We start from the raw sequence: 144,179 nt of genomic DNA, 5'->3' as shown, positions 1-144,179 counted from the left end.
ACATCAATGTGCCTCCTGTAGGTAGGGCACCGAGAAAATAAATCCTGGTCTCCCGTTGCTTTGCTGGACAACAAAGCACGGGTTCTCTCTCAGGTAACCAGCGTTGATGTCCTGCAAAGAAATGGGACGCATGCGAAAGCCACACCCAACGAGAAGATGGAATGATGAAATCGGTTCGTGTACAGGTGCTAGGTGGATTGTTACATCGTGGGATAGGGCGATGTAGCAAAGACACGTGGAGGCCTTCATCCAGCAGTAGATTGACCATGGCTGATGGTGATGTCCCACAACATGCAGGCCTGTGGAGTCTCGAGCACTGTGACATGTACGTACGTTGAACTTCTTTCGCACCGTACGTAAGCAACCATACTAATCGTAGGTGCGGGGGAAAGACAACAAACTGAACACAAAAAATGCAGTTTTAAAGAAATAGGTTTTCAATCTAGATTTAAAAGTGCATAGCTCCAGTGGCATCCTAACATCTGAAGGAAGAGAGTTCTAGACAGCCGCAGAAGCTTATCTGAAAGCGTGCGATGACCGTTTATGTTCGATGGCTCGAGCCAAAAACCGATGCAGCTGCGAAGATGACTGGAGTTCGTGTGATGATGGTTTAGACATGTGCAATCCGACACATTTACATGCTCCCATGCCAATGGACGGGCATATTACACATTTTGGTACCTACCTATTCGAGGCCAGATACCCTAAATTTTGCAATGTTAATGCATAAACTAAACACACACACACGACCCGATGTAAACAAACTCAAATCACAAGTATTCGTATGAAAGAAATGGGCCCAATTTCTCAAAATTGACAGCTCTGGAAATGGCAGTCGTGTTATGGGCTAAGGGAAATAATGCATGTATTTAATTTTATATAGTGTGATGCGCAAATTAGACGCAGACTTGTACTTGGAGGCAACACTTTTATTTAACACAACGGGTAACTCTAACAGGATAATAACATATGGTGGTGACCACCACGGCTAACTACACTAATACTCGCGGACTATTCTATAACCAGACCCAGAGAGCCAACGGGCTGCCTGGTCCACACGTGGAGACCAAGGACTTAGGATCGAAGATCGAGGACGGCGACTTAATTCCCAGGGCTGAACCCCAGTCTCTCTTTTGACCCCGCTTATATCGCCCTTGGCCTGGCTGGCTCCTCCCCTGACCACACCTCCCTTCCAAAACTCTCGTTGGGACTCTGGATCCCCATCACGTGACCCTCTCACTCCCGACTGGGGCCCCCCTGCCCCCTCTCGTCCGGTCATGTGTCCCCCCGGGTTCACCTCGCGGTCACGTCCTAGTGCGACGCCCTTCACATCGACACCCGTGCTCCGCTACAGTACCACCCCAAATACGGCACTGTATACATAACATAATATAACATCATATGTGGTGCCCCCCTTGAAGCCACCACATATGCATTGCATAAATATGCCACCACATATGCATTGCATAAATATGTACTTAACCAAATCACACTGTGTCTGCAAGACGATAGTGTGCTTTTTTCAGGAGAGCCCTATCCAGGAGGTTGGGCATATTTTTCTTTCAAGTTATATTTTTTTTCAATATGATTAGAAACTATTGTGCTTAGAGAACAGCCACACAACGGAGGAGAAATCGACAGCAAAGCAGATCAGAAACCTATAAGGTGTACTTCTGCCGCAGAAACCACCACGGCACCCAGAAAGTGTCTGCTTCACACGTGAGATAGCTTCACTTGTGACCTCCAAATCCTTCCTCTAAGTGACTGAATCTTTGGTATAATTGTCACTTTATCCACGGGCGAATGTGTTGCTTGCCTCCTCTTATCCATGACATTTTGTGGATAAGAGGAAGAGCATTTCGTTTTCGACTGAAACGGTCCATTTTCTTTAAGCACAGCCGGTGTGCACGCATGGGGGCGTGTGCCTGTGCGATGCACACGTCCGGGAATTATTTAGTTTGTACTCATAATGCCAAAAAAATATCGTCTCCATTTGGTCTTATAGATCAATCGTTCTTATGGAGCTCCTATTAGGGCCAGAACAGCACGTTAGAGAGGTGATTTAGCCAGCACAAATGTCTGAATGCATTTATCTCCTCGGTGCTGATGTCTACACACAGCGCCAGATACTCATGGAAGGCTGAGTCAACCTAAGAACAGGTTCAGATACCATCTGTTGGTGATTTTATCTATGGCCAATAATTAAATATCAGTTACCAGGATTACAATTGCCAGTGTGAAGCCACCATAACACCCCAGGCCACCACATACGCATAATTATAAAAAAAACCAGCAGCAGCAGCTGCCATATACCATTAAGTGGGGATGATACGACTGCAGCACGTGTGCCATGCTTGGCGTACTTTGAAACCACATAAAGGGGTGAGAGTGCATTGGCAGGTCATGGGATATACCCGGGTGATGAGGGTTAATGGAGCAGATGCACCACCTGCTCTTTTCACTGCACCCACAATGTTTTATTTTCCCAGTCCTCTGGTAATTGTTGTGAGGATCTCCAATTTTGCTTCACCTTATCGCTGGAGGGCGGCTGCTGCCAGCCTCCCAGAAGCATGACTTGCAAGCCTTCTCCACATAGACTTGTCTGGACTCCGCTGGTACCAGTCATTGGCAAGACTGCTCGTGTACTACATCAGTCAACCTCTTCTCTATTTCATGCCTCACATATTCAGCACCAACCATTGCATACAAAGACAAACACAGATAAAGATCCCCCATATAGCCTTAACAGACTGTTGGGGCAAGTGATGTTAGCGAGCACCTATGTATGCATGCACACAAGCATACATTAGTTTCACATTTGAAAAATTAGTTCCGATAATTCTCTTTGCAACCATTATTACTGTTCTAAGCTAAAAAAATTGTCCTAGATTTCATGAAGATGTGTGATATTTTAGTGTCAGTTGCTAAGTGAGCTTCTTGTCTGGATGGCACTTGTGCACTACTCAAGACTGCCATTATGCATTCAGCACTGCTTTGTATTTATTTAATGCTTATTTATTTTTTAACTGTTTTCCAATCCGTGCTATTGGTGTCATGTCATATGACACAGTGTCCATTCAGATCTCACGCAGGACACTTCAACCCTTCACTTCACAGGATGATTAGGGAAAGTGGGTATCACAGAGATACCTCGGATCTCCTTTAAAGTGACCTCTGATCCACACAGCAGAGGACAGCATTTTCCCACCCACTCTGTGTGAGAGTAATGTTTGTCACGTCACAATGAAACAAATATGAGCATTATCAGAGATACAAATTACATAAATTGAGTGCATAAATATATTTAATGCGATTATATTTTGTGCAGCCATTGGTGACCAGGCTGAGACCATAAACACAATACACTTGAGAGCCTGGTTTAATCACAGGTGGCTTAGTTTCCAACCTAATATCTCGTCAGTGCCACCCCAGTGCCCTTACCTTTGAGATGCTAATTCACCTTTTTTTAAATATTCCAAATGGCTACTGATAGGTGTACTATATTGGCGTCATAATGCACTGGGTTACCACAGAAGGACGTATCAAGGATGACACATCCCACCTGAATGTTCAAGTGGAAAGCTCTCATGGTGGTTTTGAAAGGTTTGGTCGGAGTTTCCAGTGACATAAATATGCCTCCAATAAAGTTAGATCAGCTGTTTGAGTATTGACAATGTTCTCGTGATTTGTACCCTGTATACAAGAGCTTGCAAGATGATGTACATAAGTACATGGCACCACTTATATGTATGTTAAATAGTGATAGTGCTTGTATCGAGCCTTGAGAGAGGCCAGTGTTGATCATTCTCTTGTGGCTACTCTGAAAGTATGCTTGATGAGCATCGCCTCTATGAGGTGTACAGAAGAATGGCAGCCGATGATTTTGGCCAACTTCAGTGCATATCCAGTCATTTTGTGACTTGAGAAAGATATACAGACACATACAGATGACCTTATTATTTTGTCAGGGAATCTGTTTCTACATTTTTTCTCCACATAAAGCATTGCATATGTTGGTTTACATTATTTCATAGTCAGAAGCAGTCAGATATGCCATTCTGTTATGAGCCCCAAACAATACCACGACTAAAGATACTTATTTTAACATTGTTGCATCGCAACATTTCCAAGTTTCACTGAATTGGTATTGATAATGCCAACGATTATTTTTTAAATGCCATATTTCTGAAAATAACAAGCCAGCCAAGTGGCCTTTATTAGCGGGGGCTAAGTTTTTTTGTGAAATTAATCAATGAAGTGATTTATATTATACGACGTACTGTGCCCTAAAATATATTTTAATAATGAAGTGTATGTGTGGCGTATGTATTTACACTCATAGTGTGTAGGAAGTGAAATTTATAAGCAATTTTAGATTTAAAACTAGGTAAATGTATGTTACCTTAAGAACTGCTGCCATAGCACTAAGCCAGAAAATCTGAGATCCTGGGTTCAAATATGAGCAGCCACTTGGAACATGAATCCGGTTCTCTCCTGTGCTCAACCGTCTTTGCCTGGTCACTAATGAAACACCAAATTACATTTAGCTTGCCACTTCATTTTTAATATTTTAACTGTTACAATTAAGCATGATCTTTTGTTGCTCACACTACTATTTGGCAAACACTATTTGCAGGTGTTATATAAAAGGAAAGGCAATTCACGTTAAATACTCAGCCTGTTGGAGGATTTTGGAATGCTTTAGTAATCTTTCAGGGGCTATACGCATTACAGAATACAAGCATATGCATTATACTTCTTCCTCGCTTACTATTAGTTTTTGACTTTCTAGAGCCTGCAAAAGCCACAGTTGACTCAAAGAATTGCGTGAAATGAGGTGTGACGCACGCATATGATCCAGTGCTGAGGTGGCAAGGGTTGTTGGATCGCATGGAGAGCTGGGTTGTGATGCGGCCAGGGGTTGTGACCCCTCTGTATGGCCTGAACAGTGTTGTCCCCTCAGATGTCGTTTTCTTCAGGTATTTTCCGTTTTTTCCCCTCATGCAAAACTTTTCATTGAATATAATTGGACAAAAATCCCAAGGAAAGACTGACCATCCTGAAAAATGGTACTGATATTCAGTGAGACTTCCCTGCATACATATTATGGGGGCACAGTTTAGGTATTTCAATCTGTACACGTCGATCGAATTGCATTTAAATAAAAAATTAACCCGTAAAAACAAAGTTTTTCACTATAAATCCTTTATATGCGTGGCGGCTAGAGTCCTCTCGTCCTCTGGCTTGAGATGGCTGCCACCTATGGGTCAGATGATTGTCTGCCAGCATTAAGCAATTGGTAATTAAATATTTAATTTGTTTTCCCTAAACAGTGTAAAATTTTGGGAAAAAATTTTTCACGAAAATTCATTGTCACGCACAACGAGTCTGTGTGGAAAATGTCAGCTCGATTGGATCACGGGAAGTGGGTTAAAAAACGACCGAAAGATTTGCACGGTCGTAAGCAAGCAAGCACGCAAGCAAGCGAACTTAATATAAAGGATTTAATGATTCCGAGCTGATCCAACCCAATCTGTGATTCTATTAATCCGATTTGGTTTCTTTCGTTTTTTTTATCTGATCCAGAGAGAACGGGATCGCATCTTTAATCATTGCCTAATAACGTATCGCGCTGCGTCACATCATCGTCGTCAACACGCCGTTAAAATGTTGAGGCACAAAAAAGCGTACACAGGTGGATTTAATTAAACGGACGGCACCGCTCGCCGCACAATTTTGTGTCTCTCGCAACAGTTATTTAACCTGCGGCCATGACACGGTGATGGTCTCTGACCCCCCCCTTCCCTCCTCCCCCGCATCGCGGATAAATCAAGCACGCCGCTCGATACGTCAGTTGTGATAGGACTTGGGCGAGAGCAGGAGGCACTTTTCCCCTGACAGCCACGGGGGGTGGGGGGGAGTTTAGGCGACCACGTGCCATGGGGGTCTCTGCAAATCCGCTGTCAGTCCCAGGAGTCCAGCCGTGAAGATGTTATTCCCATATGAAACACTCAACACGCTCGTCAATAGGATTGTGGCTTAAAAAAAAAACGTTTCTGACTATTGCCCTTCCAACACGGGACATACATTAAGAAGGGCCATTTCCCAAAATGTAGCCTATTACATATTAACCTAAAAACTGCAAAGCTATTTGTTATTGTATCAAGTAAGGCCCATTGAGCTATATAGGTCTTTTTCTATACGTACATCAGGATTATCGACATGTGCGTTTATCGTCCCACGCTGCAAGTAAAGGTTTTCTGATGGCATAGTCGTTTTAACAAGCAATGAAAATGAACTAACTGCAGGGAGTGATTGAAAAACTGAATAAAGGAGGCCGTAAAGTGAGATTGAAGGTAAATATGAGTAACACAAAAGTTGCTTACAACGAGTTTGGTGAACAAAACTAGAAAATTGTTGGAGGCACAAAACTGAATAACAGCAGAATATGTATACATAGGGTTAAAAAGAATAAGAATAGGTTTTACCATATCTGGCAATAAAACAGGTGTTAAAATTTGCAAACACCAAAAAGATACCTATTGCAAGGCATTAAGTCTGCATTAACCACCCATACTTGTGGCAAAAGGCGTTCTATGTTTCTAGATTTGAAGTTTTCGTGACTGCAAGGATCCATACTCTTTGGTTTTTACGGTAAAGTCACGTAGGTACAAAAGAAAACAAAGAAATAAAATCACGACGTTTCGGGCGCCACACAAGCATCCTTCTTCAGGTGTGTTGCGCCCGAAATGCTTGTGTTGCATCCGAAACGCTTAAGTGTGTGTCTGAACACACACTTAAGCGTGTGTTCAGACACACACTAAAGCGTTTGTGCTTTCGCTACGTTGTCCCCACCTGAAGAAGGACGCTTGTGTTGCGCCCGAAACGTAGTGATTTAATTTATTTGTTTTCTTTTTTACCTACGTGACTTTACAGACAAAACCAAAGAGTATAGGCGTTCTATGGTCTATCAGTGGTGAGACAAGGCCATAGATGGCTGTCTCTGGTGTAGGCTAATCAGTTTCAAAGACAATGCATATATTATAATCGGGACATATTTGTTTGCATGCTTTGCCACAAGTATGTGTGGTTAATGCATACTTGATGCCTGGCAATTGGTATTTGGTTTTTGAACATCTTGACACCTCTTTCATTTCCAGAAATGGTCAAACCTAATTTTTTTTTTCATACATTTTATACTGGCAAAAAGGTCCCATCGATATACATGCGGTCTTTATTGATGGCAAACTGGAACAAACATGGTGAAATAATGAGGAAGCGAGAACAGGTTGGAGTGCTTTTTGTAAATTACATTTGATAAATGAAAAGTGACGTAACAATGTGCCTAACGAAAAAGGTTTTAAATCCGTGCATATTCCCTGCCGTAATATATGGATCGCAAACAAAAAAACAATGTATTATCAATGTAAAAATCCACATCAACCACCATTATTTTTTTACTTTTTTTACGAACAAGAAACCTCTAATAATAGAAAACATTATCTGCAAGTACATAATGAATACAAACATATTGACCTGCTGATTGACTTCAAATTGTGATGTTCGCTTGGGGGAACGAGATTTTGTAGTTATTGAAATGTACTTTCCATGACACCATACAAATATTGTATTTCTCAAAAGTGTAATTTCAATCACAATTAAATTATTGCTTAACCATTCTGCTTTTGAGACTACAATTGTAGTATCATCTTCCATTCACGTACAGTATTTTAACCTCCCGGCCAGGTGGCACACCATGGTAGACTGAGCGGCCCTCAATCGGAAGGTTGCAAGTTCAAATCCTCATTGGGGGTTAATTCAGTTCATTATCATCATGGGTCGATAAGATAGGTACCATTTTGTGGGGAAGTCAACAGTAGTTGTCCACAGGATAAGACTAACCCCTGATATTAGAAGAAGGAATTTACACCACTGGCCCAGGGATTGTAGGCCAAAGCGCATCTGCGCGAGATATCACCTCGACTATACATAATAAAGATATCTTAATAAAAAAAAAGTCTGGTTTCCCGAAATTAGGTTTTGGCAATTGAATTAGATAGTCTGTGATGCTATTTGTAAGTTTTTTTATTCTTCTTTTTATAATGCAGAATATTAAATTAATTCATTGTCCTTTAACCACATAAGAGCCCATTGGAATTCATTACCTATATTACAAGACTTAAAAATAATGTAAGGACAGCAATTTAGCTGCAAATGGTGGCTTTGAGCTATAACACTGAGACACAATGTCCTGCTCTTGTGAATGATCTCGCGGTCTTTTTACGATCCCTTTTGCTTCAAACGTTGCAATTTGGTAATTTCCAATTTTGTGCAGTTGTAATTGGGTGACTGCATAAATCTCACCGCCGACTCCATGCAAATTGACTCAATGATGAGTATGCTAAACATTAGGCATTGTGCCATTTTTCTATACGTACATCAGGATTATCGACATGTGCGTTTATCGTCCCACGCTGCAAGTAAAGGTTGCTTTCTTTAAAAAAACAACTGTTATGAGTTAAAAGTACACAATGGGAAATTTCTACAGAAGCAGTATAAACATTCTTATACATCTCCTTGTTCATAAGAGAGTCTTTGTAGATTTATACCATATATATATACATAAACAAATGTGCATGAACAAAACATGCTGAGATTGAGTCAGTATAAATACCATTCATTATTTATTTCAAACCCACTATTATTTCCCGCTCATCGATGAGGTGAAAGGTGCAACCATTTTCCTTTTACAAAGTTCAATAGCTCAGCTCAGACCCCTTGCGATTGGATGACCTCTCAGTGCTTGATCAATGCAACTTCACGCTGACTTCCTCTGCGCTCGTTGGGGCTAGTTACCAATTCCTGCCCCTTTGTCCGTTCACTTCTCAAAGCTACATAATTCCCAGCACATCTATAGAGCCAGATCCACGGGGCAAGGATGGTCCCAAGACAACCAGCATCAGCTACCATCAAATCACACCCATTCATTTGCTGTCACTGCCCACTGCGAAATATGAACCACAGCTGTGTCCAAACCTGATCGATCAGTTGTGCAACTGGATCGCTCTCGAAATCGTGCAACTTAATCACCGCCTGCAACGGCTTTCTCCACATCTGAGTGAGTAGTTGCACAAACAAGGATATTAAACAGCGTATTAAAAATCCCGCAACTGGTTGCAGGGAGGAGTGATGTAATTGAGTTATTTGCGTGCAGACAGACTGCACACGTGGTTTATCAGGCGTGGACCCGGATTAATGCAGAAAGGGTGCTCTTTTGCTGGACAGGAAACGCGGTGAGATTGGGCAGTGGTGACTACTAGATTATTTGGCTGCTATAAATCTCCACGTGATAAGCCACTTCGTTTGTGGCCAAGTCGTGTCTGAAAATAACTAATAGCTCAGTGGGCTTTACCTGGTAAAATAGTGGGCTTTACCTGGTAAAATAAAAATTATAATAAAAGTGTATTTTTTTTACTGATTTACTTACCTTTCCTGTACATTGCACTTCCGTCTTGTTTTTGTATTGTTTGCTGTTGTAACTTTCTGAGCCATCCCACTCGACATCTCTTCTGAGCTCATCAGATTTCTTCAGGATACATTTTTTTAAATTCTGATTCTGTATGGGGCATTGGAGTGACACCTCACATGAAAATCAGAAAATTGAGAAAGTATTTAAAAGTGGCAGTTTGAGGGTACAACATGAGCCAGCAGTAGAGCATGTGACTCGAATTCTGAAGGTTGCGAGTCCAGATCCTGGATGGAGGTTGACTAAGCTCATCATGCCTCATTGACAGACAAAACATTTACTAATTTGTGGGAAAGTCAACAGTGGTTATTCTACAAACTATCCCTAATCCTAACTCCCACCATACAAATGTGGAATGTCTCCACCACTGGCTCAAGGCTGTGAAAAGGAAATTAGTGCTGCCTCAATGCTCATTTGAGCAGGAACTTACCCTGGACTATTTTTGAATGTAAATTAAATATGTATTATCAATGAATCCATATCATGTGATAGCTTTGCAATGCAATTGCCATCGTTATCCACGAGCTACTAACAATGATGATTGTCGCACAGTGCTTGTTAGACCAGGGAGACATTTTGGTGTAACTTATATATATTCTTATATTATAAGATGACTAAAATATTATGAAACATAATATTGCCTGTGAAAACCTATCCGTAACAAAAAAAACGATGCGCTTTGCACATCCAAATACGTAATCTACAAAATTCTGATTTGTAAAGCAAGTTATTACATTTGTTGAGTACGCTTTTATTGAAAGCGTGAAAGGAACATTTGAATTTAAGTAAAATGTTTTTTTGTTGTTGCTTTTTTTTCCTAAGCACTATAGTTTTAATAAACACCAGGGAGTCTGTGATTCGAGCACTTTTTTTTCCTTTTTTAGATGGAGTCAGCAGGATACATTATGATTCTTAATCCCTTTAACTACTTGAACCATCTGGGATAATTTGGAGTGCAGCATTGAAGACTTCATCGAAAAATATTGCATCCTTTTTGCACAGATTTATCAAGCAGTTTTCCTTTCATATTAAACAAGCAATTTTAACCCTCTGCTGCCTCATTTTTCAATATGGCAGACATTTTTGTTAAATGTGGCATCCAACTTAACGTTTGTGTGTTTTGTCAGAAGGAATCTCTACATTGCCATGGGTTAATTTGTTTCTTAGACGCAGAAGAAAATGTTATGTATTAAAACTGGCTTACACTGAATGGTATTGGAATTAGCAAGTGCATTATGGAGCAGAAAACTTACATGGAAAATTGATGCCCTATGCTCTTGGGGTTAATGCGAATAATCACACCAACAGTTCATTGGTAAATCGTATTATCATTGGATCCAATGGAGTTTGCATGGGGCCAGAAACAGCTTAGATGCATCAGCAAATGAAAATGGCATAGTTCTTCATTATATACTTTAAACGATACTTATAATGAAGCTTTATCCATTCACTCGTGTATATATTAGATCAAGCTACTTGATGTTCTCACTTATCTGTGGCTTAAATAAGATATCATATATAAAGCAATGATTTACACTCGTTTTTTAATCCACTGCTGAATGAAGAACTTTCCATGCTGTATCATTCATGAGGGGTTATTTGAGTATACTTCACCATGCTGATCAGTATGGGTTGGTGAAAGGGAAACCAGAACCAGTTTAGATGTCACTCACTCACATGAGTGCTGCTTTGTGAGGACATCAACATTGGTTGTGCTATGGAAATCCATACTCTGGCCTTGGGAATATGGAATTTCACCACTAGCTTGGGTCTGTAAACAGAACATCAATGTGCTACCCATGATCACTTCAGCAGGAAACCACTTTAAATTGTATATCTTGCCCAACTTTTATATGATACGTGAAGTCAGCGATGATGTTCATGATTCAGTTCAGTTTCATAAAAAACATAACAACTTGCTCTTGTCTGTCTGTTTATTTCATGTTGATTCTGGTCAGCCTTCAAAGCTGGCCTAGGTATGTATACACACGTGTACGTATGTGTTTTCCAGTGGTGCCCCTCAAACCGATTGTTGAGTGAACTTACTTCGTGTTATTTTTGTATCGCTCAAATGCATTTTGAGCCCAACATTTGGGTCTTTTTTTTTACTAAGGTGTAGCGTGTTATTTCAGAGACGCGCACACACTATTGTTTGAGGCAACGCGTTTAATAAACAACCTCACTAATCACTGAGTTCTACAGTCAAGTGTGGCGATACTGTTCCTAGACTATTCGCTATGTGTGTATGAGTTAGCTGAACGAACGGGCCAGCCAGCACATACGCTACCTGACCCACAATCCCCAGCTAAGACTCTATGGCGAACGAGGAGCGAAGAGCGACGACCCCTTGAGTTGATCCACACGAACGAGCCCCGAATCCCCGAATGCGCTCCCCTTTATCCCTTGGCCCAGGCCCCGCCCCTTGCCGAATCAAGACCGGCGCCCCCGCTTCCGGCCAAGTGTCTTTAACTCCTCCAATCGAGACACCGCTTCAGATCACGTGCCATTAGCTCGTCCAATCGGGGCACCTGGTGCTCCTCCAGCACTGTGGCTGGCGCGACCCACAGAGACATGTGTACTCTTTGTTTTTTTCGGTAAAGTCACGTAGGTAAAACAATCAATAAAATAAAATAGATGAAAACAACTAAATTAAATCACGACGTTTCGGAGGCAACACAAGCTTCCTTCATCAGGTGTAAAAAAGGCACAGCAAAATAACTAGCGAGAGTTATTTGTGATGAGACATTGTTATACAGGGTACTAGCGGTAAGTACCCGGCGTTGCTTGGGCGAAAAAGGCAGTAGACATCGACCGACACACATAGAAACACACATATGGTTAAACCCAGGATAGATCGTTAGCAGGCCAGCCTAAATGTTTGTAATCGGTGAAGATGTTCTATTAGGGGGGTGCATGCTTCGCAAGCGTAGAGAAGGGAGGAAATTACCGTGGCCGAGAAGACCTGGAGCTTCATGCGCAGCAAGAGACCAGTTAGCTTCCACACAGCGTAACGCAGCCGATGAAAAGAGAATAGCGCTCGACTGATTTGGAGTGAGACCTCTGCTGTTAAACCGGAGCCGGTCATGAGCACACTGGCCAGGTATGGGAATCTCTCCGATCTCTTCACAACTGCCTCATCACCAATTGTGAGTTGTGGGGGTGGATTGTCCGATGGTACAAAATACCCAGGCAGGTGCTTAGTTTTGGTGGGGCTGAAGGTTAAGGCCTCACCTCTTAGTGGCAAGCTGCAGGTTCAGCAGCAGTGAGCAGCAATCACCAGAGCATGGGCATACATAACATGGTTGAGCAATAGGGAGGCATCCCTTGACCGCACACGGGCATCGATCAGCCGCCCATTGTATCTGTACCTTATGGTAATTCCTGGGGTACAGCTATTGAAGGCTTCACGAACTACGTGGTCAAAATAGATGTTAAATAATGTGTAGCCAGAGGACATCCCTGTTGCACCCCAAGGTATACAGGGAATGGCTCTGACTCACGGCCACGTAGTTTGGCGCGGGGCCGCTCACCATCATGAAGGTCATTAAGGATGGTGAGCAGTGGGTGAGGGACTCGGAAAGCATGAAGAACAACCCAGAGGCCAGGCCTATTGATGGTATCATAGGCCTTGAGCAGGTCAATAAAGCACACGCATGGACTAAGACGCACACATGGGCCTACAGACACGCAAAGAAATGGACTTAGACTGACTAACATGGAGGCATGCACACACAGCAACTAACACACACGCACATGGACTCAGACACACACACACATATGGACTGACACACATAGACATCCACTTGAGATACACACACATGGAGTTACACACACATATCGACGTACACATACAGCGACTCATACACATACATACATACATAGAGTGACACACACATTGGCGTACACACACATACAGACTGTCACACATAGACATCCACTTGAGATATACACACATGGAGTTACACACACATATATAGACGTACACACATACAGCGACTCACACACAGACATACGTGGACTCACACACACATTGACGTAAACACACATATGTATTCATATTGTTAGGTTTTTCGGTAAAGTCACGTAGGTAAAACATTAAAATTAATCAAAGTAAAATAAAATAAAAATCACGACGTTTCGGAGGCAACACAAGCTTCCGTCTTCAGGTGGAACCGTCACAGCCACGACAGCTGTATCAAGTAAATGAGAGATTGCAGGAGCTACCATTCCGTTTATATAATGGTACACTTTTTATTCATATGGTAAGGTGAGGCTTAAGAGGGTGAGCCTTTGTTATGGAGAGGTACGGTTTGTGACTCAACCTGGCCTACCTAACAATAGTGTGAAAAGGAGAAACAACTAAACATGGTAAACCTGTGATAGTTGTCTCTCAAATAAGATTGGCCAAATAAGTGTAGTTAAATCTTTTTTGCATGGTTAATCACATCTTTCCAATGATTACTCAGTTTGTAACCATCATCACGGTTGAAATTATGTCTGTGTTTGTATATTTGTATGGCTTCGTGTACAAACCTTTGATGGTAGCCAGGAGGTTTGCAGAGAACCTTGGTCTCGGAAAAGACAATTTCATGAGAGACCACCGAGTTGTAGCAATGATCGGCAACGGCCGAAGAATCAGTTCTGCCGTGTTTTGAGATCTGACTTATGCTCGCGGATACGATCAGAAACATGACGTTTCGTTTCTCCAATGTAGCAATCACCACAAATGCAACTCAATTTGTAGACTCCAGGATACTGTAAGTCAGGAACGACATCCTTCACAGATGGAATCAGATCACGGATTGTATGCACTGTACTGAATCGGACTTGGATCTTATGTTTGTTTAGAATTTTGGAGATCTTTTTGGTCACGCCTGCTATGTATGGTAACGTGATAGTTTTGGTCGGAGTTTCATGTGGCTGTTTCTGTGTGGTGGGAGAAACAGCTTGGTGGATAGTGCGGTCAGAGTATCCGTTCATCCTGAGGGTCCGATGTACATGTCTTAATTCACCGGCCAGGTGGTGTTGGTCAGAAATGCCATGGGCTCTGTGGTATAGCGTTTTGATGAGATAATTCTTTTGAGATGGGTGGTGGTGGGAATCCGGTTTCAAGTAGGAATCTGTGTGGGTGGCTTTCCTGTAGACAGAATGTCCCAAGGATCCGTCAGGCCTCCTCTCAAACAGAATATCCAAGAATGGTAGTTTACCGTCTTTCTCCACTTCCATGGTGAATCTGATGGATGGGTGTCTAGAATTGATGTGGTCCAAGAAGTGGTTCAATGCTGGGAGGCCATGTGGCCAGATGACGAAAGTGTCATCCACATACCTCTTCCACAGGGAAGGACGCAGGGTGGATGTCTGGATGGCGTCTGATTCAAACTTTTCCATGAACATGTTGGCTATAACTGGTGTACTTACACACATATGGACTAAGACACACACATGGACTTAGACACACATAGATAGACTGACACACACACAGCCCTACACACATACACATGTGACACACAGACATCTACTTGAGATACACAGACATAGATGAACACACACATATGGACTCACACACAAACGCATTGGCTTACACACACACATCGAGTGACACACACATGTATAGACTTAAATACACATGTGGACTAACACACACATGTGGACTAACACACACATATGGACTGATACACACATGTGGACTAACACACACACATGTGGACTAACACACACATATGGACTGACACAACACATACACATGGACGTACATGGCCACATGACAGACTGGCAGACCGTCGCAGCGTCATAAAAGCGCAGCAAAAAAAGGGAAAATTTAGCAACCTAAAAATAAAGTTTTGTGCACACAAACATTATTATTGTAATGTTTGTCAACTAATGTGTTTAATAATAGAAAACATTGGACTTGGTTTGTTAGTGTAAGAAGCTTGGAAATTTGTACTTACCATAGGCGTGTTGAGGCCTTGTGCCATGCGTAGCCCCCCTCCTGGCCTACATTGGCGAGGCGGCGGAGTTGGCACATTGCCAGGCTAGGGGCTGGGCCGCTACCCCCTCCCCCAGCATCCCCCGCCCGTGCAAAAATAATGGTATGTAAGCAGTAAAATATTATTATCTAGGGAGTCTGTAGTATAAACTGGACACATCGTGTTGGGGGCGAAGAGGACATTAGACTGTGAAGAAATATCCGCAGCGTGATGTGTGTATGTATTGGCTGTTAAACGCGTAATAGGAAATGTCCCCCTTGGCAGGGTCCGCCCCCCCCCCCCCCAAGCAATTGGCGTCAGTTGGTACGGTCGATGTCGTGCAATAAGTAAATAAATAATAGAAACGGCACAAATGTATTAATTAAACTATTTTAAAGTTTAGGGATGGGAAAATGAAATAGCCTATTCCCACCGCGGGGCTTAGGGCGTGACGCCCGGCAAAAATGTTTCTACGTGAAAGCCACCGTCCGAGAGCCACATCCCCTCCTTCCTCCCTAAACTGGTACTTAAGAGCTTACATCTTGAATCCCTCCCTCACTTGATGCAGCAAATCTGGCTGTGACGGTCCCACCTGATGACGGAGACTTGTGTTGCCTCCGAAACGTCGTGATTTTTATTGTTTTATTAATTTTAATTTCATGTTTTACCTACGTGACTTTACCGAAAGAACTAAGAGTATGAATCCTTGCAGTCACGAAAGCTTCAAATCTTTGGTGGTATCCAGACGGCTTGCAAAGTACCTTGGCATTGGAGAAAACAATATCATGATCACCTACAGCGTTGTAACAATGATCAGCAACGGCCGAATGATTCGTTCTGCTGTGTTTCAAATCTGATTTGTGCTCGCGAATTCGGTCCGAAATGTGTCGTTACTTCTCCCCGATATAGCAGTCACCGCAGGTACAACTAAATTTGTAAACACTGGGATACTGTAAGTCCGGAATGACATCCTTTATGGATGGGATCAGATCACGGATTTTGTGTACTGTATTGAACCGGACCTGGATCTTGTGTTTGTTTAGAATTTGAAAATATTTTTGGTAACGCCTGCTATGTATGGCAGCGTGATGATTTTGATCGAAGTTTCAGGTGGTTGTTTCTGCATGGTGGGAGAAATAGCTTGGCGGATAGTAAGGTCTAAGTATCCGTTCATCTTGAGGTCCAGATGTACATGTTTTAATTCACTGGTCAGGTGGTGTTGGTCAGAGATGCAATGAGCCCTATGGTATAGAGTTTTGATGAGGGAATTCTTTTGAGCTGGGTGATGGTGGGAATCAGGCTTCAAGTAGGAATCTGTGTGGGTGACCTTCCTGTAAACAATGTCCCAAAGAACCATCATGCCTCCTATCAAACAGAACATCCAAGAATGGCAGCTTGCCATATTTCTCCACTTCCATGGTGAATTTAATGGATGGGTGTCTAGAATTGATGTGATTCTACTAACAGCCTAATGACAAAAACCAACAAGATCATGACTAGTTCGACTTCCCTAATCGAACCAACCAAACGTCCCTCCCTAAAACCCTTGGCTGCAAGACCTCCCAGATTCTATGGTCTTCCCAAGATCCATAAAGAAGGTACCCCACTATGGCCTATTGTGTCCACGATCAACTCCCCTACCTACAAGCTAGCCCGTTTTTTTTGGATACTCTGCTTCCCTTCACTGGCAAGACCACCTCAGCAGTACTTAGCCAATGTTTTCATGGAGAAGTTTGAATCAGACGCCATCCAGACATCCACCCTGTGTCCTTCCCTGTGGAAGAGATATGTGGATGATACTTTCGTCATTTGGCCACATGGCCTCCCAGCATTGAACCATTTCCTAGACCACATCAATTCTAGACACCCATCCATTAAATTCACCGTGGAAGTGGAGAAAGATGGCAAGCCGACATTCTTGGATGTTCTGTTTGAGAGGAGGCCTGATGGTTCTTTGTGGGGAATCATAGCCATTTTCTATACTTTTTAGACATAAGCAATTACGAAATAACACTTACTACCCAGGAACAAAAATTGTGTTACATAGTGATATAAAATACCTATTATTCTTAGACTTAGTAGACTGAAACAACCAATTACTCAATGAAAATGTACGCTACCATCTGTTCATAAATATATAATAAAGTAAAAAAAAATAATAGAACAACTATAATTACATGAAGTAACAATATACATATTTGAAAATGAAAATCACTACAATATTATTGTACTGTTGTTTGCATCTCACTCTGCTCTCACTGTGCACTCTCACTCGCTCTTGCTGTCTCTATCATGTGTTCTATTCTCTGCTATGTTTTTCTCTCGTAATAACCTATCTCTGCCACACTCCCGTAGCGAATTGCACATCACTCTTTAAACCAGAACGCACACCTGAATCACCCAGCATGGCTGGCGTAAAAACAGGAAGTGAATTCGGCATAGCAAGGAACACTACTACCCTTACCTTTCACCTCAATAAATGTTTATCTTTCATTTGCTGGCAAATACATCCAATATATGAATAGGTCTCACATTTTCCTGGCAGACATAAGCTTAATTCAGGTCATTACGCATCAGTTTGCATGAGCACGATGGCTCAAGCCTCTTCCATCCCATCTGACCCCAACTCACAGTCTCCATCTCACAATACCACACACCTTACAAGGATTATTAAGACTACAAAGTGACTACGGACTTCGCTCGTTTTCCTCAGCAAGAGTGTTTTTTACGTTGCAGTTTACCTTCATTCCCAAAATGGAAATCCACCTATCCAGGATGTAAATTCACGAGCATGTATTCATGAGCACAGTGCCATACTAAATTTTCAGTGGCCACGACTGGCCACAAAATTAACATGGTACTGACCTACCACAAATGATTTGAAAATGGGTCAGACGTGTATTATCTCCAACCGCAATAAAAAAAAATTGCGATGTTTAGATAAGCGTGGTACTAGAGCTTTTGGCTCAACTATACACAGGGAATTAAAACAATGGTCTTGTATATGTGTGCCCAGCATTATTTCAACCAAACAATCACAGGTACATAGTTTATTTGCATGCCATCGAAATACATTGCCACCAAAATCCGGCGAGGGGAGAGAGGGGATGGGGTGGCAACGGTGGGCTAACGTACAATACTCAGTTGCATTGTATAACGATTACATACGGTGTCTCTGTTAAGTGACTTTCATTTGGCCTTCATAGAGAACGCCCTATTTATAGTGCTGGTCTCCACGACAGATAGCGGCTGGGCATCAAGGCTGCTTCTCAGAGACACTTTTGAGTGGCAGACTCAATACGGGCGACTTCCGACAGCTGGCAGGCACGAAGAGGTGGGGGGCTTCACTCTGCTGTCTGATGGGCTGCCTGGCAGAAAACGAAGGCAGAGAAAATTGAACCTATTTGTCAACACGCCACCGCCCTGAGCAGCTAAGTAACCGTGATGATGCGTGATGTATGTGGGAGGACTCGTGCGGTGATTTTGCGCCAAAGGAAAATGGCAGGTCTTGACGAATGACGTCCTTTACTTTCAGGATGGCACGGAACCGACCGCATGCGGCAATGTTGAGTTAACACTGGAAGAACATTCACAAACACGTTTTCTTCATTATAAGTTGAACTGACTTTGAAAGTTGTGTAATTGTGTATTTGGTATCACCCCTTTAGTCGCCTTATTTTATATCATTTTAACCACTTAGTTGGAAGACTGATAGTTTTCCTGTTGAGAGACTGAATCACCAAAGTTATATGGATTTTACACAATTAAATTTCCAGTACCGATCTAAGGTATTGCTTAATTGAAAATACGTTTTGATTGACATCTTAACTTTGTTCAATAGGTTATTATTAGATCTCTACTGAGAGCGACAGCAGAATCATTATTACCAAACATTTTACACAAAGTCTTATTCCTCTCCCCCCCCCTTTGAATATAGAAAGATTGTTTAATTTTCACCAAGTAAAAATGTATGCAGCCCACACCTCTGTACTCAAAGCTGTCCACTCTCACCCCAATTGCATAATAGTAATAGTTTGGAATCTTAAATAGCAATTATGTTGATAGGATTCACATCATAGCTAATAGAGGTCTGCTGCACTCAACTCATGTTGACCTTGTTATGTATGTATGTTAAATTTCGTTCGCACCGTACGTAGCCAACCATGCTAATTTAGAGGTGCGGGAAAGACATCAAACACAAAAAGCAGTTTTGAATAAATTAGTTTCCAATCTAGTATTTAAAAGTGCCAAACTCCAGTGGATTCCTAATGTGGGAAAAAAGAACATTCCAGATGGCCTTAGAAGCGCTTTTTAAAGCACGTAATTCAGTGACCATCTTTGTTAGATGGTTATCCAAAAGCTTCTACGAGGATGATCGGAGTTTGTGTGATGGTTTATACTCTTTGACGAGATCAACAAGGTATTGTGAAACGCAAGATTCATAGCTATTCCTGTAGGTGAGTGAGAGGCTCCGGGTATAATTCTGCACATGCAGCAGAACACTAAGTCATCAATGCCGACATGGTAAGTTGAAATCCTGGGCTTCCACCCAAGTTTTAATCAGCCTTGTCATGTGTAATGAGATTGATGGTTCTCAACCTTGTCACCAAAGTCTTTACAGGGAAAAACATGTGTAAACAATGTGGTTGTACCTTTAATTTGCTTCAGTCCAGCAAACAAGGGCTTAGGTACAACGGGAACAGCAGGCCTGTTTGGACCACTAAAGAAAGCTCAGTTGTGTGCAAAATTCTGTGTCGTTCTACTGATATCAGATATTGAATAAAGTAGTTAAATTGGTCTTGAATTCAACGCTGGAACTCGTGAGAACTATGGCCGAGGTTAAGGCCTGGTGCTAGAGGGTGGGAGCCAATGGCTAAGTCAAATGTATAATTTATGGATTTTAAATGCTTGCATATGTTACGTTGCATGGCGCCTTTGTATTCGTCAATTGTTTCATCTCTAAGGATTATCCGATTAGATATTTTAACTAAATAGAGTTTCAAAGCCAGCCATGGCATGTGATGTGGAATATCATCGGGAGTGGAGTGAACGTATGGCGTGTGACGTCATCGGCTTGGTCTGCAATGCTGATCGCTTAAGCACCGTTTTAAATCGCCAAGTTTTGGGAAGTCCTTGGATACATTTGCCTGGTTTTATCAAAGACAACGTTTGTGTATATCGGAGCATCTATGTGAGAGTCAACAGAACCCACCAATGTGGACAGGTGGAAACAGACAAACAGACAGAGCTAATTCATAATACAACAAATGTTTGATTACATCATAATCACGATCTAACCCAAAAAACCTCTTATGAATAATATTGGTCGCGAAAGCCTACGTGTTAAACAGACAGGGGATAATGTATTCACGCTTTCAACTGTATTAATACACGACCAGTTATAAACACCCAAGTCCTCAAAATCCTCAACCCGAGGACACTTAAGGCCAGATCCCTGACGCCAAAGTCAAAGATGAGGCCAGGGTCAAAGGTGAGACCTTAAAAAAATGCCGTCGAGGTTATCTTCAGGCCAAGGATTGGTCCCAAGGACCCACTACTGATTGAAGAATGCTCTGCTTTCTGCCCACACGTGATTACAATATACCCAACAGTGTGACTTCTGAATAAAATACACTGGACATCAATTTTAGTGGAGAAGAAACAAACAATGTTTTATCTCAAGTTTTAGGTTTTATTAATATGGTTTAGATGACATGCCCAAGATCTATTTCCCCAAATATATGCCTTTATGTGCAGGCATTTACTATCTAAAATGTATACATTATAACACAACGGTGTGCTATTGATTATTTCTAATTGCTTATACACGATGTAACTATGAGTTAAAGGTATTGGATTATGGTTAGCTTAGTTACATAGTCGATAAACATTTCAAATTGACAAATCGATAAGCAAATGTTATATAGAATGTGGAAGCAATGTAAGCTACTCATTTCGGTAGATTTACATGGGATTTGTTTCCCTAATACAAGGAACCCGTGCTGCTGCATGTGGCTCATGCATAACAATGGCGTGTTGTTTCAGGACAGCAGGATAAAATGTGTTCCCTCCACCTGTATAAATTGGGAGTCTTTACTATAAACAACTTGGACGTATCCCTTTGGAGCGGTCTAAGGTTGTGAAACCAGTAACTCATTTCCATTTGCTGTAAGGTTTTCAAGCCCTGTTGTGCAGCATCACAAATGCACACATACACTATAGCCAGATGATTCATTCAGGAATTGCAATTAAATTCCTTCGGTTCTACCGTGAACAAATCCTGCAGGGATCACGATTTTTCAATGAGAGAATTCGCTCGTTAACATTTTCATACATATCTACATACATGAATGAGCATCCATGTATATACATTCGTTACATACATGAGTCAGCGAGTGAGCAGCCAATTATTCGGTGGTCTGGTAGTCCTAGTAATATTAGTGGGCACAGTGATAGTTTTGGCAGTGTGAGTGGTAGTCCCATTGGTACGTGTTACAGTCCCAATAGTCGACCAAAATAAAAGACGACCGACATTGGCCAGAATCGCCATTGAAATGTATTACACTAACATCGGCCGTACGTTTAAATAGTGATATCACTAGGCCAGCCAGCCAGCCCCCACGGGTCGTACCTTTTTGCCGGAATGCTAAGCTGGAAGTATAACCCGTAAAAACAAAGTTTTTCACCATAAATCCTTTATATGCGTGGCGGCTAGAGTCCTCTCGTCCTCTGGCTTGAGATGACTGCCACCTATGGGTCAGATGATTGCATGGCAGCATTAAGCAATTGGTAATTAAATATAATATTTTTGTCCTAAAAAGTGTAGAATTTTGGAAAAAAAAATTCACGAACATTAATTGTCACGCACAACGAGTCTGTGTGGAAAATGTCAGCTCGATTGGATCACGGGAAGTGGGTTAAAAAACGACGAAAGATTTGCACGGTCCTAAGTAAGCAAGCAAGTGAACTTAATATAAAGGATTTAAAAATATATTCGCCTGTGGAGGACGCGGGGATCGATCCCGCGACTTTTGGCATAGGGAAGCGAGGGCGCTACCAACTGCGCTACTCCGCCAGGGCCTGTGGAGGTGTCACGCTCTGGGCTCCTACACTGTGACGTTCAGCCAAAGCCATGAATGAGTTCTATTTGAATAAATGTAAAATAAATTTTTTTTGACTAAAAAGTGTAAAATTTTGGAAAACATTTTTCACGAACATTAATTGTCACGCACAACGAGTCTGTGTGGAAAATGTCAGCACGATTGGATCACGGGAAGTGGGTTAAAAAACGACCGCAAGATTTACACGGTCGTAAGCAAGCAAGCGAACTTAATATAAAGGATTTAAAAAGGGGTGAATTCGGGTCAATTCTTCTACACAAGTGGTGCTCAACACCTGCGACCGTAGAGTGGAACAAACATTTGAGCACGTGGTCATCTGCTGACTGCCCATCAGGGCCAGTGAATAGCAGCATCAAAGCAATCCATTCACTCACAACCAGCGCCGTTGAATGGCTAAAGATCATAAATGTCAATTGGTAATTTTTGTTTCTATTCACAAAAATTGTTGTTCTCCGCAATAATCCATGCAAAAGGAAATGGCCCATTCTGTACACTATGCACCAACAATAAGTTTCAATGGAGATTGTGCCATTGTGTTCTGGTCAAAATGGTCCATATTTTCCAAATTTGACAAATTACATGCAAACTGCTGACTTGAGATTGCAAATAAAACAATGCTACCCACTGTGAAATTAATGCAGCATGTGTCTGTGAAACATAGCACCTTCTTGCTGTAAAAATGGGAATATACCAAATATATACTAAATTATTATAATTATTATACATCGTAGGCGGTGACTGTTAAGGCTTAGTTGAAATCAAACTCAGAAACAGCGGAAAACAATCCAGATTAAGGGAATATTCTATTCCCTGTTTGAATGTTATCATGCCACTGGGGAATACACATAACTCCAGCTGTGTATAGTACATACAATACATATATTTACATGTATGAATAGATGTATTTTTTCCATTGCACTAAATTTTAACCATTAACGTTTAAAAGGGAGGTCTGGACCGCCCTACTCAAAATTCTGCCGCCACGACCCTCACCAGGACAGGCCAACTGAGAAAACGAACGTTTAATATTTTCAAACATTAATTTTAAATGTCTAAAATGCATATTTTTTTAAAGGTAGTTTTGAAAAAAGTTCCTATTGATGGTGTTTTAATGTGCAAGTTTTGTTTTTGCAATATACAATACACCGTGAAAACTGCTGTGTGAAGCTGTGGTGCAGTAATCGGCACACAATGAACCCGGCGACTTGAGTTTGATTTCTGGCCACGGCTATCATCAGTGGCGAGTGATGTCAGAACTATTACTGGGCCCCCCCATTTTACCATCATGGTTGAAGTATGGTCAAGCAAGCCCCATGATCAAAAGATAGGGGGTGTCCTTCATCCAGCAGTTGATTGACAAAGGGTTGTACAGTTTTATTATGATGTAAACTGATGTTCGTGTCATATAAATTATGAATAGAGGTGCACGGTTCGGCAGTACATAAGTCTCTCATTTGCAAAGTGGATGAACACTTGGTGTATGAATACCTGGATAAATAAATGGCAAATTGCGCAAAAAACAGAGACGGATTGATTTAACCATTGTCTCATAGAGTTGCGTGGCGAATCCCACCTGATATCAAACCAGTTCAACACCCACTACTTACTGTCAAATGATAAGCATGACGTCTAGCGTATAATCATGTTGTTGCCATTAAATGTCAGTTTTTTTTCTTTCAAACAGCGCCGGATGAAATTGGTTCCTACACTCGTGTTGGACACTTTGTATAATGAACATGGAGTCTGCATTGCATGCACTGCTCAAAGGGTAAACGAAAATATGGTCAGAATATATGTCTGTGCGTGTACATTTGTGTATGTATGTCAACACTTGACTCTGCACAAAGGGACTGCATTCATTCTAAGCTTCCGGATCATGTGGAAATTGCCAAAGGAATTTCAGATATCATACAGGAATTCGCAAAATAATCTACAGTGACCACATTGCTAAGACTTTTCCACGATCGAAAAAATTCCCTATGCTGCCTAATAAGTGTGGCCTGTGACACTTGGGAATGAAGAATTTTCAATGGGCACTGGGAAATTTAAAAGACAGCAAATTTATTTTGTCAAGTCAAATTCCCAAGAGAATATTGATGGAATTCCTGATACCATGATGCAGTTTAGAATTTTTGTCACTTATTGAATTCCAATATGTCAATTGCGCTTATAATAATGCTTTTGGAAAGGGAGTCGAAAATGACAGCCACAAATTCCGCAAGGACCGAAAGGTTGATTTTCTGCGCATTTGTGAATTCCCGCAGGTATTTTGAAAGAGGTTTAATGTGGAGAATTTAAATTCATCATATATGATAGGTGAATGGGTGGCTCAACAGTCGAATATCATTGTCAGGATATTCAGCCAGCCCCTCAAACGTCTTGCGGATCAAGACCCGAGTCACCCCCAGGGTTTAAAAAAAAAGGCCCTCGTGTGTGGTGGCTTTGACGACCATGACCCAGTCGATGACTGTCACTTAAAAACTCGTGGTAAATCCCGAATTTGTGCATTGTTAAACTTCACCCGGCATTTGGGAGGCACAAACTATTCGAGAAAGAGGCGGGTATGCACTTGAATACATGGCTGCAGTGGCTGTATTCTACAGGGAAAGTAACAAAGGTTTACTGGGACATTAAACGGTCATCCCACAGAGAATAGTCTCAAAATGAAACCCATTCATTCTGCATTATGTTAATCGTGGGCTCCCGTGCAAAGAAATTGGAATAAATAAGTCCCAGGAATGTGCAAGGAGTCTGCAAAACATAATCTGAAAATTGTATTCAATGTTCAACATTGAAAAACTACTCGAGTGCTCATTCAGATCAACAATCTCTTTTACAACAGCGATAGGGACACAAATACAATGTGTATCACCCAATATTACTATTTTTATGATTATATCAAAATCGTCAACAATGACAAGGACACAAAGAAGTGGGGTATACATCCTTCAAGTGACCGATCCACACGGACACAACCTTTATGATCATCAGCTGCGATCTGCGAAGCAGGAAAAAGACAGGAAAGTATTATGGAAAGAGGAAGAAGAATATCAGCAAAATATATAAAGATAAAAATATATCAAAACATAAAGGATGGGAGTAAATGAGTAGGGTGGAGAGGTGTTAACTACCTGGTATGCAGGAGGCCGTGGGTTCGATCCCGACCCTTATGCCTGTATATCTGGAATTTGCATGTTCTCCCGTGGTCAAGTGGATTTTTCGCCGGGTCTTCCGGTTTTTCCCTCCACATTTAGAAACATGCTTTTATAGTATTTTGTTGGTATCAATTTCCACATAATAGGCCACTTCGTCGAGCTATCATTTATGGCCAGGTATCTGAAAAATAGCTAAATAGCTCAGTGGACCTTACCTGATAAAATAAAACATAGTTTAGTTTAACAGTTTAATATTTCTGTTGAATTTCACTGCTGCTAATATGCAATGTTATGATCACGCGCCATGACTCTGAACGGGACATATTGACCTCTTGCAAATGATGTCACAAGATCTTTAATGCCATCATTACTGCTAACAGTGCACTCGGGCCATGCCTCTCAACGTTTGATATGTTTCTGTGATGAAAAAACTGCTGGTCACGTGCAAACTGCCTATGTGGTAAGCTCAGACAACCACTGTCAATACAATAATTCAGTGTTCGTAAAGCACCATTCACACAGCAATCACAGGGCTTGCAAGGCATGAAGATAGCTATATTTACCAACACACAAAGGTGTGATGTGCATGTATAAAAGCTCTCAGCTTTATTCAGACCACCAGCTTAAAGGAACTGAATGTGTGGCCGGTTTGTCATTAGATCACCAAATTAAAGAGTCGAGAAAATGTGGCCACCCCAACAACAGGCACAAGTGAAACAAAGCAACAACTGCAGACTGGTATCGTCCTCGTTAGGACTCATTAGTACGGTGCAGTCGTGAATGTTTACTACTGCCATATTGCCTCTGGGAGCCCTATATATGGAGAGGATGTGTACCGTCACACTATGGACACCACCTTTAGCAATTGTATAAAGGCAACAATAACATACCTGTTAACGCATACGAATTATCCATAATGCAGCTTTTTGGGTTAGATCGTGTAAATATATAAATGTGTCGTTAAACCCGCCACCACCCGACACAGCCAATTAGTAAGGTTTGTCACGTAAACAAAATAATGCCAATTCGTTACTAGTACAGCACATCGGTGTGTGGGAGAGCCAAGCCACAACATTTACAATCTGAGTACGACATTTCGCCAGTGATTACAACTAGCTTCATCGGGCGATAGCCATATTTGTGGAGAAGTCCACCTGTTTCGTTCCACGAATTTACAAAGTCGCGGGACCGTGTTTAGTGAAGAAACAGGCCACTTATTTAAGCTATGACGAGTCTGACCGTGGCCGTGGTTCCCCTAATCCCCTATTTCCCAGAGACCCCCAAGAACCTAACCCCAGCGGTTGGCGAGGGATTTATGTACTTCCGATTAATCAATTACTGGATTATATTAATTATTTCAGTGCTAGTTAGACCATTTCAAATTTAAATCCCAGTTATCACTCAATGCAGTCTACCCTCCATCCAGGTTAGATGAAATTAGTACTGCTTTCTGTAAGTCAGTCGTGCTTGTCCTTTGAAGTAACTTCCGACCACCATGCCAATGTGGAATTTCCACTCGTAGCTCAATACCTTCAACCAATAGCGATGACCATTGTCCCACATTCACTTCAGCAGGCGTTGCCTTATACATGAGCATTGAGAAATAACTTTTAAAACTTTGCGGTCTATCCATCTACCCTCATTGTATGAGTGTGGTTAGAGTATGATATCTCTTGTTCAGGCATTGGTGCTCAATTTTAACCAAGACACATTAACATCGGCCCAATTACAATTTCCATTTATTTTGTTGAAGGCTTCACCACCGAAGCACCTGTGCCGAGTGCTTAAACCTCACGAAAATATATGGCTCTGTAATCACTGATAACGTGCAGCCAGCCATACGCGCCATAGTCTTCATGAAGCCAGACAGCTGTTTGCAATTAGCTGAAGCTCATTCCATCTATATAGGGCTGTTAATTGTTGAGGCCCCCTCCATGGTCAGCGCTAAGTCAAGTTGACAGATATCAGAACGTCTTTACACAAAGCAATGCAGACCTCAATTTAACACGTAGTCTATGTCACACCAAGCGCTAGTTAGTTATTAGTCTATGTGACACCAAGTACTAGTTAGTTACTAGTCTATGTCACACCAAGTACTAGTCAGTTACTAGTCTATGTCATACCACGTACTAGATTTTCACAGGAGATCCGTAATCCCCAGTGAAGATGTTTTTCCCAGTTGGGCTGTATGGTGAGCGTTTCCTTTCGCAAACATTCGCCATGCACTACTGCGGCGATCTTCAGAAGTTGAATAGATGTATTTTAGACCTCTTTTCCCCGTAATGTTTCAGTCTAAAAATGCACTGTTGTCATGCCTGTCACTTAACGACCCCAGGTCAGCCTTTGCAAAAGTTTCTCAATGGGTTCTCAAAAAGTCAGTGATATCCTGCACAAATGAGGATTGAAGTGGTGCTCATCTCCTGGGTTTCCAGCCCTGAGCCAGTGACAAATTCTGCATTCCCATGGTGAGAGTGACCCTATTTATAAGGCTATCACTGTTGACTTACTCTCAAAGTGGTACAAATTATGTCAACACCAGAGGGATGATGGGCTAAGTCATCCACCAACCAGGATTTTAACTCGCAAACTTCCAGCTCAACTGCTGACTGAGCCATCTAACCAAACATTGGGTTCTAAAATGGTGAAATAATGCCAATGAATAAATAATGTACTCTAACAGTTTTCACTGCCAAACACAGGTGCGTAAGGACACAATGTTAACCTTCATAGGCATGTTGAATCTTAGTTCGAATGGTTATAGCTGCAGAATGTGATTTATAATATTATTATTGTATTACCTTGAATTGCACATTTGATTACCCCAAGTCGCCACACTCTTAAAATAAATCAATACGAATATAACACAGCCTCACAGCAACGCATTTCAAATCCTTCACCTCAATGACCAATTATTCGCACAATGGCTAATAGGGCAGTCATAACAAAAATCGCATTTCAAATCATCATGGAAAGCCTGTAATAAAACCATAAATAAGTTAAGAGGAACTCAGCTGGATGCCCTCCCATCAATTGCAAGTCTTCAGCGACAGCTGTGGTATTTGAGTTGGTGTGTGAAAGTGAAATCTCCGCAGAATGAATTTGTGCTTATTTTTTTGGAAATATATTTGTATCGAGACAATGTGTGGGCCCGATGCTTGTGCTCATTTATTTAAAAAGCAAGTGACACCGTGATACCACTTTCACCTTGAGGGTATTTTTTACATCCTTAGCATTTGCCGGTCAAGGATAATGAAACTACTTTTTTTCGGAAAACCCTGACAAACATACTCGATGCTCTCTCTTTGTTGAATAAAAGTTGCGTGCAATCATGGAACAGAAGACATTTTGCAGAATGTACAACTTCTTCAAAATAAGCAAGGAAGGAAAATGAACAAATTGGAAAGACGCGTGTATTCATATTGGCATGTTCTTTCTTGTCACGATGCTTTTAAGATTAAAACACAAGTTGTCGTGTATTGTGCTGCACGTAAAAGTGATTTTCTGCTCAAATAAGAATTGAGGCAGTGGTGGGAACTCCAGATTCCAATGGCAATTATGAGTCTCTCTGCAAGACATTCACTGCTGACTTCCCCGCAAAGTGGTAGTCACTTCATCGACCATGAAAGGATAATGGGCTGAATCAACCCCCAACTCGAATTTAAACTCACAATCGTTTAATTACGAGCCGATCGCTCGACCACTGAGCAACCTGGCCGGTTCGTTATTTTTTTTTGAACACTTGTTGTTCAGAATGGTCGTGCCAACTACCTGTGTTAGTCATCTGCAATGCTACAGGTAAGTGTCATACCTGGCTAAATAAAAGTTGCAATCAAATGTCCACTAATCACAATCCATACTCTTATATAAGCGCACAACCTTATCTTTCTGTGATGAATGCTGCACTTTCCGTCGTTTTCATGCAGGGGGCGCTGCAAACATACGCACTCCCTCAGGGCAGCAGTGGAGACAGTGCGGCTCTCTCTCAGGGCAGCAGTGGATGGAGCACGGCTCTCCCTCAAAGCCAGCAGCAGAGCAAGCACGGCTCTGCCTCAGGGCAGCAGTGGAGAGAGTGCGTCTGGCTCCCTCACGGCAGCAGTGGAGACAGTGCGGCTCTCTCTCAAGCCAGCAGTGGAGAGCACGGGGGTGCCTTAGGGCAGCAGTGGACGGAGCACGGCTCTGTCTCACTGTCACTCACCCATCTCCTCACTCTGACTCACCCGTCTCCTCTAAACTGCATGCGATTGTGTGTGAGTGTGAGTGAGCTGTATTTATGAGTGAGGCGTGTGTGAGTGGATCGACCGTCAGCTTCCTCACTGATTCACCCATCTCTCGCAGTCACGTGACGCACTTCAACCAATCCAGGGGCGTTAATCACAGTCACAGAAGGACAGATCTGGGCTATTATATGTGTATTTTGCCGTAGTTTTTTTCACAATTCCTAAGTGGCATAAAAGTGGGAAGGCTTTAGCGCTGAACCAGCAATTGTGCAATATTTCCACACGTGGTAACAAAAAATACACGATGACGATGATAAAATGGCTACCGCTGTCACCACTGCTGCCGATTTTGCTGTGGCTGCTCACACCAATGACAAGGGTGAAGAGGATGTAGCAGAGGAAGTGTTGCCAGCACAGCCACCCCGAGTCCTCAGACTCCTTCTCACGAGTAGATACGTTAGGCTTATCTCCCAGACCACTGGGGATTATACAATTTCTGATTGTAACACAGTCTGATGGCACACCCATAGTACTGCGGTATCTGTCAGAATAGAATACAAGTAAACCCGTAAAAACAAAGTTTTTCACTATAAATCCTTTATATGCGTGGCGGCTAGAGTCCTCTCGTCCTCTGGCTTGAGATGGCTACCACCTATGGGTCAGATGATTGTCTGCCACCATTAAGCAATTGGTAATTAAATATTTAATTTGTTTTCCCTAAACAGTGTAAAATTTTGGAATTTTTTTTTCACGAAAATTAATTGTCACACACAACGAGTCTGTGTGGAAAATGTCAGCTTGATTGGATCACGGGAAGTGGGATAAAAAACGAGCGAAAGATTTGCACGGTCCTAAGCAAGCAAGCGAACTTAATATAAAGAATTTAAAAATATATTCGCCTGTGGAGGACGTGGGGATCGATCCCGCGACCCTTGGCATGGGAAGCGAGGGCGCTACCAACTGCACTACTCCGCCACGGCCTGTGGAGGGGTTACGCTCTGGGCTCTTACACTGTGACGTTCAGCCAAAGCCATGAATGAGTTCTATTTGAATATATGTAAAATAATGTTTTTTTTGCTTAAAAAGTGTAAAATTTTGAGAATTTTTTTTCATGAACATTAATTGTCTCGCACAACGAGTCTGTGTGGAAAATGTCAGCTCGATTGGATCACGGGAAGTGGGTTAAAAAACGACCGAAAGATTTGCACGGTCGGAAGCAAGCACGCAAGCAAGCAAGCAAGCACGCAAGCAAGCAAGCGAACTTAATATAAAGGATTTAAAAAGGGGCTGCTGACGATGGGTCACGGGGGTTGTTTGATTATACTTGACCGCACTGGCCAGTGTGGGTTAGTGAGGAGGGGATGGGCACCAGCACTGCTTCAGATATCACCCCCACCCCTGATATTAGCTGTGGGTGGCCAAGAATTCAAATCGGGCTACCCAGTTCATAGTACAACGTGCTAACTACTGTGCCACCACTCGACCGGAATGTGTTAAAATAATAATAATACTTTATAAATAACTGAATGTTAAGTTAAGTGTTTAATTTTGGAGGTAGAACCCATATTTTAATCAAATAAAATGGCACTTGGTTTTACAGGTAGGAACAACAGTTCCACACTGCCCACCAGGGACTATTTGTCTGTCGTGCATAGCCCCTCCCAAATATGTACGCTCCCGGATTGGTTGGAATGTGGCACGTGACCGCAAGCTTTCTGTCGTGCACGAATGCGCTGTCCAACCAAGTTCCTACCTGCCCACTCCGAATGAACGTGTTAGTAATTCACTCGTGCAAATTTAAACCTCAGCACATTTCACAAATGATCGTATGAAAATACCTATTGAAAGAATATCACAGCCATACACTTATTTTTCACTAAACTCAATACAACCGCAGTATACTCACCATCATATAGACGGTGTGTTGTGTCTCTTAAACGAGGTGTGATATATTGGATAAAACATTGAATAAAACCTACAACTGAAAATGAACACACTTCAGGCTTATCAGAGTGTTATGCCAATTTTTAAAAGCTTATTTTATTTATCTGCGTTAAAACTTTTTTGTAAAATATTTTTTTGCGAAGTTTCAGGTGCACCACGGAGAAAGTGAAATTAAAGCCGTAACGTGTGACATTACAAAATGTGTCATGTTTATGATTTCAAACGAATGCGGATTACGGAAGCGAATGGCGACAGGGTTTCCTGCTGCGATAACAGCGAAGTCAACAGCAGGACGTAATCACTTTTGGCGCATGCCGCAGAGCTTCCAATTACCTATTGTAGTGTGCAGAGGCTGCTTTTTTTGAGAGCCACACTGCAAGCGAGGACTGATCTCCTCGATGTGATAATTACTATCAATGCTGCGCTTGGCCGTGCCTAATTAACTCTCTCACCTACAATTCCCCGAACTGGAGGATGAAATAAAGTTTCCGTAAAGTAGCGTTGTACCTGTTTTCACGCCAATGATTATGCAACTTCAATGTGCAACTCAGTGTGCGGTGAGCCTCGCCCCCCGGAGGAAAAGCTCGCGCGAGCGTGGGCACTCAATTTATTCTGGAGCCTTTTTCACACGGACACAAAAGTCGGTTGCACATGGGAAATATTGCACGCGCAACTTCATTGCCTCAAGGGTTAAGTAGCCAATGGAAGGAGAAAAAATCGTGTGCAGGGGTCTGGCTGTGAAAATACATTTCTCCCCCCGTATGTGGTCAAAGCATTCTTGAACTAGTGTACAAACAGATGTCACTTAGTTTCGAGTAAAAATGGATGAAATACCACAAGAAAGGGATTGTGAATAAATAATTTAAACTTTCAGTTATTGATAAACTTGACATGAAACAAATAGTGCAAGCATGCTCATCGTACGATCAAAGTTGTCACCAGCATGGTCATTGCAGTCGTGTTATTTCACATCAAAACGTAATGCCATCATTGGAAATTAACCCATTCGCGGTAGTACATTTAGAAGTAATATTTTTTTCGGCATATTTGTGCTGCATTAGCGTCCTTCGGATTTTTGTGCTGTCCATTTTACTAAGGAGACAACACCTTTTTCACAAAGCTGCAAACTCCGTTTGCACCATTTGCTACAAGGCGAACTTGTAGAGATTCCCAGAACTGTATTGTGTCGGGACAACATTGGCCTTAGAATGCATTTTAAATTGTTTTTTGGAATAATAATAAAAATACGCTTTTACAGCACTTTTTTGTGTGCATGCTTTACAATGAAAGCATGCATGTGTAATCAGCGACTTCCGAGACACAACGTGTAGAGGGCTTCTCATTTATTTCTCACACTTGGGCACAAACACTGGGCGATATATGAACACGTATCTACATAGCTACAAACAGCCGACCTTTCTACATAGCCCCATCGTCAGCGTATAACTACATAGCTGGCTGACTAATGTAGTGATGACAATGATGGGAGCATTGCAGAGGATCGGCCATGTGGCCGGACGATGAATACAGATGACGGCGAGCAGCGACACAGCCAGGACCCGGGACCCCCCGAAAGCCCCGAACCTTCAGTTACGTCCCCCCTATATACTTCCTGGCGTGGCCAGATTCCGCCTCCAGCCATGCCTCCTTCTAGAACCTTCGAGCAGGTTTCTGGAGCTTTTACCTTTAACCCAGTTATGCCCCCCTTCTAGTTGGTTATTATATAACGCGCCCATACCCGTAATTACCCATCCTGGCCGACAGGTGGCTCCCTGTAATTACACATTCATAAACTCTGCACATAGGTGTGTGAACAGCTGTGCACATACAGTGAGGGAAAAAAGTATTTGATCCCCTGCTGATTTTGTACGTTTGCCCACTGACAAAGAAATGATCAGTCTATAATTTTAATGGTAGGTTTATTTGAACAGTGAGAGACAGAATAACAACAACAAAAATCAGAAAACGCATGTCAAAATTTTTATAAATTGATTTGCATTTTAATGAGGGAAATAAGTATTTAACCCCCTCTCAATCAGAAAAATTTCTGGCTCCCAGGTGTTTTTTATACAGGTAACGAGCTGAGATTAGGAGCACACTCTTAAAGGGAGTGCTCCTAATCTCAGCTTGTTACCTGTGAAGTATTGGAAAATGACGGCAGGAAACTCCTTGACGGGAACACACTTCTTTTATTAAATCTTGACTTGTAACGATACAACGCGTGGCCTCTCTTCTTCACAATGCGGTCACCATACAACGGTACAACTCGTGACCTCTTCTCTCCGCCCTACGCTTCTCTTGACTCTCGTAGATTCTGTGCTGCTGACTCTCTGTGCCTCGTGTAGACTCCGCGCCTCGGCTACACTCTTCTCTCGTCTCGTGTAGACTCTGCGCCTCTGCTACACTCTTCACTCGTCGCGTGTAGACCTTACGCCTCTGCTACACTCTTTACTCGTCTCGTGTAGACTTTACATCTCTCTCTGGCTACACCGTATGCATACTCGGCTCGTGTAGACCTTTCTCTCTCTCTGGCTACACCGTATGCATACTCGGCTCGTGTAGACCTTTCTCTCTCTCTGGCCACACACTATACATCGCTCAGCTCGTGTAGACCTTTCTCTCTCTCTCTGGCTACACACTATACATTACTCAGCTCGTGTAGACCTTTCTCTCTCTCTCTCTCTCTCCGGGCTCTATCTCTGCACCTTCGTCTTCATTCTTAGATGGTTCCACTTCTGCCCTCTACTCCTCTGTGCATCACCTTATATATCTCTTCCTCCCGGGAGACGGAGCGGATGCGGACCTCAACGTCGGCACCGCTCCTCAGTTACCCAATCACCACGCGCTATCTCTACGATCCGTTTTCCCCCCAGCGCGTGTTTCCACTCCCCGACCAATCACACCGCGCTGCCCCCCGATCACTCCCTCTCAGCGCATCACCGGCACACAGCCAATCAGCAGCACTACCCCCACCCGCGCACTGACGCCTGCTCCTCCCCGTCAGCGCGCGTCACCACACACACACCCGTACATACGCGCTGGCACACAACGTATACACCCAGCGCGTATCACCACTACATCACCCCCTCCCACATAGCTCGCAGCCGGCCCGGCTGCTAACAACAACCAACCGCAACGATAAGACGACAACCAAACAAAAAAACCCTGTAACCCCCCAGTGTGCCCCGTAACATAACAACAACAACAACAACTATGTACAGATTGACAATGAACACGAAAAGCCAACAATAACACAATACAAACAAATTCCAAAAAACGAACGCGCCCCACGTCCCTGCGACTACACGCAGTGACGAGGCGCTCCAACTGCCCCGACTCCTCACGAGGCAGGTCACGCAAAGTAGCACGACCTGGCGCGAGTCCGTCTGGCTGGTCCGTCGTATGGGACGGGACACTGACGACCGTCCGGCGGTTTCGGCTGCTCCAGACGGCGCGGAACGGGCCTGAAAGGGCCGGCCCCGCCGCGGAGATCCGGCCGCCGGTGATCGGCAGCTGTCAGTTCCGAGACACCTGGGAGCAGATCAGGCGAAAATACGTGTGGATCAGGCAGAGACATTTCCCCCTCTGGGTCGCCGGTCACGTCACACGCCCGGCCATCACGACACAAGGGGAGGGCATATGGAGGCGAGAACGGTTTCAGTCGGGAGGGGTGAACGTACCAACGGCGCTTTCCCCACTTTATCTGAACGCACTGGGGCCGTGCAACGCGCACGACCTCCACGGGTCCCCTCCACGGTCTCAACAATTTAGGCGACGTAGCCAAGGGTGCCTGAGGGCAACGCAGCCAGGCCCTGTCACCTGGTTTCCATTCGTGCATGGACACCTTCCGTGCCCGCAACCGTTCATTAGCAATTTGGCGAGCCCGCGAATTAAGCAGTGCGGCCTCCCTCGCCTCTGTCAGCTTGTGAATATTAAACTTAATATGTTCTGCCAATTTAGAATTAGTTCGTGGAGCGGACAGGCCAAGTTGCGTTTCCATTGGCGGGTCAGCTTCCCGACCGTACATCAAATAGAATGGGGAAAACCCCGTAGCTGCATGGGGGGCCATTCTATACGCGGCAAGGACTCCCGGGACCTGCAGGTCCCAATCTACATGTGCCTCGCACACCTGCTGGCACAGCATGGAAGTCAAAGTTTTGTGGAGTCTCTCCACCATCCCGTCTGTCTGCGGGTGGTACGGGGAGGTACGCACCTTCTTGGTACCCAACAGATCGCACACCTCTTGCAACAATTTACTCGAAAATTTTTTACCTTGGTCGGTCAGCAGGCGTTCGGGAGCCCCCTTGTCCAGGACATAGCCCTGGACGAAGGCGTCTGTCACAGCCGCTGCCGACTGGTTAGCGAGAGGCCACGCCATAGGCCATCGGGTAAAGTATTCGACCCCCACTAACAAATATTTATTCCCTCTCGGCGTGACTGGGAAGGGCCCCAAAATATCGAGTGCAACGAGCTCGTTGGTACGCGAGACCTGAATAGATTGCAGCGGTGGATTAGCTGCCACGGGCGGTGGTTTACGCCTGGCGCACTCAACGCACCCCTTCAGAATATTTACCACATCACTTCCCATTCCCGGCCAGTAATAGTCACGCTGAAGCAGGGCAAGCGTCTTGTTAACTCCCAAGTGCAAGAGGCGTTCGTGTGCCGCCAAGACAACCCTCCCCCTCACAGCGGAAGGCACCACGAGTGCGTTCCGCCGGGACAAACTGTCCCATCTCAATAACATGCCCTGCTCAAGTACATAGGAGCCGGAACGCTCCTGGTCCCCCTCGGGACCCCCAACCTTGCGGCGCAATGCTAGCAGCGAGCTGTCCGCCATCTGGAGACGGCCCCATTCGCTGAGCGACAACGAGAGCAGCGAGTCCCGACCCTGAGAGGCAGTGGAATCATCCACGATCGGTGCGCCCGCTGTCGCAGCCAGTGCCCCCATCTCCCCCGCAAGCGTCGGTTTACAGCGCGCCGATCCCGACAAACACGCGCATTCATCACAAGGCAACAACCGCGACAAGCAATCGGCATTTGTGTATCGCAACCCCTTACGGTACGTAGTCGTAAACTGATAGTCCTGGAGGACTTCCAACCAACGCGACAACTGGCCCGAGGGTTGGGCGACCCTCAATGAATACTGTAGCGCCGCGTGGTCCGTTCGGACCGTAAAGTGACGACCATAGAGATATGGCCTAAACTGCTGCACAAAAAAGACAATGGCAAGCAGCTCGCGACGGGTGACACAGTAGCGCTGCTCCGCCGGAGACAACACCCTACTACCGTAGGCGACAACTCTTTCGACACCCCCAACGACTTGGGATAGCACCCCCCCAATGCCCGTGTTGCTAGCATCCGTGTCCAGCAAAAAGGGCCTCGCAAAATCGGGATAACACAAGGGTGGGGCACCCACCAAGGCGTCCCGGAGGGAGCGAAACGCGGCCTCCTCCTCCGGTCCCCATTTGAACTTCACTCCCTTCGCCGTTAGAGCGTGCAAGGGTTTTGCAATAGTGGCGAAGTGCTCAACGAACCGCCGATAATAAGAAGCAAACCCGATGAAACTACGCACGTCGGAAACGGACGTAGGTGTCGGCCACGAACCGACACAATCCGTCTTCGCGGGATCGGTGGAGATCCCCGAAGAATCGACAATGTGACCCAAGTATCTAACCGACTTCCGAAGGAGGTGACATTTGGCCGGTTTAAATTTCAGCTTAGCCGATCGCATTCGCAAGAACACCCCTCTCAATCGCTGGAGGTGTTCTTCAAACGTTTTACTGAAAACAATGACATCGTCCATATAAATCAAGCATGTATCCCACTGTAAGCCCGACAAAACCAACTCCATAAGTCGCTGAAACGTCGCTGGAGAGGAGTGAAGTCCCATGGGTAACCGGTTAAACTGGAACAGCCCCCCTGGAGTCCGAAATGCTGTCTTAGGTTTCGACTCTTCGTCGAGCGGCAACTGCCAAAACCCCGATAACAAATCAAGAGTCGAAAAATATCGCGCACCAGACAATGCATCGAGGGACTCATCCATCTTGGGGAGCGGATACGCGTCAGCCACAGAGATCTTATTCAGGCGACGGAAATCAACGCAGAATCGCAGGGACCCGTCCTGCTTCTTAACCAGCACAATAGGCGCTCCCCACGGGCTAGAGGAGGGCGAAATAATATCGGCTTCTAGCATTTCGTTAACAGCCGACTGAACGTGTTCCTTCTCCACGGGACTCAGTCGGAAGGGATTTAGCTTGACCGGCGCCGCATCACCCGTTTCAATGTGGTGGTGCAACAAATCCGTGCACCCAATGTCATACTTATGTTTACTGAACACATCAGAGAATTCTATGAGCAACTCGCGCAGCGCACCCAACTGCGCCGCCGACAAATCGTCCGAGGCGGCGCATAGCGAATGGACCCACTCAAGGTCTTCCCTTGGCTCAACGTTCCGCGCGGGGCTCGAGCCCACCTGCGCAACCAACCCATCATCCACAGGGACCCGCGCCGCGTGAGCCAGCACGGTGCCCTGCGGAATGACAGCTGGCCGCGACCCCGCGTTCAAAACCATCACAAACGGATCCCTGTCAGCCCGCACCAAAGTGTGAGCCACCGATAAATCAAGACCCCCGACAGCCTTGTTAGAAGGACCCAAAAGCATACTCTGTTCCGAAGCCTCCCTCACCCATGGTTTCCGCAACCGGAGGGGAATCAACATCTGTGAACCCGGGGGCACTTGCACGGTCTGTGTCGCCACCGCTTGTATCGTAGCGCACGCCGTCCGAATGTCAGTAGGGCTCGTCAAAAATGAAATCCGGCGACCCGAAGGCAGTTCAATGCATCGTTGATCGATAAGAATTTTAATAGGCATTTTAGCCAAAAAATCAGTGCCCAAAAGACACGGAACTGCAAAAGAAGACGAAACGAAAACGGGTCCCGACAATTTGATATCTCCAATGCAAATGGACGCCCTAACCTGACCGATAATGCCCAACGATCCCCCATTAGCGGCGTAAAATGGCACATCCACTGGAAGCAGCGGACGACATTGGACTGGAAGAATATTATAAATGAGGTCCGATATAATAGTTGCCGATGCCCCCGTGTCCACTAACACCCTAATCTCGACCCCATCAATAGATCCCGTAACAACGGACGAACCCGCCGAAGCAGCCAAAATTCTATGCCCCAATTCCGCCCATTCAATGTCTCCCTGGTCCCGGCCGAACCCCCCTCGCCGAACCGAATCCCCGAACCTTAACCGGCCCTCCTCCGCCGCAACGCGGCGTCCCATGTGTGCCGAATAAACAGGCCGAGCGTGTGAGGTGCCGCGACTTGCCGGGGAATGTAGAGATGACTTGGGCTCTCGGTCGTCGTCCAGCCGAGCTCCCATGGCGCGCTGGCGCGGAGCGCGGCACCCGGACGCCACGTGGCCCCGGAGGCCGCAGTTATAGCACGTGACGAGGGTCGGAGTAGATCTTGGTTGCTCCGACTTTCGGCCCGATCGCAGAGGCGACCGGGCCCCCGGCCTCCAGTCCCCTGGTCGTCCCGTGGCGAACGCCTCCTCTCGTGGGCTGACGACTTGGGGTTCGGTGACCACCGAACCCGGGGCTGCGACGACAGCAACGTTGCAACCAACGCCTTGTTTCCGTTGTAGGGCCTCGTGCGCTTGAATACTCGTGGCGACTCTCAAAGAAGAAATATCAATCTCGTCAGCTGTGTTGATAGGGACCCCCAGGTCCTGCGCCAACTTAAGCAGCTGCTCCAAAACCATCGCGTCTTGACCCTCCTCGTCCATCCGAGGGAACGCAGCATCAGCAAGAGCCAGCAACGCCGTGCGATAGGCCAGCGCGGTCTCCGTGGCCGCTTTCCGTCTTGCGTAGAAATGATGGCGGCACGCCGAGGGAGGTCCGTAGACCCTGGCCAACAAACCCAGCGCATCCTTCAGCGTGGAGCGGTCCGACTTCCGTGCCGACCTGAAGGCCGCGAGCGCGTCGTCGTCCAGCATGGCGGGCAACGCCCGCAGCGCCGTAGCATCGGACCACGCTGACATCTCTTGATGCGCCAAAAACCTTCGCTGAAATTGGCCCCAGTCTCCGCCTTCCGCCTTGAAGGCTGACAACGTGGGCAGACGCTGCTGAAAAATGAAGTCATCCGCCTCGTGGTTCCTCTCCGCCTCTCCGTCGGTGTGTAAGATGGCGGCTCCAGCGGCAGACGTAAAATGGCGGACCTCCTCGCGCGCTGATGACGTCGATGCGCGCGCTTGGGAACCCACCACCACGTGGCGCTCGCCGTTCCCGCCAAAAGTAGGCCCAGGCGCCATGGCGGGAATCCCCCATTCGTTTTGGCGGGAATCTGCGGGGCGACCTTGTAAAATGTCCCCCACCGTCCCCGCTCCTCCCGACGAGCTGATCTCCGCCAAGATGGACGCGGCGGCGAGCAGCAGCTCCGCCAGTCGGGAGTGCGCCTCACGAAGCACGCCACAGTCTCCGGTCGCTCGCCCGGCGCCGTCGACGGATCCTGTAGCGTGGGCAAGTCGTCCTCCTCGCCCCCCGCCACCAGCGGCCCCGAGTCGTCCAGGTTTTCCTCGCGGTCAATCCCGTGGGTCCTACGGGTCTTCCTTGTCTCCATGCTTGGAAGCCCGTTTCACTTCTGACGCCAGATGAAGTATTGGAAAATGACGGCAGGAAACTCCTTGACGGGAACACACTTCTTTTATTAAATCTTGACTTGTAACGATACAACGCGTGGCCTCTCTTCTTCACAATGCGGTCACCATACAACGGTACAACTCGTGACCTCTTCTCTCCGCCCTACGCTTCTCTTGACTCTCGTAGATTCTGTGCTGCTGACTCTCTGTGCCTCGTGTAGACTCCGCGCCTCGGCTACACTCTTCTCTCGTCTCGTGTAGACTCTGCGCCTCTGCTACACTCTTCACTCGTCGCGTGTAGACCTTACGCCTCTGCTACACTCTTTACTCGTCTCGTGTAAACTTTACATCTCTCTCTGGCTACACCGTATGCATACTCGGCTCGTGTAGACCTTTCTCTCTCTCTGGCTACACCGTATGCATACTCGGCTCGTGTAGACCTTTCTCTCTCTCTGGCCACACACTATACATCGCTCAGCTCGTGTAGACCTTTCTCTCTCTCTCTGGCTACACACTATACATTACTCAGCTCGTGTAGACCTTTCTCTCTCTCTCTCTCCGGGCTCTATCTCTGCACCTTCGTCTTCATTCTTAGATGGTTCCACTTCTGCCCTCTACTCCTCTGTGCATCACCTTATATATCTCTTCCTCCCGGGAGACGGAGCGGATGCGGACCTCAACGTTGGCACCGCTCCTCAGTTACCCAATCACCACGCGCTATCTCTACGATCCGTTTTCCCCCCAGCGCGTGTTTCCACTCCCCGACCAATCACACCACGCTGCCCCCCGATCACTCCCTCTCAGCGCATCACCGGCACACAGCCAATCAGCAGCACTACCCCCACCCGCGCACTGACGCCTGCTCCTCCCCGTCAGCGCGCGTCACCACACACACACCCGTACATACGCGCTGGCACACAACGTATACACCCAGCGCGTATCACCACTACACCTGTATAAAAGACACCAGTTCACAGAAGCAATCAATCAATCAGATTCCAAACTCTCCACCATGGCCAAGACCAAAGAGCTCTCCATGGATGTCAGGGACGAGATTGTACACCTACACAAGGCTGGAATGGGCTACAAGACCATTGCCAAGCAGCTTGGTGAGAAGGTGACAACAGTTGGTGCGATTATTCGCAAATGGAAGAAACACAAAAACTGTCAATCTCCCTCGGCCTGGGGCTCCATGCAAGATGTCACCTCGTGGAGTTGCAATGATCATGAGAACGATGAGGAATCAGCCCAGAACTACACGGGAGGATCTTGTCAATGATCTCAAGGCAGCTGGGACCATAGGCACCAAGAAAACAGTTGGTAACACACTACGCCGTGAAGGACTGAAATCCTGCAGTGCCCGCAAGGTCCCCCTGCTCAAGAAAGCACATATACATGCCCGTCTGAAGTTTGCCAATGAACATCTGAATGATTCAGAGGACAACTGTGTGAAAGTGTTGTGGTCAGATGAGACCAAAATGGAGCTCTTTGGCATAAACTCAACTCGCCGTGTTTGCAGGAGGAGGAATGCTGCCTATGACTCCAAGAACACCATCCCCACCGTCAAATATGGAGGTGAAAACATTATGCTTTGGGGGTGTTTTTCTGCAAAGGGGACAGGACAACTTCACCGCATCAAAGGGACGATGGACTGGACCATGTACCGTCAAATCTTGGGTGAGAACCTCCTTCCCTCAGCCAGGGCATTGAAAATGGGTCGTGGATGGGTATTCAAGCCTGACAATGACCCAAAACAAACGGCCAAGGCAACAAAGGAGTGGCTCAAGAAGAAGCACATTAAGGTCCTGGAGTGGCCTAGCCAGTCTCCAGACCTTAATCCCATAGAAAATCTGTGGAGGAAGCTGAAGGCTCGAGTTGCCAAACGTCAGCCTCGAAACCTTAATGACTTGGAGAAGATCTGCAAAGAGGAGTGGGACAAAATCCCTCCTGAGATGTGTGCAAACCTGGTGGCCAACTACAAGAAACGTCTGACCTCTGTGATTGCCAACAAGGGTTTTGCCACCAAGTACTAAGTCATGTTTTGCAGAGGGGTCAAATACTTATTTCCCTCAATAAAATGCAAATCAATTTATAACATTTTTGAGATGCGTTTTTCTGGATTTTTGTTGTTGTTATTCTGTCTCTCAATGTTCAAATGAACCTATACCATTAAAATTATAGACTGATAATTTCTTTGTCAGTGGGCAAACGTACAAAATTAGCAATGTACAAAATCAGTAGGGGATTAAATACTTTTTTCCCTCACTGAGTGAGGGAAAAAAGTACTGAGTGAGGGAAAAAAGTATTTGATCCCCTGCTGATTGTGTACGTTTGTCCACTAAAAAATAAATTATCAGTCTATAATTTTCATGGTAGGTTTATTTGGACAGTGAGAGACAGAATAACAACAACAAAATCCAGAAAAACGCATGTCAAAATTGTTATAAAATTGATTTGCATTTTAATGAGGGAAATAAGTATTTGAACCCCTCTCAATCAGAAAGATTTCTGGCTCCCAGGTGTCTTTTATACAGGTAACAAGCTGAGATTAGGAGCACACTCTTAAAGGGAGTGCTCCTAATCTCAGCTTGTTACCTGTGTAGGACTCGTACTCGGCTGTCTTTCTGTTCTCTTTATTTTCCGCTCAACAGTCCACCTCCACCGCGCCACCGCTCCGCGTCTCGGCGCGGCCTCACTCCGCTCCGCGTCTCTCTCTGCAGCGCCAACGCTCCGCGTCTCTCCGTGCCCTCACTCCGCATCGCGTCGCTGCTCGTCTCTCTCTCTTACCGCGCAGCGTCTCTTCCGCGTCTCCCTCTCTCTCTCTCTAGGTCTGTCGACTACCCTGCTATTCTACACTGCATCCTTCAGATGCATGGCTACCCCTGTTCGCACACTGCGTTCTCGCTATCACTGTCTCGCTATACTCTACTCCGTCTGTCGCCGCTAACCCACTCTATCTCTGCTCTACTACCGTCACCGCCTGCTCTGCGATTCCCCGGGCACCGTCGCTGCAGCTCCATCCAAGACGCCGACCAAGACAAGAAGCCCCTCTCTCCGTCGCGCTGTGGCTTATATCCCCACACCAATCGATCCCCATTAATTATCTCAATCCCCCGCTTATTACTCGCCCCCTGGCCCCCCGGTCTCACGTGACCTTGTTATTGCCACCAGAGCGACGCCAGCTAATAACCAATTACCCTCTTAGCCAATCGCTGGCCTGTGTCCCCCCGGCTACCCCGAACACCTGTCTCAACACTTAACGACCCTCTCACCTAATGCCACAACAACCGTGTCCTCACATACACCCCACTGTACTCTGCTCGCCGGCATAGCAACAGTGGAAGAGAATGCGTGGCGCGCTATAACTCAAGTCCTACACCTGTATAAAAGACACCTGTTCACAGAAGCAATCAATCAATCAGATTCCAAACTCTCCACCATGGCCAAGACCAAAGAGCCCTCCAAGGATGTCAGGGACAAGATTGGAGACCGACTCAAGGCTGGAATGGGCTACAAGACCATCGCCAAGCAGCTTGGTGAGAAGGTGACAACAGTTGGTGCGATTATTCGCAAACGGAAGAAACACAAAAGAACTGTCAAACTCCCTCGGCCTGGAGCTCCATGTAATATCTCACCTTGTGGAGTTGCAATGATCATGAGAACGGTGAGGAATCAACCCAGAACTACACGGGAGGATCTTGTCAATGATCTCAAGGCAGCTGGGACCATAGTCACCAAGAAAACAGTTGGTAACACACTACGCCGTGAAGGACTGAAATTCTGCAGCACCCGCAAGGTCCCCCTGCTCAAGAAAGCACATATACTGTAGGTGCAACTTTGCAATTTCTTGCTCACACCACGACTGGCGGAAAGGCCTTCACTCAAGGGAACAGTACCATCACTTTACTCCACCACATGTGACCTGCCAATTGACTAAATGTGGTGCACCCACGTGCACTGCCGGGTGCATCGTGGCGGAGCGGAGATTTAAGAAACCTGCACCATTGTTTCAACTGTCGTGCCGGGAGATCGATTCGAACCAGCGACCTCTGGGTTGCAAGTCCAGGGTGCTCACAATTACACCACTGTGGCAGAATTCCTAAAATATAATTAACCTAAACGAAAATCTTCGAAAAATACTGTATTACAAAAGTTAATACGTGGTATAGTCTGCCAGGTGGCACTGTGACAGCGTGCTCAACTCGCAATAAAAAGATGTTGGGTATACATCCTTGTTGGGGATGAGCCCAGTCCCACTCATCCCTATGGAGTTTATCAATGTGTAACACTTTTTTGGAAGGAAATAATGATTGTCATATGGAGGGACTGGCCCCCACCAGAGGATCAAGGTTAACCTTTGTAGAAAAGTGTCCCACCCTACACTCGTTTGAGCAGGGAGTAATTTTGACAATTTTTTTATATTTGGCAGGATGATTGATCACAGTGATGATGGTTGCAAAAATACCGCGTGTCGAATGCAAATAAACGGGTTGTTGACACTATTGATAGAAAATGCAGTGTTTTTTGTATTTATCACAGGCAAGCATTTGCAGAGTACTTGGAGGAATGCGTTACTAAGCTGCTCTTGAAGAGAAGTATGAGGATGTTTAATGCTACGATTCAGACAAGGGGGGTAATAGGTGGTTTTATATTTGCACATGAAAGTGCACATTAAATAAGTTTGGACACAAATTGGATCGAAAAGTTACCAAGACTTTGCCTTACTGAGTTCATTTTCCAGGGAAGAGAGCTGTAGGGTATTATTAAGTGTGGTCACAGGAACCAATCACGCTCTGTTCCACGTCCATTCCGAGATTGATTACTTGGCATTTAGAAGAAATTGAGGGAGACGGCAGCAGATTAATGGCACACAGTTTACATCAGACACTCTCGGTGACACTGATTACTGTGGATTCTCAAGTTCCAGCTGCCAAGGTCATGGATAACAAAGATTGTGAGAAACCGGTGAGTGATATCCTTGTCACTCTTGCATTAGGCATTCTTACATGTATTTTAAATGTCTTGTGTTTCCCCCTCGGGGGCTTCATTTGTGTCGAAGTAAGTGGCACTGAGTGATCAGGCTGGAGATGTAAGATGCTACTAATGTACTCCCATTAATCATGGCTTTTTTATACCAAAACTTAACAGATAAAAAATATACAATTAAACTTTAAAAATAGTGTAACGGCACTATTTTTCAGTTTACAATCCCATTGTAATGCTCGATACAGCATTATATGCTTAGGTACAAGTAGAAACGGAATTATCTGATAGTGTACATGCCTAATACTGTGAGGTGTAAGATTACAATGATTAACCAGGATTATTAACTCCCACTTGCCGTGGTGCCAGTGCAGAGCACCCTAAAGAAGCTGTGATAGTTTCTCATGAGCTTCTCTATTCGTGTGTCGGTGTTAAGTAGCAGTTTTGGTAAAACAAAAATATTCTGCATATTTTCAGAACAATATATTAGATCTATAAACAATATTTACGAGGCAAACCCAATTGAGAACTTTGATTTTTGCAAGGGATATGACATCACATTCACAATTTGCAATGTCGCTACAATTTATTTGCAGTGGTTAATACAATTTACTTTGTAAGTAGTTTTTAAAAATATATTTGATCCGAGGCTTTTGCATTTGTATTCAATGACCTAGTGTTACAAACGATGACATCACATGTTAGTCGATGTTCACTTTTGAGTAGGCAATTTACTTGTACTAACATCCCAATTATTGGCACTGTTTTCAGAGCATTGGGCTCACATTTGCAGTGTTGGAAGTTTAAACGAACTTCAATGGTTGACTGAGCCCATAACCTATTCGAGGTTGGTAAAATAAGTACAACTTTATGGAGAGCTAGTGGTTATGTTCAGAGACTGCCAGATGAATGCAGACTTAGTTTGTTTTTTACCACTGATTCAGGGTCCCCAATAGAAAATAAAAAGTCAGTGATTTCTGGCCTAAATGAAGATGGAGGCATTTCTCATCTTCAGTTTACAGTCTTGATCCAGTGGTAGAAATTCCTCATTCTTATGCCATGGGCAGGTCGATCTCTATGGAAAGAAAACCGTTCACTTCGTTAAGAAAAAAACGCGTAAAGCCACTGGCAGAGCCAGTGGGGAGGGGAGGGGGTGGCACGTGCCCCCCCAATGATCCGATCTAAATCCCTAATTTCGATCGGATCATTGGGGTTTATTAGTAATAAATCTGCATTTTGTGACCCCCCCACTGCCACTATGAAGCATATTATTACGTGCCAGGGACTCTATGAGATGATAGGACAAAAGTCTGAGTCCATAATTGGCAATAAGTTACGGCAAAGCAGATATAAGTGACTCAGAATTGTGCGCAGTTGCGTATACAGTACACGACTTCCCTGAAGGCATCAACACCTTCAGCGAGCGCGAAGCCAATCACACACGGTTCGAATTCGACCCTCGATCGATGGCTGCACCATCGCGGCACAAGCGTCGAATTAAAAGCAAGGGACAAGTCCTTACTTACTAACAACTCCTCTATCATTTTTCATTGCTGGAGGGGTTGCCCCCCCTACCTGAAAATCCTGGCTCTGCCATTGCGTAAAGCGATGGACTGAGTCAATCCTCAAGCAGGCTTTGTTGTCGCATACTTCCGATTGCAAGCTACTCGCTCTGCTGTTGAGCCACCTGTATGATTAGATAGCATGGCCCAAATGTTTGAGCATAGATACATTTTTACTTTTGATGTTGAATACTAATGTAGTGACAGAGGAAGGTCACTACTGTGTCGGCCCGTACGAAGGCTGGGGGCCCCAAGGGGGTGCCTGGGGGGTCGCGTGGTGGAGGGATCCGGACCCTCCCAGAGGTGGGGGAAGTGAGGCGTGTCCTGGGAAGGGAGGCGTGGCCTGAAGAGAGCCAGCCACGCCGGGGCGGAGCCAGCCACGCCAAACCAAATATAAGCGTGGTGTGAACGCAGAGCGAGGCTGCTGTTGTACTGTACTCCAAGGTGAAGACATCTTCGGTCGTCAAGTCCCGAGTCGTCGTCCTGGGCCAGGCAGGCCGATGCCTGCCTGGTCCAGTCTGTGTCGTGTTCCAGAGTGTTAGTGAGTTGAGGAAGGTGGTCACCACCTCATGTAGAGTGTTATATTATTTACCGTTTAATAAATAGTGTTGCCTCCAAGTTGCGTGTGTGTGCACCTAATTTGAACCTACTACATTTGGCGTCAGAAGTTGTGGAAATATAAATATTGCTAGGTGTTATCCTAGGGAAGTAAAATGGGCACACGAAAAACAAAGACAAAACTCATCTGGACGCCTTCGTACGACGGGGATGGTGTGACGACCATCCTTCGGACAGCCCCGGGGATGGCAGCCCCGGTGACAGAGGGAGAGAGATGGCGCTGCACGCGGAGCGGCGGGACTGTCATCGCACCGCTGCTTCGCCGCCATCGGGAACGGAGCGATGGAGCCGCGGGGAGAGGACACCGTCGTCTCTGCGGGGGCTGGCGGGGGGAGGCCCAGCCATGCGGGCCACGCGGTGGGGCCGCCAACTAGGTGGCTGATCGTGGCGCGGTTCCCGCCAAAACGCCGCTCCCGCCAACTCGAGGGCTGGTCGGGGCGCGGTTCCCGCCAAAACGCCGCTCCCGCCAACTCGAGGGCTGGTCGGGGCGCGGTTCCCGCCAACTCGAGGGCTGGTCGGGGCGCGGTTCCCGCCAAAACGCCGCTCCTGCTGCCGAAATGCCGCTCCCGCCGACATCAACGCCTGCAGAGGGGGAGTTCCAGCCTTCTGCTCGAGCGCGAGAGGTGGATGGGTTCGCAAGAGCAGGCCGTGTTCACCATGAAAGATTCTTCGGGCCGTTCCAGTGCTCCACCTTGCCGCCCTCCGCTATTCACAGTTTGCCAGGCGAGTCGTGACATGACAAGCACCCGGCCCCAAGAAAAATAATAATAATCTTCACCCATCTTACGTGCGCCGGGTTGCGATCGCGTGTGTTTTTTTTTTAACTCGCTGGTTTGCGGAGCGTGTTCGTCCGCTTGTGTGCGTGATAAAGTGACGCGGCGACCATGCGGGTTTCTGCTTGTAACAAGTGTTGTTGTTAAATACGGCGTCGAGATCGGTATCTTCTGGGTGTAGTTAATGATTAATTCGTGTTGGTGTCCCGAGCTCCGTTGATATCCTGTATGTTGCCGTGTTAATAACTCGTGTTACATCGTTTTGTTGCGAAATCGCCATTGTTATTGTGTATACTGTATGGAGGTTCGCTCGTGATTGTCACGTGTAACTGTAAGAAACTTTGATCGTCATTGTTGCCAAGGTACAGACCGAATGGAGCTTTGCTTGGAATTGTTAACAGTGTATGGAATGTTGGGTACTTGCTTGTGATTGTTTACTATGTACGGATTGTCTGGAGTATTGATTGTGTGTGTTGCCATGTGGGGACTGGATGGAGCATTGCGCCAAATGATTCACTGTACGAATTTCATATACTGCATATACTGTATTAATCAATTTGGCGATTCTTGGGGTTTGTGTATAGTTTTTTTGCTCTCAAAATTCGAATGCCCTGAGTCCCATGGTTAATGTTGAAGGAGATTTTGAAATGACGGGTTCGATTTGTTTCAAACTCACTGGTTGGTTCCTGTCCGTTGTTGCACAGATGATGTCTTTTGTGCGAGAATGCTCCTTGTGTTCTACATGGATCGGGGGTGCGTTTCCCTTAATTGCCGTCAAATTGCGTTGCTCTCTCCACTCGGTTGGTACAGCTGCATGCTGCAATGCGAGTCTCGGAGATGATGTGTACGGATACGGGATGTGAGGTGTATTGTTGTGACCATTGAATATTCGGGATCGTCACAAATTGTGCGTACCTGTTCGGTATTGGATCAGTTCTGTGGGGGATCATAATTCAAATTGTATGTGTTGTGATGGTGTTAAATTGCGATGGGGACATGCTGCCAGGGATTTGGAATTGTGCTGCTGGTTGTCACCTATCTTGGGGCGCAGGTCCTGACCAGGATGGCCCAGTGAGTGTTGCGTGTCTAACATGAACGTTGTGGTCCCGTCATGCAATGGCTGACGGCTTGACCTGACAGCCCGGATATTGAAACACTCCGTGGCATGTCTAGCCTAGTGGGCTGTGCGCTCACAGGGCTCGGAGAGTGTGGTCCCGTCATGCAATGGCTGACGGCTTGACCTGACAGCCCGGAGATTGAAACACTCCGTGGCATGTCTAGCCTAGTGGGCTGTGCGCTCACAGGGCTCGGAGAGTGTGGTCCCGTCATGCAATGGCTGACGGCTTGACCTGACAGCCCGGAGATTGAAACACTCCGTGGTATGTCTAGCCTAGTGGGCTGTGCGCTCACATGGCTCTGAGAGTGTGGTCCCGTCATGCAATGGCTGACGGCTTGACCTGACAGCCCGGAGATCGAGACACTCCGTGGCTTGTCTAGCCTAGTGGGCTGTGCGCTCACATGGCTCAGAGAGTGTGGTCCCGTCATGCTGTCTGACAGCTTGACCTGACAGCCCGGAGATCGAGACACTCCGTGGCTTGTCTAGCCTAGTGGGCTGTGCGCTCACATGGCTCAGAGAGTGTGGTCCCGTCATGCTGTCTGACAGCTTGACCTGACAGCCCGGAGATCGAGACACTCCGTGGCTTGTCTAGCCAAGTGGGCTGTGCGCTCAAATGGCTCAGAGAGTGTGGTCCCATCATGCTGTGTCTGATGGCTTGACCTGACGGCCCGGAGAGTGAGACACTCCGAGGTGCGTTGAAACAGTGGGCTGGAGATTCGTAAGGTTCAGGTGGAGTTGTCCTGTTACGTTGAGACTGTATCCCTCGGTTGTTAGGGTGCATGTTGTGCAGTGAGTGAACGATGGGTCGTCTCGGCTTGGTCGGTACAGCTATATGCTGCGATGCGAGTCTTGGAGAGAGACTGGGTTAAAATCCCACCGATATGGCCGACGCGTGCTGCTGGTTGTGACGCCGCGTCGGAAAGGCGGTGGGGTGGTAACATGGAAATTCCCCCCCCGATATGGCCGACGCGTGCTACTGGTTGTGACGCCGCGTTGGAAAGGCGGTGGGGTGGTAACATGGAAATTCCCCCCCCGATATGGCCGACGCGTGCTGCTGGTTGTGACGCCGCGTCGGAAAGGCGGTGGGGTGGTAACATGGAAATTCCCCCCCCGATATGGCCGACGCGTGCTACTGGTTGTGACGCCGCGTTGGAAAGGCGGTGGGGTGGTAACATGGAAATTCCCCCCCCGATATGGCCGACGCGTGCTACTAGTTGTGACGCCACGTCGGAAAGGCGGTGGGGTGGTAACATGGAAATTCCCCCCCCGATATGGCCGACGCGTGCTACTGGTTGTGACGCCGCGTCGGAAAGGCGGTGGGGTGGTAACATGGAAATTCCCCCCCCGATATGGCCGACGCGTGCTACTGGTTGTGACGCCGCGTCGGAAAGGCGGTGGGGTGGTAACATGGAAATTCCCCCCCCGATATGGCCGACGCGTGCTACTAGTTGTGACGCCACGTCGGAAAGGCGGGGGGGTGCTAACGGGTGACTGTCATTGCATGCGTGATTCTAACGGGGGGGGGGGGGGGGCTGTGCTGGAGCGTAAGTGGGTTAGCCAGTTTTCATGTATAATTGTTGTTAATTCCCCGTTTTCTATGCGGTTCCCTTTTACCCTCGTCGATTCTGTATATATTACGTGATTGTATTTCTTATCGGTCGCCGGTCATTTATTGATGTTGTTGGTTCGGAGGCACACCTTTTCGATGTTTCACAGTTGTGTTACAGCCGGGGACGGCTGTGTGTTTATACAGGAGGGGGTGATGTAGTGACAGAGAAAGGTCACTACTGTGTCGGCCCGTACGAAGGCTGGGGGCCCCAAGGGGGTGCCTGGGGGGTCGCGTGGTGGAGGGATCCGGACCCTCCCAGTGGTGGGGGAAGTGAGGCGTGTCCTGGGAAGGGAGGCGTGGCCTGAAGAGAGCCAGCCACGCCGGGGCGGAGCCAGCCACGCCAAACCAAATATAAGCGTGGTGTGAACGCAGAGCGAGGCTGCTGTTGTACTGTACTCCAAGGTGAAGACATCTTCGGTCGTCAAGTCCCGAGTCGTCGTCCTGGGCCAGGCAGGCCGATGCCTGCCTGGTCCAGTCTGTGTCGTGTTCCAGAGTGTTAGTGAGTTGAGGAAGGTGGTCACCACCTCATGTAGAGTGTTATATTATTTACCGTTTAATAAATAGTGTTGCCTCCAAGTTGCGTGTGTGTGCACCTAATTTGAACCTACTACACTAATAATAAAATAGATCCTTGGTCAAGCTGCTGAGATATAGTGATGACTGTATGGAGATGAGTCATTCATTAATTATTTCGATATATTAAATTAAGTGATGTCCATCACCAGAAATTACGTGACAAGAACCTTGATTGCATTGGAATAAATGAAATGACTGCTGGCCCATTCTGAGCAAGCACTTACATCAATCAGGCATGCACTGTCACTCCATTTTGGAGTGCCCAGCCACGCACACAACTCAATTACAACTTTTTTTATGGGAAGCAGTGGTTAGCACACTTCGCTCAGGACCATATGCCCAGTGTTCTATTCCCAATACAGTAGAACCTCGGAGATCGAACGCACTAGAACTCGAACAAATCTGTGTTCGAACGATATTTCTGAAGAAAAATTGCCCCGGAAACCGAACGAAATACGGGGGTCGAACGGGCAATCGCGACTTGAAAGAACCTGTACGGCTGAGACGCGTATGGCCAGCGTGCATGACGCTTGCCCAGATATTTATTCATTTATTCCATGTATTTATTGTGTTTCTTATTTTTTTGTATGATTTTATGCATGGAATTACTGTAAACTTCGTGTAAAAATACTTTATAATGAGATATTTCTTGTGTCTGGAACCAATTAATGTCGTTTACATTAATTCTCATGGGGAAAATTAGTTCGGTGTTCGAACAAACGGTGTTCGAATGACCTTCTGAAATGAATTAAGTTCAATCTCTGGGGTACCACTGTATATGAATCGTCCCTGGCTATTCATAACCACTCATTTCTGGCATACGATTGTAGCTCGCTGCTTATTGCCAAAGGCAGTTGGATGGTGGTGTTGTTTGCCTGTGTAGTGACGCCAACACACGTTCTTGCTTCTGGACACAACGCGATTCCTAGGCCCGGGCTTCGCTTATTGCAGCTTGAACTTAGTCTTCTCTCCACCCGTGCTCTCCCCTTTTATATCCCTCGAGCCCTCTTTCTCGAAGGTTCGCTCACCCCATTTCCCTCAGCCAATCATCGTCCTCCTTCTGTAACGGTTGTTACCCTGACAGTCCACCCTCGATTTCCCGCCTTTTACGTTTGAAATTTTCAACCAAATCAGTTCAATTATCTGGTCTTACTCTTTGGTTATTTCGGTAAAGTCACGTAGGTATAAAATAAAAATAAATCACGACGTTTCGGGCGCAACACAAGCGTCCGTCATCAGGTGGGACAACCACAGCAAGAAACAATTGCCGAATTTATTTTATTTTATACCTACATGACTTTACCGAAAGAACCAAAGAGTATGGATCCCTGCAGTCACGAAAACTTCAAATATCTGGTCTTAACCAATCCTCGTTGAGGCCTCTCTGCACCAATCAGAGTCTTGACACACTTCCAGACTGTCTGTTTTGTACGCGTAACGTGTCAGGTAAGTGGTCTGTTATTTTCGATCTTTACACCTGTAATGCAGCACTGTGGAGGTGAGGGCTGGGGAATAACACGTTTGTTGCGAAAATCATTTCCCAAGAGGCATCAAGATGCCATGCCCTGACTTGCCGGGAGAATGTGGCACGGCAAAAATGTGGACTGTTCTCTATTTGTTCTATCGGTATGGTTAAAGGATATTGCACCATCCAATATGTGGGTTTCTCTGGATGCGCTGTTTCTTCCCACACATACTGTTTTATTGACTGAAAACAACGTAATTTATAGAGGACTGCAGAGCTTGGGCCATTGTCATCCCAATTGTCTGTCTGCTCCTCGTGCCTCTTGAGTCATTTTCTCCATTCCAGAGCGAGTTAATACCGTGCAACGAATTAAAATATGAAATTATCATTATAGCTGTGCAGGGTTTATAGACTGAGTAAGATTAACCATTATTCGCATAATTAGAGTCATCATTCCATGGTTTATCCACTGCTGAGTGAAGGCCTCTCCAAGTCACCGCCACCTTATGATTCTGGGACGTAACAATCCACTTGGCACCTGAACATGAATTTATTTTATCGCCCCATCTCCTCGGTGGAAGGCCACTGTATTCATTTATTGGCTGAAAAATACAGAATTACAGTATAATAAATATGCAAAGTTCAATATAGTTGGAAATTGTGTACATTATTTGTAAGTTCTTCAACTGTGCACTTGTATATACACATATGGGTGGTACTGTAGTTATCGTGCTTGATTCACAATCGGAAGGACACGAGTTATAATACTGGCTGACGTCACACTCATCATCTCTCTGGAATAAAAAATGATAAACATTGTTTTGAGAAGTTAATAGCAGTGCTGTAGATGGAGAGTCTGACTCAAAACGTAGGAATGTGGAATGTCCACATCTGGCTGAAGGCTGCCAATGCAGATGTTTAATAGCCATTGTTAATTTGAGCAGCGATACACTTTCATGTCACTAAAAGTAAGAATGTAAGGTTCGACACACCAAAAGTTCTAAAATTATTGCATGAATTCTGCTTTTTGAATTATGTTATGGGTTTTAGTTTTTTTCAAATAACTGGTCGGAATATGAAATGTGCAAACGGTCATTGTTTTGGCTTGCATCTGTCTTATGGAAGAAAAAAATCCGACCCATTCATATTTTATTTTCTATCTCCTATAATACAAGGTATTCTGAGGAGCCAAGCCACAATGCAATATAGACCTTCAGCAATCAAATACCTAAAATAGGTGTGATCGTAATTTTCAAATAGCGTACTGTCATGCCTTTTCACAACCAGGGCACCAGCCTGCTGCGGTGAAGGGTCCCAATCTGGTAATCGTCCGTCTTGATGTATGGAATTCTTGTCAAGTGATAGATGGAAAATTCTAAAATTATCCACTGTGGCTGAAGGATAATGTTTTAGCAGTCACATTTTAGCCCAGCCTTTCATTCAAGGAAGCCTCTTCACATTATTAGGACCATTGGGCCCACAGTAAATTATGCCTTTGTTGACTTCTGGAAACAGACCCGGGTGGATGTTGAAATGTTCAATCATCAATAATCACGTGGACCCTGAGTCCTGAGATTTTGCTCAAAAGGATCAACCAAATCAGTGACTTCCTCCAGCAAAGATGTTGTCAGTCTGTATCTGCCACATTGAGTATTATCAGTAAGATAATATCATTGTGGAATGTCACAATGAGGACTGCAGATATGCCTCATTATTTTAGCTTCTAATATAATGCAGCAGCTTCATATCCATTTTATTTTTAGAAAATCCCCAGATTTACCCAAAATCCGAAATACAACCTACCATTGCTAAGAGTAAGATTAACCATTATTTGGGCAAAAAAATAACTATATGAGCATGTTCTGTTCCGTCGAATAATAATAATGTGCTCCCTCTTGAATGTCATCCATTAATATTTGGTAAAACAAAGGGTGTGCTTGAGAGACAGAGATAACATTTGCATCATGAAATGTTGCCTATGATGCGTAAACCTACATGAAATTGCCTGCCTCATTAAATCACCTGTCTAATTAGATGCAGTTTTTATTTTAATTTGTCATTGCCAAGTTCTTTCTGCCAGACCAAGACCTCCTGCATCTAAAGTTGATAATGCCAAAAATATGTTATTTTCTGAAATCGTGCGACAGAGAGCCTCAGTTATTAGACATCATTGAAGTGAACCTCGGCAAGGCAGCCAATTCAAAGTGTGTCCCTGCTCAAGAACATATGGGGCAATAAATCACCTCCATTGGCAGCCCTGATCCAGTGGTGAAAATTCCACATTTCTCTGGCAAGAGGGATTCTCTCGATCGATCACTCCTGCAAACTCCCCATGAAGTAGTCGTCTGCGAATGTACACAGAGGCACATCCATTAATATAAAGTGGTGTGCCGTCCTTCGTTCCCAAACATTCTCATTTCCTAGAGGCCACACTCCGCCCACCACACCTTCTCATTAGCTGCCTCCCCCCTTCACGTCCAACGCGTGACGTCAGGGGGGAATGGGCCCAGCATACGATGGGGAAGGGACCGTGTGGGTGCCCGGCGCAAGGGGTTGTGCGCGTGCGCAGGCGAGCGCTCGGAGAAGGGGTTGCGGGTGGGTGGGGCCCACTGAGGGTGGGGGGACGTTGTCACGCACGAGGGGTGGGGGGGAGCACATGAGAGTGGGGAGATGAGGATGTGCGAGAGGGGTCACTGTGCAACTGGTGTTTCCTATAGTGTGTATATGGTAAATCCTCGCTTGACGCGTGTTCACACAACACGTTTTTGCTGTAACGTGATTATTCGATTCGGGAACACGTTTAGCACATCGTGGAACGCACACCGTCGTATCGGGCAGAACACGCCTGTTTCTGAGCGGTCGATGACAAACTAGTTTCTTGAAGTGTACGGCTGAGAGGTATGATATAGAATGCGGTGGTGTACCCTCAGTTATTTGTCCCACCATCCTGGTCTAGGCGAGGCCAGGGGCTCTGCACGGGACTAGGCCTCACCACTACATTCTGTGAAGTGAGTACTATTATAGAGTCAGTATATATGACTATAGAGTGGATAGATTCTACTGTACAGTTTGTAGGTACTGCTACTGTAGAGCGGGCGGTTTGTGGGTGCCGGTATAGCAGCGCAGCCACAGCCTGCCAAGGTGCCATCTTGGCCGGCTGGGCAATCTAGGCGAGGCCGGGGGCTCTGCATGGAACTAGGCCTCACCACGGCACTGTTAAGTAAGTACTATTTTGTTGCTTCCTTCACTAAATTCACGTAGATAGAAAACTAATATTTCTAAATGAAGTGAGGAAATATTCAAATAATAATGTGTGTAGACAACTAATCTTTAAAAATTAAGTTAGTAAATATTCAAATAATAACGTGTGTGTCTAGGTCCATGTGTGCATGTGAGTCGATGTGCATTTGTGCGTCGATGTGTGTGTGTAAGTCGATGTGTGCGTGTGAGCCTATGTGTGTTTGTAAGTCGCTATGTGTATGTGTAAGTTGCTGTGTGTCTACGTCGATGTGTGTGTGTAAGTCGATGTGTGTGCGAGTCTTATGTGTGTATGAGTCACTGTGTGTAAGTCTGTGTGTGTGTGTGTAGGTCAATGTGTGTCAGTCGATTGTGTGTGTATGTCTAAATGTGTGTATAAGTCCATATGTGTGTGTAGGTCGATGTGTGTGTAGGTCGACGTGTGTGTGAGTCTATGTGTGTGTGTGTGTGGGTCGATGCCTGTGTGTGTCTGGCAAAACAATCCCCTATCTTCGCGTCATGCCGGACGGGCAACGCTGTCATGGGCAGTGCTTTTCCCCTCATGGCGTTTGTGACACAGCGGCCAAAAGGGGGCTCGAGAAGGTTGCGAGGGGTTTGGAACCGCTACACCTTCAATTAATTACCGCTAAACCACGACGGAAAATTGTAATTAATAAGCTTGTGCCGGAGGCCCCGGGGTGACGTGTCCACGACGTCTCCTGGCCAAACCCCATTTGGTGGAGCCAGGAGACTGAATCCTTACCCTCGGGGCTCCTCCAGAAACAGCAAAAAACCACTACGTGTGGCCACGTAGAATGTTTCAACACTCACTGCGGAGGAGAGGCTGCCACTCCTCTGTCGGGAGCTGGACCGGTAACGCCTGGATCTCTGTGGTATTCAGGAGGTTGGTATTTAGGAGGTCCGGTGGATCGGCTCTGACTCCTGCCACCATGAGGGGTGGACAGTCCTCGTCTCCAAATAACAGGGAGTGGCTCTTCTTCTGAACAAAAGGATGAAGCGGACGTGGGAGCGTGGCGGTGAGATGTGGGAAGCTGTAAGCTCCAGGCTACTTTGGGCTCGACTTCCCATCAACCAGAGGTGAGGAATGGTGGTCATGGTTACTTATGCCCCCACTGAAGACGAACATCCGTGGAGGGATGCAGGCAAGGCTGATGAGTCAGATGCCTTCTATGACCTCCTGTCACAGGTGTAGTGGTGATACGCGCTGGGGTAGCGATCAGGTGCCAGCGCGTTGTGATTGGATGTGTGGGTGGTGACGCGCGCTGACGGTGAGGGATCAGGGGTCAGCGCGGGATCGTGGGTTGTGTGGTGTTGATTGGCTGGGTGCCGGTGACGTGCTGGTGTGGGAGTGATCGAGTGGCAGCACGGCGTGATTGGTTGGTGAGTGGAAACACGCGTTGGGGAAAAAGGATCGTACAGATAACGCGTTGTGATTGGTTCACTAACAAGCGATGCTCGCATCGAGGTCCGCATCCGCTCCGTCTCCCGGGAGGAACGACTATATAAGGGGATGCGCACAGGCGCACGGGGAGAGTGTAACCAGCGAAGACGGAAGACGGGAAGAAGAGCCAGGGCCCTGCGGTACCTAGTCCCGCTGTCCTGCGAGGACCGGGACTCTGTGTAACCCAGAGGCGGAGGTAGTGTGAGCATGCAGTGTCAGCATGCCGAGTGTGTAGCCGGGGCCTAGAGTCTACACGAGACGAGTGATATGGGTGTAGCCAGAGGCGTAGGGTCTACACGAGACGAGTCTACACAAGAAGAGTCTACCCGAGACGAGTGATGTGTGTGTAGCCAGAGGCATAGGGTCTACACGAGAAGAGTCTACACGAGACGAGTGATGTGTGTGTAGCCAGAGGCATAGGGTGAGTGCGCCAGACGGAAACCACCGCCCGTGCTAGCTAATCCACCGCTGCAATCGATTCAGGTCTCGCGCACTAACGAGCTCGTTGCACTCGATATTTTGGGGCCTTTTCCAGTCACGCCTAGAGGGAATAGATACCTGTTGGTGGGGGTCGAATATTTCACCCGGTGGCCTATGGCGTGGCCTCTCGCCAACCAGTCGGCAGCGGCTGTGACGGACGCCTTTGTCCAGGGCTATGTCCTGGACAAGGGGGCTCCCGAACGCTTGCTGACCGACCAAGGTAAACATTTTTCGAGTAAATTGTTGCAAGAGGTGTGCGATTTATTGGGTACTAAAAAGGTGCGTACCTCCCCGTACCACCCGCAGACAGACGGGATGGTGGAAAGACTTCACAAGACTTTGACTTCTATGCTGTGCCAGCAGGTGTGTGAGGCACATGTAGATTGGGACCTGCAGGTCCCGGGGGTCCTTGCCGCGTACAGAATGGCCCCCCATGCAGCGACAGGGTTTTCCCCATTCTATTTGATGTACGGTCGGGAAGCCGACCCGCCCATGGAAACGCAGCTTGGCCTGTCCGCTCCACGAACCAATTCTAAATTGGCGGAACATATTAAATTCAATATTCACAAGCTAACAGAGGCAAGGGAGGCCGCACGGCTTAATTCGCGGGCTCGCCAAATTGCTAACGAACGACTGCGGGCACGGAAGGTGTCCGTGCACGAATGGAAACCGGGGTGACAGGGCCTGGCTGCATTGCCCTCAGGCGCCCTTGGCTACGTCGCCTAAATTGTTGAGGCCATGGCGGGGGCCCGTGGAGATCGTGCGCGTGGCACGGCCCCAGTGCGTTCAGATAAAATGGGGGAAAACGACGGTGGTACGTCCACCCCTCCCGACTGAAACCGTTCTCGCCTCCATATGGCCTCCCATTGTGTCGTGAGGGCCGAGCATGTGACGTGACCGACGACCCAAAGGGGGAAATGTCTCTGCCTGATCCTCACATGTCTCCGCCTGATCTGCTCCCAGGTGTCTCGGAACTGACAGCTGCCGACCACTGGCGGCCGGATCTTCGCGGCGGGGCCGGGCCTTTCAGGCCCGTTCCACGCCGTCTAGAGCAGCCGGAGCCGCCTGACGGTCGTCAGTGTCCCGTCCCGTATGACGGACCAGCCAGACGGACTCGCGCCAGGTCGCGCTACTTTGTTTGACCTGCCACGTGAGGAGTCGAGGCAGTGGGAGCGCCTCGTCACTTCGTTAGTTGCAGAGACGCGGAGCGCGTTCGTTTTCTAGAAATTGCTTTTATTATGTTGTTCGTCGGGCTGTATATAGTTTTTTTTATATATAAGGTGTTGTGTGTGGTATTGTTAACTTTTCTTGCGGTTATTGTCAAATTGTACATAGGTTGCTGTTGTGTTGTTGTTGTGTTACGGGGCACACTGGGGGGGGGGTTTGTTGTGTTAACGATGTGGGAGGTTGTTAGTTAGCAGCCGGGACGGCTGCAAGCTATGTGGGGGGGGGGGGGGGGGTGATGTAGTGGTGATACGCGCTGGGGTAGCGATCAGGTGCCAGCGCGTTGTGATTGGATGTGTGGGTGGTGACGCGCGCTGACGGTGAGGGATCAGGGGTCAGCGTGGGATCGTGGGTTGTGTGGTGTTGATTGGCTGGGTGCCGGTGACGTGCTGGTGTGGGAGTGATCGAGTGGCAGCACGGCGTGATTGGTTGGTGAGTGGAAACACGCGTTGGGGAAAAAGGATCGTACAGATAACGCGTTGTGATTGGTTCACTAACAAGCGATGCTCGCATCGAGGTCCGCATCCGCTCCGTCTCCCGGGAGGAACGACTATATAAGGGGATGCGCACAGGCGCACGGGGAGAGTGTAACCAGCGAAGACGGAAGACGGGAAGAAGAGCCAGAGCCCTGCGGTACCTAGTCCCGCTGTCCTGCGAGGACCGGGACTCTGTGTAACCCAGAGGCGGGGGTAGTGTGAGCATGCAGTGTCAGCATGCCGAGTGTGTAGCCGGGGCCTAGAGTCTACACGAGACGAGTGATATGGGTGTAGCCAGAGGCGTAGGGTCTACACGAGACGAGTCTACACAAGAAGAGTCTACCCGAGACGAGTGATGTGTGTGTAGCCAGAGGCATAGGGTCTACACGAGAAGAGTCTACACGAGACGAGTCTACACAAGAAGAGTCAACCCGAGACGAGTGATGTGTGTGTAGCCAGAGGCATAGGGTCTACACGAGAAGAGTCTACACGAGACGAGTGATGTGTGTGTAGCCAGAGGCATAGGGTCTACACGAGGCGAGTCTACACGAGACGAGTGAGGCGTGTGTAGCTAGAGGCTTGGAGTCTACACGAGTTCAGTACGGTGTGTTATAAGAAGAGAAGAGGTTACGAGTTGTACCGGTGTCTGGTGACCGTACGCAGAAGAATAGAGACTACACGTTGTATCGAGATAAGTGAAGATTTAATAAAAGAAGTGTGTTACCCATCAAGGAGTTTCCTGCCGTCATTTCCAATACTTCACAGGTACTAGCTAAAGTGGCCCCTCGGGATGGAGTCAACTTGTTGGGTGACTTCAATGCCTGAGTTGGTCATGATGCTGGCACATGGTCTGGAGTGATTGGAAGGCATGGGCCAGATCAGCTCAATAACAATGGCAGGAGGCTGCTAGATTTTTGTGCAGCCCATGGGCTTGTAATTACCAACACGCTGTTCCGGCATCGGTACATCCACACAACATCATGGATGCATGCCGGGCCCAAGCAAGAACATCTGCTGGACTGCATAGTGATGGAACAGCAGATGCGGGCCCATGTCCTTGACACCAGGACTTACCGTGGAGCTGATCTGCCCACTGACCATCATCTGTAAGATGTGCCTGCCATTCTTCCACTCCAGTGGTAGGTGTACACCTAGGACCCCATTCAAACCCTTAGTGGCATGGTCTCAGCTAGCTGATGAAAGTTGCAAGGGAGAATTTAATTATCGCTTGCGGCTGGGGTTGGCATCGTCCCCCACTCCTCCTGATGTCGAGGGGAAATGGGCGAGGTTTAGGACTGTGCCTGATGCAGCTGCAATGGCTGCTTTGGGTACACGGTCCAGACCTCCCCAGAGACCCTGGCTGACAGAGGAGGTGTTCAAGCTGGCTGAGAAAAAGCGACAGCCTGCTCTCATCGGCTACAGCATCCCACGTCAGAGAATGAGGAGGCTTACCGCAGCCTTCACTCGGAGGTTCGGAGAGCCATGAGGCGCTGCAAGGATCGGTGGTGGCTGCGGGTTGCTGAGGAGATGGAGTCTGCCTCAATGGCCCGCAATAACAAATCGCTCTTTATTTCCATCAAAAAAGTAACCTGCAGCACCACACCTATTACCATAATTAGGGGAAAGAATGGTGATCCAATCGGCCACCCCCAGGAACAGGTTTGCAGATTTGCTGAGCATTTCTGTGAGGTCTTGGGGGAGGGGACATCCCTCAGCCTGGATAACAACGTGGGACAAAGTGGGGATGACCTTGCCGAGGCTGTGGTGCCTCAAATATTGGAAGAAGTCACCCCCTGTGAATGGCTGGCTGAGGTGCCATATGTTGAGGAAGTATTGAAGGCGATCCAGTGTCTGTGACCAGGAAAGGCAACGGGCAGAGGTGATCTCCAAGTGAAATGCTGAGGAAGAGTGGCGTTTGTGCACAGACTGTCCTACATGACATCATAACAACAGTCTGGACCAATGGACGGGTTCAGCAGGACTGAAAGGATGCCCTGGTGGTCCCCCTCTTTAAGAAGGGGGACCACACAGACTGTCCTGGCAAGGATTATTCAACATCGCCTTGCTAGGCACGCTGAGGAGAGGCTTGCGGAGCCCCAATGAGGTTTCAGGAAAGGGCGGTCCTGCACAGATGCCATATTTTCTGTCCGTCTGCTACAGCAGAGGTATAGGGAATTCCAACAAGACCTACATCTCGCTTTATTGACCTGGTCAAGGCCTATGATACCATCAGTAGGCCTGGGCTCTGGATAGTTCTTCCTGCTTTCGGATCACGATCATTAAGGACCGTCATGATGGTGAGCGGGCCCGGGTATAACTACGTGGGCGGGAGTCAGAGCCATTCCCTGTACACATTGGGGTGCGACAGGGATGTCCTCTGGGTCCCACATTATTTAACATCTATTTTGACCACGTCGTTCGTGAAGCCTTCAATAGCTATACCGGGGGAATTTCCATTTGGTACAGATATAATGGGAGGCTGATCAATGCCCGGGTGCGATCAAGGGATGGCTCCCTATTGCACAACCATGTTATATATGCCGATGATCTGGTTATTGCTGCTCACGAAGAGGAGTTGGAGGTGCTGAACCTGGAGCTTACAACTAAGAGGTGTGGCCTTACCATCAGCCCCACCAAAACTAAGCACCTGCCTGGGTATTTTGTAACATCGTACACTCCACTCCCACAACTCCCAATTGGTGATAGGACAGTTGTGGAGAGAGTGGAGAGGTTCCCATACCTGGGCAATGTGCTCATGACCAGCTCCAGTTTAACAGCAGAGGTCTCACTCAGAATCAGTCGAGTTTTCATTGGTTGCGTAATGCTGTGTGGAAGCTACTTGGTCTGTCGCTCCGCACGAAGCTTTAGGTCTTCTCGGCCACGGTCATTCCTCTCCCTTCTCTACGCTTGCAAAACGTGGACCCCCCTAATGGAACATCTTCACCGGTTAGAAACATTTAGGCTGGCCTGCCTACGATCCATCCTGGGTTCAACCAGGCTGGATTGTGTGAGGAGCTCACAAATCCCTGAAAGATCTGGGCAAAGTCCAATCGGTGAGCTCCTCCGGCAGGCAAGGTTGCGTTGGCTGGGCCATGTAGCCCGCATGCCCAGCCACCGCATGCCTAAACAGCTTTTGTTCGGCCGGATCGAGAGGGCGAAACGGGCATGGCACGGGCTAGAGAAGAGATTGAGTGATGTGGTACAGGAGGATGTGGAGCTGAGTGGACTTGCCGATGACTGGTACCAGCGGTGTCAAGATCGGCCTCTGTGGAGGAGGCTCTTGAAGGACGCTACTGGGCAGTTGGAGGCAGCCACCCTCCAACAACAACGGAGGGTGGAGGAGCGACGCTCACAACAACGAGCGGAGCGCCGCGTTGCGAAAGCACAACAAGTTGGCACAGTACGGGGCAAAGGTGTTGCATCAGCCAGTCGTCTCAGTCGACCTGTGGCATCTGGGTCTGCCCCGTGACCTCCTGCCAGCGGGCGTTCGGCACTTCACGTGGCCTCAAGGTGCACATAGCCTGGCACAACCGTCGTGGTGATGTTACCGCCACTTAGTGGCCAATGGCAGTTGTTGTTGTGTGTAAGGCGATGTGTGTGTGTGTCTTTTTCGCCCGGGCAACGCCAGATACAGTAGAACCTTTGGTCACGACCATAATTCGTTCCATAACTTTGGTCGCAACCCGATTTGATCGTGACTCGTACCTAATTTCCCCATTGGATTGTATGTAAATACGATTAATCCGTTCCAGACTCCTACGAACTGTATATAAAATTATTTTTAAGCACAAAAATAGTTAATTATGCCATATAATTCACAGTGTAATAGTAAACTAAATGTAAAAACATTGAATAACACTGAGAAAACCTTGAACAACAGAGAAAACTAACATTGTCGCATCAAGGTTTAGAATCGTTCAACAAGATGATTGTTTCGTCTGCTACATCAGTCGGTCGATTCTGAGAGAGAGAGAGAGAATATTCGTATGAGCAATTAATGTTTCTATTGAAAGTAAGTTACCAGTAATATTTGGGTACAGTATTGTTTTTGGAAGCATTCACCGTAATATCGTATGAACGTTTACTTCACCGCATCATCGTATGAATGTGGCGAGAAGAGATTAACGGGGTTTTATGTTAGCGATTTACGTACTCAGCGCTTTCGCTCTCTAAATTACGGCTTGAATGAGGGGGGAGGGGTATGACTACACTCACAAAATGAATATCTTACTAGGAATTTAATATAACAAAGTTATATATATAATATAGTAAACTAAATGTAATATATATAACTGTTACGCTTTGTGTTGTTTGTTGTAAACAAACAACAGGAAATTTGTCGCTTACAAAAAAAAATGGCGTTGAAGGGGAAATCGGCGGCGGCCGTGTTTGATCGTCACCCGAGTTTGTGTTCGTGACCAGATTAAAAAATGTTGTGAATTTTTTGGTCGTAACCCGATTTGGTCGTGGTCAGAAGCGTTCGTGACCAGAGGTTCTACTGTACTTTTAAAATAAGAAAAGGGGGGTGGCAGGGGGAAGTGGAGCTGGGGGGAGGGGTGACCCCTGGTTCCTGGCTCAGATCTTGGAGCTGTGGTTGTGGCTCGATGATGCCTGAGCACACGGGAACTCAGGTCTCACATCTTTGTGGGCTGTGCATAATGCACGGGCATGAGTAGTACTAATCACATACCTGCATTTCCCATAAATATGCTAAATGACTCTTGATATGCATATTCTTTTGTCAAGGCGCTCTTTTCCCCCCTTCCAACCCAGCTTATATATATGCTCCAAGCACGTGTGCTGTTTCATTCAGACGCTGTCGCCTCGACAGACCTGGTTTTCACCTGAGGACGGCTGCTTGCGTTGTGGCCGAAACGTCGTGAGAATTGTTTTATTATGTTTTACTATTTTATTACTTCCCTTCTACGTGACTTTACCGAAAGAACCAAGAAGATGAATCCCTGCAGTCACGAAAGCTTTAAATCGAAATGTAATTATCTCATGGTTATATCACGTTATAATTATCTGAAACAGTCCTATAACTATAGTTTATAGTCAAGCATAACGCTGATGAAGGTGAAGTAGCGAATTATAGTTACAGCAATTATAAAGAAGAATAGCAAGAGGTTAATCAATTTCCTGCATTCATTCCCTCAGTCTGGCAAACCATGCAAATATCTCTATTCCAGCCATGTAGTCATGCAGCTTAACAGACCCTGGGAATGACCCAGCTGTCTGCACGAGCTAAAATTTGGCATTCAACTCTCACTATTCATGTCCCTTACATTTTGTGACAGGCTTAATTTCCGTCGTCAGCCGTCAGTTTTCTTGCTGAAAACTCAGCTTTTGTGCATTTGCTGAGCTTTCTTTGAATTGCCATTTTGATACCTGGCCATTACCCGGGAGAGTCATATAAAGAGCCACACTCCCGTGTGGAATTGTAGAACGTTGTGCTGTGTCAGTTGTTGCCTGTCACAGTCATTTTTCAAAGTTCAATGCAGAACACCTGATGTCGCATACCATATGCGATGTACAGATGCTTGGCGTTACCGCTTTGGAACAACTCGCAACTCCAACACAATACCATCTGCATTTCTGAAAGTAACCTTTTATAGAGGCTGTTGCTGAATTTTCCATATGCTGTATTAACGACAGCGATGTTTGCAGAAAAATGGGCAATCACAACACTGTGGACCCCTGCCCTTTCTACTAAACCACTCACGGACTGCTCAATAGCCCTAGTGGTCACCATTGCTAGCCACTGTGACACTTTCATGGATTCAGTGGCTTTACCCTTGTAAAAGCCCAGAAAGGTATAGCTTTCCCAATATATGTCTTCTGTTGTAAACTGGGCTTAGAGATCATGTGATGAGAAATAATAATAGGTTATACCCTTTCTGGAAATGCAACGGTGATGTTCAAACACCAAATAGATACCTTTGTCAAGGAATCAAGTCTGCATTAACCACACGTATTTGTGGCGAAAATGCAAACAAAACATGATCTGATAATATTCTATGGTTCTTTCGGTAAAGTCACGTAGATAAAAAAAAATAACAATAAAATTACGAAAATAAAGTGAAGATTCATATTCTTTGGGTCTTTCGGTAAAGTCATGTAGATAGTTTCAAAGAAAATAACAAAATACTATGATGTTTCGATCGCAACACAAGCGTTCGTCACCAGGAAGAAAATAGATGACGATTGCTTGTGTTGTGATCGAAACGTTGTGATATTTGTATTATTTTTTTATATATTTCACTTTATTTTTATTAATTTTTATTATTTTATTGTTCCATCGACGTGACTTTACCGAAAGACCCAAATAATATCCTGTTTAAAATAAATGTTCTCTGTCGCAGAAAAACAAACAAATATTCGTGATTTCATGAATGTAATGTAAATAACTTTTTTCATTATATTAAATGTACCCCCCATAAATACGCTTCAAAGCATGTTTACCAGTGAATTTTGAGATTTTGTTAATCCAGGGAACATTTCAACAATAACAAAGTTGCTTTTGAAGGAAAATAGAAACAATCTACGAATATTGCATAATGGACCATGTGACACGATGGAATGCTTCACCCGGTGAACTTTCACTGTGACGTTTGAACTGTGAATGGTGCTGTTTGTTTCGAGTGGGTCAGCGTTTGAGCGGAAAAACAATCCTTCACAGCATCTTTTGCGGGAGAATAGGAGTGCTGAAAAATGAATTTAATGCGCTTCTTCACTCTGTTAACTTCTGCTCTTTCCCCGATGGGAAACAACTCTTCATTTGAAGTCGACCCAGACACCCTTGAAGATATCGATGGTGGGTGAACATTTTAATTAAACGCTACATTCATATCGGTTGACGCTTTGGCTTTGGTAAACAATCACATGGTTAAAAATGTTTAATACCGTGCAGTTACAAACACAACTTCGTCGAACTTGTCAGAGGTCTTTATTAACATCTGCGTTGTGTGTGTGACATAGGCGGTGCTGTTTGTGGTGCATGAGATCTGCCATCTCGGATGTTTTGTGTCGAATCGAAGCTTCAATGAGGGCATATCAAATTGCTGTTTGTCATTCCCTGTATCCACAAGAGTCTTGAAGGTGATTATAAAATGTGTCATTGGAGAAAGCAGGCATTTTTAAGTGCTAGCATGCTATTGCAAACACTGTACTTGTTTATATACGATCTGGGCTTTAAAGCAAGTGGCCACCAAGCAGCCTTTGACCGTAATGGCCTTGAGAAGGAGAAAATCGATATCAGTGCTGATGTTTCTGCTTTTCTAACAGCTGAATAAGCCTTTTCTAGCATTCTTCAATAGAAACCCCTGCAAGGATGACAGCTTGTATACATTCGTCCATTTATTGTTATTAAAACCCAAAATTGCCTCTTGACACTTTGGCAATAATTTGCACACATATAATCACTCTTATTGTACCACTTTGATGTCCATGTGGAAGGGTGCCTTATCAATAAGGTGGAGGAACATAATTTTCATAAAGCCTTGTTGTGTGCCTCTCACCTTTCTCATCCAAAGATAAGGAGGGGCAAAGGAGGGGCAGACAACCGATTGAAATCCCACGTTCTCTAGGTTATTTTGGACATAGGCCACTGGGTGTCTCAATTTGCCTCCATCTCTCTTAATCTCCATTCGTAATACTCTGTTCTATAAATTGTGTTAAATAGCCAAAAGCCACCCTGCATAGATTGTTTGAATTAAACGTGCACAATATGTACATTTACTCATTGAATTATATTAATAATGTTTTTTTTTTACTGGTATCACTGTGTACAATGTATATAAATTGTGCTACACCAGTTGAATAATGGCATGAGTCAAAGCCTCCATTGTGTCTAAATAACAAATTAACACAACCCACCATTTGAAACACCTATCTCTGAGTGGTACACCAACCCGATTTCGAATTTGGTGGATTAGAGGCATGAGCCACTGCAACGTCAGGGTGAAGAGGTGTCATCACATCGCATCATCACGACCTTCCATCTGCTAGATCCCACAGCTGGTGCAGAAGTGATAACAAATCTATTAGAATATCCACCAATAGCCGGGTGGCGGTGGAACATGCTTGTAATCCAGCACTCTGGCGTCGAGGGCTGGTGGATCACAAACATGTTGTGAAACTCCCTTCCCGTGGAAATGGAGGTGCCATACCCTGGATTGCCTCGACAAGGCGATACATAAAATGTGGACTCCACCTGTCCCTTCTGGGAAACTTCTGGGTGCTGCAGTTTTCTTCAACGTGTAAATGCTCATTTATTGACCAATAACACCTTAATATCTAGAGGACTACAGAGCTTGCAGGAGATTTGCGACCAGCTCACCGCATTGTTGGCTTTCCCACTTGTCTGTGGTCCCTTGCACCTCTGAGTCATTATCTTTGTTTGACATTGAGGGAATACTGTGCAGAGCATGATAAGTTGAAATCATTATAACCTGGCTTTTGGTCTTACCCTCTGTTTTTGAATGCCTGGATGTGATGCCACTGTCTCCCACACTAGCATGCTCTGTTCAACACGTAACCACCAAATGCAACTTAATGTTTTGTTATTTCTCTCCATAGCAGTTAATTTAGAACAGTGGTGGCGCTAGGCATACCTGAGCTAATCAAAAGTGCAAGGCCCCCAATTGCTCAAGGGGCCTCAGATTTATAAAAAAATTTATTAGGCATGCCCCAAATATCAGCTCATTATCATGATATTTAAAATGATTGAAATTGCTATTAATTAGTACATTGGCTCCATTATTTAAGCAACTGTGATGCAAACTAAGTGATGAAATTTGTCCCGCAAATAATGTGTGTGATCATATAATTCGCTCAGAAAATTATTTCTGGTTAGGGCCCTCAGTGGGCTAGACCACCACTGCTGGTGTGGAGCATTGCTCTCTCTCTCTCAGCTGCAGACAGATGGCCTTTCCGCAGATTTATGTGACTGCTACTTAAAAATCTGTGCAAATGCATCCCTTTCCCTAACTTTGTATGCTTTTATATGTTTCATCAAATGGACCTCCTTTGCCAGTACCAAATTATGATAATAGGTTTTTCACCTTTTATCTGGCAACAAAGCAGGTGTTATGATGTTAAAACACCAAACTGAAACCTTTTACAAGGAATCATGTCTACATTAACCACAATGCTTGTGGTCAGAATGCGATCGAAATGTCATGATTTTTAGTGTTTTTCTATCTACGTGACTTTACCGAAAGACCCAAAGAGTATGAATTCCTGCAGTCATGACAGCTTTAAGTCAAAATTTTAACACCTGTTTTGTTGCCAGATAAAAGGGGAAAAGCCTATTATATTTTATATGTTCTTAAGTGCATTCCTTTCTTATGATAACTGCCCGGCGTCCCAGCATGCCTGCTGTCCAATGCAATGGTACAGCTACTTTCCTAATCGGCATGAGAGGGAGTAGTGTAGATGGGAGACAACATTGATCCTCCGCTATGCCTTCACACCAGGTGCATGGATTACAGGTAGTTGCTTCCATTGTGTTCAGAGTTATGTTCTTCACCACATGCGGTGCATAGAAATTGAATATTTTCTGCAGCAGATTTCCCTCATCTGTTCTAAATACTGCCATGTGGGGCGAACTATACTTTATGCCCAAATAAAATCTCAGTTGTAAAAGTGAACTGGATGTACTCTTTGGTGGGATTTAGATCCGAGGTGTATTGAGTCGTATATTTCACTAACATTAACTACAATGGCTAAAATTGAATGATAACATCTCAAAGTAACACTCTCTGAAACTTTAACTTATTTGTTATCACATTTTGGAAGACACATTTTTACTTCTACCCACTCGTTGTGCTATGCATTGTGTCAAATGTATTGTTATCAAAGCACTGTGTTATTCACAATAGTTTCACACGTTCAAAAATACCTTCACGATTAAACCAGGCGGCATGTGTTTGGTTTAGCATGTTTTCTGAAATGTTTCGGTCAAATTAAAGACTTTACCTCAGCTGACATAGGAACGTGTAATTCTACCACTGGCTGAGGCTGCTAAGATGAGCTCTGCCCCTCCCCCAGTAGTTACTTGAGAAGGGGAGCAACTTTGAATTTGTTTTGTTGCTTTAATAAAAAAACAAAAGAATATCGAGCTTGTAAAAGTTTCCAGCAACCTCACTTTTCTATTTAGCACAAGTGGGGCAACGGTGGCATGCAATACGTTTTATTTGCCAATTAGGTAGGACCATATGTGCCCGTGTGCGCCCGTGTGCCTGGATTTGTCACCCCATTGTAAGCTCGGGAAATTACGTTCCAGCAAAGATTAATGGGAACAAACATTGCATTGAAAGTTTAATTAAGATAGAGTTAGGTTTGCTGACTTTTGAAGATGTGTTATACTGATTATTAATACGTTTAATTGATCGTATTAGATTAAAATAGTACATATATATAGGGACAGACAATCTCGATGAAGTTGTACAAGGGCACTGGACATATGTACAGAATTCACTTTAGACATCAAAATGTGCCTTATAAGCTACATGTTGTATTCTTCCTGCCATTGTATGATGTGGTTACAGTGCTTCATTCACAGTTGTAAGATTATGAGTTAAAATCCCAGTCAAGATTCAGTCGAGCCCATTTTCCCTCTGGGGTTAATACACTCCCATCTACGTGGAAAGTCAACAGTGGTTAATTCATGAAATGACCGGCCCCTGCCATATGAATACGTAATCTCCACTACTGGCTGAGAGCCACCAATAGTATGTAGTACTGCACTACAATCAATTGTGTAGAGACACATTTAGAATTTGACTTGAATGGACACGCGTGTTTTCACTAATTGTCATTTATTGACGATTGCAGTCGCCACTGCCGGGACTGTGTGCTTTGGGAATGGGAACATTGTGGGGACATTATATTCTCAAGTCCCCTGTACTCTGATGGTTTGTTTAACCACTGATATCAACTAAGCCAATGCCCCTGTACTATGACCTGGGGCTAGGTTACAGTTGTGTTTTTTTAGTGGTGCTGTACCCTACACATGGATTCAGCCACAGGCAAAATATATCAATTACAATTAAAAAATAACTGGCTCATTAATGGATTATTTGACACAAATTCCGTTGGTCAACGTGAAGCAAAGATATATAACAGGATGCAATATTTCAGTGTATCTGTTTGGCAGCGTCTGTACTGTATATTGATGAAGCTGTATATGAAGGAGATTCTCATATATGTCCGTGGGCTCTTGCGGTGGCGAGATGTTAATTGTCTTGCCTGATATGCAGGTCGTGGGTTCGATCCCAACCCTGTGATGCCTGTATATTTGGAGTTTGCATGTTGTCCCCATGGTCGTGTGCATTTTTCTCCGGGTCTTCCGGTTTTTCCCTCCACATTTAGAAACATGCGTGTTAAAGTATTTGGCTGCTATAAATTTCCACATGATAAACCACTTCGTTGAGCTATCATTTGTGGCCAGGTCGCTTCTGAAAAAGAGCTACATAGCTCAGTGGGCCTTACCTCGTAAAATAAAAAAACAGTTTAGTTTAAACGTGAAACATTCTCAATAAGGAAAACTCAATTCAACTCATGTGGATTGGGAGTAAGAATAACAAGTATCTATCACTCCACATTAACATTAAATCATATTTATTCCATCAATGTATGTGCATTTTGGACCAATGTTTTCAGCAGTATTTTTTAACCAGGTAAATTCTGTACCAGTTTCTACTTTTAGAGTCTCATCAACAGAATTATTCAGGGCTGTTAAACCTAAAGTTTCTGGGCTGCCTAATAAGACATCGTGTACATTATTTACTCCCATGGTGGAAGCAAGTCCTTCTTTAGAGTCACTACTGTTGACTTCTTATAAAGTATTACTACGTTTGTATGGAAAATTATATTGACTGGGTTAATGTAGATTTTAATGTATGACCTTACAATTGAGTCAGGGAGATACTTTAACTACAGAGATGCCCGACTGAATAGAAACAGTTTGAACCAAGACTGCTTGTGGGTAATGGAGGACTCTTCATTATTATCAAGTCACGCGACACAATTACGCTGACAATATATACTAGCGCTATAGTCCCAAGCACTGCTTTCGCATGGAGTGTTTGACAAGTCTATATTTACTGAACCATTGCCCTGCTCTCTTGTGGTGTAAGCATGTTTACAAAGTGCTGTTCATTAACTCATAAATGTCCTTGTGCAAACAGGACAGCAACAAGATTTTAATTTGAGTCCATCATATGTTGTTGCCCATCTGCAACGGATAACTTTGCATGATTAATAATGTCTTGAGTTGCAGAGCCGTTTGATTTCCCATGGGGAAATTTTGTGTTAATAGTTAACCAATCATGTGAAATGCTGCTACGAAACTTATGTAAATCATACAGGCCATTGTTACGTAAATTATAACCGTGTTCCTGTCGGCTGCATGAGTATTTTGGGGCTGCTGAGGCCAAGTAAATTACAACTTTTGGAATTTGACCACACCTCGGTTAATATCAGCATGCCAATATGATTATTCTAAACATAAAAAAATGAATGTTGTACTTAGCAGAATTTCAGATCATACAAATTAGATTGTCAGAAAGCAAATATTGTTCGCTTAGTGGGGCCTCAGTCACCAGAGTATTAATGTGTGGTGGGAAATTACATAGCAACACTATTTCTCGACTCACTCCAATTGGTCTCTATTAACCATCACTATGTGCTGTCCCTTTATGCACTGTCATGGGTGATTCGCCACATGCGTATAATGTTAAATATTTTTAAATGCACGTTAATCCTGAGTTCAAAATCAAATGAGGGACACGACCTCGAGCTGAAGATAGCTTATCGCTTTGCGTATTATGGAGGTGCGTTGAGAGTAGCTGTGCATATTCAGTAGAACGGTCAATATGCCAAGCACTGATGAAATCTCCACTGCAACAGCTGACAAAGCATCAGTACCGTGTATAGGGGTCAGTGTTCCAAGGAACATTCTGGTCATTGTGCTGGGCACTGGTGGTCTATATTGATCACGTTCGACTGAACCATAAATAATGCATATCTAATTTCAATATGCTTTTCCCTGGATATTGAATTTATTAAGAGGTATAACCTCAGGCAATTTGTTACATTTTTGTATCGTGCATTTTTAAAGGTAATGTGAGCATGATGTATCGTGGAATGTGCACTCGTGTACACATTTAAATGTTTCACCACACACGCATTTCACAATGAATAAATAATTACTAAATAGTCCCCCCTATTTAAATGTCCCAGTGACAGCCCTGAGCCAGGGGCGGTCATTCTCTATTCCCATGGTCAGAAGAGTAACAAAAATGATTATCTTCTCATATGGAAAGACACTTTATTATACTTTTTTTTTAAATCATGCACTTGCATGGATTATGTAGTACTTTTCATAATGTGTTTGTCTTCTCAATTATGTAATTAACACTATGGAAGCTCATTTGTAGTTGTCAGGGCAACATTAATTTGCATATCCACGAATAATTTTCTTTTCTTTGGTTTGTTTCCACATTTTTGGAAACCTTTTGATCAATTTTAGGCAGTTTTCAATCGAGTGAGCCCCTCATATGAGGACAACTTTATACTACATCTTGGTACACTATTTGATCATCTTTATCAGAGTTATGCCCCCCTGTTATGGGAAGGACAGGCAGGCTTACAGATGGATGGACAGAACCACTGCGCACTTTCACCCTTAGTTGGAAAGCCCTACAAAACATACATCTATAAAAAACACGACCTATTTAAACCATCCCCCAACATTACCAATACTGACTCAATGGATAACTAATAATGTATAACCCTGATGGGAATGGTGTGGTGGATCAGTGAGGCAATGGTTAGCACACTGCAGTATGAAACTCGTAGCCTGAGTTCGATAGCTGGTCACGGCTCATATCAGTGGAGTAACATCTAAACTGGTCCTAGCCCCTCCTTCACCAACCTGCACTGACCAGCATGGCCAAGCATGGTCAAACAAGTGCCGTGGCCAGGCACGGGGAGGACTTTTCCTGGCAGTGGATTGACAAAGGCACAGGAAAACATAGCGATCCCGTTTTGTAAATGGTGAAAGAATTACTTTTTATTTAAATGGTGCCGTCTGTTACGAGCCTTGATTATGAGCACGTCACCATTGTGCATTGGTTGCACAGCATATGAGTACTAGAGACAGGAGAGTTCAAATCCTTCCCCCACACATAGCGCGTGTCTCAATGTAAGGTGTAATGTTCCTTTATGTGTTTCATTGGCTTATAAAAGTTTTCAAAAAACGATGTGAAGATAATAATGTGCACCACAGTATTCCGTGAAAATGGAACACTCACGGTGACATATTTCACACCTGTGTAGCTTCGCTTGCCATTTTGAAGTGACGCACGTATGATACATCTCATCCAAAGTGTTTGCTTTTGTGGTAATCTGTCACTGGGGTCTTGATTGCAGAATGTCATTCACGAAACACTCGCTCAACTGCACACGCAAAAATGCAAGATCCCCCCCATTTAGCCTGATAGACCATAGGTACAATTGCTGTCGGTGAGCAATACATGTACACAGTTCTTATATTGCATTGAAACACACATGATAAGTAATGTTACCCATGTGCTAAGTACCAAAACAACATTGTGGGGCTGCACATTTTGATTGGCAACTGAGATGCAGGCCACCCTGACTCATGGATTTTCCACCACTCCTTCAGGGCCACCAATGGAGACAAAGTAAAGGTGCAGCTCTGCAATTGCTTGCTTATGCCACTGCTTGCAGAAGGGTCTCTACTATATGTGGCGTACATTCTTATATTTTCTCGTCAAGGAGCATAAATCATCACGCAAACTCAGGTCATCCTCGCAGCGGCTTTTGCCCAGCCTTTGAACAGTAATGATCACTGCATCACACACTTTCAGATGTGCTTCTGCAGCTGTCTGGAACGCTCTTCCTTCAAATTTAGGAAGCCACTGGAGCTATGTACTTTTTTGTGTTTTTATTGCGATAAAACAGGCGCCCGGCACAATATGCCGATTTACATTGGAGGAGAACAGAAACCCCGCGAAGGAGCAATGCACTTTTAAATCTAGATTGAAAATCTATTTCTTTATAACTGTTTTTTGTGTTTAGTTTGTTATCCTTCCCCCGCACCTTCGATTAGCATGGTTGGCTACATACGGTGCAAAATAAGTTCAACATACATATACATACATATGAAGCTCTAGAATGTATCTGGTGTACTCTTCCATGTTGACCAGACATTTTGGAAGATGTGGGTGTACCCACACCTTACCCCACCATACACGACCTACAAATTGACGAACTTTTGAACCCATTTATATTGCTGGGTGAACAGAGGTGGTGGGAGGTGGCAGTAGGATTTAAGAAGCTTCCACCATTGTTTCAACTGCTACACCAAACGTTTTTATTTAACCAAAGACCTCTGGATGGAAAATACATTTCGCTAACCATTACCCCATGGCAGTTCACTAATGAAGACTATCACCACCCAAAAGCTTGTTTGAAAACACACTTTGACTTGGTTCAATGGAGAACATAACCACGGCAATCTTGTTTCAGCAGGTCGGGCACTTTAATGCACCCAAGCACCCTCTATGTCCTTTCCACCCCTACACAGATGCCTTCCCTCTGTCCAGAGGTCGTGACAGCAGCCGGGCCATGGCCATCGAAGCATCAGGTGAGATCCTGGGGGAGGAGCTCTCTGCCGGTGCGGTGAGCGCGTGCACCCTGGATCCAGACGCGGTGCGCACAGGCTGCGGGGGCAGCCCCAACCTTACGCAGGCTGAGTGCCACACGAGTGGATGCTGCTGGGAGCCCCAGGGTGACCTGGAGCCGGCGTGCTACCAGAGGCACGGCCTCCCATCGGGTACGATCAATGCACAATCTATTACCCACATAAATGGTTTAAATGTAGCACTTCATTATATTATAGTTCTGGACTAGTCTAACCACAATCTAGGCTCATTTTTAACTCTGAAAGTTCCTAGGAAGGTTCAGTATCCAATTTGCAAGAAAGACCTGGGTATAATACATTTTACTTTCTATTTTACCAGTTAAGGCCCACTGAGCTATATGGCTCTTTTTCAGAAGCAACCTGACTACACATAATAACTCAACGAAGTGGCTTATCACGTGAAAATGTAGAGCAGACAAATACTCTTAAAGCATGTTTCTAAATGTGGAGGTAAAAATCGGAGGACCCGGAGAAAAATCCATGCAAACTCCAAATATGCAGGCATCAGGGTCGGAATCAAACCCATGACCTGTATACCAGACAAGGAAGTTAATATCTCGCCACCGTGGCGCCCATGACCATTGGTGGTTTGTGGGAGTGGAGGAAGGAGTGCTGTGGATGCAATTGGAAATCTTTATAATGAGCAGGTAATAATAATTGTTTTTTTTCTTTTACATTATTATTTTTCGAGCGGGGCCCTGCCTCACCGGCCTCTGGTCACCACAGCTCTGTAAAGTCAATGACATTTTGACACTCTATTCAGGCGACTATATTTAATTCTGACAATCAATTGCTTTATTGATTGGAAGCTTGTTATGCGCCACAATATCAAGTGGATATTTCCACAACGTAAACAGTGAACGCCTCGGTGCCTGTTGATATCGTGCTTGTTAATAGTTTGTGAAAATGTTGACCATTTACTGACTGCAAAATATAAATCGATAGTCGTTCGATTCCAGGCCGTGCACAATACCAGTGGAAATTGGTATCTGAACTTTTTTCAACTATTCCATTGGGTGGGCTGGTATGGCGTGACCAACGTTGGCACTGGTGAGGTAATGAGGGTCAGTTGTGGTCTAGCAAACACCATCATATTGCGTCAAAGAGTGTAAAGTCATGATGACGATGATTTCCCGCTCAACTGAGCATTGAGGAGGCGCTCTTGTCCTCTTTACAGGGGTTGGCTACGATTAGTGCGGCTGGCCACATGCGGCGCGATATGTACATTCGTATAGCTGTTCGCCAGCGGTGGAAACTCCTTAATTGGAGTAACCGGTAGCAACATTCGTCCCCTGCTTACAGACAATTTCCCACTTGCGGTCAAGTGCCGTATTTATCTTGTTACATACAGGGACAAATTACCATAAGTGGGTCCTCTCGGCAACAACAAAAAACTTTGCGCCTTCAAAACATTTAATTCTCTAACAGGTGCAATGTACATGCGAGTGACATTGTTATTATAATTACAGTGGTAGAGGATGCAGCGTACTGGCAGCAAATCGGCATCACAGCCTTAAACCAAGCCCTCCTGACCCAACCGATTGTGAGGACAGCAAAGAATATCATCCTGTTCATAGGGGACGGCATGAGCCTTTCCACAGTCAGCGCAGCCCGCATCCTCAAGGGTCAGATGGCTGGACACACGGGAGAGGAATCCCACCTCTCCTTTGAAGACTTCCCACACACCGCACTGCTGAAGGTAAGAAAAGTGACAAGTTAAATTCGTGCATGTGGAATGCGTAATTTGAGAGATGAATCCCTTTACAACAGAAGGATATGGCAGGCTGACAATCCATGAGTTTCAAACAAACAAATTTACTTTGTTTTACATTTTCAAGCAAACGCAGTGACTTTAGCAGGACTTTGATATTTTTCAACTTCATAATGCCCTAAAACCTGGCCCTGAACAGCTAAAAAGTTATGTTATTATCTGGCCCAAACTTGTCTCGCCACCTATCCACACTGTGGCTCCGGACTCACACCTGATTGAGCAGCTTGTCAACTTTAAATATCGAGGCATTATACAGGGCTTGAAAATGCCTTCTTTCAAGACCCACATTGACCACATGGCCAACAATAAAAAAAAAGTTTTATTATTTTACAGAAGCAAACACCGTATTCCACATCGACTCCATCTTTATATAGTTAAATCCACCATCTCGCCCATATTTTATTACTGTGACAACGCCTAGCTTTTTAATCTCCCTTAAAACGTCTCACTCCATTTTACTAATCCACTCTGCGTTTTGCCCTTTTGTCACCTCCTACGGAACTCATCATTGAAACCTGTAAATGTACTCAAATCTGTCCCCCTGGATATCTAGAGAGACCATCATCACTTTGCTGTCTTCATCCTAAAGGTATTCTTAAACAAATCCCGCTAATTACCTGAAGGACCACTTAGTTCCTCTAACTCCCTCCCGTCGCCTCAGAAGTGCCTCCTTATTAATACTAAATATCCTATTTGACAAATCTTTGGTAAAAGATATGTCCACGTTGCTGCTCATCTACATATTGGTTCCCTCCCTCACACCACCGCTTTACTTCCCTATTAAACCAAAACATAGAGGGTACTTGCACCTGTACCTAACTTTTTATGGCACCTCTTGCATTCAAAATACATTTGGAATGATTTTATATTTGCATGTGTTTCACTTATGACAGTTAGGTACCTCATCTGTTAGTGGTGCAATATTCCTTTAGGACCCTCTACTCGTTTACTGCAATATTGATCCTTTGCCTTTGTTGCCGCTGTGCTCACGCAACACGGATCTCCCATGTACAATAGCCGGACACCTGGTCTCAACTGGATCATCCGTACAATAAATAAAATAAACTAGACTTAAACTTCAAACACTGAATAAACCCGGAAAAGAGGGGGATTAGGGGAAGTAGGCTCGGTTAGCCCCTGGTCACTTGCTGGGATTGTTTATTTTGCCCCACTGGACCGTTTCCACCATCCTGGGAGTTGAAAGTCTCCCCCTCCTTGCATAGACAATCCCCTCTGAGGGCAAACCCATCCCTAAAAAATTAACCCGTAAAAACAAAGTTTTTCACTATAAATCCTTTATATGCGTGGCGGCTAGAGTCCTCTCGTCCTCTGGCTTGAGATGGCTGGCACCTATGGGTCAGATGATTGCCTGCCACCATTAAGCAATTGGTAATTAAATATAATTTATTTTTTCCTAAAAAGTGTAAAATTTTGGGAAAAAAAATTCACGAAAATAAATTGTCACGCACAACGAGTCTGTGTGCAAAATGTCAGCTCGATCGGATCACGGGAAGTGGGTTAAAAAACGACCGAATGATTTGCACGGTCGTAAGCGTGCAAGCAAGCAAGTGAACTTAATATAAAGGATTTAAAAATAGAGGGCACGGGAATGAATTGGCCTGCATGGAAAGCAACCGGTATGGAAAAGACAGAGGGACATGCTTACCAAGAAGGGAAAGTGGGCTCTTTTTTTTCATGCAGAAACTGGCATGACATGATATCCCGCAGTCGCACTTCTACAAGTATCTACACGTTAGGGACGCCGTTGCCAAAGCCCCAAACAAGAACTTTGCCCACATCACTCAGCCCGTTATGGACTGGCTGGTAGAGGGAAAATGAGAAGTACACATTGGCGAACGCGTATCATCTTCCCGACATATTAGACAAAAAATCAAGAAAGTGTGGGAAAAGTTTCTAGGACAAGACATCCCTTGCAACTCAGTTTATAGACTCCAGGGTATTGCAAGTTAGGGATGACATCCTTCACAGATGGAATTCTTTCACAGATGGAACTGAGTTGCAGCTGTGGTGATTGTTACATTGGGGAAACGAAACATCATGTCTCTGATCGTGTCCGCGAGCACAAGTCACATCTGAAACACGGCAAAATTGAGTCTTCTGCCGTTTCCGATCATTGCTACAACGCTGTGGGCTCTCATGATTTTTTTTTTTTTTCTGAGACCAAGGTGCTCTGCAAACCCTCTGGCTACCATGAAAGGTTTGTACACGAAGCCATCCAGATTTACAAACACAGACATAACTTCAACCGTGATGATGGGTACAAACTGAGTAATCATTGGAAAGATGTTATTAACTATGCAAAAAATATTTAACTACACATATTTGTACCATCTTATTTGCCAGGTACTATTCTACTTTACCGAGTGATGACATCCCCAGCGTTTAAGAGTACTGCTTTTTTGTATTTGGATTCTCAACCCACACCGGTTTAGGTCGAGGTACACCGATTGTTCTCTTGCACATTGACGACGTTGGCCAATTACTCTTGTAGCCCCGCCCACCACCCCCACGTTCCATTCCCTGGTTACCACATTCAAACCTAAGAGTAAGGAAAATAAACCTGGATACCTTGGCATAGATCCCTGTACGTCTTGGAAGCGACGGAGCACCTTAGCTACAAGCTGAAGGGAAAATAACGAGAATAGGAGGACACGATATGCCCCCCCCCATTCCTTGGGAACCCCGCATAATAAGCAATACCAGAACGACAGGAGGAAAGAATGAGTGGTGAGTGGGAAGTGGAGGACCGGGCCATATACACTATGCTACGACTATGACATTATAAGTGATTGTTGTTCCCACGAAGGAAAAAAGGCAGAACCGGGCACTGTGCTTGTTATTTTTCTTGTTTTATTTGCTCTATTTGGTTATGTATCCCCCCTCCCACCCCCATCCGCACCCCCCTCCTCTAATCTTCCTCTCCTGATCTTCGACCCTACTGTTTGTAGAGAAGAGAACCCGGTGAACTTTAAACCTGGCCCCAATTAGGGGAGAATCGCCCAGAGAGCCCGGCTTCCATTCACATGTTCACTGCGCCAGGAGTTTGTTGACCCTCTGTTGTGTTCGTGTTGCGGGTTCAGTAAATAATAAATTAATCAAATACATTTCCCTTTGAGCGTGTTAGGCCTGTTTGTCGAAACTCTATGCGAGTACAACATAGAAAGATTGAGTGGAATGAATATGTTAGCCAGCTGGATTTTAGTGGACTGGTTCAGCAGGATGGCGTGTACAGCAGCTTTGCTCTCATCCTTGTCAGTCCATCACACACGAAGTGCACAATTTCTTAAGCATTGGAAAACTGATCAATATCTATGATGCCATTCGTCACGCTGAGAATATCACCTATTACAAAGGCCGAAAAGAATGTGCTCACACCTTATATTACACCGTGGTCATCACATGGGTAGCTGGATAAAGGTTAGTGGCAAGTGTATTTGCTACTCAGAAAATGTGTATGATGATGACAGTTCCATGCCTGGGGCTGCAAATAATTTCTGTACAGATTTACTAACACATCCTAACCTCCGTAAAATAGACATTAAAGACCTTTTGACATCATTTGCACGACTAGGCCATGTGTGCCAGTGTCAGGACCCAATATCCCAAATGTGAAATGGCACTGCTCCAATTTGTTAAATAGTAACAGTGCTGTAGTAATGACGACCACTGTATTCCTATGGCTACAGTGTCCTTGCAAAATAAACAATTGACCTCCAAGTTAAATACGTAAGATATCTTCTTGGTTCTTTCGGTAAAGTCACGTAGAAGGGAAGTAATAAAATAATAAAAATAAAACATAATTATTATTTTATTACTTCCCTTCTACGTGACTTTACCGAAAGAACCAAGAAGATGAATCCCTGCAGTCACGAAAGCTTTAAATCGATACGTAAGATATATCAAGTGATGTCCAGTCGTACCAGCTGATGATAATAATACTATTCAGACTGTTGCTCATACCCTATTATGAGCTCAATACGTGTTTTTATGAGTGTACAGATATTTATTTCCCTCCCCTGTCCCCTTATTCCCCTCTGCAAACCTTTACTCAAAACTCATCAAACAATTATTGGCAGGGCACAAGAGAATGTTTCTAAATAGGAATTATTTTTACCTTTGTGTATTTGCCAATGTATTTGCATAGTTTTAGCACTTGTCCACCCTGCCGCTACATTGGTAATGAACCAAGTAACAAAGATGCATTTTCATTGGATGTATTTATGTACGTGATTTTGCACTGTTCTTGATTCAATATATAATTAAAATAGGCTGGAACATTGCTATATCAATAATATAAATTTGTAGCATGGAAGAATGCAGTTCCTGAATTTGCTCATTGGGTGAAACGTTCATCAATGCAAAATGCCAAACAGAATGAGAAACAACTTTAAAACACAGTTGTAGAAGCGAACATGGTTTTGTCTGTGCTTCCAAAGAACAATTTCCTTTTGGGCAGTTTTTAAGTGGTGATTTTATATTTTTAAAAAATGCTTTGATATTAGTAAATACAAATAACGCATGTACCTTTTGTTAATTCATGTCATTTTAGATTGTAATGTTTTATCAACATGATTTTCTATAATGCTGTTTATGAAACAAGTAAGGCTACAATTTATGACCTCTATAAAGAAAATAAATAAGCAACTATAATCGACAACGTGCGGAGAGACACGGGGATATAGAGGGACACACAAGGTGACGCGTGAGAAGAAAGACAAGAGGAGACACGAGTGAGGGAGAGAACCAAGAGGAGAGACATAAAGGAAAGACGTCAAGAGAGACTGACGAGAGAATATTCTATAAGAGACAAGAGCAGAGAAAGAATGAGAAAAGGTAGATTGTGAGAAACAGGAGAGAGAAAGAGACGTGGAGCAACAGATATAGAGAGATAGAACACAAGGCTAGAGAGACATAGTGAGAGCTAGAGTGATAGGGCTAGAGATGCGAGGATAGAAAGGCATGGGGAGAGGAAGAGAGAGAGAGACATGCACGAGATTGGAGACATACATGAGGAGAGAGAAAGACATGGAAGACACATACCTCAAATGACCCCCTTGATTGGGGATTATGACCCAGCGTTTGATTGACACTGGCCTATACCATGAATGATTGACACTTGCCTATACTGTGAATGATTGACACTGGCCTATACTATGAATGATTGACACTGGCCTATACTATGAATGATTGACACTGGCCTCTACTGTGAATGATTGACACTGGCCTATACTATGAATGATTGACACTGGCCTCTACTGTGAATGATTGACACTGGCCTCTACTGTGAATGATTGACACTGGCCTATACTATGAATGATTGACACTGGCCTCTACTGTGAATGATTGACACTGGCCTTTACTGTGAATGATTGACACTGGCCTCTACTGTGAATGATTGACACTGGCCTATACTGTGAATGATTGACACTTGCCTATACTGTGAATGATTGACACTGGCCTATACTGTGAATGATTGACACTGGCCTCTACTGTGAATGATTGACACTGGCCTATAATATGAATGATTGACACTGGCCTCTACTGTGAATGTTGACACTGGCCTCTACTTTGAATGATTGACACTGGCCTCTACTGTGAATGATTGACACTGGCCTATACTGTGAATGATTGACACTGGCCTCTACTGTGAATGATTGACACTGGCCTCTACTGTGAATGATTGACACTGGCCTATTCTGTGAATGATTGACACTGACCTATACTGTGAATGACTGACATTGGCCTATACTGTGAATGATTGACACTTGCATATACTGTGAATGACTGACACTGATCTATACTGTGAATGATTGACACTGGCCTATACTGTGAATGATTGACACTTGCCTATACTGTGAATGATTGACGCTGGCCTATACTGTGAATGATTGACACTGACCTCTACTGTGAATGATTGACACTGGCTTATACTGTGAATGATTGACGCTGGCCTATACTGTGAATGATTGACGCTGGCCTATACTGTGAATGATTGACACTGGCCTCTACTGTAAATGATTGACACTGACCTATACTGTGAATGATTGACGCTGGCCTATACTGTGAATGATTGACACTGACCTATACTGTGAATGATTGACACTGGCCTATACTGTGAATGATTGACGCTGGCCTATACTGTGAATGATTGACACTGGCCTATACTGTGAATGATTGACGCTGGCCTATACTATGAATGATTGACACTGGCCTATACTGTGAATGACTGACACTGGCCTATATTGTGAATGATTGACACTGGCCTATACTGTGAATGATTGACGCTGGCCTATACTGTGAATGATTGACACTGGCCTATACTGTGAATGATTGACGCTGGCCTATACTGTGAATGATTGACACTGGCCTATACTGTGAATGACTGACATTGGCCTATACTGTGAATGATTGACACTTGCATATACTGTGAATGATTGACACTGATCTATACTGTGAATGATTGACACTGGCCTATACTGTGAATGATTGACACTTGCCTATACTGTGAATGATTGACACTGGCCTATACTGTGAATGATTGACATTGACCTCTACTGTGAATGATTGACACTGACCTATACTGTGAATGATTGACGCTGGCCTATACTGTGAATGATTGACACTGACCTCTACTGTGAATGATTGACACTGGCTTATACTGTGAATGATTGACACTGGCCTCTACTGTGAATGATTGACACTGGCCTATACTGTGAATGATTGACACTGGCCTCTACTGTGAATGATTGACACTGACCTATACTGTGAATGATTGACACTGACCTATACTGTGAATGATTGACGCTGGCCTATACTGTGAATGATTGACACTGACCTATACTGTGAATGATTGACACTGGCCTATACTGTGAATGATTGACGCTGGCCTATACTGTGAATGATTGACACTGGCCTATACTGTGAATGATTGACGCTGGCCTATACTATGAATGATTGACACTGGCCTATACTGTGAATGATTGACGCTGGCCTATACTGTGAATGATTGACACTGGCCTCTACTGTGAATGATTGACACTGACCTATACTGTGAATGATTGACGCTGGCCTATACTGTGAATGATTGACACTGACCTATACTGTGAATGATTGACACTGGCCTATACTGTGAATGATTGACGCTGGCCTATACTGTGAATGATTGACACTGGCCTATACTGTGAATGATTGACGCTGGCCTATACTATGAATGATTGACACTGGCCTATACTGTGAATGACTGACACTGACCTATATTGTGAATGATTGACACTGGCCTATACTGTGAATGATTGACGCTGGCCTATACTGTGAATGATTGACACTGGCCTATACTGTGAATGATTGACGCTGGCCTATACTGTGAATGATTGACACTGGCCTATACTGTGAATGATTGACGCTGGCCTATACTGTGAATGATTGACACTGGCCTATACTGTGAATGATTGACGCTGGCCTATACTGTGAATGATTGACACTGGCCTATACTGTGAATGACTGACGCTGGCCTATACTGTGAATGATTGACACTGGCCTATACTGTGAATGATTGACACTGGCCTATACTGTGAATGATTGACACTGGCCTATTCTGTGAATGATTGACACTGGCCTATGCTGTGAATGATTGACACTGGCCTATACTGTGAATGATTGACACTGGCCTATACTGTGAATGATTGACGCTGGCCTATACTGTGGATGATTTACACTGGCCTATACTGTGAATGATTGACGCTGGCCTATACTGTGAATGATTGACACTGGCCTATACTGTGAATGACTGACACTGGCCTATACTGTGAATGATTGACACTGGCCAATACTGTGAATGATTGACGCTGGCCTATACTGTCAATGATTGACACTGGCCTATACTGTGAATGATTGACGCTGGCCTATACTGTGAATAATTTATGCTGGCCTATACTGTGAATGATTGACACTGGCATTTACTGTGAATGATTGACACTGACCTATACTGTGAATGATTGACGCTGGCCTAGACTGTGAATGATTGACACTGGCTTATACTGTGAATGATTGACACTGGCCTATACTGTGAATGATTGACACTGGCCTATACTGTGAATGATTGACACTTGCCTATATTGTGAATGATTGACACTGGCCTCTACTGTGAATGATTGACACTGGCCTATACTGTGAATGATTGACACTGGCCTAAAATGTGAATGATTGACACTGACCTATACTGTGAATTGGTAAACTGAGGCGCATCTTAGGTATGTGCAACTTTGTTAAAATAGTGGAAACGAAACTAAAACTTAACTATGTTTTTATGTTGCTAGGGAAGGCCGACTGAGCTATATAGCTCTTTTTTAGAAGCGACCTGGCCATAAATCATAGCTCAATAAAGTGGCTTATCACGTGGAAATTGACAGCAGCCAAATGCTCGAATGAAAGAAACGTACAAATGTATGTTTAACACGTAGGCTGTCGCGACCAATATTATTCATAATAGAGGTTTTTTGGTTAGATCGCGTTATTGATAAATGTGTCGTAACTCTCCACCACCCGACACGGCCAAACAGTAAAAAATGTGTCACGTTTACAAAAGACAAATAGTTCACTACTTTAGCCCACCGGTGTGTTGAAGAATGAATCAACACATTTATGTTGTTGAAAATACAGTGTTGCATAACATTTAAAGACTCCATAAAACTGCATGTAACTAAGATGTGCCCTGTAACGTCACGTTTATACTTTCTGTTTTAAAAAAAAAGTTACTTCAATATAAGAAATATAGCATTTTTATTCATCAATTATTTCCTCGCAGACCTACTGTGTGGACAGGCAAGTTCCCGAGTCTGCGTGCACGGCCACAGCCTTGCTGTGTGGGATAAAGAGCAACGCCAACACCATCGGGGTGTCCCACAGTGTGCAGTTCGAAGACTGTGGCACAATGAGCCCCCTGACCCAAGCCGACTCCATCCTCAAATTGGCGGCTCAAGCAGGTACCGCTGTGCGGCAAAGGCGCACCCGAGATGCAAACAAACCGTATGCATGCACGAGCGAGGAAATACGTGAATGTGTGAATGCACGCGTTAATAAATACGTGAATAGATACACGCGCGGGACCATCGCCTTTCCTTGGTCCCTTATGGGAAAAATGCAGGGCACGGCCAAAAAACTACGCTTTTACTTCCTTATGAAAATGTCAAGAAAATAATTAAATGCATTAACGGTGTTATTTGTGATTATCATCGGTCGGTAACCAGATGAAATAAACTCATTGAAGCACATGAAGTATTGCCTCTTGTAAAGGGCGACTTGGGTTACATCTAGTCATTGTATATATCTGCAAGCTATAAAACAAAAACATTTAAATGTAATATTTAATGCTTGCCCTGAATATGGACTCGGTCTGACACTAGGCATTTCAATTCTGGCAACAGATGAGCACTACTCTACATCTTCCCTGATAAAGCAGTCAAACACTGGAACTATTTAACTCAATTATGTTTTTGATTACCCTATGAGACTGATCCTCACCATAGGAATCAGGAATTTCAACCAATCACTGAGGAACATCCAACTTTCGTTTGAGCACGGTGCATGGAGACACGTTCACCTTTCATCATTATTGTATTATTTGGAGAATATACCAGATGTAATGTCCACACCAAAAAATGTCACATCAGCTCATTCTAATTCATGGTTGTCTCATGTTATCCAACTTTCATTTGATACATGTAATATTTTAAAAAGTTACTAAAGTTTTGCTTACGCAATATTCTGAAGTAACCAGCTCCAAGGAATGCAAGTGTTGTGTCTGCATGTCCAGTGTGCTCACCATTACATAGCTGGGTGGTAGTATTTTAGTGTGCACAAACCTGAATAAAAATCAGTGTGTTTACAGAGCTGCCTCGTCCTAACTCAAGATATCATATTATGCTACTGTTTAGCCCTGAATCCTGTGCACAGTCGTACACTTTTTAAATAACGTCTCAGAATATTCAATGTTTGCTGGCGAAGGGAATAGCAGGTGCAATTTCCCATTAAACGAAACATTCATTTATGAATGTATGCTTCATATTAAATAAAATAACTGCTCAAGGATAACCCTTCACCCAACAGTAGGGGTGTACATTTTTTTATTGAAACGCTACACAGTAACAATTTGGCATGTCCCCTACCTTTGAACAATGCCATTCACATGGATAAAGTGTCAAGCCTTCGCAATGAACGAGTGCAATGTAGTGCACATTTATAGAGGAATCTGATGAGCTCTGAAGCTCTTTTTTTCACAGATATCCAAATATCGAAGAGACAGCACTATTTGCGAACATAAACCGAAAATAAATAACCGTCCTTTTTAACACCAACTTCATCATTATCAGCAGTAGCCATGATCTATCCACTTTTGGGTGATGGTCTTCTACATCGTTGCTATCCCTGTCGGTCCCTACAATGCCACAATATATATTGCACCTCCGATTAGCATTGTTGTTAAAAATACATATGCATCATCACTCTGTCCCCAAAGTGGTCATCCTCTTAATGTGTGTTCTCTCTTTTGGCTGCCATTCTGCCACCACTCCCATCTATAAGCCATCACTCCTTACAGCAATGTACCCGAGCAAAGCACGCTCAGCATTTTTGCAATCAACATTTTCTCTAATTTGCATGTGCTCCTCTTTCAGTGTCATTTCCAGCACACGTCTCTTTGAAAACCTTTCCGATGTCTGCCCGTGTTCTCTGTCAGAGTCTATGTTTCAGATTTATATGCCAGAGCACACAATATTCACTGATTGAAAAGCATTTTCAGCAGGTACATCAGTCTGTTTCTGTTCATTATCAAATATAATAAATAAAAGTTCCCAAACCACTCTATCCTGCGCTCGATTATCTACTTATTCATACATTTTATTGTTTTACCTCATAATTGATTGAGCTATACATGCTTTCTCGCCCCAATTACTTATTTTTTTTCCAGTGCTTTTGTACGTAACTTTTGTTTTGCTCATACTCGATCTTCGGCTCCACTTTGTTGCTGTTAAGGTTTTTTTTCAATCAATGCCTTTAGTTCATCACCTTTGGTTGTAAAAAGTGTCATCAGCGTATCGGAAATGTTTATTACTTTTGTAGTGGTAATGATGAAGACCCAGTCTTCTCTGGCGGCAACACGTTTATTTGTAACGATAACACAAGGTCCTTGACACAAAGGGGTATAGCCTCCAGGCTAGCGTGTCCTGCTCACTGGGACGACCCTTATATATCTCAGCCCTCCGGCTAGGGAGACATAGGGGAGGCTACCTTGACCCGACCCAGCCAAGGTCCTCGGGTCCCGGCCACTGGCCCACTTAGTCCCGGCCCTTAGAAGGACGTCGGGTCCGGGGTTCCCAGGGTCCTATTCTAGGCTGGCTCTTCAGATCTTCAGCATGACGACGACTGGCAAACCCGTTCAGAGGTCCGGCTTTTCTACAGTTCCCAGGGTCACTCTGCCCCTGGCCACGCCTACTCTCTAGAACCTTCTGGAGGGACCTGGACTATTGCGTAATCCCCCAGCCCCCACGGGGGCTGGGGTGTGTATCTCCGGTTCCCAACCACCCTCTGGGTTCCCTGGCCTAACGGCGTTACTTAGTACATGCTGGACTCGCTGTTGCTCCCTGTTGACCCATGGCTGGCGCTACACCAGGTCAGTAGTGGTGACGGCTGATTACAGTAACAATACCCACTCCACTTTTACCACTTATTTGCCTTTATTTCTCCAATCCAATTATAGCCTTCGTAGGAGGGTATCATCACCTCCTTGACTGCTCTTTTTTATTTGGTTAATTTATTCAATCTCAGTAAAACTGTTCAATGTTTAATATTTTTATTTTTTATTATAAAGCCTTCAGTTTGTGAGAACCTGGATGACTGCATCAATATCCACTGAAATAAAATGCCTTTTCCTAGTCTGCTATACCAGGCATAATTGCATTTGAACACAAACTTATAATGGAAAAAATATAAAGTTGGCGAGTGTTTCCTGTGATGTTTTTGCTTCAGAGCAGAAGGCAAGTCCATGGGAAAAAATAAAATGGTATCTTGTGGGGAATTAAAAATAATATTTACTTTCACCTATGGACCAGAACATCAATCCCTTTCAAAATTCCGCAGCCACAAAGCATCCTTGAAGCGTTTGTTGGGAGTGGATTAAATAAATATCGTGACAACAAAACTAAAATACAAGCAAATGGCACAAATATTAATTCGATATTTAGCCGATGACCTTTTGAAGCCATTTCAGGTGAAATAGTGGTTATATATATTTTTAAAGGATGCTTCAAAACCACGGAGGTGACGCAAATCCAGCGACCATGCTGGTTATTACTGCGGCTGTAACAACCATAATAATACTGGACGCCGTCTGCTTCAAAGTGGAAGTCAAAGAGCCCCTGATGTAATTCGCAAGAGCAGGGCCATTGTGTGCTGGCTGTGTGCCGGCATCGAGGTCCAAATTTGCCAAATTTCGAAAATTACACCGCAAATTACTCAATCGCCCCTTACTTGCATATTAATGCCACAGGTTCATGCTTACCAATGAGACATCCTGGTATCTTGAGTTCTTAGTTGGTTAAAATAAACTTTAATTAACATATCCTTTTCATTAGCAGTGGTGTTTGAACGTCAGGCTACTTTTAATTTACGACTACTTTATACAATATGTAAAATGTTAACATTTTCAGGCTATTTAAATATATTGATTTATTCATTTTCTGACAGAAACTTAGCGCTCTGACAATTCTATTACCCTCCTGAGCCACTTCCCCATCTGCCTGTGGAATTGTTTCTTCAGTAGTGTAGACAGTGGTGCCGCTAACCCATCTGGGGCCCTAAGTATAAATTATGTTTGGAGGGCTCCCTCCTATTTAAATGTAGCATGTGCTTGCATGTGTAGTGCAATAGCGCCAGCTGGTGGACAGCAGCAGCAACTGTGGTGGACAGACAGTACACACGCCAGTGAGGGTGTGAAACGGTGTGTTGGCAGAGAGGAAGAACTAGGGTAAGGGTCTTGGAGGACCCTATCTGGAGGCCCCTGGAACCTGCTAGCGGGTTCGAGAAGGGAGGCATGGTCAGGGCGGAGCCAGGCCGCGCTGGTAGCATAAAAAGAGCCGAGAGCAGGGGGCTCGAGACTGCCGGTTCTGGGAGTGGACTCGTCTCGTCGTTGCTGTCGTCTCGTCACCGTCGTCGCTAAACGTCTCCGCAAGATTTTGTGCTACGAAGGATAGTAGTTGGCTATCTCAGTCAGCGCCATCAGTATTAGACAGCTAGTGTAGTGTGCAGGCTAGGCTAAGCTACTGTGGAGAGTGTGTGGATGAGACTGTGGGAGTTGGTAATGAAGAAAGTGCCTCATGGAAACTCTGTCTCTAAATCGTTGACACTACACATATATTATGTTGAACTTCATTCCCTCCATACATAGCCAACCATGCTAATCAGAGGTGCGGGGAAAGGACAACAAAGTAAACACAACAAGTAGTAAAAAAAAAAATTCAATCTAGATTTAAAAGTGCATACCTCAAGTGGCTTCCTAATATCGGAAGGAAGAGCATTCCAGATGGCTGCAGAAGCGCATCTTGTATGTGGTACATTCTAGTATGTGGCGTGTGCACGTATGTGATGCGTGCTAGTATGTGACGTGTTCTCGTATGTGACATGCCGCTAGTATGCAATATGTGCTCGCATGTAACATTTCAGTTTCATTTATTTGGTATAGCCCTGTGAGCCATTCGGCTCCTGAATTGGGTGCAACCGCAACAAACAAAAACATGAACAAGAAACATCTTAAAGTGGCTACGCGCAAACAGAAAAATCCAGGAAAAAACAGCAAAGTGTTCCAGAAAAAGCACCGTATATCAATGCTGTGTGCAAAAATCCCAGTGCGATGTAAGTAAAACAATAACAACCATAAGACAATTTAGATTAAAGTTATCAGTCTAGCTCTGTACTACAACAAACAAATATGGCTAAACCAAAAAGTTTTCGAAATCACCCAAATAAAGCTATCAAAGCAATGTAACAGTGATCATAGGAACTGTGATTGAAATGTTACAATAAACGATATACATAACATGTACTACCAAACTTTGCAGCCATAGCTGGCTGCATGAGTCACTCCATAACAGCAGGAGTATCAGTAGGAGTATCACACATTTTCAATGCACACTATAATCAAAACACAAGATCATACTTTGCAGCGGTCATCCGGAGCGAAACATTTGATTTCACATGCTGCTAGTATGCGACGTGGGGAAGAAGATGACAACCTGCTCTCAGTCTTCCCTGCTACTAGGCCTCGGTAAGGTAAGGTAATTTACCCTTTTTACCGGGACTCCAGAAAGTGAACAGCTTTTCCGGAAATTACATGCTGATATGAAGCAGGAGACTGCTAAAGCCTTACTCAAGTCACTGAATTTGCAAAGAAGAGAAAGGTGGCGCGAAACAGTTGAGGCACTTGACTTTGCAAAATCGAGCCGTAAAGCCTGGCGCCTCCTGAGGTTGATGGGAGCTGCCGCGATGCCAGCCTGTCAACTTCCGCAAGTCAGTCCTGCCAAGATTGCTAAGCAACTTATCAACAATTCACGAACTTCAATCGACAAAAGCATAAGACGGCAAGTCTACAAATAACGTTATTGCATCTTGACTTAAAGCATTCGTGACTGCAGGAATTAAAACATTTTTTGGTCCCCCCCCCCCCCCCTTTTCCTGATGACGACCACTTGTGTTGCGATCAAATTGTCGTATTTTTTGTTATTTTGTTATTTTCTTTGAACCTATCTACATGACTTTACCGAAAGACTCAAATAATAACTTTATTGCACACTAGATAACTGCCAAGAAACCTCTGAATTATCCCGTCCATTCTCAGTGGAAGTAGGTGCCGGTATTGCCCAGTTTAAATGCAAGAAAGCCTCAGGTCTTGACGATATGTATTCAGAATTTATCAATAACTTGGGACCAAGAGCAAGAAAATGGCTAGCCACATTCTTCACTGACATCCATTCCACAAGCATCGTTCCGAAGGAGTGCAAATAGTCAAGAATAATAGCCATTCTGAAACCAGGCAAGGACGCATCGGACGCTCAAAACTACCTCCCTACTCAGCGTCTGCGACAAACTAATGGAGCTGCTTCTGCTCAAAAGGCTGATGCCCACGCTTGAGGAAATAGTTCCCAGGAACAAGCAGGATTTAGAACTGGTCGAAATTGTTGCGACCAGGTACTTGGCTTAACAAGTCACATCAAAGCCGGTTTCGAGCACCAGCTCAAAACAGTAACAGCTTTCATCGACCTCTCTTCAGCTTACGATACCGTATGGCGGAAGGGACTCCTGCTGAAGCTTGCGAAAGCCGTGCCTTGCCACCCGACAATTAGACTAATCACCGAAATGCTGAGCAACCGATGGTTCACCATCCACCTTGGTGAAGCTGCAAGCAGCTCACGAAGAGTGAAAAATGGACTCCCGCAGGGATCAGTTCTGGCACCATCGCTGTTCAATCTCTATACTAGCGACATTCCAGCAACATCTTGTCGTAAGTTCACATAGGCGAATGATATCGCACTCGCAACTCAAGCACGGAAAATGGAGGACATTGAGGCTGTCCTCGAAAAAGATCTGAAGACTCTGGAAGAAATACTTCAAGAATTGGCACCTTAAGCCTAACCCATCGAAGAGAGTCGTCTCCGCCCTCCACCTGAACAACAGACAAGCTTCGAAAACGTTGAACGTTATCTTCTGTGGGGCGAAGCTAAAGCATGATGAACACCCTCGGTATCTAGGAGTTACCCTGAATCGGATGCTTAACTCACATCACCACCCCAAACAAGCTAAAGGTAAAACGAAAGCACGAGTGAATATTATTCAGAAACTTGCAGGAACAACATGGGGAATGCCAGCACGTTGAAGATATCGACACAGGCGCTTGTTCACTCCACCGCAGAGTACTGTGCCCCAGTGTGGGGTGCACGCCCTCACACGAACCTTGTCGATGCCTAAATTAACAACGTGCTTCGTATCATCAACGGTTCCCTAAAGTCGACTCCACTCCCGTGGATTCCTGTGCTGGTGAATATCAATCCAGCCAACATCCGACCGCCACTCGGTGGTCTGAATCATGGGCAGCTATGGACGAGGCAAACAAAAACATAATTCATGATCTGACGGTGGAAGTACCGGGATTCTCTCTTCCACGACAACTATAGACCACGCTGAACCATGCTCAAACACAACACGGCAGATGCGTGTACACGTTCCATGAATGGAAGATCAAAGAATCGCCCAATTGCGACTGTGAAGAAGTTCAAACCATCAAGCACATCACCGATGAATGCTCCATCCATGCACATCCTGGCGGCATCGGTGAAATCCACATTGCGTCAACCACATGATTGGACTGGATGAGGAACCTTTGCATTCATTTGTAATAAAAGACTTCGTCGGACACTGCTGGTCTCCGTTGGTCTTTTATTTAGTTTCCTCCTCGCACCCCGCTGGTCCTGACCGCGGACCAGCGTCTCCTCGCGTGCGCCCCGCACGCGCTACCTCGTCGGCTCCTCTCCTTGCGCGCGCCCCGCACGCGCTCCCTCGCCAGCTCCTCCGCTGTTCCTCGCACCCCGCTGGTCCTGACAGCGGACCAACGTCTCCTTGCGATGTGCCCCGCACGTGCCCTCCTCGCGACGTGCCCCGCACGTGCTCTTCCGTCAGTCTCTCCAGCTCCCCCCGCTCCGCACACCGCTGGCTGACAGTGTGCCGAAGCCCCATCAGCCACGTGGCTGATAGCGCGGCGGCCACCCAACGTGGTCCCGCTTCTTCTTTCCAACAACTGACCATGATCCCTTCCGGTTTCCCCCTTATATCCTGTTTCCCACGTGATCCTGACTCCTCCCCTTCCAGATCGTCAGATCCGGCCTTCCCATACTGGCTCCGCCCCCCAATACCCCGGGCCGTGTGATTGGGCCAGAGCCCAGCAGCAAACCCCATTTACGCTCGCATTACACATTTATGACGATCATTAAGAAAAAATAAAACTGTTGCTTTTCACAATGCCATAAGAAAGAAGAAGTATGCGACGTGTGATCGTATGTTACATGCCGCTAGTTTGTAGTGTGTGCTTGTACGTGGCGTGTTCAGGGAAGACAACGGGGCTAATCAGCACGGCACGGGTGACGCACGCAACCCCGGCACCGCTGTACGGGCACTCGCCCAGTCGCGCATGGGAGCACCACGTACCGGCCCCCGCACGTGACCTCGGCTGCCAGGACTTGGCCACGCAGCTGCTGCAGCACAGCGAGCACATTCAGGTGATGGAGCTGTTTTGGCATACACTGCCTTAGAACTGAAATAAATATACACACTCGGATTGCGTTCCTAATTTTCTAATGAATAAAAAAATATATTGAAAAATGAGCCGAGATACTAAGTTGCTTACAATAAAATAAAGTATTCAACCAGAAAAGTTTAACTCACACAACGTGAATTTCACATCCAAACACATCACTCATGTATACAGTACGAATGAATTTCAAATTAAAATATTTCAGATTTGGGATTTTAAGGGCAATTTTCGATAGTTTTCTTAGTTTTGGAGTTTTGGATAATTTAGAAGAATTTAATGTCCTGTATCTTCATGTTTGCAGAGGTAAAATGTAATGTGTGATCTTATGTTTTGAGAAAGAACAATCTAATCATCTGAAATTTCGCATCTATGCCTGCTTTGTGTGTTTTCAGATCTTACAGAGCAATCAGATTAATCTGAAAATCAGTATCACATCCTTAATATATAGAAATGTCCTGATGCTTCAGGCAATGGACATACTCCACACAATTACATATGTTTTAATTATTAGACAGCTAGTGATAAGTGTTGCGTTGATTGTGTGATTTCTTTTAGAATCCTGTCTATGATTTAAACACGGTATGAACAGAATATCAAGTGAATAACAAAAAGCACGTGAGCAGCTCATGATGGACAAATGTACAAATCTAGATTCTGTAACCTTAATCGTAGCTCTGCTCTGTATGTTATTGTATAGTGCAGGGGTCGGCAACCTGCGGCTCCGGAGCCGCATGCGGCTCTTTTGAACCTTGACCGCGGCTCCGGGGCGGATGCTAGCGAGGGGAGGAGGCGCACTGTGACACCTGCTCTGGCGTTGCCGCTGCTGACAGGTCGCCGCTCCGCTCCACACTGCCCGCCCGGTGACAGGCAATAACGTTGCCGTTGCTTTGTCACATGTTTGGAAGAAGTAAAAACCTTCCTGGGCAGCAAAGAGCTCACCTTTGCTGAGCTGGAACAGCCAGAGTGGCTGGAAAAATTACATTTTATGGTAGACATGACAGCACATCTAAACACGCTAAATACAACCCTTCAGGGGAAAGGAGGCACATCCCTGCACATGCTGGAGGAGGTTTTGGCATTCGAGCGCAAGTTGACAGTGTTTGTCAAAGATTTACAGAGAGGTACACTGTCTCACTTTCCCTCTTTGAGAGAGTTCAAACAAAGTCATGATACGATAAATTTGGAATATTTCAAGTCTGCAATCACCACAATGCAAAGTTCGTTTGGGAAACGATTCTGTGAGTTCAGAGAGGAAAAAACGACATTATCCTTCCCTGTCACTCCCCTGGCGATCGATCCATCCCTATTGAATATGACTGCATTTGCAGGTGTAAGTCAACCTGATCTTGAGATGGAACTGGCCGATATAGCCGACAAAGATATATGGGTGTCCAAGTTCAAATGCTTGACCGCTACTCTTGAGGATGTTGCCCGTCAGAAGGCCATTCTGGCTCAGAATCATAAATGGAGTGATATTGAAAACCTTCCCAAACAGGACAAACTTGTATTCGAAACATGGAATGCCATCCCCAACACTTATATAAACATGAAAAAGTATGCATTTGGAGTCCTGTCGATCTTCGGCTCCACATATGTATGTGAGCAGGTCTTCTCCAACATGAACTATATTAAAAACAAACATCGATCACGCCTCACAGATGACAGCTTGCAAGCCTGTGTGAAAATGAAGGTGACGTCTTACAGCCCTGATGTGCAGACACTCTGCACTGAGGTTCAGGAGCAAAAATCCCATTAACCAGGTAATTTAGCTATTAATTTGCAAAAATATATTTTACATTGTTAAGTGAAAAAGTCATTTTTTTATTCAGATTGACAGCTGACTGCACGATCCTGTATATAGCAATAAGGTAAGAAACAATATATGCAGTGTTATATTTGTTTTAAATGTTGCAATGGTTTTGCGGCTCCCAGTTTATTTTTTCCTTCGGAAACGGGTCCAAGTGGCTCTTTATGTCTTAAAGGTTGCAGACCCCTGGTATAGCGCATCATTTCAGTCACATTGACATCACATTGCTATGTTGATTCAATGAGGATGAGACAACTGCATACATTGGATTTCCACCACTGATCACCCCTGGTATGGAGGGTTTTAAAGACTCGTAAATAAAATATACCATCACATGCTCTTTGGTTCTTTCGGTAAAGTCACGTAGGTTAAAAAAAAATCACGACGTTTCATACTCAACACAAGCGTCCGTCATCAGGTGGGACAACCACAGCAAAATCAATTGCTGAAGTAGGCTGCCGAAACATCGTGATTTAATTAATTTTATTTTTTTACCTACGTGACTTTACCGAAAGAACCAAAGAGTATGGATCCTTGCAGTCACGAAAACTTCAAATCTAGAAATACCATCACATGGTCTGCTACAGGTCTTACAGAGCCATCAATATACATGGAACCCAACTCAGGGCGAACTACATGCAGTGTTGTATAATGTCCCCCCACTATTGCTAAGTACAGTATTGATTACAGTGTATGTGCCTGATTTCATGGGCATAGTGGTGCATGCCTGTGCTTTTGAGAGATGGTTGGTGGACCCGACGTAGGTTATCATGTACCCAACATCCTCAGTTGGAAGAAGACCAGGAGATGGCACAACGGCAAGTGAGTTTTGGCTCATCTGTACAGATGGGGTAGGGGGGGGGGGTATCTTCTCATCCACTTGAGTTTCACAACATTCATTCCACGTATAAAAAAACTCCTTGGAAAAACAATTTACCAAATATCCCAATACCGAACCAAATTGCATGATGACATAGTTACAGCATGCGATACAGACCCCGATAATCACACAATGTAATATAAGCATCATTTGGGCTTTTCTAGTTTGTTAATGTGGTTTCAGAGCAGGTTGCTGTGACATGTAAACGATCCCAATATATGTTTGTGCTGTTCTTGTAATTCCATTCTCCATCACCCTTATGTATACTTATTAATAGTTTTTTTTCCCATTATTCCATTCGCGTGGATTTGTTTGTTTCCGACAAACAAATCACTATGGCAGAGTCTTTCGGTCACTTCTAGTCAGCTCATCAGACTTTGATGAGAGTTGTTGTTAAGCTGTGGAGTTTTAAATGCATTGTTGTCTCAAGTGCCTCCAATGCCTGTTTGGCACCGTAATTTCTGAGCAGGTCTGAACCACTGGAATGTTTGTCTCGCCATCAGTTAATCGGCTGAGCCAATCAAAATCGGTGTAAATGGAACACATTTTCATAACATGCAAAAACCTGGGAATTGAACAATTATTTCACAAATTTGGGTACACAAAGCCACGTTGCTTCTGATCCATCTTAATTAGAGTAATTATTGTGAAAGGTAACTGAAGGATTCCAATACCTACCTACCAGGTGGTACGTGTTATATGCAATGAGCTAGGTGTATTTTCTTCGTAAAGTGCAGTATATATAAATTAAATAATACAAGTATATCAAATAAATAAAACATTCAAAGTGACGTGTGTGTCTACATCTGTCAAACGTGACCATATTTGCAGTTGCTAATTTATAACTTTCAAATTTGATATTCAAAGCTGTCTGTTTGGGATTTTCGCCGTTTTTAAGCCGCAGGCTTGTCACAGTTTGTGAGTCAGTGGAGCTTTACGCACGCAATTCACCTCTGCAGATATACATTTTAAAGTGAGAACACATGTATATAGAATATGGCATAATTAGCTACGTTGTATTTAAATGTAACAGTAAACTTTTGAAACACAGGTGGAATAAATCATACCCTGAGAATTGTTTTAATGGGTTTGGTAAATGGATATATTAACATTCATCAGACTAAAATATTTATCAGTCTTCATTGAGTTGCCAGTTTTGTTCTAGTAGCCACCTGGTAAAATATTTGCGATAAATGTATTGACAAAACTCCTTATACAAGGTGGATGGGTGGCTCAGGTGTATGGGTTCAAATCCAGAGAGCTGCCAATGAATGAACTGGGTTCTCAAATGTAGAAAGTTAATGGTCACAGCCTGGTCACCAATAACTTGTAAAAAAATATATAATAGTTGACTTATTTATCCAGGAAAGCCACACTGAGACGTAGGACTCTTCTTTTCGGGAGGGTCGTAAATTGGATTTATATTTTAACATGTTTATACATATAGGAGGAAATAAGAGCATCCAGAGAAAACCCACGCACACAAGGGGGGCAACACGATCCCCCTACATCAGTGGCTCTCAACATTTGCTGCAGCCTGCACCCATTTGGTTCTGAATCGTTAGTTTATTTTTGTTATAATGTTAATAATACATATGTTTGATTAAATAAAGTAGCTGTACTTACGTGCCCATGCTTAATTTGTTCCGGATTCCTAGAAAGGGCATCTCGTACCTCCAGGGGTGCGAGAGGCTAAATTAAGCTTTGATACTTGACCATTTCATGGAATCTGATTTCCTGAAGCTTAATTCGATGCCAATGATCCTGAAAAAAGTTAACCTCCTTTTGCTGGCTTTAAAGCAACAACAACAAGCGCCACCACGCTGGTGGCCAGGTGCCTCTGAAGCTCACATCCCATGCCAAGCACTGAAACAACACCACTGTGTTCCAGGGTTTGAATCTGGGCAGGCAAAATACTGTTCTCAAAATTATAGTCATCTGGTGGTCTGATCATAGTCATCAGTAACTGCCTCGATGAACACGTATTTTTTTTTATTTCATTTACACGTGACAGTCCTGGCAGAGCATATGTAGGTTGTGCCCCTAGTGTGGATATTGAGGCCTATTGGAGTAAATGCAGATATACCGTAGTGTTGGGGGTGTCGTCATGTCGAAAGAGGTATTCTCTGATACAAGGCGATCCACTGCTTCATGTAATAATTTCTTCATAAAATGTCTTCATCTCCCGTTGTGATGCTGATAAGCACAATTACAATACAATTTGGAGTTATGAAAAATGTTAACTACATTCATACCGGTGTATTAGCTATTGATATATAATATGCTCCAGATATTATTAGACATTGCGATATCCGTACTTTATTGGGCGTCATTAATTACAAAATGTTCAGGTGTCTGCCCAGTCATGCATTTGTTCATTAAGTTGCGACATATTCTCCGGGTCATATTATCACATTTTGAAATAATGCTACAGATTTTAACATGAAAAACTCTGTGACATTAAGGTGTCACGTAAAATGACAATATGATGAATACCATTTGTTTGTTTAAAGAGACTTATCAAAGTATCACGGAAACCTAGCATTTCACATAGTTAATTAAGAATGTATTATATTTTGGGAAAGAAACGTTATTAAACATTTTAAGATGTCTTGTAACTAAACATGATTAATTAATGCCAATGTGATAAAAAAAATGCAATTCTTGAATTGTCAGTGCTCAACTCAAGTGTGGCGGATATATTTAATACATTAACGTAAATTTCACATACAGCACCATCCATCATTAATTTCACCATGTAATTTACTATTGAAGGCGGATAAAATTATTATTTTTTAACGGGGGTACCATATTCTCTCATTAAAGGCGGGTTTCATTAGCTTTATATATTACAATTATGAAACTACAATTTACGTGATATTATCATTTTCTAATGTAAATGAGAGTCATTTAGCTAAAGTGTGATAAACAGGGCTAATCTGGATTAGACAAACCCCGCCATGAGAAGGGTGGGGCATTTAACTGTGCATCTCATTTCAGCAGCACATATTGTACAGTGAGGGAAAAAAGTATTTGATCCCCTGCTGATTTTGTACGTTTGCCCACTGACAAAGAAATGATCAGTCTATAATTTTATAGGTAGGTTTATTTGAGTGAGAGACGGAATAACAACAAAAAAATCCATAAAAACGCATGTCAAAAATGTTATAAATTGATTTGCATTTTAATGAGGGAAATAAGTATTTGACCCCTCTGCAAAACATGACTTGGTACTTGGTGGCAAAACTCTTGTTGGCAATGACAGAGGTCAGACGTTTCTTGTAGTTGGCCACCAGGTTTGCATACATCTCAGGAGGGATTTTGTCCCACTCCTCTTTGCAGATCTTCTCCAAGTCATTATGGTTTCGAGGCTGACGTTTGGCAACTCGAACCTTCAGCTCCCTCCACAGATTTTCTATGGGATTAAGGTCTGGAAACTGGCTAGGCCACTCCAGGACCTAAATGTGCTTCTTCTTGAGCCACTCCTTTGTTGCCTTGGCCGTGTGCTTTGGGTCATTGTCATGCTGGAATACCCATCCACGACCCATTTTCAATGCCCTGGCTGAGGGAAGGAGGTTCTCACCCAAAATTTGACGGTACATGGCCCCGTCCATCATCCCTTTGATGCGGTGAAATTGTCCTGTCCCCTTAGCAGAAAAACACCCCCAAAGCATAATGTTTCCACCTCCATGTTTGACGGTGGGGATGGTGTTCTTGGGGTCATAGGCAGCATTCCTCCTCCACCAAACACGGCGAGTTGAGTTGATGACAAAGAGCTCCGTTTTGGTCTCATCTGACCACACCACTTTCACCCAGTTGTTCTCTGAATCATTCAGATGTTCATTGGCAAACTTCAGACGGGCATGTATATGTGCTTTCTTGAGCAGGGGGACCTTGCGGGCACTGCAGGATTTCAGTCCTTCACGGCGTAGTGTGTTACCAATTGTTTTCTTGGTGACTATGGTCCCAGCTGCCTTAAGATCATTGACAAGATCCTCCCGTGTAGTTCTGGGCTGATTCCTCACCGTTCTCATGATCAATGCAACTCCACGAGGTGAGATCTTGCATGGAGCCCCAGGCCGAGGGAGATTGACAGTTCTTTTGTGTTTCTTCCATTTGTGAATAATCGCACCAACTGTTGTCACCTTCTCACCAAGCTGCTTGGCGATGGTCTTGTAGCCCATTCCAGCCTTTGGTAGGTCTACAATCTTGTCCCTGACATCCTTGGAGAGCTCTTTGGCCTTGGCCATGGTGGAGAGTTTGGAATCTGATTGATTGATATTCTCAGGTTTTTTCGGTAAAGTCACGTAGGTAAAACATTAAAAGTAATGAAAGTAAAATAAAACAAAACAAAAACAAAAATAAAATTCACGACGTTTCGGAGGCAACACAAGTCTCCGTCATCAGGTGGGACCGTCACAGCCAGATTAGCTGCATCAAGTGAAGCAATGATTCAAAATGTATTCCCTTATAAGCAAGTTGAAGGGGGGGGGGAGGAGAGGGGGGGGGAGTTCATCAGAATGTGGTAGCCAATGAATGGAACGTATCGGGAGGGAGGGGGGTGGGAGGGGGAGGGAGCCAACAAAACATTTGGCGACGGCTTGGACGCGGCTGCTGCGCACGCCAACACAATGGGCAGAAAGGGGGGAGGGGAGGTCTGATACACATGATAGAACAAAGGAACGAAAATGCCCATGTTTATACCAATGCAGGCTGAAAAATGAAGAGAGTACTGTTAAAAATAACTGGGGATGTTAACACTCGGTGAAGTAAATTAAAATAGTGCCTGTCAGATAAGATGGTCCAAAAAGTGTAATTAAGTCTTTTTTGCGTGGTTAATAACATCTTTCCAGTGATTACTGAGTTTGTACCCATCATCACGGTTGAAATTATGTCTGTGTTTGTATATTTGTATGGCTTCGTGTACAAACCTTTGATGGTAGCCAGGAGGCTTGCAGAGAACCTTGGTCTCGGAAAAGACAATATCATGAGAGCCCGCCGAGTTGTAGCAATGATCGGCAACGGCCGAAGAATCAGTTCTGCCGTGTTTCAGATCTGACTTGTGCTCGCGGACACGATCAGCAACATGACGTTTTGTTTCTCCAATGTAGCAATCACCACAAATGCAACTCAATTTGTAGACTCCAGGATACTGTAAGTCAGGAACGACATCCTTCTTATTTTACTTTCATTACTTTTAATGTTTTACCTACGTGACTTTACCGAAAAAACCTGAGAATATGAATCATTGCAGTCACGAAAGCTTCAAATCTAGAATCTGATTGATTGATTGCTTCTGTGAACAGGTGTCTTTTATACAGGTGTAGTGGTGATACGCGCTGGGGTAGGGATCGTGTGTCAGCGCGTAGTGATTGGCTGTGTGTGTTGGTGACGCGCGCTGACGGTGGGGGATCAAGGGTCAGCGCGGGGTCATGGGTTGTGTGGTGGTGATTGGCTGTGTGCCGGTGACGCGCTTGAGAGGGAGTGATCGTGTGGCAGCGCGGCGTGATTGGTTGTGTAGTGGTAACACGCGCTGGGGAAAACGGATCGTAGGAACAGCGCGGCGTGATTGGTCAACTAAGGAGCGATGCTCACGTCGAGGTCCGCATACACTCCGTCTCCCGTGAGCGGGGACTATATAAGGGGATGCGCACAGGCGCAAGGGGGAGAGAGTACCAGCGAAGACGGAAGACGGAGGAAGAGGCGGAACCCTGGGACCCGGAGACGAACGTCCGTGAGAGAGCCGGCTCGTGGGACTCGGAGGTTGTGGCCCACGCCCAAGCCGGGGTGGGCCTGTAGGCTTCACGGACGTTACGGAGTCAAGTGCAGTGTGTGTAGCCGGAGGGATAGAAGCTACACGAGTCAAGTGCAGTGTGTGTAGCCGGAGGAATAGAAGCTACACGAGTCAAGTGCAGTGTGTGTAGCCGGAGGAATAGATGCTACACGAGTCAAGTGAAGTGTGTGTAGCCGGAGGAATAGATGCTACACGAGTCAAGTGAAGTGTGTGTAGTCTGAGGAATAGAGACCACTCGTTGTATAGTGACAAGTCAAGATTTAATAAAAAGTGTGTTACCCGTCAAGGAGTTTCCTGCCGTCATTCAATACTTCAACTGGCGTCAGAAGTGAAACAGTCTTCCAAGCATGGATACAAGGAAGACCCGTCGGACTCACGAGATTGACCGCGAGGATAACCTTGACGACTCGGGCCAGCTGGCATCAGGGGGTGAGGAAGAAGAAATGCCGACGCCGCAGGATCCGCCGAGGGCGCCGGACGAGCGATTGGGGACCGAAGCCGTGCTCCGCGAGGCGCACTCCCGTCTGGCGGAGCTGCTGCTCGCCGCCGCGTCCATCCTGGCGGAGATCAGCACGTCGGGAGGAGCGGGGACGTCGGTGGACTTTCAACAGGGTCGCCCCGGGGATTCCCGCCAAAATGACTGGGGGATTCCCGCCCTTTCTACTGCACGGCCATCTTTTGGCGGGAACGGCAAGCACCACGTGGCGGCGGTTCTCCAAGCGCGCCCGCTTACGTCATCGACGCGCGCTGCGGACCGCCATCAGACACCCGCCATTGGGGCCGCCATCTCGCACACGGACGGAGCGGCGGAGAGGAACCACGAGGCAGAGGACGCCTTCATCTTTCAACAGCGCCTTCCAACATTGTCAGCCTTCAAGGCGGATGGCGGGGACTGGGCCCAATTCCAGCGCAGATTTCTGGTGCATCAGGAGATGTCCGCCTGGTCCGACGCTACGGCGCTGCGGGCACTGCCTGCCATGTTGGACGACAACGCGCTCGCGGCCTTCACGTCAGCACGGAGGTCGGACCGCTCCACGCTTAAGGCCGCGTTGGGTCTCATGGCCAAGGTCTACGGACCTCCCTCGGCTTGTGTCGCCATCATTTATACGCAAGGCGGAAGGCGGACACGGAGACCGTGCTCGCCTACCGGACGGCGTTGCTGGCTCTTGCCGACGCCGCGTTCCCTCGTATGGACGAGGAGGGCCAGGACGCGATGGTCTTGGAGCAACTGCTCAAGTTGGCGCAGGACCTGGGGGTCCCCATCAACACGGCCGACGAGATCGATATTTCTTCCCTGCGGGTCTCAACAAGTATACAGGCGCACGAGGTCCTTCAACGTAAACAGGGGGTCGTCTGCAATGCTGCCGTGGCCTCAGCTCCGGGCCCGGTGGTCACCGAACCCCAGGTTGTCAGCCCACAAGAGGAGGCGTTCACCACGGGACGACCGGGGGACTGGAGGTCGGGGGGTCGTTCGCCTCTGCGATCGGCCCGCAAGCTGGAGCAACCGAGATCTCCGACAACCCTCATCACGTGTTATAACTGCGGCCTCCGGGGCCACGTGGCGTCCGGTTGCCGCGCTCCACGTCAGCGCGCCATGGGACCTCGGCTGGACGACGACCAAGGCCCCAAGTCGTCCCTACTAACCCCGGCAAGTCGCGGCACCTCACATGCTCGGCCTACGTGCACGACACACATGGGCCGTCGCGTTGCGGCGGAGGAGAGCCGGTTAGGGTTCGGGAATTCGGTTCGGCGAGGGGGGTTCTGCCGGGACCGGGGGGACATTAAATGGTCGGAGTTGGGGCACAGAATAGTGGCTGCCTCGGCGGGATCATCCGTCGTTACGGGATTCATTGATGGGGTCGAGGTCAGGGTGTTAGTGGACACGGGGGCGTCGGCGACTATTATATCGGACCTCATTTACAACATTCTCCCCGTCCAATGTCGACCGCTGCTCCCAGTGGACGTGCCATTTTACGCCGCTAATGGGGGATCGTTGGGCATTATCGGTCAGATTAGGGCGTCCATTTGCATTGGAGATATAAAATTGTCGGGACCCGTTTTCGTTTCTTCTTCCTTGGCGGTTCCTTGTCTATTGGGCACTGATTTTTTGGCTAAAATGCCCGTTAAAATTCTCATCCATCAGCATTGCATTGAACTACCATCGGGTCGCCGTATTTCATTTTTGACGAACCCTACTGAAATTCGGACGGCGTGCGCTACGATACAAGCGTTAGCGACACAGACCGTGCACGTGCCCCCGGGTTCACAGATGTTAATTCCCCTCTGGTTGCGGAAACCGTGGGTGGGGGAGACCTCGGAACAAGGCATGCTGTTGGGTCCTTCAAATAGGGCTGTCGGGGGTCTCGATTTGTCGGTGGCTCACACTTTGGTTCGGGCTGACAAGGACCCGTTTGTGATGGTTTTAAACGCTGGGTCGCGGCCGGCCGTTATTCAGCAGGGCACCGTGCTAGCTCACGCGGCACGGATCCCTGCGGAAGAGCGGCTGGTTGCGCAGGTTGATCCGAGCCCCACGGGGAACATTACAGCGAGGGATGACCTTGTATGGGTCGATTCGCTGTGCGCGGACTCGAACGATTTGTCAACGGTACAGTTGGGTGCGCTGCGGGCGTTGCTGATAGAGTTTTCTGATGTGTTTAGTAAGCATAAGTATGACATTGGGTGCACGAACCTGTTACGCCACCATATTGAAACGGGCGATGCGGCACCGGTCAGGCAAAATCCCTTCCGACTGAGTCCTACTGAGAAGGAACACGTTCAGTCGGCCGTCAACGATATGCTGGAAGCCGACATTATTTCGCCTTCTTCCAGTCCTTGGGGAGCACCTATTGTGCTGGTTAAAAAGCAGGACGGGTCCTTGCGATTTTGCGTAGATTTCCGTCGCCTGAATAAAATCTCTGTGGCTGACGCGTATCCGCTCCCCAGAATGGACGAGTCCCTCGATGCATTGTCTGGTGCGCGATATTTTTCGACTCTTGATTTATTATCGGGATTCTGGCAGTTGCCACTCGACGACGAGTCTAAACCTAAGACAGCGTTTCGGACTCCAGGGGGCCTGTTCCAGTTTAACCGGTTACCCATGGGACTTCATTCCGCTCCCGCGACGTTTCAGCACCTTATGGAGTTGGTTTTGTCGGGCTTGCAATGGGATACGTGCTTGATTTACCTTGACGATGTCATTGTTTTCAGTAAGACGTTTGAGAAACACCTCCAGCGATTGAAAGGGGTGTTCTTGAGAATGCGATCGGCTAATTTAAAGTTTAAACCGGCCAAATGCCACCTTCTTCGTAAGTCCGTTAGATACTTGGGCCACATTGTCGACTCTTCGGGGATCTCTACCGATCCCGCGAAGACGGACTGTGTCAGTTCATGGCCGACGCCCACGTCAGTTTCTGACGTGCGCAGTTTCATCGGGTTTGCTTCTTATTACCGCCGATTCGTTGAGCATTTCGCCACCATTGCAAAACCCTTGCACGCTCTAACGGCAAAAGGAATCAAGTTCCGATGGGGACCGGAGGAGGAGGCTGCGTTCTGCTCCCTCCGGGACGCCTTGGTGGGTGCCCCACCCTTGCGTTATCCTGACTTTGCGAGTCCCTTCTTGCTAGACACGGATGCTAGCAACACGGGCATTGGGGGGGTGCTCTCGCAAGTCGTTGGAGGGGTCGAAAGGGTGGTCGCCTATGGTAGCAGGGTATTGTCACCGGCGGAGCAGCGCTACTGCGTCACCCGTCGCGAGCTGCTTGCTATTGTTTTTTTTGTACAACAGTTTAGACCGCATCTATATGGCCGTCACTTTACGGTCCGGACGGACCACGCGGCGCTTCAGTATTCATTGAGGGTCGCCCAACCCTCGGACCAATTGTCACGGTGGTTGGAAGTCCTCCAGGACTATCAGTTCACGACTACATACCGTAAGGGGTTGCGCCACACAAACGCCGATGCCCTGTCGCGATTGTCGCCTTGTCACAAATGTGCGTGCTTATCAGGATCGGCGCGCTGTAAACCGACAGTTGGGGAAGGTGTGGGGGCGTTGGCTGCGACCGCGGGTGCACCAATCGGGGATGTTCCCGCTACCCCTGAGGGAGAGGACTCGCTACTCTCACTGTCGCTGATTGAGTGGGGCCGTCTCCAAATGGAAGACAGCTCCCTGCTAGCATTGCGCCGCAGGGTGGGGGGGTCCCGAGGAGGGCCGGGAGCGAACTGGCTCCTGGGTACTTAAGCAAGGCCTATTAATGAGATGGGATAGTTTGTCCCGGCGGCACGCACTTGTGGTGCCTGCCGCTGTGAGGGGGAAAGTTGTCCTGGCCGCACATGAACGCCTCTTGCATTTGGGAGTAAACAAAACGCTTGCTCTGCTTCAGCGTGACTATTATTGGCCGGGGATGGGGAGTGACGTGGTAAATATTCTAAAGGGATGTGTTGATTGCGCCAGACAGAAACCACCGCCCGTGACATCTAATCCACCGCTGCAATCTATTCAGGTCTCGCGCACTAACGAGCTTGTTGCGCTCGATATTTTGGGGCCTCTTTCAGTCACGCCTAGGGGTAATAGGTACCTGTTGGTGGGTGTCGAATATTTTACCCGGTGGCCTATGGCGTGGCCACTCGCCAACCAGTCGGCGGCGGCTGTGACGGACGCCTTTGTCCAGGGCTACGTCCTGGACAAGGGGGCTCCCGAACGCTTGCTGACCGACCAAGGGAAAAATTTTTCAAGTAAATTGCTGCAAGAGGTGTGCGACCTATTGGGTACTAAGAAGGTGCGTACCTCCCCGTACCACCCACAGACGGATGCGATGGTGGAGATACTCCACAGGACTTTGACTTCTATGCTGTGCCAGCAGGTGTGTGAGGCACATGTTGATTGGGACCTGCAGGTCCCGGGGGTCCTCGCCGCGTATAGAATGGCCCCCCATTCAGCAATGGGATTTTCCCCATTCTATCTGATGTACGGTCGGGAAGCCGACCCGCCCATGGAAACGCAGCTGGGCCTGCCCGCACCACGAACAAGTTCGAAATTGGCTGAACATATTAAATTTAATATCCATAAGCTGACAGAGGCAAGGGAGGCCGCACGGCTTAATTCGCGGGCTCGCCAAATTGCAAACGAGCGGTTGCGTGCACGGAAGGTGTCCGTGCACGACTGGAAACCTGGTGATAGGGCCTGGCTGCATTGCCCTCAGGCACCTTTGGCTACGTCGCCTAAATTGTTGAAGCCATGGCGGGGACCCGTGGAGGTCGTGCGGGTTGCACGCCCCCAGTGCGTTCAAATAAAATGGGGAAAGCGTCGTTGGTACGTCCACCCCTCCCGACTGAAACCGTTCTCGCCTCCATATGGCCTCCCTTTGTGTCGTGAGGGCCGAGCATGTGACGTGACCGACGACCCAAGGGGGGAAATGTCTCTGCCTGATCCTCACGTGTCTCCGCCTGATCCGCTCCCAGGTGTCTCGGAACTGACAGCTGCCGACCACCGGCGGCCGGATCTTCACGGCGCGACCGGTCCTTCCAGGCCCGATCCGCGCCGTCCAGAGCTGCCGGAGCCACCGGACGGTCGTCAGCGTCCCGTTCCATTCAACGGACCGGCCAGGCGGACTCGCGCTAGGTCGCGCTACTTGTTATGACCTACCGATTGAGGAGTCGAGGCGGCCGGAGCGCCTCGTCACTGCATGTGGTCGCAGAGACACTGGACGCGTTCATTTTCTGGAATTCGCTTTTATTGTGTTGTTCGTCAGGCTGTACATAGCTTCTTATCTAGGTGTTGTTGTTGACTTTTATTGCGTTGGTTGTCGATTTGTACATAAGTTGTTGTTGTTATTGTTGTGTTGTTGTTGTTGCGTTACGGGGCACACTGGGGGGTGGGGTTTTCTTGTGTTGTTGTTTAGCAGCCGGGCCGGCTGCGAGCTATGTGGGAGGCGGTGATGTAGTGGTGATACGCGCTGGGGTAGGGATCGTGTGTCAGCGCGTAGTGATTGGCTGTGTGTGTTGGTGACGCGCGCTGACGGTGGGGGATCAGGGGTCAGCGCGGGGTCATGGGTTGTGTGGTGGTGATTGGCTGTGTGCCAGTGACGCGCTTGAGAGGGAGTGATCGTGTGGCAGCGCGGCGTGATTGGTTGTGTAGTGGTAACACGCGCTGGGGAAAACGGATCGTAGGAAGAGCGCGGCGTGATTGGTCAACTAAGGAGCGATGCTCACATCGAGGTCTGCATACACTCCGTCTCCCGTGAGCGGGGACTATATAAGGGGATGCGCACAGGCGCAAGGGGGAGAGAGTACCAGCGAAGACGGAAGACGGAGGAAGAGGCGGAACCCTGGGACCCGGAGCCGAACGTCCGTGAGAGAGCCGGCTCGTGGGACTCGGAGGTTGTGGCCCACGCCCAAGCCGGGGTGGGCCTGTAGGCTTCACGGACGTTACGGAGTCAAGTGCAGTGTGTGTAGCCGGAGGGATAGAAGCTACACGAGTCAAGTGCAGTGTGTGTAGCCGGAGGAATAGAAGCTACACGAGTCAAGTGCAGTGTGTGTAGCCGGAGGAATAGATGCTACACGAGTCAAGTGAAGTGTGTGTAGCCGGAGGAATAGATGCTACACGAGTCAAGTGAAGTGTGTGTAGTCTGAGGAATAGAGACCACTCGTTGTATAGTGACAAGTCAAGATTTAATAAAAAGTGTGTTACCCGTCAAGGAGTTTCCTGCCGTCATTCAATACTTCACAGGTAACAAACTGAAATAAGGAGCACTCCCTTTAAGAGTTTGCTCCTAATCTCAGCTCGTTACCTGTATAAAAGACACCTGGGAGCCAGAAATCTTTCTGATTGAGAGGGGGTCAAATACATATTTCCCTCATTAAAATGCAAATCAATTTATAACATTTTTGACATGCGTTTTTCTGGATTTTGTTGTTGTTATTCTCTCTCTCACTGTTCAAATAAACCTACCATTAAAATTATAGGCTGATCATTTCTTTGTCAGTGGGCAAACGTACAAAATCAGCAGGGGATCAAATACTTTTTTCCCTCACTGTATGTGTCGTTGTGCAATCATTATGGGTCACCTGTAGATGCTCTACATAAGCAATACGAAATAATACAATGGGTTGTCGAGGGTAAATGTGGACGATGGCCATACACAATACAGTTATATGATCCATTTAGAGACTTATCTCTCTGAAGTTTCAGAGAGGGGTCTCTGAATTAGGCGCCGCGGTGGCGAAATGTTAACTACCTCCCCTAGTTTGCTGGAGGTCGTGGGTTTGAATCTGGCTAATCGCATAATGAAACTGGTTGTAATCGCGAGCAAAACTTCGTACTCGAATTGTATATGGTGTGGGTTTACTCTCCAACACACCGGTGTGCTGAAGTAGTAACTGATTGGCATGTTTTGTATACGTGACAAATCTTACTAATTGGCTGTGTTGGGTGGTGGCGGGTTTAACGATACATTTACAGTTATGCGATCTAACCTAAAAAAAAAACTTTATTGTGAATATCAAACTTACATTTGATTCTTACTTATCATACTTTCTTAGAACAAAGCTTTCATTTTTCTGGCTCGATAATCTGGTTGGACTCCTGTCCGTCTGGGTGACGCTCGCCCAGCTGCGCGTGCACGGTAGGCACGGTTTACGGTCGTGTCTGCGTGATGGTGTCATCCACAGCGTGCTAACGTCACGCATCTCCCCCCCCCATCCACCCGTGGATCCCGTGCAAATGCAAGAGAATAGAGGGGGAGGGTTGAAGGAGCAGGATAGAGGCATGGGGGAGGGAGGAGAGGGAGATAGATGAGAAAGACAGAGGAGAGATAGGGGGGTGGGAGGATAGGGATATAGAGGAGGAAGAGACGGATTTGAGTAGGGCGGGGAGAGGGTGAAAGGGCATGAATTGGTGAGAAGAGAGAGCAAAACGGAAAGTCGACAGCGAGGGAACGTGGCAAGCATTGGGAGAGAGGATTAGTAGGGGCGAGAAAGATTGAGATAGAAAAGGGAGAGATGTGAATTAGGAGAGTGAGGGCGAGAGATATAAACAGGCAGAGAGAGAGGGGAAGGGGGTGAGATAGAGTGGAGTTAGAAGAGGGGGCAGGGGAATAGAGAAACAGAGACAGCTAGAAATTGATATAAATTGCAACATACAATATAGAAGGCAAGATAAAGGTGGAGAGACAGGGCTCTATGTACATTTTACATTTTGCTGGCTGGCTGGGAGGGTCGGGCAGATGGACACGTCCAAAGGACGTGTGGGTTCCGTTTTTACTGCATTATAATTATTCGTAATTTGACATGGGGTGGTGACATACCCCAGTGATAGTGTGATCAATGGACGTACAATTTCACGAAATTTGTCTCCTGTTTGTGGTGTGATACACCTTCTTCAAGGGTCGCTTATGCATGCTTCTTTAGAGCGAAACACGCACGCAGTGTATTAACTCGCATCCGTTGTGCGTTCCCAGGTCATTCTTGGTGGCGGTCGGAGTAATTTTTTCCCGAGCTCTGTGAAGGATCCTGAATACCCAGAGACGCACGTGGGAAAGAGGCAGGATGGACGGAACCTCGTGCATGAGTGGCTTGCTCGCACATGGGGTAAAAAATCTGACTACGTTTGGACAAAGAAGGACTTTGAAAATATTAACCCCGAGGACACGAATTACCTGCTTGGTATGTATTCAAACATATTGGTCAGTTACACCAAAGCTTAACAAATCTATTCAGAAGAGTCAGTTATTTTTATTTTGCAAGCCTAAAATTGTTAAAGCGGTCGTTTCAATCAGGTTAATTTGGTAAAAAAAAACATTGCACAAATTTTTGCTGGAAATGCAATGAATTGCATTGACATTTAAAGTGCATTTGTACTAAATATAGATGTTTATTTAATCAACACATCTAAATGTAAATTATCTTTGCAAGTAAAAAGCAAACGCTCGTGTTTTAATTTTTCTCAATTAATGTGATTTGGTTCGGAAAGTAGTGGAGAATAAAACCAAATGCCAGTGTGATTAATGCAAAATAAAGCCGGCAGTGTATAACCTTACAAATAGTTTCCTTTATCTATTAAGCCAATAATGAAACATCTGCTACATCCTGCTAACCTAATACGAGCGTGGTAATATTAATTCCCAATTCCAAATAAATCTGTCGCATGGAGAGTTATTGTACGCAAACGTGTCACGAGAAGAACTCTTTTTCAGTAATAATGGCCCTACGCGCGTCATATTGCTCTGCAATCAGCAGTTATGCCGCTCACATGTGAAGTCGCTGCCTTCGTGAATTGGCACAGCTGTTGGCAATAATCCGCAGAGCATTCCCCTTCCTCTGGGATGTCGTCTATTGTTGAGTGTGTCCGCGCGATGGTGATATCTTCCTGAATTTGAATAGCCCTCCGTGAAAGAAAAAAAAGTCAAGCCTCGTGAAAAAGCATTTCAAAACCATGATCTAGGTCGTTTCATGTCATTGGTAACTTCAGGGCAGACAGCTCCCTTGTCGCGTTTACAATGTCTCCTTGCCTCCTGGAGAGCCTAGACATGATCACATTTGAATTCATGCTTAATTTCGTTTTTTTTTACTCTTGACCAGAAGTGTGAAAATAATGTAAGCAGATGCTTCTCATTTAATCTATAGCCAACACCTGCCATGGGGAAACTTTAATCCATATTACTCATTCTTTTGCCAACAATTGTAAATTATCCTTAAGCCAAATATTTTCCCTTGACATGGATCACAAAGCTACGCATACATTTGTATTTTTTCCTCTCTTCTCATTGAAACGAGAGTTAAAGAGTAACGTATTAGATGTTATCAGTTATATTGAATGTCTTTGTTTAACCATAATTAACAATGTATTCAGTATTTAAGCCTTAGTAAGCGGTCTCTGTGTGTCTATGTTGTGTGTCTCTCTCTGTGTGTCTCTGTGTTGTCTCTCTCTGCTTGTGTGTGTGTGTCTGTCTGTCTGTGTGTCTCCGTTTCTGTGTTTTGTCTCTCTCTCAAATTTAGTTCTACCTGATGACGACTGCTTGTGTTGCAATCGAAACGTCGTATTCTATTGTTTTATTTATTTTCTTTCTATGTGATTTTACCGAAAGAACCAAAGAGTAAGCCTTAGTATATAACAAAAAATGTAAGTGTAAAATATTTAACAACAATACCAATCAAGTCAAGTCAAATGGTTCAAATGTTCAATTTAACATTGGAGCTATGCTCATGTACATTGGCAATCCTGAGCCAGCTGTAAAAATTCCACATCATAGCAGGGATGCATTCACAAATTACTACCTATTTTATCGACCATAGTAGGATTGTTGGCTGAGCTGAGCTCTGAATGGAATTTTAACTCGGAACTTTTCAATTGTGATATGACCAGACTTGCTGCAGAGCCTTTAGTAGCCAGATTAAATCACCGCACACAGTCACCCACATAAATAAACTGCCATCAACAACGCCACAATCCCTCTGGCTTCTAACCCATGATCTGATCTCATCCCTCCATCTCTGAGGTAGTTGTGCTCTAGGACATGTTCCCTCCTTTGGCCACCAATCAATCAATATTCTCGTCCATTGGCTAACATCCTTAATAGCAATGTGTTCTAGCCATTCACACATGTTTTCACCAGTCGACATGGCATGTCGAATTTGCAGTTTTCTGTCTATTCTTCTCTCCCCTTTCACAACTATTCTCACATTTTGATCTGTCAAGAGCACCACACCAAACTGACTAGATAATATTTTGTGATGAAAAAGGTGAGATTAGGATTTGTGAAGTTAACAAATGTATTTTTGGAAAAATAAAATCGTCTAAATGCACCTTGAAAGCAGGCCCATGCTTTCTATAGTATACACACACACAGCAGGACTTTATCTTTTATTTTAGGCTTTTAAGCAACAAAAATATATAAAAGTCTGGTCGAACAGTAATACAAGTGAGAGGGCACAAGTAAGATATATCAATCTGTAGTCCCTAAACATATGTGGAAATGCAAGAGGAACTAGAGAGCTATGCAAAGTAAGTGGAGAAAGAGCGGAGAACAGAAGATGATGGCAAAGAAAGGAAGGAGGAATGAGAGAAATCAGTTTTGGCTAAAGCATGCATAATGGTGACCATATTTTGGTATACATCGCCAATGATCTCTGCAACAGGTCTCCCAGATGTCCCAGTGTGGGAATTTATTGATTTGCCTTAACTTGTCATAATGTCAATAATGGAAAGGAGTGTTGTGCGTTTCCCTTTCCAGGGCTCTTTGAGCCGGGACATATGGGATGGGCTCCCAGCCACCTCGAGCGGAATGACCCGTCCCTGGTAGAAATGGTGGAAAAGAGTCTGAAGATCCTGCAGAAGAACAAGCATGGCTTTTTCCTCTTTGTTGAAGGTTTTATATTCTTTATTATGTTGAATATGTATTAATACTATTTTTTTCATTACTTATACACAGTGCTTTACTGTATGCAACAATAACATACATTCAGACAGGCCATCTCACAGGCAATTCCATATTGTGCAATAAGTTAGTGGCAAATATGTTTATAATAACTAGCAGGAACAGGAAGTCATCACACCTCTCCTCACCTCCCCAGTGCCTCTTGACGTCATCACACTTCTCTGCCACCTTGCCTCCCCTCCTCACATTACCCCAATCTTGTGTGACATCAGTACTCATCTGCCCAACACCCCAGTGTCTCTGAGGTCATCAGCTCCTCCATTTCCATCTCAGCCCAATCGACCCCTTCTGTCCATCTCATATCCCCCCCCCCCAACATCCCCCTCCAACCCCCGACCCTTTCGGCCACCCGGCCAAACTTGTATTTCTTTTCCTGCATATCCTGGTGCGTTGACAGACAGGCGAACAGGCATATTATTACATAGAGAAATAAATACATAATATTATAAAAATAACAAACTAATTAACCTAATGATGTTTTTAAATTATGGTTTAGAAATCCGATGTAATTAGTGTTGTTGCACTGCCAATTATCTGTTGATATTTCTAATCCTTCATGACAATTTGCCGTGCAATGTATAAATTAGCTGAGTGCAGCAAGTTCAAAGATATATTCGTTCAAGTTAAAGTATTTCTCTACTGAAAAAATCAAGGGCGGGGGTGCTCATCTCGACTGGTGGATCCTGTGCCAGTCGTAAAACAACTCCACATTACCATGGTAGGAGCAGTATATCCATAGGATACCTGCTTTTGATTTTAAACTAAACTACTGTATTATTATTTTTAGCAAATCCAGGGGGATTTAGTTCAAAACGGACCTAAATTTACAATCACCACCACTACCAATTTTGATTATAGCGAATTGAATGTTTTTGTTAATCAGCTGTTCAGATTCCCCCACCGTCCCCCATAGGTATTCGAACTATGCTCTCGGTATTGTATGATGAGATGCAATGTCCATTCGGAGCTTTCTCAGGGCAGTGCATTACCCAGTTTCTGAGAATAGATACGGAAGGTCATGTCACAAAAGAACTGTGTTCTGAATTGCGGTGACATTTATACACTAAATAAATCCAAGTTGTATTGTTTTGTATTTCTCATGTCTCTTCAAGGAACCTCTTTCATCAACAGTAGGGGGACACTGCTCTTTTGCATATGCCCAGCTAAGGAGAAATGTTTGTAGTGTGGCAAGCAAACTCAAAAAACATTTTTAGACCTGGACTTTAGCTCAATTAAGTGAGAAAACAACTTCAACAAAATGGGCTTTTTTGGTAGTCATTAGAGACCAGACCTCGACAATAAATTCGTTGAACTAGAGAACCCATTGTCTTTTTATGGGTGGATTTCTATATTCGAACCCATGAACCACCGGCCTACCTCTATATAATTTTTCGTATTAATATTTGACATTTGAAGTGATAAATGAAATCATATATCACGAGCACAGTTTATTTTTAATATTGTAATACGTTGGTGATGTACTCCTGTATATATGATACATCATCTTCATCATTATCGTCAATATAGAGTACTGCTTAATGCAAGCCTTCCTTACAAGTATCATTGCTAGCAGACTCTGCTGAAGTGCCTTAACATATATTTAATTATAACCCTATATGTATTTTTTTATTTGGCTTAAAGATAATGAACGCGTAACTTTGTAAATGTTTTCCAATATTTAGCATTTGGATCATCATCAGCATCGGCCACGATACATCCACTGCTGGGTGAAGGCCTTGACAAATCGTTAGCATATTTCACGGTCGTTGAATTCCCACCACTGGCTTAGCAGTGCTGTTATCAGGAGATGAGCGCCAATGCCTCAATGCTCATTTGCAGCAGGAAATAACTTTCATTTTTGAGTCAATTATAATTCATTTAAAAACCCAGAACAATTGATTGAAACTCGATGCTGTTTTGGACGTTATTAATTTGCTTCCACGTCATAGCAGGGGTATATATCTGCTGAATTCTTAAGGATACAGAGACACATCCACAATATATGTATATAAGCAACAAATTTAAACACGATGAAAAAACATGTATTCAATGAGAAGACACTATTTTGTAAATACAATTTTAATTAAATAGCGAAATATACATACGTATTGTGTCAAAGGCATACAAAAGCGGTCGTTTAAGGATTTAATTCATCCAATTTTAATCCATTGCCCTGCTTAAATATGCATGAGCACGCTGCTCAATTTATAAAAAGCCATAATTATACTTGAGATCAAAATGCACGTTTGAACACCTTAACCCTAAGTTAATCCTTCAGTGTAATTATAGTAATTATTATTATTATGAAGAGCACACATCAAAATTATGTGCTTTTTTAAGAGCTTAAACCTTAGACATGTATTTGAGTGTGCTCTATGTGGTTAATCAATTGTGGCTCGGTGCATTCTATTCTATCAGTGCATGTGGAAATATGTTCGGGAGCTAAATGCCAATGTCGAGGTCTGCTAGCCACGAGAGGGTTTCAAAAGAGAGTTACAAAGTTTTGCTATTCCTGCATTGAAGGGACACAGACTACACACAGCGCATTGAGTTGAATGGCCACAGTCACACTGGCTTGTCTTTAAGTTTCCATTTATTCAAGATATATGTGCATCGGCCTCTTGATGTTCTGATGCGGTTGATGGTTCCACCAGTGTCTTTGAGGAATGTCTACACCAGGAGGTGCGATGCTTGGGTCTCGGATCAGGTGTTTATTCTGTGTATCCTTGTTGTTCCACTCTGTTCGCCAGCATTCTAGAGCTCAATACTCTGCCACCGAGTTGATCAGTGAGAGGGCGACAGTTTGGAGCACATCAGCTGAAGTGCCCCAGGTCGTTCCTGCTAGTTTCTCTCACAGGTCAATTATTGATTTGGTCTTTTCACCGATCTGTTTTGTGTGGGGCTTGAAGGTTCGGGCTTCTGTCTATGATAAGCCCTACATATTTTTGAGTGGGGGTCAGTGCACTAGGCTACCGAAAGACCTATCAAGGATGGCATCTGCTGCATGATTCTTCAAGTGGAAAGCGCTGGTGGTGGTATTGTAAGGATTTGGTCAGGGTCACCAGCGATCAGCTGTTAAGAGTATTGGCAATCTTGACTTAAAGCTTTCGTGACTGCAGGAATTCATATTATAGGGGTCTTTCGGTAAAGTCACGTAGATGGATTCAAAGAAAATAACAAAATAACAAAAACTACGACGTTTTGATCGCAACACAAGCGGTCATCATCGAAACGTCGTAGTTTTTTGGTATTTTACTTGAACCTATCTACGTGACTTTACCAAAAGACCCATAGAATAGTATTGGCAATGTTTTTGAGGAGGTTCGTGCCCCGTGCAGCAAGGGCTATGTCATCTGCTCACATCAGGCTGAGTGAAACGTGCCTGGCTGTGTAGGGTCGTATCTAAGGAACTTGGCTTGTGCTGACTACTATTCCTCGAGTTTCCCTCCGGCTTCATTCTCTGAGCAGCCCTATTGTATGTGGTGTCTAATGAAGTCACCCACATATTTTCTGGCTGAGTGGCTGCTGATAGATGTGTTGATAGACATTCCTTATTTAGGGGCTTTGATGAAAGTGGTGAGGCCATGTTTAGGGTGGTAGATGGGTGCAGCAGCAGCAACAACAAGGGTGTTCCAATTTATTGTGTAACTTGCCTTCCGTGTGCTGTCATCAGCCTGTGTCTCCTGCAAGGTGACGTCAGTGTTGATTCCCTTTTGGTTTCTGGCCAGGAAGTCACGTTTATGTCTCAACATTTCTACATTGTTTAGTTGGTATACTCGAAGGCCTCATCCGATCAGTTTCTGGCCCTTAAAGGGGTCATTGTTTCGGTTATTTATCTCGACTGATCATATCTAAAGTCGAATTAACTATGCCATTTTCACCTAGATGATTGGTATTAGCAGTGTTCAAGATAACACGAAAACACGTAACAGGTGGGCCGCAAAAAGGCTACCGTCTCCAACCCAATGCATGCATCGGGTTCATGCATATATTAATGTTTTGTATTGAAGTAACCTGGAGACAACTGAATGTGCCTCCAGTATTGAATTGTAACATTTGGTGTCCGTATTCCTCTTCTAGGAATAGTCTTCATATCTGTCTTAGCACAACATTGGACTGACGATTACACATCTATTAAAACCTTTTGAAGCTGTCCTAATTGTGATCTTTGACATCATCCAACCACTAACCCATTCCTGCTGATTATTTTTCTTCTGTACAGGATGAGGATAACCAGAAGTCATTTTTCACTGCTTACTATCCTTGAGAAGTGAAAGATATACTAAACGCACGAAAGTCGCGAATCGGGGAGGTAATTTAAAGGTGATTTACACATGTAGTTGATTCGCCAATAGCGCTGCACTAGGGCTCTTGTATGTATGTTGAATTTATTTCGCACCGTACATAGCCAACCATGCTATTCGGAGGTGGACAGCATGTGTCTGTGTATGTTTTTGGAGCACAGAGACGGTGGTTAGTGTAATGTGCTACAAGCCCACATTCTTGGGTTCAATTCCTGACCTTCGATATCATCAGTTGCAAGTGATATTGGAACCTGTCCTGGGCCTCCTCCCTTTCGTCAATAATGTATAGCCGTACTGTAACTCGTGCAGTGTTTAGATAACATCATTTGGGAAACAAACAAAGGTGGCAGGCCATGGAGCTGGTCAACCCGCCCCATAATTCGTACTTCCAGCCGTAACAGGTGCTTTCTTACATAATTTGTCCCTGGAGATTTGTGTCCAACCATATGATATCAAATATGAATTATTCTGGTTAAACAAAGGTCAGCAATTTGAATCTTAGAATGTATATGCATGGCATATTCTTCCAATCACACATTTCCACCACAAATACAAACCATATATATGTGACATGGTAGAAGCAACGAGGCATGCAATCATTGCATGTCTATGTAATTTAATTATCGGCCACTTCAATGTTCTCAACAATTGAGGTTTTCTCCAATACGTGATTTCAACAGGTGCACATGTGACTACACTGGCCAATGTTGAGAATGTGATAGCAGTAGCAGCTCTCTGACTAAATGTTCCTCATACAGGATTTCAAACTACAGTGAGAGGTAGGTGACAGACGTTTAACCTGGAGAAGGCTCAGGGATCTCCTATTTCCCGGCGACATGTCGAACAATAAGCCATCCTCTTCTCGTGGAGTGCTGCTGTGTCAAAAATAAATAAATCCTCGTCATTTCTGAAGCCCTCCAACAATACGATTGAATGATTTCTTAAGTGTCATTAAATTATTACATCAATCAAGCGTATTGTGCGTACATTTCATCCATTTAAGTGACTTGTATTGCACTCTTGCAACAAAGGGTGGCTCTCCAAGTCAATTTGGCAAAATCAGTGACTGTTAACTAATGCCACACCTCTCTTCTGCCTGATTTTTTTCTTCAAATTGCTCAGTCACATTAAAGGAGATACATTTGTGAACATGATGTGCAAATAACAATGGATGCAAATCTGCCGCTGTGATTAATTATATCTCGGTCTCTTAATTACTGCCCTGTTACACCAGGATGGTCATTGGCCATTTTTCACCCACGTGTGACGAAAAGAAAGGCCATTGCCTGAAATTTCACGTTACATATTTTATTTTTAAGGATGTATTATTTACAAATGTGTATAGTTTTTGTTATTTGTGCTTATGCTCCACAGCTAGCACAGTATCACAAAAAACATGTTTCATGTGTTTATGGTAATTGTAATTCCTTCTACATATCCAGCAAAGTGTCATTAAGTCTAAATGCTCGTCCGTGTCCTCATGTAGGACTCGTACTCGGGTTGTCTTTCCGTTCGCTCTATTCACACTTAGAGTTCACCTCCTCATCGTCACCGCTCCGTGTCTCCCCGTTCGCTCCGTTCCACCGTCCGTCATTAACGACACTCCCTGTCTCCCCGTTCGCTCGCTCCGCTCCGCGATTCTGCTCCGCTCTCTCTCCGTCTCTCCCAAGGTCCGTACACTTCTCTTCTATCCTACTCTCTTCTCTCTCTATCACTGTTACCGTACTTTCTGCTCTATCTATCACCGGCCACCATCACTCCAGCTTCAACCAAGACTCCCGTCTCTACGTTTTACTCTATACTTTTATATCCACACCAATCAGTCCCAATCAATTATCCCCCCCCCCCCCGCTTTACCACTCGCCCCCAGGCCCCCAGCCTCACGTGACTTTGTTATTCCCGCCTGAGCGGCGCCAGTCATTAAGCACTCACCCTCTTAACCAATCACTGGCCTGTGTCCCCCGGTTACCCCTAACACCTGTCGCGCCTCTTAACGGTGTCTCCCTCACGCCCAACAACAACAACACCGTCCTCAAATACCCCCCACTGTACACTGCTCTCTTGCATAGCAACAGCACAAGAGAACGCGTGGCGCGCCATATTTCAAGTCCTACACTTATATGTGAGCATAGTAAAACACCATTACATAGAAACCCCATACAAATATGTGGATTACACCAAGGCCGTATTTATAATATATATTGGGTGGGACACAGTATCACAAAACAACATTTGGGGGGACACATCCCCCCAATATTCAAATATGCTCAAAATGTCGTCGTCCCCAATATATTGCTATGAAAAAATTGCTATGCTATGTAAATAAAGATTATAATTTGCTAAACCTTGGCCACAATTACTTCATTACACATTCCTGCGGAGGGAACTGGTAGAAACGTTGGGTTACTCGGTCAATGGCCAGGATCAACGGCGGCGTGGTGTATTCCGCAAATATGGCCGACTGTGAGAGCGGGCACAAGCCGGCGTGAGCAGGTTAAACGTTGAGTTTTATAAGGGTACCACGGGGTGACCAGCCCCTCCCCACCCAGCCCCACCCCTCCCAACCCCCACCCAGCCCCACCCTCCCCACCCAGCCCCTCCCCACCCTCCCCACCCAGCCCCTCCCCACCCAGCCCCTCCCCACCCAGCCCCACCCTCCCCACCCAGCCCCTCCCTCCCCCCTGAACGACGGACGGACACAATAATCCCCTGTGGGCTGGTGTAACCAGGAGGTTCCTACCAGTGTAAACCAATGCATAGATGTATGCTTATATGATTGTGGTTATGGTTGTACTTTATTAATCCCTAATTTCTGCCATTACATAGAATCAAACAAGAAATGGTAAAAAAGTAAAAACAGAGCAATGTAATACAATACACTATTAGACATTATTGTAAAAAATAAAATAAAAGTCCATTCCATGTGTTACTCCATTTTTTTATATTTTAGGCAGGAAATGAGTTTTCAAATTTAGATATTTTTCTGGGTTGGGACCCTCAGACACCCTGGAAGATTTTGTCCCCCCCAATGTTGACTCCATGGCTACGGCCTTGGATTACACACTCAGAGGCATACACATAGATCACCAACCTGCTTGGTGTACTTCCATCCACTGGTTACCTCAAATCCTTGCAGGTTGAATGTCTCAGTCTAATCCATCAACCCACAGCATCGACACTGGATTTCAAGCCCGCACAAATGCACCTAAGTAAAACTAACCTAAAAATTGGCAGCATGACGAATTAAAATAAGGAATGGTATTTGACAGCAATTAGAGATTAATTATGTAGAATGTTGCTTTTGTTTGTATTAAAGGTGCCATACTTAATAGTAATCTGCAGTAGTTGTTTGCAAATGACAATTACGATTATAGCGTATAAAGTATTACAGAGGAATGCTACGTTAACATGCATATACATGGTACATTTGAGAAAATAAATATTTGGTAATTTTTAACCGGCATATACCTGCAATGAATGAGGTGATGAAGGTTTTGTTGTGCAAGATTTGAGTATTTGAAGTTATTATTTCACAGCATAATTTACGTTATTCTTGCCTTCTTGTATATGTAATGTAGTAACTCGGCGGGAGACGACTTCACGGGTAACACACTCTTTATTTTACCAAACTCGTTCACAGGTGACTAACACCCACTTAGTATCTCGGGTGACAAACACCCACTTAGCTACCCTGGCGACTAACGCCCACTGAGCTACTCGGGTGACCAACACCCACTTAGCTACCCTGGCGACTAACGCCCACTGAGCTACTCGGGTGACCAACACCCACTTAGCTACTCGGCGACTAACGCCCACTGAGCTACTCGGGTGACCAACACCCACTTAGCTACTCGGCGACTAACGCCCGCTGAGCTACTCGGGTGACCAACACCCACTTAGCTACCCTGGCGACTAACGCCCACTGAGCTACTCGGGTGACCAACACCCACTTAGCTACTCGGCGACTAACGCCCGCTGAGCTACTCTGGACACTCCCTGCCCGGGGTGTCCGTCTTGACTGTGGGTCCCCAGCCCGACCCAGTCAATTTGGCGATATTAAATTTGATGTGGTCTGCCAATTTTGATTTTGCATGTGGCTGGGAAATCCCCAGTTGGACGTCCATGGCCGGATCGGCCTCCCGCCCATACATAAGAAAAAATGGGGAAAACCCCGTCGCCGCATGAGGGGCCATTCGATAGGCCGCGAGTACCCCCGGCACCTGTAAGTCCCAATCAACCTGATCGTCGCAGACCTGTTGGCACAGCATAGACGTAATCGTCCTGTTCAGACGCTCAACCATCCCGTCAGTCTGCGGGTGGTAGGGGGAAGTATGCACTTTCTTTGTACCCAACAGGTCGCACACCTCGCGCAACAAAACGCTCGAAAAATTCTTTCCTTGATCCGTCAGCAAGCGTTCGGGGGCGCCCTTGTCCAAAACATAACCCTGGACGAAGGCGTCCGCCACCGCTGCAGCCGACTGGTTGGCGAGTGGCCATGCCATGGGCCATCGGGTGAAGTATTCAACGCCAACCAGCAGGAACCTATTTCCCCTCGGTGTAGCAGGAAAGGGCCCCAAGATGTCCAACGCAACCAATTCGTTTGTGCGCGAAACTTGAATGGATTGCAGCGGTGGATTAGCTGCCAATGGTGGCGGTTTTCTTTTGGCGCACCCTACGCATCCCTTAAGAATGTTCGCCACGTCGTTACCCATCCCCGGCCAATAATAGTCTCGCTGGATTAGGGCGAGCGTTTTGTGAAAACCCAGATGCATGAGCCGTTCATGAGCTGCCAGAACGACCCTACCCCGCATAGCAACAGGCACAACGAGCACGTGACGCCGGGACATGTTGTCCCACTTCATCAAAAGGCCCTGTCTGCACACCCAGGAACCGACCCGCGCATCCCCTACCTCGGGAGCGCCAACTTTTCGACGTAGCGTAAGTAGGGAGCTGTCGGACATTTGGAGACGGCCCCACTCAATGAGGGGCAACGACAACGGCGAATCCCTCCCCGTGGGAGCGTCGACTCCCAGGGTGTCAGTGGCGGCGAGCGCAACTCCCGGGGTGTCGGCGACCGGGGGTTTGCACCGCGCCGATCCCAACAAACATGTGCAGTCCGTGCACGGTGGCAACCGCGACAAGGCGTCCGCATTTGAGTGTCGCAATCCCTTGCGGTAAATCGTCGTGAATTGGTAGTCCTGAAGGACCTCTAACCATCGGGACAATTGGCCCGATGGCTGTGCCACGCGCATAGCGTATTGTAGAGCCGCATGGTCCGTACGGACCGTAAAATGACGGCCGTAAAGATACGGCCTGAATTGCTGTGTAAAAAACACAATCGCTAACAATTCACGACGAGTCACGCAATAGCGTTGTTCGGCGGGGGAAAGAACTCTACTACCGTAGGCGACCACCCGTTCAACCCCCCCGACCACCTGTGAGAGCACCCCCCCGATACCCGTGTTGCTGGCATCTGTGTCAAGCAAAAACGGTTGTGTGAAATCGGGGTAACACAAGGGGGGAGCCTGCACCAAGGCGTCACGAAGGGAGCAGAACGCAGCCTCCTCTTCCGCCCCCCAGTGAAACCGCACACCCTTAGCCGTCAAAGCGTGCAGGGGCCTGGCTATGGTGGCAAACTGCTTGACAAAACGACGGTAATAGGAGGCGAAACCAATAAAACTGCGAACCTCCGTGAACGAGGTTGGCGTTGGCCATGAGCTGACGCAGTGCGTCTTAGCAGGGTCTGTCGAGATCCCTGAACGACTCACGATATGGCCCAAATACCTGACCGATTCCCGAAGCAGAAAACATTTAGCCGGTTTAAATTTAAGCTTAGCGGAACGCATCCTGAGGAACACCGCTCTCAGTCGCTGGAGGTGCTCCTCAAAAGTCCGACTGAAGACGATGATATCGTCGAGATAAATCAAACAGGTGTCCCATTGGAGGCCCGACAAAACCAATTCCATGAGTCTCTGGAACGTGGCGGGAGCGGAATGTAAGCCCATGGGCAAACGGTTGAATTCAAATAGGCCACCAGGTGTCCGGAAAGCGGTTTTAGGTTTAGACTCGTTATCGAGTGGCAATTGCCAAAATCCGGAAAGCAGATCGAGTGTGGAAAAAAACTGTGCTCCCGCCAAGGCATCCAGCGACTCATCCATCCTGGGGAGCGGATACGCATCCGCCATCGAGATTTTGTTTAAGCGGCGGAAATCGACACAAAACCGCAAGGACCCGTCCTGTTTTTTAACTAGGACAATAGGAGCACCCCACGGACTAGAAGAGGGTGAAATGATATCGGCCGCCAACATATCATTAACCGCCGATTGCACATGCTCCTTCTCGGCTGGGCTGAGCCGGAAGGGATTCTGTCGAATAGGGGCCGCGTCCCCTGTAGCTATGTGGTGGCGCAAGAGGTCCGTGCAGCCGATATCGTACTTATGTTTGCTGAACACGTCAGCAAACTCGAGTAGCAAACCCCTCAATGCTCCCAATTGCACTTTGGACAAGTTAGCAGAACCGGCACACAACGAGTCCAACCACTCCTGTCCCCTCGTCACTTGGAGGATGCGACTCGACAGTGAAATCTGCTTGAGCCACGAGCCGTTCCTCAACGGGTAGCGGCGCGGCGTGAGCCAGCACCGTTCCCTGCGCAATTACGGCCGGCCGCGACCCCGTATTCAGGACCATTACGAACGGCTCACTGTCCCCTCTCACCATGGTTTGAGCAACCGCTAAGTCGAGGCCCCTTCTGGCCCTGTTAGACGGCCCCAACAGCACCCCCTGTGCCTCCGCACCCACCTCGAGTGGTTTCCTCAACCGAAAGGGTACCAACATTTGCAATCCCGGGGGCACCCGTACAGTCTGAGTTGCCAGCGCCTGCACCGTCGCACAAACCGTGCGTATTTTGGTAGGGCTCGTCAAGAACGCAACCCGCCGACCTGACGGAAGCTCAATGCAGGCCTGATCTATGATAATTTTGATGGGCATTTTGGACAAAAAGTCCGTACCTAGCAAACAGGGAACGGCCAGCGATGATGATACAAAAATAGGGCCCGCCAATTTGATGTCACCAATGCAAATAGTCGCCCGAATCTGGCCGATGATCCCCAGGGATCCCCCATTCGCCGCGTAAAATGGCACGTCCACTGGCAGAAGGGGTCTACTTTGGACGGGAAGAATGTTATAAATAAGGTCCGAAATGATAGTGGCCGACGCACCCGTGTCCACAAGCACCCGGACCTCAACCCCGTCAATAAACCCCGTTACCACGGACGACCCGGCCGACGCAGCCACTATCCTGTGGGCCAATTCGGACCATTCGACTGCTTGCGGGCCGTGTACGGACCCCCCTCGCCGAAGTGAACCCCCGGCACCCAGCCGCGAACCCCCCACCGCCAAGCGGCGACCCGAATGTGCCGTGTTAGTGGACCGAGCGTGTGAGGTGCCGCGACTTGCCGGGTTTTGTTGGGATGACTTGTGGGCCTGGTCGTCGTCCCGACGTGGTCCTGTGGCGCGCTGACGCGGGGCCCGGCACCCGGCTGCGACGTGACCCCGAAGGCCGCAGTTGTAGCAGACGACGAGGGACGCCGTAGGTTTCGGTTGCTCCAGCTTGCGGGATGAACGTGTGGGCGAACGACCTCCCGTTCTCCACTCCCCCGGACGCGATGCAGCGAAGGCCTGCTCCTGATCCGCAGCTGGCTGAGGTTCGGCGATCGTGGCGGCCAGTGCCGCGTTCCCCGCCAATTTGCAGACGACCCCCGGCTTGCGTTTGAGGACCTCGTACGCGTGAATGCTCGTGGCGATCGCCAGGGAGCAGATATCCATTTCGTCCGCCACATTGATGGGGACCCCCAACTCGTGGGCCAACGCCAGCAGCTGCTCCGTCACCATGGCGTCCTTCCCCTCCTTGTCCATGCGGGGAAAAGCTGCGTCCGCCAAGGCGAGCAGCGCCGTGCGATAGGCGAGCGTCGTTTCTCCAGCCACCTTTCGCCGATCGTAGAACTGGTGGCGACAGGTGGAGGGCGGTCCGAACACCTTCGCCATCAGGTGTAGTGCGGCCTGGAGCGTAGAGCGGGACGACCTTGCAGCAGATGTGAAGGCTGCAAGCGCGTCGTCGTCGAGCATCGCTGGCAACGCCCGCAGGGCAGTGGTGTCGGACCACCCCGACATTTCCTGATGAGCGAGGAACCTTCGTTGGAAGGCTCCCCAGTCGCCCCCATCCGCCTTGAACGCCGACAGCGCGGGCAATCTTTGCTGGAGGACCCGATCGTCGTCGACGTCGGAGAGATTTTCCCGCGCTCCGCTGTAGTTGTGTAAAATGTCGGCTCGGTCGTCAGGCGCAAAATGGAGAGCTCCGGCGCGCGCTGATGACGTGGGCTGCGCTGAGCGGAGGTCTCCGGCCACGTGGTGTCCGTGCTTCCCGCCAATCGATGGCGGCCCCTCAAAAACGGCGGCAACTTCCAGACTTTTGGCGCGAAGCGCCTTTTGGCGGGATCCCTCCAACCTCGCTTTCTCCACCAACCCCGCAGCCGTTTTTTCGCTCGCCGGAACGGAGATGTCCGCCAAGACAGCGGCGGCGGCGAGTAGCAACTCCGCCAACCTGGAGTGTGCGTCTTGGAGGCTGGTGTCGGAGGCGAGCGGAGCGTCGGCCATCACCGCGAAGTGCTGCATCGGCGGCAACTCCTCGTCCTCTCCTCCCGAGGTTGGTGTCCCCGGTACGCCGTCGTCTTCCCGACCTCGCTCATGGGTACGGGTAGTCTTCCTCGTGTCCATTCTTCTTGAAGACAGGTTTACTTCTGACGCCAGTTGTAATGTAGTAACTCGGCGGGAGACGACTTCACGGGTAACACACTCTTTATTTTACCAAACTCGTTCACAGGTGACTAACACCCACTTAGTATCTCGGGTGACAAACACCCACTTAGCTACCCTGGCGACTAACGCCCACTGAGCTACTCGGGTGACCAACACCCACTTAGCTACCCTGGCGACTAACGCCCACTGAGCTACTCGGGTGACCAACACCCACTTAGCTACTCGGCGACTAACGCCCACTGAGCTACTCGGGTGACCAACACCCACTTAGCTACTCGGCGACTAACGCCCGCTGAGCTACTCGGGTGACCAACACCCACTTAGCTACCCTGGCGACTAACGCCCACTGAGCTACTCGGGTGACCAACACCCACTTAGCTACTCGGCGACTAACGCCCGCTGAGCTACTCTGGACACTCCCTGCCCGGGGTGTCCGTCTTGACTGTGGGTCCCCAGCCCGACCCACGGGGGCGTCGGACCCCGGGTCCCACAGTCTCGCCTCCGAGCCACACAGGGCCCCGGTCCCTACAAGGACGGCGGGACTAGGGGTCTCGGGGCACTAGGTCTTCAACTCCGTCTTCGGTCTTCAACTGGATAACTCTCCCCGAGTGCTCTCGCGCGTCCCCCTTTATACCCCACCTGCGGACGTCGCTGCGAGCACCCATCCTATTCGACCAATCACTGGGCGCTGGCTACGATCCTGTTTTCCCACATCTCAGCGTGCCTCACCACCCACGCCGCGCCGCCCCGTCATCTGTCACTCCCGGCGCGCGCGTCCACACCACGCCCACAATGCGTGCCCAACCCCGCACCCCGCGCCGCCCCGTGATCCATCACTGTCACAGTCGGCGCACGTCAACACCACCACTACATATACGGCAGGGTGGAAAAGCCACAGTTTTGACATACTGTATAGTATAGTTCAATGCTAAGTTTATAACATATACAAGGAGGTAGTAGATGCTGTGTGGGTCACAGCAACACCGTTAGGATGCGCATGGCGCCATGGTGGCAAGATGTTAACTACCTCACCCAGTATACAAGATATCATGGGTTTGATTCCAACCCTCACGCCTGTATTTGGAGTTTGCATGTTCTCTCTGTGGTTGCGTGGATTTTTTCTCCAGGTCCTCCGGTTTTTTCCTCCATATTTAGAAACATGCGTCTCGGGTATTCGACTGCTATACATTTCCACGTGGTAAGCCACTTTGTTGAGCTATCATTTGTGGCCAGGTCGCTTCTGAAAAAGAGCAATAGCAAAACAATGTTTAGTTTAATTTAGGATGGCGCATTCGTCGGTGACGCGTTTGATGATTTAGACTTCACCATAGTCGCAGTGCGGCAATTCATTGATCTTCCATGTGTGAAAAGTGGACTAAAATCTCCCATGATTCAAGGTTTACCGTGATCCACAGTTGTCGTGGGAGAGAGAAGACCGGTACTTCTAGAGTCAGGTCCTCAATGAGGTTTTTGGTTGCTCCATCCATTGCCACCCACAATTCTGTCCAGCGAGCCTTCTTTCTCATGGCTGATGAAGATGCAGAGCAACAGCTACAATTTCACATTCAGATGGTCAAGCCAGATAACAGCTTCAGGAGCAGCGGAGTGTATCTCTGTGATGTCTCCTTTGTATTTGTGCATCGGGCATTACGACCATGAGCTTCGTGGATATCAAACCCAGGGGTTCTTTACGTTGGATCAGTGCTAGAGCGGAGGTACACATCCAGAAAGGCTTCCTGCATTTTAGCGTATGGCGTGAGGGTTCTTTTAGATCTTGTTGAAAGGCAGATGTTCACACCGGGCGGGCCTCATGGGCATTCAGGAAAAACGCAGAAGAGGCAAACGGGCCAGACTCTCGTACTGGCCTGGTTACTGGAAGTCGTATATTGGCAAAATCAAGTATGGCTTTCAATAATACATGTTTTCCGACAGAATGACAATTGCAAACCAATCTCGACATCCTGTATTCCCCAAGCATTGAGAATGTAACAGCAAGCATATTTATATTAACTTGCTGTGAAATATATGTTGTGGGATGTTTTGTAATTTAACACATCCCATGGCTAAGCATCGACAGACTATCAATGTAATTATGTTATCAGGTGACAATCCTTAAAGATGCATGATTTTATTTAGCAAACCAGATATTGATATACATTAATGATATGGTTACAGTTAATATGGATTCTGTATATATAGAGAATAAAACTGCCTTAAATGCATTGGTCTATGGGCTTGGGAGATTCATTATTTGCATTTGTTCATTAGCACGGTGTGGTCCGTTTTAGAAATATGAGCATATACCCTCGTGCTATGGACACAAGCCATCAATGAATAAATATGGGGTGCAATATTTGAACTATGGATACATGTAACAGTAAACTAAGTGCAATTTATGATGTGCACAACACGTTATTATTTAAACTATTAAATATAACCACCTAGGTTAGGGTAGCATCACCCTAACCCAAATTATGTCCGGCCAAGTCCATGTTCCAGTAATCTGAATATACAGTGAGGGAAAAAAGTATTTGATCCCCTGCTGATTTTGTACCTTTGCCCACTGACAAAGAAATGATCAGTCTATAATTTTAATGGTAGGTTTATTTGAACAGTGAGAGACAGAATAACAACAACAAAATCCAGAAAAACGCACGTCAAAAATGCTATAAATTGATTTGCATTTTAATGAGGGAAATAAGTATTTGACCCCCTCTCAATCAGAAATATTTCTGGCTCCCAGGTGTCTTTTATACAGGTAACGAGCTGAGATTAGGAGCACACTCTTAAAGGGAGTGCTCCTAAACTCAGCTTTGTTACCTGTATAAAAGACACCTGTTCACAGAAGCAATCAATCAGATTCCAAACTCTCCACCATGGCCAAGACCAAAGAGCTCTCCAAGGATGTCAGGGACAAGATTGTAGACCTACACAAAGCTGGAATGGGCTACAAGACCATCGCCAAGCACCTTGGTGAGAAGGTGACAACAGTTGGTGCGATTATTCGCAAATGGAAGAAACACAAAAGAACTGTCAATCTCCCTCGGCCTGGGGCTCCATGCAAGATCTCACCTCGTGGAGTTGCAATGATCATGGGAACGGTGAGGAATCAATGATCTCAAGGCAGCTGCGACCATAGTCACTATGAAAATAGTTGGTAACACACTACGCCGTGAAGGACTGAAATCCTGCAGCGCCCGCAAGGTCCCCCTGCTCAAGAAAGCACATATACATGCCCGTCTAAAGTTTGCCAATGCACATCTGAATGATTCAGAGGACAACTGGGTGAAAGTGTTGTGGTCAAATGAGACCAAAATGGAGCTTTTTGGCATCAACTCAACTCGCTGTGTTTGGAGGAGGAGGAACGCTGCCTATGACCCCAAAAACATCATCCCCACCGTCAAACATGGAGGTGGAAACATTATGCTTTGGGGGTGTTTTTCTGCTAATGGGACAGGACAATTTCATCACATCAAAGGGACGATGGACGGGGCCATATACCGTCAAATCTTGGGTGAGAACCTCCTTCCCTCAGCCAGGGCATTGAAAATGGGTCGTGGATGGGTATTCCAGCATGACAATGACCCAAAACACACGGCCAAGGCAACAAAGGAGTGGCTCAAGAAGAAGCAAATTAAGGTCCTGGAGTGGCCTAGCCAGTCTCCAGACCTTAATCCCATAGAAAATCTGTGGAGCGAGCTGAAGGTTCGAGTTGCCAAACGTCAGCCTCGAAACCTTAATGACTTGGAGAAGATCTGCAAAGAGGAGTGGGACAAAAAGCCTCTTGAGATGTGTGCTAACCTGGTGGCCAACTACAAGAAACGTCTGACCTCTGTGATTGCCACCAAGGGTTTTGCCACCAAGTACTAAGTCATGTTTTGCAGAGGGGTCAAATAATTATTTCCCTCATTAAAATGCAAATCAATTTATAACATTTTTGACATGCGTTTTCCTGGATTTTGTTGCTGTTATTCTGTCTCTCACTGTTCAAATAAACCTACCATTAAAATTATAGACTGATAATTTATTTGTCAGTGGGCAAACGTACAAAATCAGCAGGGGATCAAATACTTTTTTCCCTCACTGTATCAGCCTGACTTCCAGCCTTGGCAAGACACTTTTTTATTTCTTACGTTTTTTCCAAGACTCAACCAATGAAGAACTTTCTCAGCCTTCTTCCCACTCAAAGCTCAGCGAACTTGACATCCATTTCAAAAGTGTGTTCTGTTATGCAGGTCCCTGCATTGGATTGACTTTATCTACCGAGTATTGTGGAATGGGCTAAATATTCATGAACCCTGATCTATTGTGCCAAGGTTCAGAAATTACATCCTTTCTGACCCCAATGTTAAATGTCAGCCCGACAGGCACGCTCATAAAACCGCTTATCATCCTGGCCCATAAGGCCTTTACTGACTGTCAACACTCAGACTACTTATTGAACATAACCAACTGTATGTCAGCACTATCCAGCAATCACTGTAAAATTCTAATTTCATTTAGTGCTGTTTATGTCTGATAATATATTAAAAATGTTATTTATGTAAGGCACATGTGGGTAGCCGTTGTTACTTAGGGATGTATTATTATTGTTATAAATTATTAACTGCCTAACATCTTCCACCATTGTCAGGGTCGATAAAGTGACTCACACTTTGTGAGGAATCAACAATGGTTATCCTGTGGAGGCAACGGCCCACACTTTTGAAATGTGGGATTTCAGCCGTTGTCTCTGAACCACCAACAGAGATGAACACCGTCCATTGATCATTTGACACTGTGGAGACAATTTAAATGTGCTTTGTTTCGATATTAAAAAGGTTTGTGAGGCAGGAGGGCTCTTAATGTTACGATATGGATCAGAGAGTCAGGCCCGAACTCAGCAGATTGAAAGCCGTTTTCATTTGAGCAGAGGTGCTCAAGATGGATTATGGCAATACAGGATAAGCAAAGCAGAAATCTGGAAGAGAGCATTGCAGTAAATTGTTATGATTCGTCAACGAATGGTTGCATTGGGGAGGTTACGTGTGCATGATGGGGGAGTCATGCTTGTACTGTACAGCATCCGCAGGATCTTATGGAACATAGAAAGCGTTGGCGAGGTGTGTGTGTGTTTAGCACACACTGCTTTGGTCATGGTAACATTGATCTTTATCCTGAATTGTGATTATATATGTAAATAAAGCCCTAATGTGTCCCGTGTGTTGCGGGGCATAGGTGGGCTGATTGACAAAGGCCACCATGAGGGTCGAGCGTCGCGGGCGCTGCACGAGGTGCTGGCTCTGGACAAGGCGGTGCAGCGCGCCCACGAGCTCACCGACCCGGCCAACACGCTGATCGTTGTCACGGCAGACCACGGCCATACGCTCACCATCGGGGGGCACCCCAGCAGAGGCAACCCCATCCTTGGTGAGTGCAGCTTGCTCAAATTAACAACGAGGCAGTGCGCATTTCCTCTTTAAGAATTTGGCAAAACAGACAATATCATGGGACCTCCTTTTCCAGTGCCAAATATGAGAATAGGTTTTTCCCCTTTTTTCTGGCAAAAATATAGGTGTTAAGATGTTAAAACACCAATCTGAAACCTTTTACAAGGAATAATATCGGCATTAACCACAATACTTATGGTCGGAATGCAAAGAAAAAACATACTCTGATAATATATGCATTGCCTTTGAAACTGATTGTTAGACCAGAGGACCAATCAGTTTCTGGCACCAAAACAGGTGTTTTGTTGCCAAAAAAAAGGGAAAACCTATTCTCAAAACAGATGATGTTTGAGAGTGGCGGGGCTCTCCCATCACCGTTGAGCATAGGGTCCCGCATCTCAGCGTTCCTGCACACCTAGCAGCATTCTATATCGGACGCCTAGGAGTTGAGGGTCATGGAGCGAGGCTAACCGCCTAAATTTCAAGGTGCTTCCCGCCGGCGGTGGAATTCCACCCTTCACCACCACTGTCGGGGCTTTACACTAGCATCCAGGTTATTTCAACTCATGCCACTCCACGAGCGAAGAACCGGGTTTTACTCCAAATTCTTCATGCTCAAAAAACGATCCGGCAGGTACAGGGGGATACTCGATCTGAGGAAACTTGCTTCTCCACATATAGCATTTAAAGGTGGAATCTCTTTAGTCCACCACAGGAGTGCTCCAGCCAGGGGATTGGCTTGCCTCCATAGAGTTCGCCAAGGGTGTTCACCTAGGTGTTGGCAACCCTCATTGTGGCCCTATCTTGACGACTTTCTCTGAGGGCGCCATTGGTGACCAGGCTTCAGATGGATATATCCACGGTCATCTCACTATTGGAGACACACAGCTGAGTCATCAACCGGGCGAGGCATTTTCTGTTCCCGAACCCAGCAGCTTTACCATCTGGGAGCTGATATTTGAACGGACCAGCAGATAATGTGGCTTCTGGATCAGAAGGAGCTCCTGATAGCTGGGCTAGCCCATTCTGTTGCCACCAATGCAGTGCCCCATGCAAGAGTAATTGTGGTTCTGCTGGGGCACACGTCATGAACCACAGAGGTTATTCTCTGGGCAAAGTACCAAATGAGACATTTACAAAAAGCTCTGCTACGCTGCTGGGACCCATGGGGTGGCAACCTCCAACAGGTGGTGCGGCTGCCACCGATCTGCAGAGCCTTCAATTGGGAGGCCAGCTCTTGGGGCTGGAGTGCTCACCTCATCTCCAGGGGAGATCAGTGTAGGCGAGCTGGCCGACCCTTGCAAAGGGCAGCACCAACCTGCTCGAAGTGCCACAGTTGATTGGCAGGTCAGTTCTGGTCCGCTGCAACAACATTATGGATTCCCCCCCCCCCCCCGATTCTGTCCTCTTATTGAGGAGGCCTGGATCCTGCTGAGTTGAGCAGAGGACATGCACTTGACTCTGGAGGGTGACCCACATGGTCGGGGGTCGACTCGCTCGGCCGCAGCTGGCTCGATCCACGAGTGGCAGCTGCACCCCGAGGTGTTCACCTCCCGTCTGGATTGCTTCGGCCCCCTTTATCGCCTCTGTGAAAGGCTGCCTGCTCACGAGGTTGTTCATGACCTCTGCACCTCGCTCACTTTCTCACCGAAACCTGCGGGTCCGTGACCTGTGTAGCCCTGCTCAGATTGTGTTTGTGACCTGCAAGTTTGTAACCTCGGTGGCCTGTGTTAAGGACCTGAGAGCGTAGGATCATACCCTGCCTTCGTGACTAAGTACTGGAGTCTGGACCGTCATTGCTAACTATTAGGACTGTGTTTATGTTGTTATAACAAGTACTTATTATTGCCATTACCTTTGATCTGGTTGATGTGACTTGTGTTTTCTCATTGCCCTGTAACCCCTGGAAACCCTTGCATATTACCTGGTGTTGTTCTTTGCTAATCCTTGTTACTTCTTTTCTCTCTACCTAGAGCCTTGCCCAGGTATCTGGTTATCTTGATATCACTGTGGTTTGAGACGAATGCGACTGAGACTTTGTATACTTGGACCGTGGTTTATTTTACATTTGGACAGTGACATTCAGGAGTTGAGGTTAATAATACATTTTTTAAAAGCTGTGACTGGGCTCCATCTCATATTCATTGATCGCTCTATGCTTGTGAACACTCTTTAGATAAGTTTTGGTTTGGGCCTTTTGGAGTTTCTCAAAAGTTGCCTTTTAAAGGTGATAACCGCCCCCAAACCCCCAACCCTACCCACATGAGCATGGTGAAATCTGGACTGGGGACTTGTGGTGGTGATGGTGTTGGAGGATTATGACATCCATGTGCCAAAATGCAAGACATTTCCCAATGCAACAATGTGCTTATTGCAGGGCTAGTGGACACGGAAGTGAGCGATGTGGACTACCTACCCTTCACCACGCTCGCCTATGCCAATGGGCCTGGGCACAGCACACGTCGGGACATTGTGGATACAGGTAAATTGCTGAATCATGGATGATTCATTGTGATCCTACTGAATCGCACGAGGCGTCAATTTGTTGATTGATAGGCACAATGTATTAAGTCTGCCATGAAGGCACAATTATACTGTAAACAGTAATATACGCAAGTTCACGTTTGTTTAACCAGATAATAACTCAAGAGATTATAATAGTGTCGTTGTCAAGAATGACTTGGGTCACCAAAATTACAAATAATATATAAATCGGAGCAAAACAACCAACTATAAATGAAAGCAGAAGCAACCGTGTTACAAAGGAAATCCAAAAACTGCACATACATGATATTAAATAAAATTCGCAGCCTGCATGCGTTTTGAGTGGGACCATCCCTCCCTCCTTTCATGCATCCCTCCCTCTCAGAGTACCTAGAGAAAACCCATGCGAGGGGAGATAACACTCAATCCCGATACAGATGTAATGGGTTCGAATTAGGTGCACACACACGCAGCTTGGAGGCAACACTATTTATTAAATGGTAAGTAATATAACACTGTACATAAGACGGTGACCACCTTCCTCAACTCACTAACACTCTGGAACACGACACAGACTGGACCAGGCAGGCAACGGCCTGCCTGGCCCAGGACGACGACTCGGGACTTGACGACCGATGATGTCTTCACTTTGGAGTACAGTACAACAGCCTTGCTCTCCGTTCACACCACGCTTATATCTGCTTTGGCGTGGCCGGCTCCGCCCAGGCGTGGCTGGCTCTCTCCAGGCCACGCCTCCCTTCCCAGGACACGCCTCACTTCCCCCACCTCTGGGAAGGTCCCCATCCCTCCAGCACGTGACCCCCCAGGCACCCCCTTGGGGCCCCCAGCCCTCGTACGGGCCAACACAGTAGTGACCGTTCTATGTCACTACATCACCCCCCCCCTGTATAAACACACAGCCGTCCCCGGCTGTAACACAACTGTGAAACATTGAAAAGGTGTGCCTCGAACCAGCAACATCAATAAATGACCGGCGACCGATAAGAAATACAATCACGTAATATATACAGAATCGACGAGGGTAAAAGGGAACCGCATAGAAAACGGGGAATTAACAACAAATATACATGAAAACTGGCTAACCCACTTACGCTCCAGCACAGCCCCCCCCCCCCCCCCCGTTAGAATCACGCATGCAATGACAGTCACCCGTTAGCACCCCCCCGCCTTTCCGACGTGGCGTCACAACCAGTAGCACGCGTCGGCCATATCGGGGGGGGAATTTCCATGTTACCACCCCACCGCCTTTCCGATGCGGCGTCACAACCAGCAGCACGCGTCGGCCATATCGGTGGGATTTTAACCCAGTCTCTCTCCAAGACTCGCATCGCAGCATATAGCTGTACCGACCGAGCTGAGACGACCCAGTCTCTCTCCAAGACTCGCATCGCAGCATATAGCTGTACCGACCGAGCTGAGACGACCCAGTCTCTCTCCAAGACTCGCATCGCAAGCATATAGCTGTACCGACCAAGCTGAGACGACCCATCGTTCACTCACTGCACAACATGCACCCTAACAACTGAGGGATACAGTCTCAACGTAACAGGACAACTCCACCTGAACCTTACGAATCTCCAGCCCACTGTTTCAACGCGCCTCGGAGGGTCTCAACCTCCGAGCCGTCAGGTCAAGCTGTCAGCCATAGCATGACGGGACCACACTCCCCGAGCCATGTGAGCGCACAGCCCACAAGGCTAGACAAGCCACAGAGTGTCTCGATCTCCGGGCTGTCAGGTCAAGCCGTCAGACACAGCATGACGGGACCACACTCTCCGAGCCATGTGAGCGCACAGCCCACTAGGCTAGACAAGCCACTGAGTGTCTCGATCTCCGGGCTGTCAGGTCAAGCCGTCAGCCATTGCATGACGGGACCACACTCTCCGAGCCATGTGAGCGCACAGCCCACTAGGCTAGACATGCCACGGAGTGTTTCAATCTCCGGGCTGTCAGGTCAAGCCGTCAGCCATTGCATGACGGGAACACACTCTCTGAGCCATGTGAGCGCACAGCCCACTAGGCTAGACAAGCCACAGAGTGTCTCGATCTCCGGGCTGTCAGGTCAAGCCGTCAGACACAGCATGACGGGACCACAATGTTCGTGTTAGACACGCAACTCTCACTGGGCCATCCTGGTCAGGATCTGCGCCCCAAGATAAGTGACAGCCAGCACCACAATTCCAAATCCCTGGCAGCATGTCACCATCGCAATTTAACACCATCACAACACATACAATTTGAATTATGATCCCCCACAGAACTGATCCAATGCCGAACAGGTACGCACAATTTTGTGACGATCCCGAATATTCAATGGTCACAACAATACACCTCACATCCCGTATCCGTACACATCATCTCCGAGACTCGCATTGCAGCATGCAGCTGTACCAACCGAGTGGAGAGAGCAACGCAATTTGACAGCAATTAACGGAAACGCACCCCCGATCGATGTAGAACACAAGGGGCATTCCCGCACAAAAGACATCATCTGTGCAACAACGGACAGGAGCCAACCAGTGAGGTTGAAACACACCGAACCTGTCATTTCAAAAACCCCTTCACCATTAACCATGGGACTCAGGGCATTCGAATTTTGAGAGCAAAAAAAAACTAGACACAAACGTCAAAAATCGCCGAATTGATTAATACAGTATATGCAGTATACGAAGTTCGTACAGTCAATCATTTGGCGCAATGCTCCATCCAGTCCCCACATGGCAACACACACAATCAATACTCCAGACAATCCGTACATAGTAAATAATCACAAGCAAGTACCCAACAGTCCATACACTGTTAACAATTTCAAGCAAAGCTCCATACGGTCTGTACATTGGCAACAATGACGATCAAAGTTTCTGACAGTTAGAAGTGACAATCACGAGCGAAACTCCATACAGTATACACAATAACAATGGCGATTTCGCAACACAACGATGTAACAACACGAGTCATTAACACGGCAACATACAGGATATCAACGGAGCTCGGGACACCAACAACGAATTAATCATTAACTACACCCAGAAGATACCGATCTCGACGCCGTAATTAACAACAACACTGTTACAAGCAGAAACCCGCATGGTCGCCGCGTCACTTTATCATGCACACAACCGGACGAACACGCTCCGCAAACCAGCGAGTTAAAAAAAAAACACCCGCGATCGCAACCCGGCACACGCAAGATGGGTGAAGTTATTATTATTTTTCTTGAGGCCAGGTGCTTGTCATGTCACGACTCGCCTGGCAAACTGTGAATAGTGGAGGGCGGCAAGGTGGAGCACTGGGACACCCCGAAGAATCTTGCATGGTGAACACGGCCTGCTCTTGCGAACCCCCATCCACAAGACGGGGGCGCCACCTGCACGTGTGGAACTCCCCCTCCGCAGGCGTTGATGTCGGCGGGAGCGGCGCTTTGGCGGGAACAGCGCCCCGACCCGCCGCCGAAATGGCGGGAGCGGCGCTTTGGCGGGAACTGCGCCCCGACCCGCCGCCGAAATGGCGGGAGCGGCGTTTTGGCGGGAACAGCGCCCCGACCCGCCGCCGAAATGGCGGGCCCACCGCGTGGCCCGCATGCCCGGGCCTCCCCCGCCAGCCCCCGCAGCGACGATGGTGTCCCCTCCCCGCGGCTCCGTCGCTCCGTTCCCGATGGCGGCGAAGTAGCAGTGCGATGCAAGTCCCACCGCTCCGCGTGCAGCGCCATCTCTCTCTCCCTCTGTCACCGGGGCTGCCATCCCCGGGGCTGTCCGAAGGATGGTCGTCACACCGTCCCCGTCGTACGAAGGCGTCCAGGTGAGTTTTATATTTGTTTTTCGTGTGCCCATTTTACTTCCCTAGGATAACACCTAGCAATATTTATTTTTCCACAACTTCTGACGCCAAATGTAATGGGTTCGAATTAGGTGCACACACACGCAGCTTGGAGGCAACACTATTTATTAAATGGTAAGTAATATAACACTGTACATAAGGTGGTGACCACCTTCCTCAACTCACTAACACTCTGGAACACGACACAGACTGGACCAGGCAGGCAACGGCCTGCCTGGCCCAGGACGACGACTCGGGACTTGACGACTGATGATGTCTTCACTTTGGAGTACAGTACAACAGCCTTGCTCTCCGTTCACACCACGCTTATATCTGCTTTGGCGTGGCCGGCTCCGCCCAGGCGTGGCTGGCTCTCTCCAGGCCACGCCTCCCTTCCCAGGACACGCCTCACTTCCCCCACCTCTGAGAAGGTCCCCATCCCTCCAGCACGTGACCCCCCAGGCACCCCCTTGGGGCCCCAGCCCTCGTACGGGCCAACACAGTAGTGACCGTTCTATGTCACTACACAGATGTTAATTAATCCACTTTCTGTCCTGTTGTACCCTGGAGAGCTAGGAGGTTACCTTAACGTCCATGGGGAGTTTCAGAAGTTTGAGTGATCTAGTAACCCTTACCTCCAGAGTGCATGATTACAGGCACTCATCTATGTGCTTTCCCCTTATTAGCTGCGGACGACTACAGAGTGAAGAGCGCGGTGCCACGGACAAGAGAGACGCACAGCGGGGAGGACGTCCCCGTGTTTGCGAGCGGTCCCATGGCCCACCTCCTGCGTGGAGTGCAGGAGCAGACTTACGTGGCCCACGTTATACGCTATGCCGCATGCCTGGGCAGCTATCGTGAGAGCCACTGCACCCCAGAGGGCAGGACGTCCAGTTAAAAGGCCTTGGCATTCTCTTCTTCTTTGTTGATGTATGGAGAAACAACTTTGAATTTACGTTGCTGCCTTAGTATTTGGTGTTTGGGTAGCGTTCAATGATCAGTTCTGGATGACCGTAGTCGCACACTGTAGATTTTTACATTTTCCATTCGTGCATCACGTATCTGTATCCGTATCTGTAATAGTTTGTGCCGATGCGGTTTAAGGTTGCTGATAAACTACGTTGAAGATCGTAGCTGTTAGCTCTTTGTGCTCTTTAATGAGGTGTTTGTGACTTAGTCGCCTTTGTGCACAGCAGTGCATCTGCTGTAGAACATTTCCCTACTACATAGCAGCCACCCATTTGTACACGTAAGGGATGAGATTGGGATTCTAAAACGTCAAATACAGGATACCCTGAATATTCGCGGGAGCACTTTCCTGGAGAATATTAAAACTCAAAGCTTAAAAAATAGGTTTAGGGAGATTAAAGATATTGCATTTAAACATAAACTGTATGTATATATAAATGAATAAATTGTATGATATTTTCTGTTATTTAATATACCTTTAATAATGATGAATATAAATACTTTAAATATTAGAGTTAAATAAATTAATAGTGCACGGTATTCTCCCCCTTCTCTCTCCCCCTACTACCGAGTCCTATATAACCTCATGCCACGGCAGATCTCTCGCCTACTTCAGCAGTTTTTTCTTGCTGTTGTTGTCCTACCTGATGATGATTGCTTGTGTTTCGATCGAAACGTCGTGATCTATTATTTTTCTACCTACGTGACTTTACCGAAAGAACCAAAGAGTATGGATTCCTGCAGTCACAAAAGCTTCAAATCAAGATTGCACGGTATTATTTTAAACTTACATTTTAAAATGTCACTTTGCTTAGGGACCATGGTCAACGGTAGCACAGCATGTAATTAAAACCAAAACATTTGCAAAGGAACACCACCTGCGTGTGAATGGTTCGGCAGACAAAGTCTGACTGCTTGGCAAAGCGGCGTTGCTGGGGCAAACGTTCTCACTCTCGCCATCTACGCTGCTGCCTTGCGTCACTTCAGTACCTCCTGTCGGGTAGTTGCGTGCTACGGCCGTGAATGTTTCAAGCGCAACCCCGCAAATTTCATAGAGCACTGCAATAAAGTTGTCGCGAATACGCAAACACCGCGATTAAAAAAGTTGTATTGTATTTTCTTTGAAACATTTCGGATATTTTTTGGTAATTTTGGGATTTCGTATAATTTTTTCTTAAGTACTTAGTAAAATGTCCTCGTACTAACAATAGTAGCGTCACCTGATACCACGTGACATCCCTTTTATTCGGAAAAACTTCGAAGTGATGGCATGAAAGTCACATCATTTCCGTTTGACGTGTTTTTGAATCAATATTGTCTGAAATTTCGCAGAGCATGTTTCTCCTGGCTCTTTGAACCCTTGATAAGTGTGGGGGGGAAAGTTGGTCAAGGTGCAACCCTGCAATTTCTTGCTCACGCCACTCCTGGCAGAAGGGCCTCTATTTAGATGGAGCTCTGGAGGGGCCTACACTCGAGGGTATTTGGCCTACTCTTCCACACTGGCCAGACGTTTTTTTGACCCTGGATTCATGCACTTAGGTTTGTAAAAAAAAAAGGGAAAACCATTTCAATGAAAATTGCGTAAGTACTATACAGTAAGTGTATTTTAAACAGCTCTAAAGTGAAATTAAGATTTAAAGCTTTCGTGACTACAGGGATTCATATTCTTGATTCTTTCGGTAAAGTCACGTAGAAGGGAAATAATAAAATAATACAAATAAAATAATAACATTTTCACGACGTTTCGATTGCAACACAAGCAATCATCATCAGGTGTGAAAACCACAGCAAGAAAATTTGAAAAAAGTGGCGTTTTTTTACGTGAGCACCACGGACAGCAACTGGAGGTTGTTCAGACACGTCGTGAGAATTGTATTGTTTTATTTTTTATTATTTCCCTTCTATGTGACTTTACCAAAAGAACCAAGAATATAGCTCTAAAGTGGTAATCGTTTAAGTCATTGTGCTAAAAAGTAACGTAGCTGTTTTAAAACAGTCCTCATAATAATGCCAATGTTTGTGGGAAAATATAAAATACAGTGAAACCCTCTGATCCACTATGCGATTGTGGGCGATTCTCCGTATAATAAATGTACTGTTTTGTGATACTGTGTTGGCACTAATAACAAAATGCAACAAAAGTTGTCAATAACGCTGTTTGAAAAGTTTCTTCTATAAGATGCAATGTTTCTAGTCCTGTGTAGCAAAAAGGATTTGCCATGGCTTTGCAGGTTGTTTTATGTTCGCACACTAAAATACAATTTAACAGCCGAAGATGGCTGTTAATTACGGGCACATATTTTATTGATGCATATATATAATTATTTAACAATTAAATGCCAATTCTTCACGGCTGTGCTCTAATTCAATGTTATCATATTCGTGAAATTCATAATGTGCATTCAAATGCCAGTATTCATTCTCAGTCAATTAACTCTCTCACATTTTGTGGCATTAAAATCAAACTTTTAACTAACACCATGAGGTGACATTTTCTTATTAATGTTGACTTTTCGATTTTTATGCTTTGGGCAATTTATTTTTTGAAAGCATAACTAGTTAATATGCAGTTTGTGTAGTCATTTGCCCTACACATGTAACCGTATTACAATTGCATATATCGTTATGGTCCTGTGATAAATTCGAAATGTGAATAAACTTGATTTATTGATGAACAAATTGTACACTGTCGGTGGAGATATTTAAAGACCGTTAAACTATTAATTCATATTTATATAGCATTATAAATATGATTCCATCTCAAGACACTGTGTAAAAAGTGGGAAACTTTATATAGAATGAGGCAGTCATTCAAAGATGGGGGGAAAAAAGGTCTTGGATGGCTGGGGAAAGGGGGTTCAGGACTGAGGGCAGAAGGAGGAAAATAAGCAAATCCCTACTGAAGTAAGATGTCTTAAATGCTGGAGCAGAGAGGGCACAACGAGGAGTAGAGAGATGAGAGGGGGGGGGTGCATGGTGGGGGGGGGGAAGAGTTAGATCAGAGGGTAGGCAGGAATGAAACCATGGAGGACCGCGAAAATTTCGGAGTGCAAACTTGAAAGATTTGTGTCTGGATATGGAGTCGGAATAGAGAATGGCGTTAGTGGTGTCATGTGGTGCTGCGAGGTTGAGATATGTGGACAGAGAAGTACCTATGTTTTGATCAACATTTCCATATCAATATGTTTAATGTGAATCAAATTCAGTTCCATGCTACAGAGGGTTAAGATATGCTACATCAATAAAGATGTTGGGTGTATTACATGTTCTTTAATTAATCAATCATAATTTTTTATAGTGCTTAATTATACCAGCGATAATTTTTTTTATCATTTACGGTTGGAAATTTCTGAGGACTGACATGTTAAAATATTGTCATGCATTAATATTTTTGTC

The 144,179-nt window shown here is 45.9% G+C and overlaps 1 protein-coding gene across 1 annotated transcript; it reads left to right on the top strand.

The window, feature by feature from the left end:
• Positions 1-66,571: 66,571 nt before the first annotated feature.
• Positions 66,572-143,462, top strand: LOC144728663 (alkaline phosphatase-like). Its single transcript, XM_078608247.1, has 10 exons — positions 66,572-66,975; positions 75,778-76,026; positions 77,364-77,593; positions 86,490-86,667; positions 94,832-95,001; positions 111,971-112,175; positions 114,743-114,877; positions 133,282-133,473; positions 135,871-135,975; positions 140,501-143,462. The coding sequence occupies exons 1-10, from the start codon at positions 66,873-66,875 to the stop codon at positions 140,710-140,712; spliced, it is 1,779 nt and encodes a 592-aa protein (XP_078464373.1). The 5' UTR covers positions 66,572-66,872; the 3' UTR covers positions 140,713-143,462.
• Positions 143,463-144,179: the final 717 nt, after the last annotated feature.

Source organism: Lampetra planeri, chromosome 29 (assembly GCF_965212315.1).
Source record: "Lampetra planeri chromosome 29, kcLamPlan1.2.h2, whole genome shotgun sequence".
NCBI lineage: Eukaryota > Metazoa > Chordata > Hyperoartia > Petromyzontiformes > Petromyzontidae > Lampetra > Lampetra planeri.
Note: the sequence above shows the minus strand (reverse complement) of the source record. Positions and strands in the feature narration are given on the sequence as shown.

Coding starts and splice junctions, on each gene's coding strand:
- LOC144728663 (XM_078608247.1), top strand. CDS start 66,873: ATGAATTTAATGCGCTTCTTCACTCTGTTAACTTCTGCTCTTTCCCCG. Junction 86,668..94,831: donor CAAATTGGCGGCTCAAGCAG/GTACCGCTGTGC, acceptor TGGCGTGTTCAG/GGAAGACAACGGGGCTAATC. Junction 112,176..114,742: donor GGACACGAATTACCTGCTTG/GTATGTATTCAA, acceptor TTCCCTTTCCAG/GGCTCTTTGAGCCGGGACAT.